We start from the raw sequence: 133152 nt of genomic DNA, 5'->3' as shown, positions 1-133152 counted from the left end.
TTTTTTTTCTTTCTCTTGTCTAATTGCTGTGGCTAATGTTTCCAGAACAATACTGAACAGGAGTGGTGATAGTGGGCATCCTTGTCTTGTTCCTGCTTTTAGCGTGAATGTTTTCAGTTTTTGACCATTTAGTACAATGTTGGCTGTTGGTTATTCATAGATAGCCTTAATCAGGTTGAGATAAAGACCTTCTATTCCAATTTTCTGTAGTGTTTTTTATCATGAATGGGTGTTGGATTTTTTTCAAATGCTTTTTCTGCATCTATTGAGATGATCATGTGGTTTTTGTCCTTGACTCTGTTAATATAGTGTATTACATTTTTTGATTTATGGATGTTGAACCATCCTTGCATCCCTGGGATAAATCCCACTTGGTCAGGGTGTATGATCTTCTGGATGACCCTCTGTATTCTGTTTGCCAGTATCTTGTTGAGGATTTTTGCCTCTATGTTCATTAGGGAGATTGGTCTGTAGTTCTCTTTTTGGGTTGGGTCTTTCCCTGGTTTTGGAATCAAAGTAACACTTGCTTCCAGGAATGAATTTGGAAGCTTTGTTTCCCTTTCAATTTCCTTGATGAGTTTAAAGAGTAATGGGGATAGTTCTTCTTTAAATGTCTTGTAGAATTCAGCAGTGAAGCCATCAGGACCTGGGCTTTTCTTTGTTGGTAAGTTTTTTATTACATTTTCAATTTCACTCATTGTTATTGAGGTATTTAGAATTTCTATATCTTCTTCATTTAATTTTGGCAGTTCATATGTATCTAGGAATCTGTCCATTTCTTCTGTATTTTCCATTTTATTAGAGTACAGGTTCTCAAAGTAGGTGTTGATGATTCTCCGAATTTCTGCTGGATTTGTTGTGGCTTCCCCTTTTTCATTCTTAATTGCATGGATTTGAGCCTTTTCTTTCCTTTTTTTGATAAGGTTAGCTAAAGGTTTATCAATTTTATTTATTCTTTCCAAAAACCAACTCTTTGATTCATTGATTTTTTTGTATCGTTCTCTTAGTCTCCATTGCATGGATTTCTGCTTGGATCTTTGTAATTTCCTTTCTTGTATGAGCTTTGGGTTTGTCATGCTCTTCTTTTTCTAGAAGCTTGAGGTTCTGTGTTAGGTTATTTAATTGAGTTTTCTCTGATGTCCTAATATGGGCATTCACAGCTATGAATTTCCCTCGTAGAACTGCTTTCATTGTGTCCCACAGGTTCCTGTATGTTGTACTGGCATTATCCTTTACTTGTAGAAACTGTCTAATTTCTTCTTTAATTTTCTCTGTCACCCATTGGTTGTTCAGGAGGGTGTTGTTCAATTTCCATGTATTTGTGGGAGTTTTGCGGTTTCTTATGTTATTGATCTCCAATTGTATTGCACTATGGTCTGATAATATACAGGGGATACCTTTGATTCTTTTACATTTATTTAGATATGTCCTATGAGCTAGCATGTGATCTATTTTGGAGAATGACCCTTGTGCAGCTGAAAAGAATGTGTATTCTGATATTGTGTGGTGGAACACTCTGTAAACATCTATTAAGTCCATTTGTTCAATAGCTTGGTTCAGTTATCGAATTTCATTGTTAATGTTTTTTCTAATTGATCTATTTGTGGTAGAGGGGTGTTGCGGTCTCCCACTACAATTGTATTAGTGCTTATTTGATTTTTCATGTCCATTAATATTTGTTTTGTATAGTTGGGGGCATTCCTATTTGGTGCATATACATTTAGAATTGTCATCTCTTCCTCTTGGATTGTTCCTTTCACAAGGATGTAGTGACCATCTTTGTCTCTCTTAATTAGTTTTGGTTTGAAATCTACTTTGTCTGCAAATAAGATTGCTAAGCCTGCTTTTTTTCTGGGTTCCTGTCCTGTGGAGAACTGTTTTCCATACTTTTACTTTCAGTCTATGGATTTCCTTTTGAGTTAGGTGTGTTTCTTGTATACAGCATATTGCTGGGTTTTGCTTCTTAATCCATTCTGTCAGTCTATTTCTTTTGATTGGTGAGTTGAGACCATTAACATTGATAGTTATAATTGAGAGATATTAACTTATCGTTGTCATGATGTTTTACTGTTGCTGGCTCTTTTATTTCTTAACCCCCCCCCTTTCACTTTAGTGTCTTACCTTGCATGGTGCCTTCTCTCTGCTGGGCCTCATGGAGTTGTGATCTTCATTGTCTTTTTCTAGGATATTGCTTAAAATTCTTTGGAGTGCTGGTTTGGTGCTCATGAAGTTTCTCAGGTGTTCTTTGTCATGAAAGTATCTAATTTCCCCATCGATTTTGAAAGGTAATTTTGCAGGATACAACAGTCTAGGATGGAAGTTATTTTCTTTTAGGGCTTGAAATACTTCACTCCAGGCTCTCCTTGATTTGAGGGTTTGTGTTGAGAAATCTGCCATGATTCTGATGGGCTTTCCTTTGTAGGTGATTTTTTTCTTTTCTCTAACTGCCTGTAGAATTTTGTTCTTCTGTTGGGTTTCTGGGATCTTGACTATTATATGTCTAGGTGTAGACTTTTTTGGTCATGGCTGGTTGGAGTTCTATATGCCTCACTTATCTGTACATCTAATTCTCTACCTCTGTCTGGGAAGTTTTCTACTATTACTTCTGTGAACAGTTTTTTTTATGTCAATTGTCCTTTCTCCTGTTTTCTCGTGGACTCCTATGAGTCTTATGTTATTCTTCTTTGCATCATCTAGCAGCTGTTGGATTGATTTCTCATGGTCCCTTACTATCTTTAAGAAATCTCTGTTTTCATGGTCCTTAACCTCAATGCTGTCTTCTATATCTGATATTCTGTCTTCAGATTCTCTTTGTCTGCTCTGCATGCTTTCAATGGAGTTTTTAATGTCTTGAATATCCGTTTGAATCTGTTTCATGGATTCCATTTCTTTCTTATGTCGGGCGATCATGTTTTCCATTTCTTTCTTATGCTGGGTATTCATGGCTTCCAGCATGTTTCTGAGCTCATCTCTTTTCTTATCTGTTTCTGTTCTAGAGCTTCTAATCATGTCTTTCACTCTGCTCACCATGTCTGTATTTATCTGGGAGATTATTTCTGCTTTGAATTTTTCTAGAGCCTCGTGCATCTGCTTTGTTACTTCCTGTGCTATCACTTCAGGGTGTCCAGGTGGTTGCTTGTCAGACTTTTCCACCTCATTTCCCCCAGAATTTCCCTTTTGTGGTGTGAAAGCCTGCGTTTGTGCCTTGCTAAAGTGCCTTCTCATTTTTGTTTTTGGTACTGTCCTTGGTTTAATTCCTGGGTTGATATTTCAAAATTGCTTAATGTAGGTATCTCTGTTGCCTGTGTTTAAAACCCTTGTGGAATGCTTGCTTTTCAGAGGTGTCTTCCAGATATAGCTTGTGTTTGGGTTTTGAGACTCTAATTACTCTGAGGCTATTTTATTTTCCTTATACCACGAAGGAAAACTAATTAGATCAATCACAACATGCTAGCCCACATGACATAGTCAGCAATACCATAGCATCAAGCACAGCTTAGAAAATGACAATTTGTGGTAGTTGTTAATCTATCACATTTAACTATGTGAGTTAAATTAAAACCGAGGACCAACCCAACATAAGTTTATAATGAATAAACTCTTCAATATAGCATCTTTCCCCTTCAGGGTGGGGAGTTCAAAGGAGTTGGGGAGGGAGGGACAGGTAGAAAGTACATGTAAGATTAGCGGTGAGGCCAGAAGACACAGAAAGATCACACAAACTCTAAGAAGTTGTTAAAGGCAAGAGAGAAAGGCAGAATGAAAGAAGAAAGATGTGAATAGAATCACCTAACAGCAACAGGGAGGCTAGATACTGAATTTACTCCCTTTAAACCTAATGATGAGAAGGAAAAAGAGAAGAAAAGAACAATAAAGGAGAAATCCGACTTCAGTGCAGAAAGGAACAAATGGGGAGATGAGGAGCAATGTGGGACAGCAAGAGAATGAGTGAGAGAGAGAGAAAAAGAAAAGATGAGAGAAAGAAAAGAAAGAAAAGTAAAAATTTGAAGAGTAAAAACAGTAACAATTAAGAATTAAAAATAAGAGAAAAAAGTTTTTTTTCTTTTTTGCAAATAGCAATAGAAATTATGGGCCTCCTTTAGGGTATGTCTCTGCTGTCCCAGTAGGCCACATAGGAATCCGTGTGCATATACAAGTCAATGAGTCTCAGCAAGGCAGCAGCAGACCATGTACAGTGGTCGGATGTGCCTTTATTGTAGAGATTCTCTTTGCTTTTCTGCTGAGCTTCAGTTTTCATTGAGGAGCCTGAGAAACCCTCTTTCTGTTACTAACTTCTGCTCTATCTTGTGGCGCTCAGGACAAGGGTCTTTATAATCTCATGTGCCTCTGTAGTGTGGGACCAGGTAGCAGAAAAGCCAGAAGGCCAGAGGCGCACGGGGGTGGGGTGGGGTGGGGGGATTGGGACTTGAAAGGCGCCAGCACGGCTAAGCAGACCTCACCGTGGCGTGGGCGGGGCCAGGGACGGCCGCATAGCTTCTAGCTGCTCCTCTCACCTAGCAGGTCCAGCTTAGAGCCATGAACTTTTTTTGTCATGAGAATATCTTATTTCTCTATCTATTTTGAAGGATAGTTTTGCAGGACATGTCAAGTCAAGGTTGGAAGGTGGTATCTTCTAGTCCTGAAACATTTCACTCCAATCTCTCCTGGCCCTTAAGTTTTATGTTGAGAGGTCTACTGTAATTCAAATGGGTTTATCCTCATAAGTGACTCATTGCTTTTGTCTAACACATTTAAGATTCTGTCCTGCTGTTTGACTTGTGGGGGTTTTGACCATAATGTGACTTGGAGAGATTCTTCTTTGATCGTGGCTATTTGGTATTCTATATGCCTCACGTATCTGTATGTTTACTTATTTGACCATATTTGTAAAGTTTTCTGCTATTATTTCTGTAAAAAGGTTTTTTTTGAAATTCTCTTTGTGCTGTCTTCTGATTTTTCACTTATTCCAATTGATCTTATATTAGTCCTCTTTGTGTCGTGTAGCAGCTGTTGGAGCTATTTGTGATGTTCTCTTGTTGCGTTTCAGGAATCTCTTAAATGGTCTTTGAAGTCATCCTTATCATCTAATTCTGATATTCTGTCCCTACATTGGGACCTTGTGCTGCCCATTCTTCCAATATAATTTTTAATCTCCTGCATTTCTCTTTGAAACCTTTTCATGCACTCTAATTCTTTGCTAAACTGGTCATTCATGTTTTCTATCATTTTGCTTAGCTCAGTTGGATTTCTGGTAATTTCTTCTGTAAGCTCCCTGAACATTTTGTTTTATTACCTCCATTTCTGATTAGTTATATCTTTTGTGAGCCTGCCGAGCATCTTACTGATCTGCGGTTTTGTTTTGTTTTGTTTTTATCTCCCGTGTTTGTCTTTTGAAAAATTCAGCCGTGTGGCTTCTGCTTTCCTCCTCATCTATGCCCCGTGAGTCAGTTTTGTGGGAGCTGGGAGTTTGGGGAGGCATTTTGCTGCCTTGTTGTCTCATGTTTCTATTGTTTTTTTCTTTCTTTGTTTAGTTTTGTGGTTAGCGTTGTGGTTGCCTATAGTGAAAAGACTGTGTTGCTAGTATGGAGTTCTCTTTTGTTACTCTGCTTTTCAGTGATGCACTCACGGCATGGATAACCATAGTCCTTTGCTTCTGACCCGAGACCCGACCACTTCTGTTAATTTGGGGGTGAGGGACGCAGTGTAATGGCCCAGAACACAGTTCTCTGGGAATGGATTGCAGTATTGTTAATGTCACAACAGAATGTGGGTGTCAGTATACAGAGAAAACCCGTGAAGAGCAACAACTATGCAACTCTGGCACTATCAAGTAAATCAGCAACAGTAATATCATCCGAGACAAGCTAGATACTGGCATAGCATAAGAACCAATATGGTACCACCCTTACCCTTAGAAAAGAAATCTACAATTATAGCATAAACACAAAGACAAACCAAATATTGGCATACAGATAATATGTATTGATGTGATAACTCTGCCTCCACTAATGATAGAAAAGAATTCAACATCAGTAACATAAGATTAATAGGCCTTAATGGTTATAGGGTTAAGGTTATAGGCCATTGGAAATGGGAGAACGCAAGAAGAAAAATCTGAACAATTAAATAATAGGAGATGAAAAGCAGGAGAGAAAAGCAATAGAAAAAGAGAAATGAAAGAGAAAAAAGGAAGGACAAAGATTTTTCTGAAACTCCAATAAAGCAGGGAAGAAGAAGGGGTGGGGAGGGAGAGAGAGGGAGAGAGAGAGAGAAGAAAAAGAAAAGAAAAGTGAGTCCAAAAACAGGAGAAAAAATTCCCTGTAGTTTTAAATAGGTGGTTTTCTTCCAGGATTCACAGTTTTGGAGCCCAGGAAATCATGGCAATCTGTGCTTAGCTTTATGGCCTGTGGGTTTGTGAGGTGCTCCCACTGTTCCAGAGGCCCCTCTGTTTACCCGAAGCTGTGGCAGTGTCCATGCCAAGTTGTATCCTTGCTCATGTTGGTAGATAGGGAAGGCCTTCGGATCTCAGATCTGTGCTGGATGGAAGCAGCAGTACAATGGTTCAATTTACTCAATGTCAGCACTTTCAAACCCAACTGTTTCTGAGCACAACTCAGCAGGGCCTGGTTTCTCGCTCCAGGGAGCAGGGCCTGTGTTCTTCGTGGCCTGAGCTTAACTTTCTCAGGGGATCTCTTTGTAGCCCACCCTGTCCGTGGCAGTCTCCCATAACTGTCTCTCCCCTCCTCACCGTGGAAGGGTAGCTCTTGGAGACTTGAAGTTGGTTTTTAGTTGTTCTGAGTCCCAGGTTTAAATAATCCACCCCTTCCTGAAATGGTACCTGATTAAGCACTCTCTGGTGCTAGGCTCCTGTGCTGGAATTCCTTTCCAGCTGTTACCTGCCATGTGAAAGGAGTACCATCAGAGTAGAACCCCACACTGCTTTTGTGGTTCATAAAAGCCATGGTCTCCACTGCCATTCCTCTCTGGATCACCCATCCCTGGGTGCTGACCAGGCTTCTTGGAAGCCAAGTCTCCCTCCCTGTGAGCCAGGAGCCAGAGACAGAGTCCAGATTGTTCTGTTTTGTTTTGTTTCTTGTGCATTGTGGACCATCTCCCCAGCTTCTTTGTAGCTTCTGATTTTCCTGTCAGTTCTGTCCCAATTCCCAGTAATCGATTTCTCTTTTTTTCTTCATAAAGTTGCTATTTTCCAGTGTCTGGAATGGATTCAGGACCTCGGAGAGGCTGAATTTTGCTGTCAATCATCACTGCCATTTTGCTACTTGGAGATGATGTTTCCTGCTCCAGACGTTTTACAGCCCACATACCTTTATTCATGCTGTTTCCTTTGCTTGGGAGGCTCTTCCTTTGCTTGGGTACTGAGGAAGCTCCTGATCTGGAGAGAATGGTGTAATTTATGAACAGTAAGCTAGCTGGAAGTGGAGGCTTAGGACTTTCATGCATTTGAATACGTACAGGAAACCAGCTGGATTTAGTTGTCTAGGATGTTACTGATTTTAAAATTCAGCCAGGCAGTCTCAGGATCATTTTTTGCCTTGCATTTGAAAAATTCACTTTGAAGTATAATTCACATGCCCTAAAATTTATAAATGGGAAAGTTTTAAAAATTAGTAAATTTATAAGGTTTTGTAATCATTACTGCTATTTAATTTTTGCACATTTCCATCACTTCTAAAAGTTCCCTCTGCATGTGCATATTTAATAGGAACTTTCACCTCCCGCCTTAGGCAATGATAGATTTGTTTTTCACATCTGTAAATTTGCCCTTTCTTGATATTTCATATGAAAACCATCATATGGTATACAATCTTCTGTATCTAACTTATTTTACTTATCATAGTTTTGAGATTGTTCTATGTTGTTGTATACATCAGTATTTCATTTCTTTTAATTGCAGAATAACATTTCATTATACATATACACTACTTTTTGTTAATCTATTTCTTGATCAATGGACATATAAGTTGTTTCCATCTCTTGGCTATTGTAAATAACACTGCTTTGAACATAGGTGTATAAATATTGTTCTGAGATCCTGCTTTTGAATTCTTCGGCTAGACCCAGCAATGGAATTGCTGGATCTTTTGATATTCTATTTGTAATTTTTGAGAAACCACTATAGTATCTTCTATACCAGCTGCACCATTTTACATTCCCACCAACAGTGCATAAAAGTTCTGATTTCTGCATATCTCTACCAACACTTCTTATTTCCTGTGTTGTTTGTATTTTTGTTTGTGTGTGTGTTACACTAGTCATCCTAATGTGTGAGAGAGAGTATCTCATTGTGATTTTGATTTTGATTTCCCTAATGATTAGTGATATTGAGCATCTTTTCATATGCTCACTGTCCATTGTTGTGTCTTTTTTTTTTTTTTGAAAACGTCTGTTCAAGTCATTTGCCCATTTTTAAGTTGGATTGTTTTGAATGTTTTTTAAATTGCAAATATTTGAGTAGTTCCCCTATTTCTTTCTATTGTTGGTTCCTGTTTATTTTACTGTGCTCACAATGAACACATAACTTTTAAATTTTATTATGGCTCATTTTACAGCCTAGAGTATGGTTTATCTTGACAGTGTTTCATATGTGATTGAAAACAGTGTGTATCCTGCAATTGTTTGGTCTACATACCTACCTATAGATACTCCCCCAACACACACACACAGACACACACACACACGCACGCACACAAACACACACACAAACACACACTCCCTTCCCTTTTTTGCTATTACTTTCATATCTATTTCAGTTCCATATATGAAAAACCTAATAATATAGTATCACAGTTGTTGATTTAGTCAATATTAAGATTTCAAAAGCAGTTAATAGAAGAAATGAACAAAATATTACAAATATACATGTGTCTACATGTTTATCTGTTCTTCTTGTAGATTTGAGTTATCATCTGGGGTGTCATTCCTCTTAGCCTGAAGCATGCCCTTTAGTACTTCTGCCAGGGAAGGTTGGCTAGTCATAAATTCACTATCTTTGTTTATCTGAGAATGTCTTTATTCACCATTTTTGATCACTTTATTTTTATTCCAACACTTTGAATAGGTCACTCTGCTGCCTTTTGACCTCCAAAGTTTCCGATGAGAAGTCAATTATTAATATTGATTCTTTCCTTTACACATTTTATTTTCTTGCTGTTTTCATAATTTTCTTTTTGGTCTTTTTGTTTTGTTTCGTGTTTTTGGTACCGGGGATCGAACTCAGGTCCTTCTGCTTGTGGAGCAGGCGACGGCACCACTGAGCTAAATCCCTGGCCCTTTGTTTTTGGTCTTTAGAGGTTTGACTGCAATTTATGTGTGACCCTTTGGTATTTATCCTCCTTAGAGTTTGTTGAGCTTCTTGAAACTGTAAATTAGTGTTTTTCATGGTATTTGGAAAATTTTCATTATTTGTTCAAGTATTTTTCTGTCACCTTCGCTCCTCTGCTTCTGGAAATCCTAATATGCATGCTTTCTTTGTCTGACTGGTGTTGAGCTGCAGGCTTTTGAATATCTGTTCACGTATCTTCAGTCTTTTATTCTCTATTCTTCATATTGGGTTTGCAGTTAGTCTTTCCTCGGGTTCACTGACTCTTCTGCCATCTCGAATCTACTACTGAATTTCTCCATTAATGTTTCCTTTAAACCTATTGTGTTCTTTAGCTCCAGAGTTTTCTTTTTTCCCTATCATCTTTATTTTGCTCTTTAAATTATTTATCCTTCAGGTTTCTCATATAAGAGGAACCATGTCACACTTAACTATCTGTCTGATTCATGTCACTTTGCATTGTGGATTCAAGGTGCATCCATTTTCCTACAAATGACTCAAGTTTACCCTTCTCTTCTTATGGCTCAGTACATGTACCACATTTTCTTTATCCATTCATCTGTCGACAGGCTGTTTCCAAGATTTCGATATTATGAGTTTTGCTACTATGAACACGGGCATGCATGTATTCACTGTAATAAAACGTCCTTAACATTTTCAGGAAGATATCCAGAAGAGGTATAGCTAGATCAAATGGAATATCAATGTTTAGTTTTTGAGGAGTCTCCATAATGATTTGCACAGTGGTTGTCCTCCTTTACATTCCTACCAACACTGTAGAAGGATCCATGTTTCCCCCACAACCTCACCAGCATTTATTGTTTTTTAAGTTCTCGGTGATACCCAGTCTTTATGGAGTAAGATGGAATCTTGGTGTTATTTTTATTTCCATTGTTCAGAGATACTGAATTTTTTTTTCCTGTACATATTGGCCATATGTATTTCTCCTTGAGAAGTGTCTATTCACTTCAGTTGCCTGTTTTTTCACTGGCGGGAATCTAATTTTCTCTGAGTTCTTTGTATATTCTAGGTATTAATCCTCTGTCTGATGGGAAAAATCCTTTCTTTTTAACAAACTAGTTGCTACCAGTTCTGGATTGTGATATTTCCCCCACAGTTTGTTATTTTGGCTGCTTTTAGCATTAACTGTGTTTGGTTATTTATCTACCCCACCCCATGGCATGCAACTACTGGTGTTTATTTTCTTTTAAAAATATTTCCTTTTAAGAAAAGATTAGCTTCCTTGTAATAGTCTTGTTTCTGTGCAACTTATTGTTGAGCAAATGATTGGAAAGAGGTTGTGTTCTATCATCTTGAATCAGTAAGACTTCCTTCTTTCCCAGTGGATCTGTGTATGTGCAGGGGAGTGACCGCAAAGTTCAGACTGTTTCAAACTCTGGTCTAGGTTTTACATTCTCTTGCAAGTCTCCTAGGTGCTTGGGCGCAACCTGAAGGGTGGGCAGGAGGCCTGCCGACCCCTCAGGCTCCACCCACATTTATGCCTTCCCCAACCATATAACTTCAAACTAGTAAGAGTCTGAGCTGTTGGGGTCGCACTCACCTGCCCACCGTTAAGCAGTCCCTTCCACTGACAATACTGCTGGTCATGGGCCTTACCTACAGCTTCGAATTGAGGGAGCTCCCCATAACAGTGATAGAGAAACTGCTGGTACTCATGTCCTGTACTACCCTGGCAGAACTTCACTTGCCTGGCTGAGGGGTGGGGATAGGAGCAAAGTGAAAGCAGAACTTGGGACGTATATTTCCTCCGCTCCATTTCCAGGTGCAACAGTTCTTAAAGTATCAACATTTCTTAAATAGTTGAATGCCTTTGTGCACTGAAAAAATTGTTTTTATCAACTTTGCCCAACTTTGTAGTTACCTTTGGGTAGAAAGAAACCGTTGGACCATAGCCTGAAACTTCAGGTTTATTTTGTTTTAAAAATTATAATTAATTGTACAAGTTAATAAACTTCACAGAGACATTTTCCTATGTGCATGGATTGTGGATTGACCATATGCATCCACCATCTTCTACTCACCCCCAGGCCCCTTCCTAGTCCCCTCATCCCTCTGAAATCCCTCTTCCATTTCAGGTTGTTTTTTTGTTGTTGTTATTTCCATATATCAGAGAAAACATATAGTACTTGTCGTTGTGTGTCTGGCCTGTTTCACTTAATGTGGTCTTCCAGTTCTCTGCAGGATTAATTTAATTACAGCTTATACGAGATCGAGAAAATGCAGTTATCCATATCAAACAACATTATTGTCATTTGATATACATGGGGTGCATGTGTCGGGATTGGTTGCTATACCCAAAGTCAATCCTTAGCCCCTCACGACCTGGCATACATGTAAGTCTTTATGTTTTCTATACAGTTGTGTCTCTATTCATTTTCTCTCTTAGGTCATGTAATATTTAAGAGCTAGGTGTCAAGTGTAAATGCTCTATGGTCCCCAAACTTGTTCAGCAGTAGCCTGGCACAAGGAAGTTTTCCTGTAAATGTTAGATGCATGAATTGACAAACTGTAGAAGCCAGGCCAACACCCAGTAGAGGGGCGATCCATTGACTTTACCCCCACAGTATGGACTGTGAGAATGGGTGCTAATTTTTTCTCTGCCACTACTTGCTGTGAGATCCTAGGCAATGTCTTTTCCCTCTCTGGGCCTCAGCTACTCAATCTGAAAAAGGTGGTGGGTGTTGGAGTGGCTAGTTTTTGTGGTTCCTTCTGGCTCTGATTTTCTGTAAGGAATAATAGCATCAGATGCCATTTGTGTGCTGGATATTGAGACGGGCACTATACACACATATATGTATATTTCATCCTCATACATTTGTAAAATAAAGTTGATTATCTTCATTTTACAAAGAAGAGATGGAGACTTAGAATTGGCTGAACTGAGATGATACAGCAGAGTTGAAGGAGGTGGTGTGTACACACCAGGCAAGTGCGTGACAGTGAAAGAAGAGACCATTGCTGGACACTCTATTCTGTACCATCCAGCTTTTTGTACCATGTGCTTGCTGCTGGCCCCGGAGTGGCTCTTGAGATCTAGTTTAACCTTCCTCTAGGCATCCTAAGAGTTTTCTTGCTACGATATGAACAGGCACTCCGACAGCCCATGACTAAGTAGAGACCAAAAAAGAAGGAAGAGTTAAGGGTAGAGACTGCAATGCAATGCTTTTCTTCTTCTTATTCTCTTTTGTTCTGAAGTCTTTTTATCTCTCATCGAAGGTCCAGGTCAAGCCTCACTTCCTCTGTAAGCCCTCCCAGTCTTGAACCTCACTCCAGAGCATTTGGTGCTCCAAAGAGCTACTGTGTAGGTAAAGCATTCTAGCCAGCCTGGGATGAGGAAAGGGTGAATATCATTTTCCCAACACTCACATTTCCTCCCAGTGTTGCTAGCTTTCCATACTTGGGAAGAGTTTATTGAACATCTGGTTTCAGATTGGGTGGCTCCACTGTAGAAGCTCTGGGTGGAGTGGTCACAAGGATGATAGAGTGGGTATCCCCTAATAGTTTGGGTTACCCATTCCTTTCCTGTGCTTGGTAATCCACTGTCATATGAGACAGAGCCCACCTACCACCACAGAAGCTAGAAAGGGCTGAAAAGGCTGCCCAGTTGCCCAGGATCATTTGAAAATAGGGCTTGGGAGCATGATGAGTTACTATCAATTAGATTAATGTATCCCGTAGAATCAGGAATTAATGCTTAAGGAAGAAGAACTGCATGGAATCTCTTTTGGTGACCGGTGAATGCAGCTACAGAAGCTACACTTGGTTTCCAGAGACAGCGCAGATATTCAGCTTCAGGGATATGGGCACCACACGTGGTGGCGTCTAGTTCCTAATAGCACCACAGTCAGTGTTTTTTCTGGGGAACTCCTGAGGTGGGATTCTGGGCATTATTTTGGGGGTATGTTGTCCCTGTACCTGATTCTCGAGCCCTTTCAGACTCTGTGAGCTCTTTAGTATGTGTTTGTCAAATGTTTTTCTGCCTAAAACATCTGGTTTAACTTCTTTTGCTTACAACAAAGAATTGACATTTCCAGGATTCTAGTCCTGGTTCTGTCATTGTCTTGCTTTATCCTCCAGAATAGATCATGCACAGTCTCTTGGCCACACTTTTATCCTCTATTATTAATTGGATTGCCAAACTGCAGATTCTACCTGACTCACATAAAAGAGGGAGGGAATATGACTGTTATGACAACAGTCAGTGGTTACTATGAGGAACCAGGTACGTGAGGATCACCTTCAAAATCATCACTACGCTGGCATTCTGGGCCAGGTTTCTGAAACCCTCAAGCTCTTTGGCTGCATTGCAATAGCATTATCTTGCCTGGATCTTCTCGTGCAATTGCTACTTTATCATTACTGGCTACTTATTCTTTTGACCTGGATTATGGTCTTTTAAAATAGCCAAACCCTTTATCTGTGCCTGGCGATTTAACCAGCATCCATTTCCCCCCTCATCTAATATGTAGCAACCTTATATGGAGTTGTGAGGGATTGACATGAACCTTAGATTCAAGAATGGACCTACATTTGCCCTAGGCCAGTTAGCACAACCCCATATCCCAAGATTGGGTGGCTCTGTGGAAGGCAGAATAGAGAGATAGAAGGAAGCTGGATCTAAACTAGAAAAAGCAATCCTAAAATTCATATGAAATCAGAATAACCAAAGCAATCCCGAGCAACAGAAACAAAGCTGGAGGCATCACAATACTGGATTTCAAGTTATACCACAAGCTAAAGTAACAAAAACAACATGGTACTAGCACAAAAACAGACAAGTGGACCAACAGAATAGAACAGAGGACAAAAAAATAACCGTACGCATCTACAGCTGTCTGGAATTTTACAAAGGGCCCCAAAACATGCGTTTTTGAAAAATAATCTCTTTAGCAAATAATGCTGTAAAAAGTAGATATCCACATGCAGAAGTCTGAACTAGATCCCTGTCCTTCACCCTTACTGAAACCAAACCAAAATAGGTCAAAAACTTAGAAAAACAGAAACTTTGAAATTGCTAGATGATCACATAGAGAAATCACTCGAAGCTGTAGCAAAGACTTTCTGAACAGAACTCCTATAGCACAGGAAATAATATCAAGAACCAACAAGAACAAATGAGATTATATCAAATTAAAAAGCTTCAGCGCAGCAAAGGGAGCAATCAATAGAGTGAAAATACCATATAGGATGGGAAAAAACCTATTTTACTGGCTATTCTGATATCTAGAGTATATAAAGAACGCAAAAACCAATTAACCCTCCCCCAAAACAAATGACCCAATCACAAAATGGGCAAATGAAGCGAATAGACAATTCTCAAAAGAAAAACTACAGATGGCCAATAAGTACAGCAGAAAAATGTTCAATACCTTTAGGCATTAGGGAAATGCAAATTAAAGCAACTCTGAGATTCCATCTTACCCCACTCAGAATGGTTATCATTAACAGCACAAAAAGTAACACATGCTGGCCAGAAAGGAACCATCCTACATTGTTGGTGGGCACATAAACTAGTAAAAGAAGTATAGAAACCTCAAAAAAACTAAGAATAGAAATTTCATGTGTCCTAGCTATACCTCTCCTGGGTATATTCCTGGAAGATTTAAAGACATCATACTATAGTGATATATGAAAACTCACGTTTATAGAAGCACAATTTACAATAGCTAAGCCCTGAAAAACAGCCTAGATGTTTCTTACCAGATGAATGGATGAAGAATATGTGATATATATATATATATATATATATATACACACACACACACACACACACACACACACACACACACACCGGAATATTATTCAGCCATAAAGAAGAATGGAATATCATTTGCAGCAAAATGGATAGAACTTGAGACCATAATGTCAAGTAAAATAAGTCAGACACAGAAAGTTAAATATCACATGGTTTCTCTTATATGAGAAAACTAAAATGTAAGTAAACAAACGTATAAAATAAAGGAGAGATGGTAGGAAACAAGAAAGCAGACTTTTGGGATTGGGGAAGCAGAACAGAGGGATGGGGGTGTAAGAAAAAATAGGAGTCAAGGGAATCAAAAATGATCAAGGCATGTTGTATGCACGTACTAATTCCCCCAAACAAACATCACTATTCTGTATTGCAAATATACACTAATAAAAGAAAAGAAAAGAAAAGAAAAAGAACAAAGAGGAGGAGGGGGAGGGGGAGGAGGAGAAACTGGATCCTTCCTGACATCAGTAAGCAGCTGGAAGCCCACAGTACTTCTGTAATTTTTTTCAGTTATGTGAGCCAATACCTCCCTTTGTGAAGGCACTTGGATTTGAATTTTCCATTATTTGCAATCAAAAGCATCCTAATAAAGAGATCTATGAACTCTCAAAAGGCTTGGGGAAGAGATGAGGTCAATTAGTGAGTAAATATTTGAGTGGCCCACAGATAAATCAATATAGTCTCCTCATCAAAGCCTGCTTCTTCTCCCGCATCCCCTGTCTCAGGAAATGCCTCCAACACTCAGTTACCCAAGCCAGAAATAAACGTGAAAGTCACATTAGACTCCTTTCTCTCCCTCACCCCCAATCAAGTCACTCATCATGACAGCTTCTACCTGTTTATTATCTCTGCAAAATTGCCTCAACTCTCCAACACATTGCCTCTGTTCTAGACCAAATATCATGGCCCACAACAACCTCCATGACCTGGCTTCTGTCTCCTCTCACATGTCTTCTCATCCTCCTCTCTCACCTTCAATTTCTGTACTCCTGCTATGCGGAACTGTTCCATGCACAAAATTTGGCAATGTCACCTGTTCTCTTGTAGAAGGAAAACTTTATGAGTGCATGCATGATGTCCAGCTTCTCACTGCTGAATCCTCACTGTCTAGCGCAGTACTTGGTGCATACTAGGTGCTCACTAATGTTAATAGAATTAGTAAGTGAACAAAAGAGTGACTCTTCAGCCTTTCCTCAAGATAAAGTTTATATCTGAGATATTCTTCCCTGCCACTGTCTTCTCTTTGACTAATTCTTTGCCTCCTATGGAGAGCCTGCCCTGACTCTTGGGCTGGACAGCCTGAGCACTGGGGGCTCCCACGGACCCTTTCACTTACCTATACCCTAGCACTGGTCACATTGTATCATCCTGGTCACATTGTCTGTTTTGTTCAGAGAGCCTAGCACAGGGGTAGGCGCAGAGGAAGACTGTGACGAAAGTTTGTTGAATGAATGAATGAAGAGAGTACATGTGAGCTGAAGATGGAGATTTTGTGTTTGTTTAGTCCCATCCACGAACACCCTTGCAAGCCCTCTCCTTTTCCTTTCTCCTGTCCTCTTCCTTATCTGGCTCCAAACACTTCCATCCTTTGCCCTAGACTACCCCAGTTTTGCTGGCCCCAGGAGAAAGCTCACATTTCTCACACCACTTCACTTGTTTCCCCAGGCATCCACCTTCCTCTCTACCCCCCTTTCTCCTCATGGAGAACACTACCATGCCCTCTTCTGTCTCAGGACTCAGGTTGAGTACTTTCCTCCCCTATTTTTTTCCTTTCCTCCTCTTTGCCAGCAGTAAAGCACTCTGGGTCAGCAAGAACTTGCATCAGGAGCAACTCAGATTCTTTGTATTCCATCGTCTTTGTACTGTATGGTCTGCACGTTCCATCCTTTGTGTATCCCAAGGTCTTTGTGTTCCAGTATCTTAGTGCTGCAATGCTTGAGTGTATCCCAGTGACTGTGTGTCCAAATGTCAGTATGCTTCAGCTTCTCTGTGTCTTTGTGTTTCAGCCACTGTGTGTCCTAGTTTCTCTCTATGCCCGACTGTCTCCATGTCTTAGACTCAGTATTTGTATATCTCATCATCTGTATTTCCTGGCACTGGTGTAGATGCCAGTATCTTTGCACCCCAGTGTCTATGCACGTCTCAGTGACTGTTTTGGACAGTGTTTGTGTGTCTCAAAGTCCATGTATATCTCAGTACCTTTGGTTTTCCTGTTTCAATATGTCCAAGAGCCTGTGCATCTTAGTGTCTGTTGTTTCCTAGTGTCTGGATATGTGCCAACAACTATTTGTCTGGATATGTGCCAACAATCATTTGTCTCAGTCTGTATGTTTCAGTGGCTCCGTGTTCCAGTGTTTGTGTGTTACAGTGCACGTGTCTGTTGACCACATGTTCTTGGGGTTTATGTGTCCCACTAACATGTTCCATTTCTGTATATCCTACCGCCTGTTTCCCAGTGTCTGTGTATCTTGTTTATATGTCCCAGAGTTGCATGTCTCCCAATGACTGTATGTCTGTGTCTGTGTGTCTTGAAGTCTCTGTGGGTCCGTGTGTGTATGTGCCTCAGTTTTTCTGTCCCAGTGCCTGTGTTCCCCAGTGTTTTTGTGCCCCTGTATCTGTATATCCCAATGCCTGTGTTTCTTGATGTCTGTGCATCCTAGCATCTTTATGCTCGAGAGTCTATGTATTCTGAAATGTATTATGTGACGGTGTTTGTGTCCCAAATATGTGTCTCAATGAATGTGTATCCCTGTGTCTATATTTCTCAGTGTATTTCCATCAAAGTGTCTGTCTTCCTCAGGTTCTGGGCATCCCAGTGCCTGTGTGTGTACTTTAGTGTATGCGTGGCCCAGTGATTTTGGATCCCGATGTTGGGTGTCCCTTGGGCTATGAGTCACACGGTGTGTGTATTTCTCAGTGACCACTTGTGCCTGGGTCTGTGTGTCCCAGTGCCTGTGTGACTCTGGGTCTCCGTGCGTCATAGTATCATGTTTTTCATTATCAGTGTGCACCAGGTGTCAGCATGTAGCATTGTGTCTTTCAGCTTCTGTTTCTGTGTGCCTCCATTTCTGTACGGCAGTGTCTGTGTGATTCCTTCTTCATCTATCCCAGTTCTGAATGTGTCAGTATCTATGTGTCTCAAACGTATATCTCACAATGTTTAACTTTATATCCTTAAGTAGCAGTGTTCTGTGTCCCAGTGTCTGTGTATGTCCCAGTATCTCTATGTCACAGCGTCTTTAGATGTCTCAGTTCTAAGTGTCTGTGTGATCCCAGTCTTTGGGTACCAGCATTTGTGTATATCAATGTCAGTGTACCCCAGTGTCTGTGATTCAGAGTGTCTTCCTTGTGTTCGACTGTCTATGTGTCTTTGGGCTTGCGATGTTTCAGTGTCTGTGTTTCTCCACGTCAATGTGTCTCACCGTCCGTGCATTCTAGCGGCAGCATGTTGCATTGTCTCTAGTTCCAGTAGCTATGTGTTCCTCGGTATCGGTATCCCTGTGTCTCAATATCTCAGTGCCAGTGGCATGTAAGTATATGTATCCATATTCAACTGTCTGTATGTCCCAGTGTCTTCGTATCCAATGATTGCTGCCCCAGCATTTGTGTGTCTCAGTGTCTGGAGTGCCAATGTCTGTATAGCTCAGTGTTTACATATGTCCTAGTATCTCTATTTCTGATACAGCATATCCCATTTCCCGTTTACTCCAGTTTCTATACATCCCAGTGTTTGTGTGCTCAAGAGGAAGCATGTTGCATTGTACCTATGTGGTTCGGTGTTTTTGTGTGCCTTGGTTTCCGTATCCTAGTTTCTGTTTGTGTCTGCATTTCCCAGTGTCTGTATGTCCCGGTGTTTGTATGTCCCAGCATTTGTGTGCTCCAGTGACTGTATTCCAGTGTGTGAATATTTTTCAGTGTTTGTATGTCCCAGTTTATGAGTACCCCAGAGTCTGTGTGTGCCAGCATCTGTGTGACACAATGTCTGTGGGTGTCAGTGTGCATCTCAGTGCCTGTATGTCTCCGTGTTTATTTCAGTTTTTGTGCATCAATGTCTCCATTTCCCAGCGTCTGAGTGTCTCAGTGACTGTATCCTCCAGAGTCTCTGTCCATCCAAGTGTGTGTATGTGTCAGGGATGTGTTCCAATATAGATGCAGCTCAATGTTTCTGTATCCCGGTGCCTATGTACCCCAACATCTATAAGTTCCAATTTCTGTCTTTACCCCCGGTTATGTACCAATGTCTATGAGTCTCAGTGTCTGCGCTTGCTGTTTATGTGTTCCAATGACTGTGTGTCACAGCGTATATTCCCCAGTGTCTGTAGATCACAGCCTCTCTGTACTCTAATGCCTGCATGTCCCCGCATCTATTTATATCCTATTTGTTCCAGTGTCCACACATCTCAGTATCTGTCCCAGTGTTTGAGTTCCTCAGTTTCTGTATGTTCCAGTGTTTGCATACCCTGGTGACCTACAGGTTGTATTGTGTCTCTTAGTTTCAGGATTCATGTGTATCTCCGTATCTGTGTTCCAACTGTTTATGTGTCACAATGTCTCTGAGTTCTGTGTTATTCCATGTCTGTAAGTGTATGCTTCAATAATTATATATCTCAGACTGTGTCCGACTTTTGTGTGCCCCAGTGTCAGTGTACCTCAGTGCACACATATTCCAGTGTTTGCTTGTTCCACAGTGAATTTCAGTGTCTGTGTGTCTCAGTGATTGTTACGTCCTTTGTCTTTGTGTCTCAGCATCTGTGTGTTCCAGCATTAGCACATTGCTTGCTCTGTCTCTGAGCTTCAGTTGTTGTGTGGTTCAGATTCCGTACTCCACTTTCCTAAGTCACGTCTCAGGTTCTGTACATCCCTCTGTCTATGTATCCCAGGATCTCTTCCCATTGGTTCTGTGTGCCAGTGTTCCTGCATGTCTGACATCTGTTCTGGTGTTAGGGTGTTAAGTATTTGTTCGTGCACCTATCTGTGTGTTTTAGCAGTTGCCTATGGTTCCCTTTGCCCATATCCACCTTAATATCTGTATGGCAAGTGTCTGGCTGGAATTCAAGGTTTATATATTACAATTTCCTACAGTTTATATGTCCCAATGTCTCTTTGTTTGAGTGTCTGTGGCTTCCTTTGTATATTGTGGTCCAGTATCTGTATGTCCTTGGTTCTCTGTTAAGTCTGTGAGTTTCTGTGTCCCATTCTTCATGCATCCCTATGTCATGCATCCTATAAGTCTCTGTGTTTTGGTGCTTGTATATTCTCTCTGGTTGTGACTAAGACGCTGTATTCCTTACTTCTGTCTTTGCCTCATTGTCCATGACGTCTGTGTTTTAGCGTCTGGGCATCCTCATCTTTGAATATATTTGAGGGTTTTTTTTATATCCCAAACCTCTGTTCGAGTGTCTCTGTCTCCCAGTTTCTATGTGACCATGGATCTGTATGTCTGAGCATCCACTGGGCTTATGTGCTTGAGCGCACACACGCGTGTGTGTGTGTCTGTGTGTGTCCCTGTGTGTGCGTGCATGTGTCTTTGTTCTGCACATGGCTGAGCTTTTGTGTGTTCTCGATTCCTTATCTGTCCATGATACTCTACACATCCCTGAGTATTTTTATGTTTCAAAATCTCTGTGTCCTCGAATTTTTATATATCCCCAAGTCTGTATGGCCCTGAATCCTTACATGTCTCTCTGGTCCTTACATGTGACCTAGTAGCTATGTGTCCCTCTGTGTGGGTACCCATAGACTTTTGTGTTCAGCTGTCTATTTGTTTCTGTCTCTTTGCATCACCAAGTCTCTGTATGTCCCTGAAGGTCGGTGATCCAATATACATGTGTCCCTGAGCCTCTGTGTTCCAATGTCTGTATGCTCATGGATCTGCATATGCCTCCTTCCCTGCACCTAGTGTTGATGAGTCCTTAAGTCTGTGCATCTCCAGAACTTTGTTCTCCATGACCTTGTCTCCATCTGTGTTTTGGCACTTATCTTCATCTCTACCTATTCCTCCCATATTTTGTCAGTGTCGGTGCATTACTGTTTCTCTTTGTTACTGTGGCTCATCTTAAGTTGTTTTGTTACTTGATGTCTCTCTTAGTCCCCCGGGTCTTCGTGAATATGTTGGTGTTTCAAAGGGTTGGTGTGTCTGGGTGTCTCTGCATCTGTTTCTTTTGCTGTCTCACGATGTCTCTGGTTTTGTTTTGATTTGACTGTCACCTCTGTGTCCCTGCTTTTCTGTTTGCGCCTGGTGTTGTCACGGCCCCGTGTTTAGATGTCCCCACAAAGCCTCATGTGGTTTTAAGTGGGGCTCTTTCAGCGGTGGCCAAATCTGGAGTGTGTGACTGATTCATGTAATCCTAGGCCCAAGGCCACTAGGATTAAGGGTGTGAGTGCTACCTGCCCTAAGAAGTCTGAATAAGATTAAGGGACAGGAAGACCTACCCTGAGGGTGCCATAAACTGTTTGTCCTCTGTAAAGCCCCTTTGTCTTGCCATCCTGCCTTGGAGCCAGCCAATTATGGACTGAAACCTCTAGGAACTGTAAGCTAAATAAACCTTTCCTCCCTTAACTTTGGGTGTTGGGTATTTTGTCTCAGCAAGGAGAGAAAAGTAACTAAGACAGGTGTCTACATCCATGGCTTTTATTTTTGAGCCACTGTCTTTATGTCCCTTTATGTCTCTGTTGAATTCAGTGTCGCCATCCTTTCATTTGTGGCTTTGGTTGCCTGTTTGTGTGCACTATTTCTGGTGTCACTGGGTGCCACCTTGATTCTGTGTTTTTGTACCCCTGCCTCTTTAGAGAGATTTCCTTGTTATTGTATTTCTGCCTATTTGATTATATTCTGTGCATCTGGGTTTCTTTGTTCCAGATGTGTTCCCGTGTTTCTGTCCCTGTGTCTAACCTGTACCTTTGTACAGGAAACATGAACCATTCCCATGCCTCCTTGTTCTAGTGTCTCCGTCTCTGTATTCCTGTGTCGTTAACTGTCACTATGTCACAATATTCTCTTTGTACCCATTGTCTGCACCTTGCCTATCCTTATGTCTGTTATCTGGCCAGATCCCTATCTCTTTACTGGTGTTCGTCACCCTTCAAGTGTCTGAGTCTCCCTGTGTTTGCCTCTGGATCGCTGAATATACGTAGCTGTGCTTCTCTTAGTGTATACTTCTGTGTATGCCTATACAAATCTGTTTCACTCTTAATATCATCCTCTCTGTCTGTCTTGTGCCCGAGTCTTCATCACCAAATATGAGTCTGTCTATTTCTAATATGCATCTATTTCTACATCCCTGTATGTCCCTGGCCCTGTGTCTTTGTGTTCTTCCCGCATGCTCCTTCAAGTAAGTGTGTTGGTGTGTCTGTCTGTTTATACCTTTATGTCCTTGGTGTCTTGGACCATGGTCTACCTGGTTGCCTTTGTGTTCCCCATATCTCTGTGTGACTCGATCTCTCTGCTTGTTTGTTTCTGTCTGTCTCTCTCTCTCTCTTTCTCTTTCTCTCTCTCTCTCCATATATATATATATATATATATATATATATATATCATCTATCTTAGTTTGTATGTTTTTATGTCTTAGTGTCATCACATTAACCATTGGATGACCTTAGTTGGGTGACCTGAGTGACCTAGGTTTTGTCTCCTTGCTTCTTTGTGACTGGGACAGAAAGTCAAAATCACATGGACACCAAGGTCCAGCATGAGATCTTTTTCAAATGGGAAGTGAGGGGGGCCAGGGATTTAGCTCAGTGGTTCCACCGCCGCCTGCCTCACGAGCACAAGGTCCCGAGTTTCGATCGCTGGTAATAAAAAAAAAAAAAAATCAAATGGGAAGGGGATCAAGGGGAGGGAAGGAGGGAAAGGGGAATAAAAAACAAAATTAAGACCTGTTATGCACATGTTCTGTTCCAACTCTGCAATGAATGTAACCGTTATGTAATGCAAACATGTTCTAATAAAAAATAAAAACCAAAAAAAAGGGGGGGGGAGCATCTGTTTATATTTTTCTAGGTTTATGTCTCTGATGCTGTCACTCTGGCTCTCTGTCCCTTTCTTTGTATGTTTGTGTGTTATTATGTCTATGTTTCTGTGTTTTGAGATCTCTGTGTCTTTTGTTTCCATAAGTCTCTGTCCCTGTATTTCCATGTCTATGTCTTTGTTGCTGTCTTTCTTTGTGTGATCCTGTGTCTTTGGTTGTGAGTATGTGTACGTATATGCGTGCTGCTGTTTCACAGGAGCCTTTTTTGTTCACGAGTTTGTTCATTCATTTATCCATTCTTTGAGCATATTTACTGAGCACCTATTGTGTGCCAGCACTGGGGCTGCATAAATGATTCAGAAAATGTCTTTTCCCTGGAAGAGCTTACAGTATAAATCAGGAGTCCAGGTGGGTAACCAGATGATTATTATACAGTGTAAGTGATGTGAGCTTGGAGGAGATGGGAGGGGACTGTGGGAACATGAAAGAAGGGACCAAACTCAATCTAAGGAAGGGCTCAGGGACGGCTTCCTCTTAGAGGCACTAAGACTTGAAGGATGAGTTAAATTTCCCACACGAATCAAAAGAAAAATGTCCCACGCAGAAGGAAAAATACATACAAAGGCCCAGTGGTGGGAGAGAGCATGGTTTGTTAGGAAAACTCTGAGATCCTTAAATACACCATGGGGGTCAAGAAAAGTTGTGAGCAGGACTTGTGAGTGACTCAGTCAGTTTTTTGTTTTCAGAAAGTCACTTCCAAGGCTGCTGTGGAGTATGGATTTGGAGGGAGTAGAGACTGGAGATAGGAGGGCCTGTGAGGAAACGGGGGTCCTTAAGCCTATAGGTCCACAGATCTGCACATCTGTATGTTTGGGTTTCCTGGCATAGGTGCCCATTAGCACATGTGTGAATTTGTGTCCCTACGTGTACCTCCACATGCGTGGGTCCTTGTCCTAGGCTCACCCCATGCCCTGGCCTCTAGATCTTCCAAATTCACATCTCCTGCTCTGGAGTTCAGGAGGCATCACAGAACACGGGCCAGGTGAGGCTGGCCCAGAAACTGCTTTACATGGGAGTGCTTCCCTGGCCAGCAGGAAGCCCAGTAGGGGCAGCCGCCTTGGTGGGTCCTTCAGCAGCCTCTTGCCTAGAACCACAGACATGTCTGGCCTGTGGTGTCTCCGCAGGCCAGGCCCGGTAGGCCCTGTCATCAGCTGGATGTCTGTGTGCTGGAACTGCCCTGGTGGGAGAGAGGTGCAGTACCAGTCAGGTTAGTGTCTTGAGCTCCTGTTCAGAGCGCCAAGGGGAGCCTCAAGCGGGAAATAGAGGGGGGGAAGTGGGAGGGTGGAGGGTCAACAAAGGCCTGGAGAAAGGAAGAGGCCGGACGTTATGGGCAATGTGGAGGAGCCAGCTGGAATAGGAGTGTAGTATGGAAGTAGAGAGGCAAGGTTGATGAGATAACAGAGGAAGGGGAGCAGCCGGGCTTGAAGAAATTAGAGCAGACTGGAGGGAAGGAGAGAACAGGTTCGGGACAGCCAGAGGAGGTGAAAACATCTGTCTAACCCATCGGCACTGCCCAAACACTTTGGTGTGGGCTTCTGCCTCAGGTTCTGACGATGTCTCTTGACCTATGGTCTGGCTTCCTACAATCCCCTTTCACAGGCAGATAAAGATCCAGAGGGGCTTTACAATACACTTTCTTGTGCTTATAATCTTTCAGGGGCAAAGGCTCCCTGTTGCCTTCAGGATAAAGTCAAAATTTTCATCCTGGCACTCAATTCTGACCACTCCAGTTCCAGCTCCTCCAATGTCCATTCCTTTCCTCCACATTATTTCTCAGTCGTATGCAGTACGGGTGGCTCTCTCTCCTCCAAGAGGTCTGTCCTCTTGAGCTCTGAGCCTAGGCAAGGTCCCCCACTCTTTGTTTCTCTAATGCCGGGGGATGCCTCCTGTCAAGCACTGATCCCTCTTTGTGATCACTGTCCTTATCTGGATCTTTCCTTTACCCAGACCGGGAGCTCCCTAAGGGCAGAGCTTGGCTCTGATTTCCTTCTGAGATTAGGAATATAGGGTGCTGAGCCCCACCGACTTTTCCTCTTGGCAAAAGTCTTTGTTGGGACTAGTGTTCCCTGGTTCGTTTCTGCCTCAGCAGCACTTCTCCATCAGGTGTGGGCTGTGGGACTGAGGCCTGAGCCACTGGCCACATAGAATCCCAAGCAGGGTAGTTGTAGGGTGCTGCGGTGCCTGTAGCAGCGCCGGAGGATGAGGAACTCAAGGTAGGGTCCAAGACGGAAGGTGAGGTGGGCTTCAGCAGCCACGGGGAGCTCTAGTTGCGCAGGCTGGTCCCAGGGCAGGAACAAGATATGGCACCACAGATATGGCTGGTGGTGATAATGTCGGCCCGGGGTTTGTCTGCAGTGACTGTGATGATCTGGACGTAGGTGAGAGTCTGGCCTTCGTGGCCTGGTCTTGGTGGTGGTGTCCCAAGCAGCTGTCCACTCACATGTAGACATAGGCGTGTGGGAGGGTGGGCAGGTGTTGGCCCAGAGCATAGGCTTTCACCTGGGCATTCACATAGTCAATCACAGCACAGGCAGGGATGAGATCTTGGCGCCCAGGGTCTAAGATGAAGTAGTGCAAATTTGTGGCTAAAGGGCTAGCTCTTGAGAGAAAATGCTTCCACCGTGATCCACCCTAGCCAGTGTTTGTGGGGAGGGTCATGTAGTATGTGCGCACATGCTCACCCCAGTGTGGCTTTTTGCATGTATATGTGTACGTGTTTGCCTTTGAGTGGGTAAATTTGTGTGTTTAGCAATATTCAGATGATCATCTCTGTGCAGGCATAACCGTGCATCTGCATATTTGAAGAAGGTGGCATGTAAGAGTTGCTGTTTATTTTTTCAGTTGTATGTTTATGTGTCCCTGTGGATATTTTGCTGCTCTGTACCGTGATGCAATAGTATATGTTGTGTGTTGTATGTGTCTGAATGTGTGTCAATGTATATCTTGGTGGGTACTGCTGTACACCAGTATGTTTCATACGTGTAAAAGAAGCAAAAAATGGCTGCTCCCTGTGTGTGCTGAATTCCTAGGGACCAAGATGAATCTGAGGGTATCAGTGCTTGTGTGTCTGAGTGGTGTTTTTTTTCTCTTTTTTCTTTTTTTTTTTTTTTGGTACTGGGGTTCGAACACGGGTCCTTGCGCTTGCGAGGCAGGCGGAACCACTGAGCTAAATCCCCGGCCCCTGTCTGAGTGTTTTGATGTGCCTGTTATTGTTTGCATCGGGGCATGTCTTCTGTGTCATGCTGTGTCTGGGTGCATATTCGTGGTGTGGGGGAGTCTCAAGACGATTTACTGTAATGCTCTGATGTGTATGTATCATCGAGAATCTTGCTGTTTATCTGGGTGTATTTGCATATGTTTTCAAGTGTGTTCTTGTGTGTTAGTGAGGTGCGAAGGGTCTGGAATATTGACGCGAGTGTATTCAGCTGTGGTGTTGTGTGAAGATGGAGTCCTTGGGGCTCTCACCTGTCTTTGGGTCCTCTATAAGCTGCAGCAGGTCCTCTGGATGTCCATCCAGTGTGAAGCAGATCCTCCCTGAGTGTGGGATGTGGATCACAAAGTGCAAAAGCAGGAGATGCATCTCTGAGGTTATGACCCTGGATGGAATGGGAGTGAGGAGAGGGGAAGGCGGGGAGGAGGAGAAAGGAAGAGGCCATGTCTATTTCCCCAGAGCGAGCCTGGCCCCAGTCCCAGTGCACAAACTGTCCTGTACTCAACCAGGAAGGCCATGGGGTGGCTGGCTTACCAGAGGATGAGAAGGTGAAGATATTTGGCAAACTGCCTGCAAAGGAGAGAGAGGGCCTGAGTTGGTGAGGGAGTGATCTAAAACACATTCCTAGGAACTGTAAGACCTCCATGGCCTCTAAACCACCTCTTCCCAGGTAAGAGCCAAATTCTTGAGCACAACATTTGAGGCTTTTCTGGAATCTAGCCCCCGCCTGGCTCTTCAATCTTGTCTTTATGCTCCAGCTCAACTGAACCGACGATCATCCTCGTGAGTGTGTGCCTTCTTTGGCGAGTGACTGTTTGTTCCTGTTTTTCTGGCCACCTGGAATATTTTCCTTTTCCTTGACTACCAAAGATCAATTTTTGGTTCTTTCAAGGCCAGCTCAGTCAACAGATTGATAATCAAGGGAGTGACTTTGTAACAAAAGCAAGCTATTCTGGCTGCCTTGCTCTGTTCCACCACATACTGCCCCTGCAGAGAGGCACTGGGACTCTGCAGAGAGTTCATCCCACCAAGGAGGCTCTCATCAGATGCAGGCTTTGAGCCTCAGACCTCCCTGCCTCCAGCACTGTGAGATGAGTAAACCTTTATTCTTTAGGAATTACCAACTCCGTGGCATTGTTAGAGCAGCCAAAAATGGACACAGATAATGGCTGTTGTTCTCAGTTGCTAAATTTGTGATAATTTGTTACATATCAGCAGAAAACTAACATATCACCCCTACTCTGGGCCTCCACAGTTTCAATGAGAATCCTAATTGGGTGGAAATGAAGACTCAGGGGCTCTTTGACAGGAGAGTGCCTAACTCACCTTTTGCTAGCCTCACAGAACTTCCATGAGATTCCATTCTGTCGCCAGGCCCTCTCAGCATCTCCTCAGAATCACCATCCCAGTGTGGACTTCCTGCCAAACACAAAGAATTGAGAGAAATCCTTCACATTCCTGGGGCGAAGATACCCTGTACCCACCCAAAGGGCCCACCTTCCTTCTGACTAACAGAGCTCTCACTGGCTTCTCTAACTGACCTTCCCATTTTCATGCCTGATACCTCATGTTAGTCACGGTTTCTTAGTCTTTCAAGCTCAGGTATGCTCAGAGTTCTTCCTCATAGCATTTGCACATTGATTTCCTTATCTACTCATTCAGGTAGTGCTTAGGCACCAAGGTTCGGGTGGTGAAAAAGACAAGCCTGGTTTCCTACCTGGTGAAGCTCATGGTTCAGTGGAGGAGGTGGAGATGAATTAAGCCGTAAAAGTATGCATGGTGATAAATATTTTAGCAAAAATATACCTGACTGACTATGGGAGTAATAGAGGCTTGAGATGACCTGAAGAAAGACACTGGGTAAGGGGATCTGATCTGAGACCTAAGGCATAAGCTAGAGGTTTAGTGACAATAGAAGGAATGAGGATAGTAGGAAGGAGCAGGGCAAGGCACACCAGGCAAATATCAAGCAGAGGGATTAACTTGAAAAACAGCCCTTGATTGAGGTGAAGGCTGGTGCCTATAGAAGGAGCGTAGAGAATGAGTGGAAGAGTGGGAGGAGTTGAGGTCAGAAAAGTGTGGGGCAGGGAGCACATTATGCAGGAACTTGTAAGCCATGAAGAGGACTTTGGAATTCATTGCAGATGTGATGGGAAATCCTTGGGGGGGGCGGTATTAATTATAGAAGGAATACGAAGTGATTTGTGCCTTTAAAAAACTCCTTTGGCTGCAGGGAGAGAATGGCCTGTAGCAGGACAGCAGAGGAAGCAGGAAGACCAGAGGGGAGGCTGGAACAGTTTCCTAGATGAGATTCAGTAGACTATCCTAGGATAGTGACAATTGGCGCTGTGAGAAGTGAGAGGATTTGGGAAATATAGTAGAGGTAACATTACCAGGAATCAGAGATAGACAGGATATTGGGGAAAGGTGAGGGAGAGGGGTGTGTTGAGGACAACATGCCCAAATTTGCATCCCTGTGACTTACAGCCACCCTCAACCCAACCCTGCCCTACAAAGTCACCCAGGAAACATCACAGCTTCCCTTAAGAAGGCATAACAGTGGAGTGGTAAGAGCACATTTATTTGGGGTCCAGATTGTATTGCTTCACATCTCTGACTAGCTGTGTGGTGTGACACTGAACAAGTTACTTCACCTCTGCGTGCTTCAGTTTCTCCGTTTGTAAAATGTGTATATTAAGAGTTTCTTGGGATTACATGAGAGACTACAAGCACAATATGTAAACAAGTACCTGCATGTAGGAAGAGCTCAGAAATGTTATTCCTTCATAGTCTTTGGGAAATTTAAGTGTATCATCATCTTCACAAATTTTTATACCCCTCTTGTTAAGCAGGACCAATTAAGACCAATCAGATGTGCCTTTCCCAGCAGAACTCCAATTTACACTCCTACATCCCTCCCCTGCTTGGGAACCGTTAGCAATTCACCTTTCCAACAATGTCAAAGCTACAGCTTGGTCGGTTTGTTGCTGTTCAGCCTTGCCAGTCTTATCTCCCAAAGCTTCAGATTCTGTGCCTATGTCCTGTGGCCCAGAGATGTTAAGTAACTAGTCCAAAGTTCCAAAGCAATCAAGCAAGTAAGTCTCTGGACTATCAGGAGAACCTGCAATGCCTTGTAGACGCCCAGCTCCTGCTGCTCTCCATTCCTACCTTCCCACCATAGCTTGACATCTTGTCTATGGCACTCACCATCTTTGTCAGGAGGGAAAAAGGTATGGAAAGCTGGTGGGTTCAAGGACTCCATGAGCTTGGACTCCATCATTGACTCAGACAGCAGCTCTACTTCCTGTGGGAGAAGGAGAACACTGATGGCCTCAAGTAGGGTGCTGGAAGGCAGCAAGTTTGGCACGTTTGGGAGTCTGCCTTCTGGCAAAGGTCTGGAGCCATTGGGTGGGGCAATTGTTGGGGCTCCTGGCTATGGTCCCGGAACTTGCCTGGTGCTCTGGGGCCCAAGTGGCAGATCTTGCTGATGCCAGAGTCTTCCAGTAGGCGCAGAGAGGGCATCCTTGGGGTAAAGGGAGGGGGGAGGAGTTGTCCAAGGACAGAGGCAGTCATGTTACTGCTGGGACCCTTGGGACTTGAGACCGTGTTTGGGAATGTGCCAAGGCTCTGAGGAGGTGGGGGCCTGGGTTTGACAAGTCTAGGGAATGGCAGGGTTTTCAGTGTACGTGGGGTTGGGATTCCAAGCTTGGGAAATGATAAGCTTGTGGAAGTTTATTGAGGTGATGCACTGGGTTTAAGAGGTGAAGGGATTTTAGGACTCCTGGGCAACAGGATTCCAGGTCTAGAGTGTGGCAAGTTGTTTGGGGTCTAGAGAGCAGGAATCTTAGATCTGGTGCATGGTGAGTGTTTGAGGATCTGAAGTGTGGAGATTCCAGATCTGGACTCTGTCAGGCTTTGGGTGACTGTGATGTGAATAGCCCAGGTTGGGGGTGTGATGGTGTGTTGGATTTAGGTTGTGATGGAGCACCGGGTATGGGAAGCTGCGGAGTAAAATGTTTCATAGTTCTAGCTTTGGCCTGGTTTGGGATGCCAGGATTCAGAGGTGGGATGTGTGTCTCAGAATCCAAGGAAGATACAATATGAAGATCCTGGTGTGATGGAGTGCTGGGCTTCAGAGGCAATAGAACAGTAGAGTTTGATGGCATAAGGGCAACAGGTTTCACCTTGAGAGTTGGCTGGATCAAGGTACCAGAAACTTGCTGTGCTGGAGTTTGGGGCTTTAAGTGGAGTGAGGCTGATAGGGAACTAGAGCTCTGACTCTGTGGCTCCAGCTCCTCGGAACTGGGCATCTTATTTGTAGAGGTACTAATAGTTGAGGTTGCTTTCACAGGCCTTGACTTGAGGGAGACCTTGGGCATCAAGGCTGGCTGTGCTGTGCCTGTTCTTAGGCCATGGCCTCTGCTGGAGGACGGTGTGATAGTGCCTGGCGCAGATGTGTTGGGTGACTGTCTCCCAGCCTCCTCACTGGCTTCCTTGCACTGCACCATGATCACGGAAGTCAGAGGTGTGACAGAGTTGTGTCCAAGGGATAAGTTGAGGACTTTGGCAGCGAGCAGGTGGCGAGTGGTGATGTCACTGACACGGAAACATGCTCCCAGCAGCTCTCCAATGGTGACATAGGCCCAGAAGTGGTGGATAAAGCAGGATGCATGGAGTCCCCCTTACCCCCGCCGCCCCCCGCCCCCCGCCCCGCAACCAAAGTCCTTCGGGCTGCTGTTTGTGACTCCTTCACAATGGTGGGCCACAAGTGACTGACCCTCGGGGCCATGGGCTGCCAGGTGGACGTCCAGCTCCTGCTCTCCTGGCTGCACCTGGCTAGCCACCACCAGCTCTGAGCCCCCAAAGTAGTTGGGGAAAAAGGCCCAAGGGGAGGCTCCAACCAAGCCACCCAGGTAGTCCAGGTGCACATCTGCTAGCAGAGGCATGGAGATCTCTTCATGGAAGCCCTCTAGCTGGAGGGTCACGTCAGCATCCTCGTGTACTCGTCAGGCTGATCCCGCCCCTCTTACTCCCCACCTGGGATTTCCAGGGACAGATGTCCCAGCAGTGGGAAGTTAGCATCATCTCCAAAGGCCACGCTGAAAAAGGATACCCTGTGGCCCAGGACCTGTCAAACATTGGGAAGGATCACACTGGGTGTTGTCAGGCTGACTATAGGCTCCCCATCTGTCAGGAAGATGATAAGAGGAATTCTCCTCATACTGGGGACTTTCCCAGACTCTTGGTTGCTACGGTTCTCCACTGAAACAGCTTCCAGCACAGCTGTGTTGATGTCAATCCCTAATTGGGAAGCACACTGAGATCCATCTTCTGGGGTCACTTCTGCCCATACAATGGGTACCTCACCAGCCTCCCAGTTTCAGTCATAGCTCAGCTTTTCTCAGCGTGTTTCTGCTGCTTATCCCTCCCAACTCCTCTACCCCAACCTGGGCTACATAAGATCTGTCAGGAGGCCCATGTGTCCCTGGCTTTCATCACACCATCTCAGACTGTTCTTTGCTTGCTTCCTGGGGATAGGGTGGTGCTTCATTCACTAGTCAGATCAGCAGCTACTCAATGACAGGGCCCCCACCTTCTTGCTACAGGAGAGAAAAGGCTGAGATGAGACTTCAGTAATTGGGAGGAGATTGATCAAAAGCTGGAAACAGGGCAGCAGTTTGCTGAAATGCTTGGAAATAAATATCTAGGTAATTGTTTTAAAAAGTCTTAGCAAATTCTCCTGAGTGTTTGCTTTAAGGGGAACAAAACTCAGGTCCAAAGAGGAATGTGCCCTTTCCACCTGGAATCAGCTGTTTCCACTAGGAGAGGGCGATGGGAAGGGAACACAGAACATGAAGGTGCATACTTGTGTAAAATATAATAGTGATGTTTCAAGCACAGTGAGAGGTGAGGAAGATGGGGGAATGAAGAGAGGTTTTCAGGAATTTCCCACATCTCTACGGCCTGCGCATTTGAGTAGGTAGGCTTAACATTTAGAACCATCAGCTTCCATACGACCCAAGTAGTTCTCCAGCACTGTGGATATTCAGCATCGTGGCCTTCAGATTTCCAGGCGTTAACTGTGTCAGAAAAGTAGATGATGTGGAAGTAGTCACTGGCTTGCAGGTCACTGAGGATCACATTCATGGCTTTTTCAGTCTGTGGGATATGAATGAAGCGAAGGAGCTCAGACAAGACTTGAGGTCTATGAGCTTGAAAGTCTCTTTGTGCACTAGGGTGCTGAATTCTAGATGCTGTCTGATTTTAACACCCTCTAACTTCAGCATTCTGTGAGCCTAAAACTACCAGGTCAAAATGCTCTCCTGGGATTTATGGTCCAAAGCCTAGAACTCCACCATCCAGTATTGCATCTACTAGCCATATGTGGCCATATAAATTGAAGTGCAAATTAGTTTTAAAATTTAGTTCTTCGCCTGTAATAGCCATATTTCACGTGTTCGATAACCACTTGTGGCCAGTCACTACTGTAATTAGGCAGCACAGAACTTTAGAACATTTCCTCCAGGTGGGTGTGATAGCATGCACTTGTAATCCCAGCTATTTGGAAGGCTAGGGCTAGATGATCGTGTGCTTAAGGCCAACCTGGGCAACTTAGTAAGACGATCCTGTCTCAAAATACAAAGGGCTAAGTTTGTAGTTCAGTGGCAGAGTGGTTGTTTAGCATGTGCAAAGCCCCGGATTCAATCCCCGGTACTACAAAACAAACAAACAAACAAAAAAAACTACTAATACTACTAATAATAGAACATCTTCATCATCAAAATAAGTTCTACTGGACAGCATCGGTCTAAAAGGTTCAAGTTCTATGTTTGCAGAGCATTGCTTTTATAATTCCTGACCCCATGACCCAGGATTCAGTGATTTCAGAACCATAAAGTTTGAGATCCTCACCATTCCAAGTCTTTATAGCTGTTTCTCAAAGACTTTGCACACCTTGGTTCTGCTCTACTCTGTTTTTCACTCTCACCCTCTGTTTCTTTTTTTTTTTCTTTCTTTTTTCTTTTTTCCACAAAGAAAGCCTGGTTTATTGACATGGTTTCCAGGATCCACAAGATCCTGGTAGAGGAAAAGAAATTGGACAAGCTGATAACTTGGGCTGGAAACTCCCTCAGATGCAGAATTTATAGCCACTGATTCCAATTTGACTCTGAAGAATGGTGACTGGTTTTGAGCTTCATGCTTTTTATTCAATGTGAAGCAACTTCCACTCTTTAAGCCAACAGAGGCTCTAACCTTTTGTATTAGGTTCTCTAGGTCTGAAAGAATTTATTAGATGGGCTACAAGATCAGAGTCAAAGGCTGAATGGCCATCTTCAGGCTGGAGAGCTGAGGAAATCAGTTATCTGTTCCGTCTGAGCAGCTGGAGGCCTTAGAATCAGGGGGTCAATCACGTAGCCCCAGTCTGAGGCTGAAGACCTGGAAGCCCTCTGGAGAGCTGCTGGTGCAAGTGTGTGGTCAAAGGCTGAAGAATCTGGAGTTTGACGTTCATGGGCTACTGAGGGAGCAGTCAAATGCACCCACTCTGGAAGAGTGGAGAATCTCACCCTCTGTTTCTTTCAGGCTAGTCTCCTCGCCAGCCTCTTGATAACGCAGATCCTATTTCACCTCCATAACTTTGCTCTTGTGCCATTTAGATAACACCCCCGTTTATGTATTCCTATCTCCTTTGATGGTGCTGTTCTTCGCTACTGATTTCTGCCAGTGGGAATCTGTCAATTACTGATAGAGGGGTGGTGAAGTCTCCAGCTACAGTAGTGGATTCCTCTCTCTCTCTCCTTCTGGTTCCAACAGATTTTACCTCATGTATTTTGGTACTCTTATTAGACACATACACATGAAGGATTGGTATATCTTTTGTGGGGACTGAACTCTTTGCCAGAACATTACGCACTTATTTCCCTGATAATTTCCTTGCTCTGAAGTCTTATTTCTCATAAAATAACATAGCTACCACAGACTTCGTTTGATTTGTGTTTGCATTGTCTATGTTTCTCTGTTCCTTTACTTTTAATCTACCTGTATCTTTATATTTAAAGTGGGTTTTTAGCCAGGTTTGGTGGTGCAGGCCTGGAATCCTAGCACTCTGGGAAACTGAAGAAGGAGGGCTGCAATTAAGAGCCCAGCCTGGGCAACTCAGTGAATTTGTGAGACCCTGTCTCGGAAGAAAGAAAGAAAGAGAGAAAGAGAAACAGAGGGGGAAAAGGGAGAGAAGAAAATATAGTGGGTTTCTTATAAATAACCCGCAGTGAGTTTGTTTTTTTTGACCATCCACACTGATAATCTCGGTCCTTTAATTGGTGTATTTAAACCATTCATAAATAAAGTGATAACTCTTATAGTTGGGCTGATATTGTTTCAATTGCATACTTTACATAATCTCATTTTTTCTCATTTCTTAGCATATTCATTACACTTAGAGATAAAATGTTAGTGGTTGCCCTAGAGTTTCTAACATACATTTGCAACTAATCCAAGTTTATTTTCCCAACTTTTCGCTCTCATCCCTTACAACATTGCTGTCATTAATTGCACGTCCATAAACTATGCTCACTGAATACATTGTTGCTATTATTTTGAAGAAACTGTTATCTGCTGGATCAGTTAAAAAATTAAGTATCTTATCTTCACTTTTCCCTTCTCTAACATTTTTCTTGCCTTTATGGGCATTCCAGTTTCTAATATATGCCATTTTTCTCCTTGGTGAAAAACTTTTACCACTGCTTGCAAAACAGGTCCACTGTGGGCAATTCCCTTAATTTTTGTTTGTCTGAGAAAGTCTTTATTTCTTTTACATTGGAAGGATCATTTCGATGTATACACCATTCTAGGCTAGGGTGGATTTTTTTCTGCTTTAACACTGGAAATCTTGCACTCCACTCTTCTTGTTTCCATGGTTTCTGAAGAGGAGTCTGATGTAATTCGTATTCTTATTCCTCAATAGGTAAGGTGTTCTTCCCGCGTTGTGTTTTTTTTTTTTTTTCCCCAAGATTTTCTCTTTGTCTTTGATTTTCTGTAGTTTTCATATGTCACACCTAGGTGTGGATTTTGGATATTTATCCTGCTTGTTGGTCTTCAAGTTTCCTGGACCTGTCATTTGTTTTGGAAAATTTGTATCCACCATTATTTCAGATATTTCTTCTGTTACTTTCTTCCATATTATTCCAATTCTATATGTGTTGTATTTTTGTAATGGCCTTACAATTACAAAATGCAATGTAAAAAGGAATGCTGTTTTCCGTTCTTTTTCCTTTTTATTTTTCAGTGTGAGAAGTTTCTATTAACATATATTTAAGCTCACTGCTTCTTCAGCCATGTTCATTCTCCTGATAAGCCCATTGAAGCCATTCTTCACTCCTGATACTGTGTTTTTTATTTCTAGCATTTCCTTTGATTTTATCAGGGATTCCAGATCTCAGCTTACATTACACTTGTGTTGCTACACGTTGTCTAATTACTTCATGGGGGTGCTTGGAATATTAATCATGCTTATTTTAAATTCCTGCTCTGATAATTTTAATGTCTTTGATATAGCAGTGTCTGGTTCAAATGCTACCTGTATCTCTTCAGATTGTGGGTGTTTTTCTCTCTTAGCATGTCATGTGATTTTATGCAGAAAGCATACATAATCTATCAAGTAACAGGAAGTGAAGCAAACAGACTTTTCCCACCTGTACTGGGGACTGAACTCAGGAAGAATTGAGCTACCTCAGCAGCCATTCTTATTTTATTTTTAACTGAGACAGGGTCTTTCTAAATTGTCCAGGCAGGGCTCAAACTTATGATCCTCCTGTCTCAACCTCCCAGGTAGCTGGAATTACAAGTGTACACCACAGTGCCGGTCATGTTCATGATGTCAGGACTTAGGCTATGTTTGTAGTTTGCAGTAGTAGTATGGGTCAGGCTATAGTTTCATCTAGAGTCTATACATGGGTTTCCGCTTTTGTCTTTGGGCTCCCATAGGGACTTTCCTTAAAGAAGGGCTAAGGTTTGCACTTCTTTCAGCTATAACCTTCGTATTTATGCAGGAGCCTCAGTGAATGTGGTGTTAATGTGTGGGGTAAGAGGAAGGATTCCATAATCCCGTGGTTACATCTCACTCTTTCAGTGAGATAGTGTCACTGGGACATGAAGTTCACAAGTGCTACTGAGGTCTACCCCTCACTCTCCAGAAAGGGACAGGAAAGCTGGAAAGGTTTTGAGTTGGGTAGGCCACTTGCCCTACTGAGGGCTGTGGAGCTCCTCAGTTTGGGATATTTACCTTCCTACATGTTGGTGGCCTCTGGTAAAACACCACTCAGTTAGATTTAAGTCTCAAGGGCTCTGCGTTTAAAAGCTTTAAGCACGACAGCTCTACTGTCCCAGGACACTTGAACCTTAACGTTAGAAAGCCCCAGAACATTATGATTTGAAATGCTCCTTCCAGACCTTTGCAAACTGAAGTACTGACAGCAAAGTCTGCTTGGTCTATGGCCCCAATATCCTGATTCAAGGGTAACTGGTGGAAGAGCTACAAGATTCAAACGGATGGCCCCAGAACTCTATGGTTTCTAAGCCTATAATGGTAGCTGGTACCCTATTATATTTAAATTTAAGAAAAAAAAGTAACAAAGCCCAGAAAACCCAGAGTCTCACGAAAAATCAGAGTCTGTGTTACTTAAGTTTGTATTGGATCAGGACTCTATCGCCAAGTGGGGTGCTCCAGCTGAAGGGCTCCAAGACCCGGGGACCTACAGAGCCCTGTAATTTTGCAGTTCAGGGAGTCAACAGTTTCGCGAAAGCTAGACCAATGTTTCAATGTTGCTAGGACGCTGTGGTTCTAGGTCTCTGTGGTTCCTGTGATGTGAGGTATCAGGGCCTTATGGCAGGCTCAGACATAAAAGATCCAAGGCTGATGGGCTGATGGGAGGGTAGTAAGTTGGTCCCAGGGTCCCATCATTCCAGCATTCTCTGCTCTCTGGGCCTTCTGAGGCCAGGACTAACAAAGGTCCCCAGGGTCCTTGTTACCTGCCTCATCTTGGTACCAAACATGGAGCCGCTCACGTCAGTAACAAACACCACATTCTTCTCCACAGGTCAGGGGCCCCTCGGGACAAACTAATGAATAAAATAACCACCATGAATCTGGACAAAAAGAAAGGAAACCAAGAAGAGCTATAAGAGCCAATCCAAATCAGGCTCCTCTTATTCTCCTGCATAACACCCTGCTCTTTCCTTCCTAACACCTCTCACTGTTTATAGCTAAATGGGCATGTGTGCGATTGTTTATTCAGTGTCTGCCTCCCCAAGCAGAAGTGGGTCTCTGCTGTTCAGACTTGTGGCCCAGGGCTCCAAGGATCAGGGTCTCCATAATTTGTGAGTTCCTGCCTGTGAGAGAACTGGGCTTGCACAGTGTTGAGGTTCCCCAAGGACAGTTTTGCCTGGGCTCCAGGAACTGTAAGCATTGTTTTAACCTCCCTCAATAGAGTGAGCCTGGGGCCCAGCTCACTGCTACCCTGGGCTGGAAGATTGCAGGGCCTCCCTCTCCTCCACAAGCCTCCTTTCTGCTGTTGCTGGGCAGAGCAGGAGGGGGAGGAGGCAGCAGAGGCCAATTGAGCTCTTTGTTCAGAGGGGATTGGTTATACCAGGTACAGATGCCTTGGGCTGTGCTGGATGTGATTGGATGTACACACACACACACACACACACACTTGCATATCTCTCTCTGCAGAGCCTGGCGGCTGAGCCAGCTGAGGGAAGGGAGCAGTGTCAGCTCAGTCCAGAGATACCTGGGCTTGCTGAGGGTCTGTATTACCTTGAAGCCTGAAGCCTGAGCAGGCCTTGCCCAGGGAAACTGACTATTCTTCCCTTCTGCTCTAGGCACTCTGACCACAAGGCTGGACACTGCCTCCTCCTTCCTCAGGGGGAAAGAGGAGATAAGAGTACATAGTGTTCTGTCCCTCGCCCCAACCTGCGAATTCACATGTGTGTTGTACCCAGTGAGAGAGAACCAACCAGAGACCGATATTAAATCCACACAGGAGTTTATTACCGGCCGGGACCGGAGCCCAGCATCAGACTCGAGCCTCAACTGGGGGTTGACAAACATGTTTTATACACCTTTGAGGCCAACAGTTTCTAGGCCCCCCTGTGGGATAGAACTAGTAAAGCAAGCAAAAGGTACAGAAGCGGAACATCCTGCTGTTAGAACATTTGTAAAACAGTAGTTGATTAATTGTTGTTTCTAAGAGACTCTCTAAGGGGAGGAGGTTTCTAAGCTTCCTCCTTCTGAGTTCATCTAAAGGGCAGGCAGGTGGGTCAAGCAGCAATATGGAGGCTGTCTTGCTAACAAGGGTCCTTCAACGTGCATCCTCTGTCAGCACATAATCTTTGCACTCTGCCACAGTTCCCCAAGGCCTGAATCATCCACAGCACCATTGACCAAACCATGAGCAGAAACCAGCTGGCCTCCCATTCTGGGTGGGGAGACCTACTGGAAAAGCTATGCTCATCTATATCTGATCCCATGCTATGTCTGATCCATGCCCCAACTTCCTATTCCACAACATGGGGACAGGACCCAGATCACCAGCTTCTCACAATTCCCTCAGCAGTCACCCCACCCCACCTTCTTAACTCAGGAAAAAACATGGAGGGTACCAGGCTACGCACACTTGCACTGCTCACCCTGTTCTTGGGCAGGGTCCACATTCCCATAGCCTCTCTCCTCTGTGGAGAACCACACAGACCCTAGACACTGCCACAGACCCTAGACACTCCCAGGCCTCAGCATTCTCTATCCTTCACTCCACTTCTCACCAACCCTCCACCCACCCATATGCACTTTACTGTATTTTCCTTAGAATATAGAAATTATGTGTCTTTCCCAACCATTAGGATAGGCCCTCACTCCCAACCTTCCTCCAGCTTCTAATCGGCCTCTTTCTTCCCCTCAGCATCCCAGGCTGAAAGGATGAGCACCTGCTGTCGTCTCTCACCTCCAGTTCACACCTGCAGAACTCACAGGACCACTCCCACCCCCAAGTCACACTGACACTTCTCTCACTAAAGGCAACTATGCATAGCTCATCTCCAAGCCCAAGGGGCCATATTTGGAGTCTCCTCACACTGGATCTCCCTCATGTACTCACTGCTGACAATGACTTCTTTCTCTAAAACCCTTTCTCCCTGGGACTCTGGGACTGGCTGCTCTCTGTATTCTACAACCTCTGGGTCCATCTCATTCAGCCTCTTTCTCTAGGTTCCTTTTGTCCCCATGCCCCTTAGCAGTGCTGCCAATATTTGTCAGGTCATAGTATGCAGAGAACATGATTATGACCTTTGCTCAATGGAGTGAACTGGTGGGGATTTGGGTGGGGGTGGATGCAGTGTGAGCAGGCTGTTTGCAGATGGTTGGGCCAGGCACCCTGAGACCTGAGGTCCACGACTGCTGGTTCAGGAAGCTCCACCTGAGCTGTTGTCATCAGGGTTTTTCCGTCCCGGCTCCACACATTCTCCATGTGTGACTTCACTCTCTCTCCTTTGGATGATACCACTGAATCGCCACTAGTGACACCACATCTCTTTCTGCAGTCCAGTGCGCTCACTCTTCCACCTCCACGACTGTGTACCCACTCACCGTGGACCTGTTCACTTGGATGGGCGAAGATGCCTCCAACGCATCCTCACCTGCATCATCCATGGTGCCATTGACCAAGCCAGGAGCAGAAACCAGCTGGTCTCCTGTGTGCCTCCCACATCTGGGTGCAGAGACCTACTGCCCAAACGATGAATTCATCGCCTTCCCCCCAAGCAGCCCTTGTGTGATTTCTCTCTGTAGGGGCATCACCCACCCCAGGGTCACTCCTCACACAAATGTGAGTGTCACCTACAACCCTCCTGTGCCATCAGTTCCTGCTGTTTTTTCCAAAGGATACTTCTCAGGGCCATCTCACCTCTCCACCCCAAACAGCCCCAGCTCTGACTCAGGCCTAACTTAGGTTCTTAGGTTCTTAGGTTCTCTGTTCCTACTCACAGGCCCTCCATCCCTGCTGGGTCTCCATACACACCACCTCACAATTTCACACTCTCTCTGGCTCCCCAGCCACCTACACGACAAACCGCAGGTTTCTTGTCATGCTGCCGCAAGACTTGCCAGCCTTCTGTCTCATTTCTTACCCTTTTGCATTCAAATTTATGCCCCTTGTAACTCCCCGTGAACATCTGGATATTTCCAGACTCCGTTCCTATTACAGTGCAGCCCCTACTTTGCTAGAATTCTTTCCACTTTCCTCTGGGGCCCCTCACATTGCCCACTTCCCTACATCCTTGAAGTCCCAGGACAGCCTTGACCTCCTCCGGGGAAACTTCCCTGGCTATCTTTCCCCCCTCGATCTGGCTTCTGTCATGCCTTGCCTTGTCATGGAAGGGATGTTTCTCACCTCCTGTCAGTATTGTCTCTATCTGTTACACCCGCAGACCTGTGAGTGATAGCCTTCAGAGTTCCCAACACCAGCCAGCACAGCCATGACACAGACTAGGTGTGCAGGGAATCCTGACTGAATGAGCAAGTGATGTTCTGGGTTTGAAAGGTGGGCATGCTCAAATAGGAGATAGGCTAAGGACCGAGGGATCCCCATGGGGTGGCAGCAGGAGTCAGAGTTCACAGTTAACGGGACTCTTGGTTGTGCTCTTCCCATCTATTCCATCTGCACTTTTTCCTCTGAGCAATTGTGACCAAAGTAATCAGTGAAGTAGCAGACACTTGCTCCATTGAACTAAATACACTCACATGACGAAGATCAGCTGAAAGTCCCTGTCAACACTTGCTGGCAAGGTACCCTCAGCTCCTCTTCTGGGAGGGTGAATTACTTTCATTCTCCCTACACGACAGGGTTGCCATACCTCTGAGCCTCTGTGCATGCTGGTCCCTCTGTCTTTATGCCTTTCCCTTCACCATATGCACCGACATGGAAGCAAGCCCTACTCATTTTTCCCAGAGCACCTGAAAGACCAACTCATTGAGGAAGACGGTCCTGAAACCTTCCTTCACGGGTAGCTCCACATAACCCCTACAGATATAGACACAGCACATAGAACCTTTGGTGTCTTATAATGAATGGCTCTGTGAATCTGGCTGCTTCAGAACTGGGAGACACCAGAGGGAGGCTAGAGGCTGAGTCCAGCTAATTTCTTAGTTCCTAGATTCAGTGGATACAGAACGGGGCTATGGTAGCCCTGCTGGGTGGAGATGTGCCAACCTATGAATGAATGAAGGATGCCCAGACAGAGGTTTAACCACAACACTAATTTAGGGCGGGTCAGAGGGAGGAATTGTGGCTGGGTGGAGGGGAGTCACAAAGGAGGAGTTGTTTGAACAGGGATTAAATTAGAGGAGGATGCTGACCTCCTCTGAGGGCAGCAGGTAGTCTGAGCAAATGCTCACACCCAGATAAGGGGCAGGCTCTGGTGCTGGTGGAGGGTGGTGCCTTAGGGTGGCCAGAGGATGGTTTGTGTGCTGGCGGCAGGGAGAGGTGTGGTTGGAATGGCAGGCCAGGAGCGTGGCCTCACCTGTGTGGGCAGGGAGGGTTGGGGCAGGGTGACATGGAGGGCTCAGCAGACACAGAAGACAGGGATAAGGACACAAAAAGGGGCAAAGTCTGAGGAGGGTGAGAAGTCACGCCCCTACTATCTCTTGCTTCTCTTGCCCCAACACCCTTCCACCTGCCCTGATGCCATGCTCTTTTCCAAATCTTGCAGCCAGTTCCTGCTCTGCTTTCTCCATCATGCCCAGCCTGATGGGCCCTCCCCTGCCCACACCTCCCAGCACCGGCAGTCTGTCCCTCACTTGCAACCTCACCCTGCCTCACTCCCCATCCAACCAACTTAGGCAGGTCCTTGGGAGAGTGTCATGCCCTGAGGTCAACCACAAGCCTGGGGCTCCTCCCAGAGAGGCAGAGTGGTGTATGTTAGGACAGACACAGACACACAGAGGGGGCCTGGGTCTCCTCCCATGCCCCTTCCTTCTTTGGGAAATAGTGGTCTAGCAAGGCTCTGCTCTGAGGTAGAATTTCTTCTGTTTTCTTCCCCCTCTGTCTCCAGCTCCCAGCATCACATATGAGAATAAGCCTTTCAGTGTCTCATGACAACACTGATGAATTACTGCGCCCAGATGTTTGCTGAGATGGCCGCAAGATCAAGCCCCCTGGAATTTTAGTCCAAGACAAGTGTCCATTTAGAAATGTCTCTGTGCCTCCTTCTTTCCAGAAAATGGAGACTTGGAAATTCTGCTTTTCCCCTCCTCCCTGCTACAGCTGCCAGGAAGCTTAGGGGCAAACTGAGCCCCCTTACCCTCTGAGGTGCCTGCTCACATACATTCCCTGGGCTTCCTTCCTTTCAGAGCTCTTTGTTCTGTTTTATCCCCACAGGGATGGTTCTATCCTCTGTTTCAACCTTTAAGGAGAAAGGGGAGGGAGCTGCCATTTATAGCCTAGGGCTTAAGAGTACAGGCTGCATGACTCAGATGGCCTGTGGCCCTAGGTCTCCACTGCTGCTCCAAGTCCCTGGACAAGTTATTCCCTCTCTCTGAGCCTTAGTCTCCTCTTCTGTAGGACAGGCTTCATAATAACTCCCAGTTCATAGATAGTGTTTGTGGGGATTAATAAGAGTATTTATGCAAAGCATTTGCAACTGTACCTGGATCTGTGTGACTGAGCGAATAACACTAACTCTTGCTGTCATCCTCTAATATTCACTACTTTGTACCAAATAATTTGGAAGGAGGAGTGCTCTCAAATTCTAACAAGAGTCCCATTGATGGCATCTCCCGTAGTTTACAGATGAAGAAAGAGAAGCAGAGCAACAAGGTTACTTTGTTGCCACAATGTTAGGAAGGTGTCAGAGCTGGGATTTGAACCCAGAATGGATGTCTGTTCCCTCCAGTTGCCTCTCTGGGTCAGCAGGGTCAAACCAGCCAGGCCCTCCAATGCCAGACAGCTCTGTGAGGGTGGCCACATGAGCTGGGGCGGCTTCCCTGTGCCCATCCGCTCTCCTCTCAGGTGAGATATATGGATTGGTCCAGTGGTTCTCAGGCCTGGCTGGACTTTCAGGCTCACCTGAGACTGGTTAGGGATGCAGATTTCCAGTGTCCACCCCAACCTACTGAACCAGGCTCCAGAAGAGTGAGGTCCAGGAATCTGTGTTCCCAAAGCTCACATAGTGATTCTGATGGGGCCAGTCTGGCCTTCACCATTCTGTGGGTGACACTTGACCCAAGCCTGGTATTCAGGATGCCTCTCTGGCCCACAGGTCTGAGCCTGCTTCCTCCAGGGCAGCCTGTATTTCCTGTTTTGCCGTCGTTTTTTCTACTCTCAGTCATGATTCCAGGGAAAAGCAAGATTTGGTCATCTTGGCTCCCTGTATTCTCAGTGTAGTGTGATTACCAGGGACAGTGTCACACATTGACTCATTCAGGCCTTATTATTTACACTTCTCATAGATTTATTCATTTTCCCATATTCCATTCCGTCTTTACATACAGATTCCCTTATTCCTTTTTCCACTGCATTCACTCTTTGTGCTATTTTGAATGTTATCAACAAACAGATGAATATTCAATTTGAAAGTTGCAGGTAATTTAGTGAGGACATAATATACAGAGGTGGGCAGTTAAGGGACCCCAGAGGGGGGATTGTGAGATACCCTGAGACTGCAACAGCTGAAAGGCATTATCACTACCTGATTGGAAGTTTCACGGGACAGTAGAAGTTATGGGAAAGAGGTGAGAGTGAACTCAATCTCAGAGGCTGGATTGGAGATGACTTGGACCTCTCAGCTTGGGAAAACCAGGTAGGGAAGGTACCACACACTCAACTTGGCTGGCTGAGCTTACCATGATGGGTGGCCACTGCCTGCATCCTGAGGAGGAGGAGTTACCCACTGATGGATAGAGGCAGATACTGATCACTCTTGGTCTTCCACATTGCCAGTCACTTGGTCTTGATAAGACTACTGAATGACTTCCATATGCCAATGGCTGTCTGTTAGTCCAACTTCGCCCTGGCCTTCCAAGCCAGCCCAAATCTGCCTTCTGCAGCCCTATCACAATGACCACATTTGCCCCCCTGATGAATCCCTAATAATTCTCATAACTCTTCCTTTTCCTGTGGCAAACTTGCTGCAGCTGCCCTGAAAACCCCTCCCTGAATCCCTCCTCTCACTGAGGGCTGATACCATCCTTTACCCCTAACACACTTGTATGGAATCACACCCTTTACAGCATCTTTTTGCCTCCCCCACTCTCCTACGAGGCCCAGCTCCTGCTCCAAGATCTGGTCTAGGAAGTCCTCCTTATCTACTCCTCCTCCTAGGCAGGTTACGGAGCCCTGGGCTTCATCTCTCCTCATTCTGGTTGTCTGACTCTCTCAAGGCACAAGTCTCTTCCTTCCAGGTAGATAGACATAGTGACCTGCACATTCTGGGTGCTGGATCTATAAAAGGATATATTTTCCTAGCACCTGACCTTGTGAATGTTGTTTGTTGAGAGGATCACTTGGAATGGGGCAACTGGGAAATTAAGTGCAGAAGGGACATTTATTGTCATTGTTATTACTGTCACATATTGGATATCTATGCACAGTCATGGTGCTATTTGCTGCCACATAGATGGCCTCATTTAATCTTTACAATAGCTGCATGGGAGGGGACAGTAGCTCCTATTACTAGTTTATTGATTGGGTCCAGAGAGGAGCAGAAGGTGGTCACAGATCACAGAGCTTGCACAGGACAGAGCTAAGATTTACCAGGCCTTCCTGCCTGGTCTCAGCCTCCCTGCCAGCTAGATGGGAGGTGTCCAAGGCATAGTGCTGCCTAGAAGGCTCAGTCCTCAGAGCTCCTTTCTGTTATCTCAGACTGGCAGCCTCTCCTCGAGGCCCACCTCTCCTGCATTGCAGAGTCCATGGAATCATCAGCCCACCCCCATGGCACCACATGTACCCCAGGGTTTTTTGGCTGGAGCTTGCCCTGGGGATAACCCCACAGCTCAAAACCATCTGAGCATGTAGCCACCTCTACCTGTGTGCCTCTCATACATATAAACAAGTGCACATGCACATACATGTCAGGCTCAAACCTTCACAATCACAAGCACAGTGCACCAGGTCTAGTGTACAAATACTTTCCCATTGACTCTCTCATCAGTCACCAAAATTGTCACTCATGCAGCACCTATTAAGTACCAGGGAATGGTCTTAGTGCTCCTCACCAATCATCTAAACTTATACTCAGAGATCAGCATTGCTCACATTTTCCAGGCAGGATACAAGGCTACAGAGGGTCATGAATGCATGCAATGACACACAGGCACCGTGCAAGAGAGTTGAGTGGGGGTTAACCAAAATCTACTTCACAGGCAAGAACTCCTTCTGCCAGAGCACTGACAGCTGACTCATAACTGTCCTTAAAATATACACATAAAATACATGTATTTGTAGATAACAGATATGTGCTGATGTGAATTTATGCAGATGTTACTAGCACACACCATCCAAGAGTCAAAGCACATCTATTCACAGGAGAGTGGATCTTTTATTTTCTTGGGTTCCCACAGTCATTTGTGGTTCTTCTCAGTACTGCCATTGTTTCCCTCTGGCCATGTCCTAAAAGCAAGACACTCCAGCACCCCACATAGGGCTATGAATACTGTAGTCACTAGTACATTTTGGTGGAATGAACATGTACATGCCTGAATGAAGTGGGTGTCATACAGAGTCTCTGACAAGTGCCAACTGGAGAATCAAAAGCAAAAGCATCTAGCATTTTGGAGCAAAAGCCATGCTCTCCTCACTCTCCTTTTGAGAAGCAGCTCCTGGAACCTGGCAATTAATTCAAGTTACATTACTGGGTCTCAGTAAAGTTTGAGTGCCTAAACATGGGACCCCAAGTGAGTATGCCATCTGAGCCACCATCCTGAACTTGTGCTATCTGGCCCACCAAACCATAAAGTTGGCAGGCAAAGACACCTCAATATCAATGGGCAGAGATGGTCCGAAGGCTGATATTACAGGAGGCTCACCTTCCCTGTCACATCTACTACTACTACAGAGCGCTTTCTCAGTCTCACTCATCCCTGAGACACTAGGAAGAGTTCTTGATAATCAGTCCCAAAGAAAAGAAGCCCTGGATTGGAACTGATGACACTGAGTGATAAGAAACTAGCTGGAAGGGGAGCTGTACGGTACAGCCTTACCCAGTTGTCACCTTGACAGTAATTAAGGGAGATCCTTAGAGGGGTCATGCAGCTGGCTGATCTCCTTATCCAGAAAGGAACCTGGCCAGGGGCACCGATAAATAGCAATTAATTTAGGCCAGATGGTCAAAGACTAGGAAGAAATGAGATTGGAGAATTGATAGCAATAACAATAATGCAATAAGATGTTTAGAGAGCACACATTCTGTGGAAGGCACAGTACTAATTGCTTTGCCTGGACACATGTTGAGGAGTAAATGAAGAGAACTCTCAGAGTGGACTGTGTGAGAATATGTGTCCCATGTGAATGCTCACGCAGAGGACCCATGATGAGGTAGCCTGTGGCATTCTGTCAACTTCTTTCTCAAGACATCCCAATGAGCCATCAAACAAAAACTGCCATAGCACAAGGGATGCATGTTATGTATGGGTTTAATATGGATTTACCTTCACATTTAACTTTTAAAACATTTTATTTAGTCATTATGAACTCTGTACTGAATAAAAAAGATTTGTATTTATTCTTTTTTATGTATAAAGCATAAATAAACACAGCTATTATATAGTGTACTTGTAGAAACTTCACTGGTGGGGTACACAAGACAAAAATGTCTAAAAGCTTCTACAGTGATAAATAAGTAAAGAAATTGCTCAGGGGGATTTACCCACTCCTAAACAAGGGGGAGATACATGATACAATCTAGAATTATTTGGGATTTAATTACTGATAAACTAAAGGAAAGGCTTGAAATTATGGGAGTCCATTCATCACAGCAATGGCATCCAGGCTGATAAAGGTGGCAAAAAGAACACAGTCTGTCCTGATTTTCCCTGCTACTCTCTCTTCCCCACTCCAACACTCTCCCACTTGCCACGGATCAGACATTCTATCTTCTTCCCTGTCCCACCTGCCTTCAAGGCCCAACTCTGGGAATTGAGAAAGGAGCAAGAGCCCATGCCTTGCTCTGTCAAATTCTTGGCTTTGTTGGAAGAGGTAAGGAACTCTGGAAGCCCAGTGGCCTGTGGAGGGAACATATATTGGGAAAGATAAAAGTTCTTCATGACTATGATTCAACCTTAACTCTATTAAGCACTTTAAACCAAATTTGTATTCGTTCATAGTCTCTGAGTTCCTCACCATCTCTCCACTACCTCCTATCCCCCATCATCCCTTATCTCCTTCAGTTTTTGACATACATCACCTGAAAATCTAAGGGAGCCTTTGGTATGGTACCCACCAGAAGCCCTTTTTAGGATACCAAAGCTGCCTTGTCTACTTGTCCTGGGTACTACTCAGCCTCCTGAGGAGACTAAAGCTTGACCTTCAATGGAAGAACTTGTTTCCAGTGAAGACCACCTCAGTAGTAAAAGCAGGTCTCAATTCAGGGTTACAAAGAGTTGTCTCTGGATGGAGCTTTTTTTTAAAAAAAACCTCCTTTTTCCTAAACAATAAAAAACCCCACCATTTTTCCTTTATTGCTTATGGAGTTTACAGGAGGGAAGGGGTGGCCATTATGAAGATCTCATTGTCCATGAGACTGGCTCAGTGATTCAGAGACTGGAACTATAGGGGTTAGACATAGTGGGGGCTTCTTGGAAAGGTTCAGACTGTATGCCCAAATACGAGGTGGAGTTCTGATAGCTTAAGTGCCCTGTCCCTTAGTGGGCAGTATAGCTTGGAAAATACTGCCTTCAATCATAGAAGACTTTTGTACCTGGCTCATAGTGCTTCTCCCTTCTCCACTCCTATGACCATTCAGGTGATATAAATGTCCACATGGATAATCAGATACCTGGTTCCCCAAGACATTCTTCTCTCTACTTCAACCACCCACCCCATGAACTTTATAAGATCACAAAGCCTCTCTGCTGTCCTAAACACAAACATCTTGCTGTCTGACTACTCCCCATTCACACTTTTCTCTCAACACTCCTCTCCAGATACCTGGAACACCATCAAACATACAGCAGCCACCAGGAAATTTACTTAACATTATACCCCATTCATGGATTTGAGACTTCTATCCATACCCCTATTGCTCCTCAGTCTGTCTCACATTCTCCTCATCCTTCTTAAGTCTGCTTAGGTCCCATGGTCCAACTCTCTCACTCCTCTGCACACCTACATGTCAGGCACTGAGAATATAGTAGTGAAGATCTCAACTCACATTCACTGCCCTTTGTCCTGTGTCCTTATTCCAAATCCAAACAGCAGAACCCAAACCTTGGAATAAACCAATACTCATCTCTTTGGTTCCTATAACCAGATTACTGAGCACTGTTCCATGTTCTCCCCCAAATCAAGGGCTACATCCTATACTGGGGCCTCCTACCTGCTCAACATCCTTCCATAGTCCCTTCTCTAAGTCCTGTCTAGATAACTGCCTTCTTCCAGGCACTCCTACAAACCATCCCTTCTCACTCCCTCAGAGACTAGGCTACCTGCATCAATGTTTAACTCCCTCTTCTTCACTGGCTCCTAGCCTACTTTGCTCTCCTTCCTCCAAAAAAATGACCTCTTGTCCCTGCACCTCTCTTTAGATACCTACCCCTCTCTCTTTCCTGTTTCAACCAAGTTTCTCAAAAGGGGTCTATACATGATGTGCAAGCTCCTCTACCTCTGCTGTTTCAGAATTGCCCTCTTTAAAGAGTGTTCTTTGTGCCTATAATCCCCAAGACTCCACCCCACAGAAATCCTACCTGCCCTATAGGCTAGAGATGGGGCCCAACTTCTTCCAGAGACATAGCTTGCTCCCAGGAATCCAATGTCACCACAAAATAAGCAAAGACTGAGATGGCCACTTTCCCACTTTCTTTTAAGATGTGATGACAAAATGTCACAGCCAACCTCCCAAAAATGCAATAAACTCAGAAACAGCAAATAGATTTAATGCAGTGTCAACTTCAATTGATTGACAGTGGCTGCCTAGAGTGCTGTTTTGAGTAGATTTCTCAGGGTACACCCTAGCTTGAAGAGAAAAACTGCTGGGATTAAGGATAGCTGCAAACACAAATTAAAAAAAAATCAAAAAGTCAATTGATAGCCACCAAACAGGAAGCAGTAAATGCCAAAAGCAGTGTTTTTGTACACTCTCCATATTATTTTCCACCTTGGGTTTCAGCTTTTCATCCTATCCCCATGAGCCTCAGCTGCCTCCACTGAAACCATGGCAGATACCTGAAATCTCATTTATAGGAGAAACCACAGGCACCAGAATTGCCACTGGTGCTGGCACCAGATCCACCAAGGCCTGTAAAAAGCCCAAATGTTAGAGTGGCAGTCAAGCTAGCACTGGCACTGAAGCCACCACTAGCACTAGCGCCAGCACTGGTACTGGTACCAGTACTGGCACTGGTACTAGCACCACCACTCTCTTGGGCTTTGGCTTTATCTTCAGCTCCTGTCTGGATCCGGGCTTTGGCCCAGGGTCCAATATCAGCTTCATCCCAGTTGCAGGGCCCAGCAGCATTCTCAGAACCGTGCCCAATGCCCATTTGTGCTCTGATCTCGGCTCTTGACTTGGCTTCAGCTGCAGCCTCAGCTGCAGCCTTCAAATCTGCTTCCATTGCCTCTCGGTACTGAGCTGCCCATTCCTTGGGGTCCTTCTTTTGTACCTGAAATGGAAATAACAAACATTAGAAGGATCATAATTACAAGTACCTACTATATGCTGGGCACCGTGCTACATGCTGTATGTAATAGTAACAATACAGTAAGTAATAATAGTAATTCTGCACCTAATATTCCATCCCTGTACTGACACTTTTATTAGTTACATGATTTGAACATGTCACCTACCAACCTCTTTGGGACTGTTTTCTCATATGCAATAGGGTAATGCCATTTTTGTTCTAAGGACTACATGATCCAGACAAAATGCCTGTCACAGTGTTTGGCAACTAACAGAGGCTTCAGAATGTTCAAAAATGACCTGCAAGCTGCTCAGTACACAACCTGATCCAGCCAGCGGTACCTCATACTCCAGATATTCCAAGCACAGGCAACTCTCCAATTACCTTGCAGGCAAACTTGAGGACTTTCATCTTGCTGGTCTCATAGTAGGAACGTAAGCCCCAGAAGAACTCATACTCAGGGGGATTGCTATTGGGGACTCTAGCATAGTCCAGGTACCTTGAAAACAGAAATTCAAAGTCTTTACTTCTAGGACTACCAACTGATCAACCATGAATAGACTAGACAAGCTCAAAGTGTCCACCTCCCTCACTAAATGCTATAGCTCCCCTCCCCATTACTTTCCCCCCCTTGTCCCATTGGTACTATCCAGAAGCCATGTGGAAGTATGTGGAGTACATATGTAGGACATTTGTTCATAGGGAAGTCACAAGTTTTGTGCCCCTTGTCACAATGAGCCTCGATTCCTATTGGGTGTGTTGTAAACAGAAGAGCCATTCTTTAGGCCATCTGCTCTGAGCACACCCCATGGCAAGGGTCCTCAAGGAGGGTGAGCAAAATCCCCTACAAGAAAAGATTATAAAGGAACAACAGTCAACCATGAGCAGCATGTTCCATGTATATTCCCAACCATGTGTGGTGTATCTGTGCGTGTTGTGTGTGTGTGTGTGCATGTGTATGTTTCTGTGTGTGCCTGTGATTGTGCAAGTGCTTTATACTTTCTCTATGATGAACAAAAGTCAAGAGGGCTGGACTCTAGGCCTAAATGTGCCTTTTACCAACTGTGGGCCATGCTCAAACATCCCCTCTCAGAGCCCTAGGTTCTTCAACTATTAAAGGCAGGTTGGATAACATTCTGAAGAATAGTTTGGGAAATGAAATCAGATGTACAAATCAAATCCCCAGCATGGCTCTGTGAAGCTACCATTCTAGGGCATTTTTTGATGGAAACTGATTTCTATAAAGCCCTGTTTAAAAGCAAAGTAAAAAGAATCAAGTCATTGAACCTGTGTAATCCTGAGCAAATGATTTCACCTTTCTGAGCCTCACTTTCTACACAGGTACATGGCTAGTGATGATAATCCTTCTTGCATAGTTGTTAAGATACATGTGAGAGTCCATGTAAGAGATAAGTAAACATGCAGCTCCTGTTCTGTATGACTGCCCCCAGAAATAACCTAGCAACTGCATACATGCACAGATACCTACAGACATGTGTACCCATGCTCATAAGCATGAATGTACCATGGCTTTACCACTCAGTTCTGAGGCAGGAAAAATGCATGGAACACACCAAAGACACTTACTTTTGTTTCACAAACTCATCAGTAATGAGCTTCTTCACATCTCCAAAGAGCGAGTGATGTATTCTGAGAGGAGAAAAAAATGAACAAATAAATACAATCAGGGCTGTGGAACTTCTCAGATATAGTAGAAACTTCCAAGATGAAAAGAGGTTTTAGCAGATGGGGATGCTCCATAGAAGCTCAAGAAACAATAAGAAGAGCAGAGTTCAGGACCATTTTCCCATCCACCCAGGTCAGAACTCCGGGGCCTCTACCCAGCCCAAGATCCCTGCCTGCTCCACCAGACCACCAGGTTGATGCAATCCTGGGACCGTCCTCTCTTGCCAAAGGACAACATGGGCAGCAAGCGTTGAGAGAGCCCAATCATACCCAGGGCGCAGCCCCAACTTGCGCAGCACCTCCCAGATGACAGCTGCAAGGAGAGGCAAGAGGAGACGGGTAGAAAATGAGCACGTGGAATTCAGACCATGGCCACCCATTTGGCTGCACACTCAGCCACTCACCCTCACTGGACCGATTTCCATTCATGAAGATGATGCTAAGAAGCACCATGAGGAGACCCAGCTTGGGTGAGTCCTTGGTCCTAATGAAATAATAGGACAAAAAGTTTGTCGAGGTGTCATCTTCAAGACATTCCAGCCAGCTCACTGGGCTAGCATCTCCCAGATACCTCAGACATGGGAGAATTCTGCCCAATCTATGCTTCCAGCTCTATGTGACCCCAGGCAAGGTATGTAAGCATCATGAGCCACAGTCTCCTCATCAGTAAAATAGGAAAATCACATGGTACTGCATCCCCAGGTTGCCAAGAAGATGAAAGAATGCCTGTCCATCTAGTACAACACAGACACTCAGTAGACATTAGTTTTTCTTTCTCAGAGCCCTCAACCCTGAAACATTTTTAAGTAAAGCCCCAGTAACACACCTACCCTTTGAACCTCATGATCCAATCACATCAGGAAGCCTTCCCCTAAGAACCACTCTAGCCATGACAGGCTTCAGTAGGAAGAGATAGGTAACAAGAAGACTGCTTTCCAGGCAAGTTTTAGGATACACACAAACCTGACAGCAGGAGTGTCCCATCCCAGGCTCTTGCACCCTTCAGTCACTCATAATCAGTCACTACTACTGTATGCAGAGCTCAAACCACATGGGAAAGCTGGGGCAGAGCCTTTTTAGGCCCTCTTTCCTAACTCTCTAACAGGATGTCAGGATAGAGGACAGGGTAGTATCATGGATGAAAGCAGAAGTCCCCCTCCCACCCCAGTCTTCTTCCAGCTTACGTTCCCAGTATGCCTGCATCGGTGGGCTCTAAGGTGCTGAGAAGAATGTATAAGTGGTCATTCTTATCAATTTCCTTCAACTGAATCCCAAATACCTGTGGGTGGGGAGAATAGCATGTAAGATCACAAAATTCAGCTTTCCAGGCATCCTAAAGCATGTAAAGCACATAGCTAAGTACCTTGCACACAGTAAACGCACAACAAATGTACTATTGTCATCAACATCATCTTTGAGATTATTGGGAATCTAGGGAGACAGAAAACTGAGCATCTGAATATACAACAGGATGTATCCAGCAGCAAACAAGCCAGGACTAAGTTAGGTACCTTGAGTCCTGGCTGTGCTTTCACCACTTAATTGCTGCATGACCCATGGCTGGTCTATGACCCTCCCTAGGCTACTGTCTGTCCATCTGCACAGTGATGGAGCTACATTAGTAGGTCTATTTGATTCCCCCCAGAAGGGACATTGTACACCTTTGTTCCATTCAAAGTTTCCCCAGTGTACCCATCCCCCAGGGCTGCCCCTTCACCTTCTCCAAGGAATAGCCTGCTCGTTCAATGATTTCAGGGTACACATCAGTGTATTCTTTGATGATGTCCTTCAGCATGTCTGCAAGGGGAGAGTGTTGCAAACACCTGGGCTGAAGAGTTACCAGGTCACCCTCATGCCCAAGCTACAGACCCTTTGTCAATCATGCCATGGGTTACTTAACCAGGTTCTGGGCTTATCAATAGAGATGCTAGCACTACCAAATTAGAATTTTAGGAAAAGAAAGGTAGGGCCATATGAGTGAGGGATACTCAAAGTACATAGGAGAGTGGGCAATGTAGGGCAGAGCTCAGGAAAGGAGGAAGGTTGGTAGGACTCTACCTGAGCGCTTAATGGGAATCTTTGTCTGGTCTTTAGCCAATAGGTACTTCACCAAATCATTTGCCTGGGACAAGAAGAAAAGATGAAAAAATGAAAACCTAACTGGATGGCAGAGAAGAGGGCTGGCAAGTGAGTGGAAAGGTAAGATGAAAAGGATAGAGTTCTTACCCTTCCTTGCAAAAGGGCCACATCTCGAGGCGGTAGTGCTTCAGGCTCTTGGGCTGACTGGAGCTTGGCAGCTCTACGGCGAGCCTTGCCCCTACGAGCTTTAGGTGACCTCAGGGAAAGCAAGGCTCTCCGGGCCCAAGCAGCCAATCGAGTCCTTGATGCTCTGCGGGCCCAAAAGGCTATGGGCCCCCTCGAAGCCCTTTTGGCCATTGAGGCCATTAGGGCCTTTGAGACCCTTCGACCACCTGTGGTTCCAGAAGTCTGACTCTGATCACTGCTGCCATCCTCTTCCCCTTCCAGATGCTTCACCTGCATCAACAAATACAAAGCTCAACATTACCAGGTGAAGTAGCTGGTTCTTTTTCCTCATCCTCTCTCTTCCAAGAAGCACCCTCTAATCCTGCTCCTGTAGTAACAGCCTGACTTGCTAGACATAGACCACGCAGAGTACTGGATTTATTTCTCACTGATTTCCAGCCCAGAATGCCATCCTCCCAGTCCATCAGGAGCCTGAGGCTTTCCCTCTTTCTGTGTCCACTACTGGCTCTGTTTGTAACACACAGTCACCTTTTTCAATATCCTTCTCTAACACTAAAACAGTAAGATTTATTTTCAATATTTACCGATATAATCTGTGTGAATGTGCCTAGGTCAAGGGCTAACATATGGGAAGCTACCATGTCAACATAAATTGCATTACATTAAAATTGCAGCTATGTGTATTTCTGTCTCACCTTCCCACCAGTCTGTGAAGTCTCTGAAGTTAGGAATTATATTCTTCTCAGGCTTTGATCAGTGAAGGGAATCTTTCTAAATGTTTGTAGAATAAATGAACCAAGTGAAAGGACAGTAGTAGAAAAGCATGGGTGGTGACTGCAGAGGTCTTACCTTTCTGGCTTTCTTGGCCTTGACCTTGAGCCGAGTATCCTGATTCTCCTGCGCCTGGGGAGTTGTGCCTTCATGCTCAGGTTCATCTACTTGAGGCTGAGAAGCAGTAGCCTCAATCTCTGAAGCCTTTGTATTGACCTTCATATCAGCCACACAGCTGACCTTTTTGGTCTCAGTGGCAGGCATTGTCACAGCCTGCAAGTCAGTATTCTGTGTCTTGGTGTCAGCTGCTGGACTCTTGTTTACAGCTGTCAGAACCTGAGTATCAGTCAGCTGTGCAGTAGGTGAGGACTGGATGGTAGGTGCCTCCTGGGCCTCTGGGGCCTTTGAGACCTTCATGGCCTTCGAGACCCCTAAGGCTTTTGAGATTTTTGCAGCTTCTGAGATCTCTTGTGCCTTTGAGGCCTTTGGTGTCTCTGAGACCTCCAAGTTCTGAGTCACTATCAACAGGGTTTGCATCACTGAGCCACTGTCCTTTTCTGAAGCTTTGGTCTGCAAGAGGGAACAAGAAAACTCACTGACGTTTTCTCCACCTCGAACTAAGCAAATTGCTCCAATATTAAGTCCACACTTGTCAGGCCTGTACTCATTCCTAGTGCAGTGTTCCCTGACCACCTCAGCCCAATAAAGCTTCCCCTTTGAGCAAGAACTGATGATGGAAGAGGGGCCCACCCACTCTTTCTCTTCTTTCCTCCCTCCCTTCCTCTCTCCGCTGGGTGTGTGTTGGGGGCAGATGTCCAAGCAAAGTGCATGGAGAAGGACAAGTGAGATGAAAGGGGAATTGCCAAGGGATGTGGAGCACCAACATGGGCTGGAGAGAAAAAGCAGCTGGAGAGAGGACAGAAAGAGGCCTTACCTGAAAGCAAGCTGAGCCTGCACCACTCTCGCTTGTGTCAGACATGTCTCAGGTTGGCCTGGCAAGAGCTGAGCCTGACAGGGAGAAGGCCTGGGTCAAGTGCTGAGGCTATTGAATGTCCTCTCTCCAATCTTGCCTAAAGGTAATCCTCACCTTCCCTAGAGCCTCAATCCCCAACTCCTCCCACACCCCAACGACTTTGTTCTCAGATACAGAAATCCAAAGCGTCTAGCTCTCAATTCCCTGCAGCTGCACCCTCCCTTTCTCCAGGAAGATGTGCCAGCGCGGCAGCTCAGAGGACCCCGCCCCTTTTCCCAGTGCACACCCCCAGTCGCAGGTCGATAGTGCGCATGCGCGTCTGCTGCAGGCCCCATCTCCAACCCCGCTTGCTTTCCAGCACTAGTCCTTCCTTTGAAGTCCACGACGCACATGCGCATTCGGCAGCTGGCCTGTTGGGCTGCCAGCCCTTCTCAACACGCCCCTTTCTAGAGATACGTGATGCACATGCGCAATGGTAACAGTCTCAGTCCAGCACCCTGCCCAATACACGCCCCTCTACAGGTCCCGCAGTGTTCTTCTGTCCCTCCCTCTCCACAAAAAGCCTCCCTTCTAAACTGTCGCAGAGTCTGGTGGTCCTGGCCCCTCCCCTATTCTCACTCAACCAAGTCCACTGTGTCTCCTGGTTCTGCCCTTTTTTCTAATAAGCCCACCTCCAAACTAGGGAAAATGCATCTTGGTTCCGCCCCTTCCCAATTACACCCTAGTCCCCTCAAATCAGTATTGAACTAGTGATTCCATCTTAGGCCCAGCCAAAACAGGACTGGTTCCTCCCTTCCCAGCCGGATGGATCCGGTATAATCCGGTCCTTGTGGCAGGTTTTCTCCAGATCCCAGAAGGTGGGGCCGACCCCTAGCGGGCTCTCATCCAAAGCTGGACTTCGCAGCTCACCTCGAGATCCTACAGTTCCCGAGTAGATCCGCTCTCCGAGCCCTTCAGAAACTCCGAGACCGCCCTACCCCCTCCAGGCCGGAAGTGGTCCCGCCTCTTTCCGCCTCCCTAGGGGGCCTCCCTTGGTCCCAGCCTGTCTGCCCCTCCCCCGCTCCTAGCTCCTCATTCCTTATTTTCCCCTCGCAGTTCCCTTTGCCTCCCTCCCTACTCCCTATTCCCAGATCGCTTTTCCTATTTACTTCACAGAATTTCCAATTCCATTCCGTACACCCTCCTGTGTTACCTAGGCACACACTCCCCCCAATGTTCCTTAACCCCTTTCTCCATCCACTAGTCTTTTCTCTGGATCTTCACGCCCCCCTCAGTATTTCCCTTTTCCGCACGTATTTCCAATTCCCCAACCAACGCTGGGGTCCCTGTTGTTTTAAACTCCACTGGTCTCTGCTTTCCAGTGCATATACAGTACAGCCTACTACTTTCCCAGTCATCTTTATTGCCTACAACCCACACCGGGTCACCTCTGCTCCAGCTGCAATGGTGCAATATGAATTGCCCACCTGCCTAGCCGCGGGTTCCAGGAGGTTAGAACTACTTTCTGGCCTCCAGAAAATCCTAATATCAACACCCCTCACCTTGTCCTCTAGCGAGTCCAGCATATGTCTGCCTTCTCTCAGTCGTTTCAAAGTCAGCCTCCTGGACTAGAACTGCAAACAGCACAACATAGCCCAGCCCCTTTCCGCAGCCCCCTGCCACCACCCTACCCCCACCCCCACCTCCGCCTTCTTTGGTGAGGTGAGGGGTGGGGCAATGGGGCCCGCTCTGGGCTGCCTGACGCCAAAGCTCATGCTTATGCCACTGTACCAGGATCAGTCTGACGCCTTTCCAACTCAAACCATCCTCTGAAAGCGATTCCTTCATTGAATTTATTTATTTTTACATATTTCTTATTATAAAGGTAATGTGCTGTCTTTGTGAAAATTGAAATAATACATAAATACGTAACAGACCAATGAAAAACCACCCTTATATCATTCCCCAGCAATAATCACTAGTAACATTTTTATATATATTCCACCAGATTTTTAAACATTCATATACTAATTTTGGGGGTTTTCTCCCCACACATGGTACACTACTCCTCTTATTTTGTGACCTGTTTTTTTTCTCCAGTTATGTATTTAAACATCTTTCCCTTAGTGCACATTTTTCTTAATAGTTGCATAATCTTGTGTACAGACATCCAAAAATTTATTTAGACAGTCCAGTATACATGGACATTTGGATTGTGGCCCCCCTCACTATTATCAACAATGTTGCAAGAAACACCTAGTCTTTGTATTGGACCCTTGTGTTATTTTTATGGTATTTTTTGCTAACTCAAATACTACAATCTTTCATTTTGATATCAAATTTGTCAGCTTATTTTCAAAAAGATGTAAAAGTAATGGAAAGTAGATTAAATCATCATTAGTTACAGACTATATGAATGCAAGCCTGGAAAACCCTAGAGTATCAATTAAAAATGCATTAGAAAGTGCAAGGACCCGAGTTCAATCCCTGGTACCAAAAAAAAAAAAAATACATTAGAAACCATAGTATACTTTAGCACAGTGGTCAGTTGCAAAAATAATAGCATTCAATATCTTTCCTGCATCCAAATGTGCTTCAAATGGTTACATCTCCTGCTTCAAAAAATCATGTTTTCTTTTACTAAGCAAATAAAATATCATGGATAGGGGCCAGGGATTTAGCTCAGTGGTTCTGCCCCCTGCCCTGCAAGCACAAGGACCTGAGTTTGATCCCCGGTACAAAAAAAAAATCATGGATACCTATGATCTATGAATAATTTAAGATACACATGCACACTTACATTTCCCACATATTCAAGGTAGGCTTCCTGTCTCCTATTTCCTCTTTTCCTCTGAATTGTTACTTCCTTCAACTGTGATTTCACCTCACCACTTCTTTGCCTCCTAGTTTTTCTTCCTAGCCATGCTGGATCTAGCCCTTCCTTTTCTCCCAATTCTAGTGCCCTAAATTCCTATCTATTCCAAATTCTGACAGGCCTTGAATACCAAGATAAGGACTTTAACATGAGGGGTTGTTAAAGAGCTCTAGGTATGGCTATGACATAAGTTTGTGTTTTAGAAAGAGCATTCTAGTTGTTATACAGAGTATGGAGTAGATGTGTCATGGAAACGGAGAGTAATAAAGACCTTGGTAATCATCCTGGTAAACAATGATTGTGGTTTGGCCTAGAGTGGTAGTAGTGGAGTTATTGAGAAATAATTGAATTCAGGAGACAGTAAAGAAATAAAAAACAATAAGATTTGGTGAACAATTGGATTGTGGAGGGAGGGGTCAAGAGGAGATATGTGTCAGAGGGAATTCTTGGGGATCTGATTTGAGAACTTGGATGGTGACCTCTTTCACTGAAATAAGTAATACTGAAGGAGGAATGGATTTGAGGGAAGCTGAACATTGATTTTGAAGCACATATGGGACATCCAGGTGGAAATATCCCATAGGCAGTTGACTATAAATGTCTAAACTTAGGAAAACAGTCTGGACATAGATTATAGATCTGGGCATCATCAACATATAAATAGTTCTTTAATTCAGGGGAAAGGGCAAGAATATCCAGCAATTTTCTAGAAGAGTTGTAGACCCAGGGAAAATTCATGGAGACCTGCAGCATCTCTGGTAAAGGTGAAGGAAAATTATCCCATGAAAGAGGCTGATAAGGAGTGACCAAAGAGGTACAAAGAAAATAGGAGAAAGCAGTGTCACAAAATCAAGAAAAGAGACTTTTTAAAACAGAGAAATCAGTAGCACTGAATGATGCAAGAGGTAAAGAATAGTAAGGTCCCCAAAAATGTTGAGGAATTTTTGACAATTGGATAGTAGTTTCTGGTGACCTTTAAAGGAATATTTTCAGTGGAGACATTTGTGATATCAATTGCTAATTACTTACCCTGATATCCATTCTCTTCTTCTTCCCTTGTAATAGAACATCTAATTTTTTAGATGGATATATAACCTCCCATTCCCAGAATAAATGCCTTGAGGGCTAGAGTCATACTCTTGTGAACTCTGAGAATCTTTTGATCATTAGCATTTACCCATACAACTGAAGAACCTAGGTCACTAGGTCTGAGGACTATTTCCAGCATCCATACATCAGCAGAAATATACCTGAGATTATATCCATTTCAAGTATTAATTTCAGAGAAAGATGAAAATCTGAGCTATCACCAGGCATCCTGGACCATTAGATAGGGAAAAACAGGCTAAAGATTGCTTAGTGCACAATGTCAGAATGAAACTGTCTAATCCAGGAACATTTGAGACTCCAGACCCCTGAAGCTCAAATGGGAAGCATAGAACATCTCCACCACCAATCCTGTTCTAGTATATTTCCCTTCCTCCAAAAAATACAGTATCAGTGTCTCTGAATTTTGGAAAATTTAGAGGTAATGCCGGGAGAGGGTAGCAAAATTTTCCTTCCAAGTTTACCTTTCACTTCTTTAGTCACTAAGCTGTACAACACAACAGATTTAAAATTGAACATTAGACTTCTTTGTTCTTTAAATTTCCATAGCCTTTCCTGCCACCCGGAAAGGCTTACTAACTGTGCCTTTTCCTGGGCATCACCCCCACTCCATGCCTGATAGGCTCTTTGTGATCCCCAATAAACTGGCAGCTCTACTCCTTTCCATTTCCAGATTCCTGTGTCTCTCTTTTGAGCTGCTGATGGATATCATGTTTCCTCATTTATATGAAAGGTATTTTAACTTACTTTGTGGCACTCTAAACGCTCAGGGCTAGCTAGCCACAACAAAATGACTCCATTTTGTCACACAAAAGCTAAATTTTCCAGAAATCTGCAACCCAGGTGTGGCGGCACAGGCCTGTAATCCCAGCACTCTGGGATTATTCAAAGCTAGCCTGGGCAATTTACCTTTCCCCTTATACACTGAGTTCTTCCTCACAACAAGCCTATGAGGCAAGATAGGGCTATTCAACAGAAAACGTCCAACTATGTAGTAGCCATCTGTATAGAGGTGGCTTTTGCTTATAAGTGTCTTAACATTCCTATTTAAAAACACCAGTCTTGTTTTATAGAGGGTATCATTAAAGGGTGAGAAAGTTACCCTCCTTGGGCAAAGAAACTAAGTGGCACAGAGAGGACTTAAACTCAGGTCAGTGGGATGCCAGATACCAGAGCCTTAACCACTACCCTAGACTTCCTCTAATATTCTAAGTCCCAGAATACTCTTTCCATCTGCTACAGTTTGGATATGGTTTGTGCCCCCAAAGGTTCATGTGCTGAAAACTTGGGCCTCAGTGGTGGTGTTGAGATGGTAGAACCTCAACTAGAGGTGGGGCCTTTCAGAGGTGGGGTCTAGGGGAAAGTAATTAGATCATCAGAGCCTCCACCCTTGGAAAAGATTAATGTAACTCTTTCAGAACCCTGGTTAGTTTATGCATGAATAGATTGTTATAAAAAGAGTTAACCTGCCCCCTGAATCTCTCTGGTTTCCTTTCTTATGATCTTTCCTTTTTACTACTACTCCCATAATGATTTCATCCACTATGTTGTGATGCAGCAAAGAGATCCCTCATCAAAGGCAGAATAGATAAGGCCACCTGATCTTGGACTTTCAGCCTCTAAAACTGTAAGCTAAATAAACCTCTTTTCTTTATAAAGCACCCAGCATTATGCATTTGTAATAGCATAGAAAATAGACATACACCACTCCTCTTCATAAACATACATTAGGTATATTACAGTATGATTTTTCATCTATAATGCAAGTCTAACTGGATAGCTATATGCCCATTTAGATATTACCATGAAGTATCATTTGTGAGATCAATGAAGTTTATAACATTTGATTTTAATTAAATTCACGAGAGTACATGCCAACAAATCAAACACTACAGAAAAGCATATAATAAAATAGTTACCTTCCTAAATCCTTTCTATCTCCATCCTATCCCATCAAAGCTACTTTTCTAGAGGTTTTAGTTTTAGTTGTCCCAGTGGTTCTTTTCCAAAGTTTAGATAATAGTATATAATATCTCTTAGCTTAGAAAATTTAGACAACATTCTATTGAGTCCTCAAGATGACAATTTATGATTTTATTAATGCTCACTACCTCCCTACTTTTCCCTCCACTCCTTTCTATGGTTAACATAAATATACCATTTTTTGCTCTTAGTTAATTTTGTAGCTTGAAAAAAATGCTCAAGCCTCTATTTCTTATTCCATTCATTTTTGACAAATGATTTTGATTGCCCACTTTTTAGGACAAGGATATTAGGGCCACTACCCTCCCCCTCTCATTAAATGATGCACATTGTCAGTTTCATTTTTCCTTTTATATTACCCAAATTATTAACATTAACATTCTGTCATGAAGTCACAGGTTTCCCATGCTTAGTTTCTGCAGATTGACTTTAAAACCTGAAAACAAATAAACAGCATTTACATTACCATGGTATGTAAATATTTTCAAAATCTAGCCAAGCAGCAACCAGAAATATACTTCCTTCTCCAAAAGTCAAATGTCAGAATCTTTCGGTGTCTAGAATGTTTCTAGAATCAAGGTCAAATAGAATCTCTCATATTCATTCAGTTGCTTATAGTCATATTATATTTTATTTTTATGTATACTTAACCGTGATTTTTTGCATAGTTAGACACACATATGAGAGAGAGACAGACGGAGAGACAGAGAGAGATTTTTTTATTTGCTAAGATACTTTTATTGGTACATTTTGGGTATACAATATGTTTACTTTTATCATTGGGTGCTTGTACCTGTACATGATCTATCTTAGTTCTTATTTTCTTTCCCCATTACCTGTGCACCCTTCACCCACTCAACCCTTCCTTATTCACATAGACTTTGGTTCCATTTTTTCTTTTCTCATAATTTTTCCTTTCCCTTCTTTCCTTTCCCCATCTCCACCAACCACCCCTACCCCTTTGGACCTTTTCTTCCTATTCAAATTATCAATTATTCATTTTAATCATTTTAATCCTTATTTACACTTTAAGTTTCTCACACCAGAGAAACTATTCAGTATTTACACATGTGTGTCCTATTTATTTCACTTATGAGTATGGCCTCAACATACATCCATTTAGCTATAAATGTCTCTAGGTTTTCATTCTTTATGGCTGAGTAGTACTCCATTTTATAAAAAACCCACATTTTCTTTATCCAGTTTCCAGTTGATGGGCACTTGGGCTGTTTCCAAGCTTTAGCTATTATAAACTGTACCGCTATAAACATGGGTGCACATATATCTCTGTGTTATGGTTCTTTTAATTCTTTTGGGAAGATACCCAGCAGAGGAATAGCTGGGTCAAATGGGACCTCTAGCCCTAGTTTTTTGAGGTATCACCATACTGATTTCCACAGTGGTTGCACCAGTCTGCACTCCCACCAGCAATGGAGAAGGGTTCCTTTCTCCCCACACCCCCGCCAGGATTTGTTATTGGTTGATTTCTTGATAGCAGCCATTCTTTCTGGGGTGAGGTGGAATCTCAGTGTTGTTTTCATCTGCATCTCTCTAATGACCAGTAATGCTCATTTGCTGCTTTTGCTTCTTTATCTGAGAAATGTCTGTTGATTTCAGATGCCCATTTTTGAATTGGGCATTTAAATTTTGGTGGTCTAATTTTCTTTCAGTTCTTTATACATTCTAGACAGTAGTCCTTTGTCTAAGGTGCAGCTGCTAAAAATGTTTTCCCACAGGGTAGGTTGTCTCTTAGCTCTGTTGGTGGTTTCTTTTGCACTGCAAAAGCTTTTTAATAAGATGAGATCCCAGTTGCTGATTCTTTGTGCTAGTTCCCATGCTACTCAGGTTATGTTCATAAAGTCTTTTGCTATGCCAATGTTTTCAAGAGTTCTACCTAACTTATCTTCCAGCAAGTTTAGTGTTTCTGTTTGAATATATAGATTTTTAATACACTTAGATCTTAGTTTGGTGCACGGTGATAGATATGGGTCTAGTTTTAATCTTTGGCAGGTTGAAATCCAGTTTTTCCAACACCTTTTATTAAATAGTCTATCTTTCCTCCAATGAGGGTGGTTGGCTCCTTTGTCAAAGATGCGGTGGCTGAGGGCCGGGGATTTAGCTCAGTGGTTCCGCCACTTGCCTCACAAATGCAAGGACCCGAGTTTGATTCTCAGTACCAAAAAAAAAAAAAAAAGATAAGGTGGCCAAGTATGTCTGGAGTTGTTTCTGTATCTTCTAATCTAGTCCACTGATCCTCAGATCTGTTTCTTTGCCAGTACCATGCTGTTTTTATCACAGTAGCTTTGTAGTATAGTTTCAAGTTGGGGATTGTGATACCCCCTTCCATGTCTCTGTTGCCTAGAATTGCTTTTGCTATTCTAGGTCTCTTCTTGTACCAAATGAATTCTTGGATTGTTTTCTCTTGTTCTGTGAAATATATTGTTGGAATTTTAATCAGCATTGCATGAAATCTATATAGTAGTTTTGGAAGTATGGCCATTTTCACCATATTGGTTCTTCTTACCCAGGAGCAAGGGATACCTTTCCATTTTTTTATATCCTCTTCGATCTCTTTTTTCAGAGTGCTGTAGTTTTCAGTGTAGAGGTCTTTTGCTTCCTTTCTTAGGTTGATTCCCAGTTATTTCATTTTTTTGGATGCTATTGTAAAAGGAATTGTTTCCCAAATTACTCTCTCAGTGAGTCTGCTATTTGTGTATAAGAAGGCTATTGTTTTTTGAGTGTTGACCTTGTATCCAGCTACTCTGCTAAATCTTTCAATTACATCTAAAAGTCTTTTGGCCGAGTTTTTTGGGTCTTCTATGTAAAGTATCATATCATCAGCAAATAATGACAGTTTAACTTCTTCCTTTCCTATTTTTATTCCTTTTATTTCTTTCTCTTTTCTTATTGCTGTACCCAATGTTTCCAGAACTATACTGAACAGGAGTGATGATAATGGGCATCCTTGTCTTGTTCCTGATTTTAGCATGAAAGTTTTCAGTTTTTGACCATTTAGTATGATGTTGACTGTTGGTTTTTCCTACAAAGCCTTAATCAGGTTGAGATAAAGACCTTCTATTCCAATTTTCTGTAGCGTTTTTATCATGAATGGGTGTTGGATTTTGTCAAATCCCTTTTCTGCATCTATTGAGATGGTCATATGGTTTTTGTCCTTGACTCTGTTAATATAGTGTATTGCATTTATTGATTTACAAATATTGAACCATCCTTGCATCCCTGGGATAAATCTGACTTGATCAGGGTGTATGATCTTCTTGATGACCCTCTGTATTCTGTTGGCCAGTATCTTGTTGAGGATTTTTGCATCTATGTTCATTAGGGGGATTGACCAATAGTTCTCTTTTTGGGTTGGGTCTTTCCCTGGTTTTGGAATCAAAGTAATACTTGCTTCCAGGAATGAAATTGGAAGTATTGCTTCTCTTTAAATTTCCTTGATGAGTTTAACGAGTAATGGCATTAGTTCTTCTTTAAATGTCTTGTAGAATTCAGCAGTGAAGCCATCCGTACCTGGGCTTTTCTTTGTTGGTAAATATTTTATTACATTTTCAATTTCACTCATTGTAATTGGGGTGTTTAGAATTCCTATATCTTCTTCATTTAACCTTGCCAATTTGTATATATCTAGGAATCTGTCCATTTCTGTGTTTTCCATTTTATTAGAGTACAGGTTCTCAAAGTAGGTATTGATGATCCTCTAGATTTCTGCTGGGTCTGTTGTGACTTCACCTTTTTCATTCTTAATCGCATGGATTTGAGCCTTTTCTTTCCTTTTTTTGATAAGGTTGGCTAAAGGTTTATTGATTTTATTTATTCTTTCTAAAAACCAATTCTTTGATTCATTGACTTTTTGGTATCATTCTCTTATTCTCCATTTCATTGATTTCTACTCTGATCTTTATAATTTCCTCTCTTGTATGAGCTTTGGGTTTGTTATGCTCTTCTTTTTCTAGGAGCTTGAGGTTCTGCATTAGGTTATTTATTTGAGTTCTCAGTTAGAGATTTTAATAGCTTTTCTTTTTTTCCTTGAATTATGTGCCTTTATTTATTCACTCTTTCACAAATATTTATTGAGTGTCTAGTGTATTCCAGGCACTGTTCTGGAATCTGGGATCCACTGTTCTGGTTATAGCAGTGAAGAAGACAGTAGCAATCTTTTTTTCCCATGGAGCTGATTCTAGTGAGGAAATGTGAGAACACAATCAGATAAATAACTAAAATGCATAACAAGTTAAAATGTAATGTGTCCTGGGCAAAAATAAAGCAGGGTAAAAGGAATGGGGATTTCCAGTGAAAGTGAAAGGTTAAGTTTTAAATAAGTCAATCAAGAAAAAAATAGCAATTGAACAAATGTTTACATGAAGTAAGAGAGCTAGCCAGATGGCTACCTGGGGAAAGAACATTACAAGCAAAAAGGAGTCAGTGCAAAAACCCTGAGGCAGGACTGTACGTGGCACTTTTCTCATGCCTGGAATTTCTGAAGAATGTAAATGTGAAGGTTGCTGGAGTGGTACAGGAAAGAAGAGATGGAACTCATAATAAATTAAATAAAATAGGTAATGAGGTCTCACCTCACCAACACTTCTCACACAGGAATGTGTAAAACATGGTGGGATCCACCAGAGGTTTTGAACATAGAAGAGAGAGGATCTGAGTTGAGTTTTTTTTTTCCGTTACTGGGAATTGAACTCAGGACCTTGTACTTGCAAGGCAGTAGTGGTGCCGCTGTGCTACATCCCCAGTCCCCTGAGTTGAGTTTTTAAAGGAGCTGAAAGTAAACTCATAGAACACAGAAGAGGGAATGAAAAGGTGAAAGTAAGGACCATTGGTCCAGTGACTACCTAAATTGGATCCACTATTTCCTGGACCCACTGTTCTTAGACACTCCGGAAATCTTTCTTTGGCTGTAAGAAATCAACTTCCAATATGATTTTTATAAAGGTTTCTTTATTGTTTCTGGTTTTTTAGCTTGGAACTCCTACTATTTAAATGTTGAACCTACTGGACTGATCTATATGTCTTATATTTATCCCACTTTCTGTTTCTTTGGGGGTTTTTTTTGGGGGGGTTACATCCTAGGAGATTCTCTCATTGTTATTTCCCAGTTTTTTCACTGAAGTTTAAAAAATTTGGCAACTTATTTTCAATTTCTGAGGAGTCCTTTTATTATTCCTGTTTTGTGCCTCTTAGTTCTTATTTTATGCATGCAATATCTTCTTCAATCTCACTGAGAGATCATTTTATCCCTGAAGTTCTCTTTTGTTTCCAAAATTCCCCAATGCCCTTCAGTTAGTTTTTCTATTTCTTCATTTCAATCTTTGGTTTCTTGCTGCAGGCTTTTTCTTTATTTGCCTGAGAATCCTTTGTTGTCTACTCATCTGTAAGAAAGTGACTGATAGATGATGTGGGTTTTCTCTGTTGCTGTATAGCCAGAGCTGTTCTTTAGCAATGACCCTCTCCAGTGAGGAGATTCCAACAAGAAATTGTATGTGGACTTGGGAGGAGGTGGCAAATTATGGGCTTTGGGAACCCCATATACCAAAATGAAAAGATTTTCTTGTGCAATCCCAAGTGCCATAGGGAAAAACTGAGTACCAGGGAACAGTTTGTAAAATGACTTCAAAGGTTTTGCCCATGAAAGTATGCACTGGCACTGCATGTGATCTCTATGCTTATTAGTAGAAAGCAGAAAGATGAGGGTCTGAAACATGCTGATGCCCACCCACCCCTACCCCATGTAGACCTCCAAGTACTTTCTTTTTCTCAGCACCTTTTCTCACCCCATGTTCCATAGAACCTGGAGATATTGAATCCAGAGCACCTCAACAATGCATCTCTCCCCTCCCCATCCCAACTCAAATCACTGGAGGGACAAGGTACTTCCTATACTTATGACCTTTGTCATGTCTCATTTACTGAAGACTTGCCTCGTGCTAGGCACCTCAAAAGTACAAATTCAATCTTCACAATAACTTTATGAAGTAGGTACAGAGAAGTAAGTTGACTTGCTTAAGATTACACAGTAAATAAGTGACAGAACTGAAATTTAAACCCAGATGGTTTGGATCCAGAACTTGTATTTTGAAACACTGCATTAAATTCTTTGTGGGCTCTGCCTTGGCCTTCCTTGGCTTCTCACTATTCTGGGAATTGCAAGTCTCATTGTCTGTAGGACCTTAAATTGTTATGAGACCTTGAGTAAATCCCTTCTCTCTTGAGATTAAAGTCAGTAACAGAAAAGACCAAGATTGGAGACTTGCATCTCCAACCCCTCTTTCATCTCTACTACCTTTTTAAGATGATCAGAACTGAATGATCTTTCTCTGGCTCCAGTTACTGGGCTCCAATGGATGTTTATAGGAAAGAAAACCCCCACCCTGAGCCAACATAGCAAACAGACAGACCCGGCATTCTGGTATGTTTAGTTTCCATTCATCTTATAGCTAGATGAAGGGGGGGGGGCATGGAACTGGCCCTTCTCCAGGCAAGATGCCAGTCCCAGCTCTTGGACAATTCTAGCTTGTGTGGGTCTCAATGCCACATTCAGAGACTTCTTAACCCTTCAGGATGGTCCCTCCCTCTCAAGAGAAGGGATACCTGGAGGTTTAGAAAGAGCAAGGGTTTGGAGATCAAGATCTGACCTTCTGGATGTGAACAAGAGACCCAGGGCAAAAGTGGTACCACGTCTGGTTGGAAGTGCTTCATCTATGTCAGCTTTTTGCTGACAATTCTCCTTGAACTGACATACCGGGGACCTCCTGGACCCTCCTCATTAAGCACAAAGGTCAGTTCTGTGAAGATGGAACATAGCTTAGTATTTTTGAGAAAATTAGCTTCTTTGTGGGAGGGGGGAAATAAGGGAAGATTATTCAGACTGTTTTTTGAGTCCTATGACTGAGAAACTAAGGCCAGAGAAAATACTTAATATTTGCTGAGTTGTACCAGTGGTCAGGTGCTGCCTGAGGGGGTCTCAGAGTTATTATTCAAGTTAATCCTCACAACATCCCTGGGAGCCAGGATCTGTTATTATCCCTATTAACAAGGGGAAAAGAGGCTTAGAGGTTAAGACAAGGAAGTGACAGAACCAGAATTTAAACCTCAGTCCATCTGATCTCAAATTGCCTTCGTTTCCCACTGCCCCCTACTGGGAATGAACAAAATCTTCATTATGTGTAGCTGGCAGGACTATGACTTCAGAAAAAGTGAGGGAAAAGATATTTTACTTGTTATATGACTTCAGCCTCTGGGACTCAGTTAACGCAGCTATAAAATGTGGGTAATAATAGTATATAGCTCATGGAGCAGATGTGACAATTAAATAAGATTGTGAATACCAAGTATTTATCATGCTTGCAGTGTACAATTGCACTTACTAAGTGCAATTCTCTGTACCTGAAATCTTAAAGAAGAAAAACTATACGTTTATCATGGTCTTTTACACAGAGTAAGGCTTGATGAATGCAGCCACTCTGTTATATTCTGAAGGTCTACTAAAGTGTCACATTCATTCTAAAGAAATCTGTGGGCCAGCAGCAGCAGCAGCAGCAGCATCCTCTAGGAGCTTGTTAGAAAGGTAGAATCTCAGGCCTCATCTGAGGTTTCTTGAATCAGAATTTTAACAAGATCGCCAGGAGATTTATGGGCACAGTAAAGTTGGAGAAGTACTTGTATTTTTTCCCCCAGTACTGGGTATTAAACTCAGGTCTTTGCACTGAGCTATATCCCAAATCTTTTTTTTTTAATTCTTTTATTTCAAAGTCACTAAATTTCCAGGCTAGGCTGCCTTAAAATCTTCCTGCCCCAGCCTCCAAGTAGGTAAAACTGCTAGTGTACATCACCATACCTGGCTCCAGATGTCCTTTTGTTCATGATCTTCTACAAGCTTGTGGTTTTGAGACTTGCTAAAGCTTACTGAAACAGCAGGCAGGCCCACTAAATGAATGACAAAGCCACAATTCCTCTCTGGGCTTCACTTTCTCCAACAGTACTCTGAGGCCAGACCGCGAATCTTGGTATTCCAAATACCAGCCCATCTAGACCAAGGACAGAGTATGCCTCACCTACCTCCTATCTTCTCCCTCAGCCAGTGATGATGAGCTATTCCATATGCTTCACTGTGGTGTCTTGATATGCGCACATTTTGGTCACCTCTGTGTTGTTCAATCCATATGCTGAGGTACATGATGCCATCTTTGTTCTGGATCAGCCTAATCTGACCTTTAGCTCCAATTTACTCTGTAAGTCTGCATCCAAACTTAGCATATAATTCATTCACGCATACATTCATTCTTTTGTTTGTTCTTTCAGCAGACTATAGTGATTAAAAGGATGTACTCTGAGGTCAGACTTCTTGAGTTTGAATCCTGCTTAGATAGTTATGTGACCCCTAACAAATTACTTCACTTCTGAATCTCATTTTACATATCTCTAAAATGGAGATAAAATCAAGATTGACTTACATGGCTTACATTAGTTAAAATATGTGGAAATCTATGCTAAAATCAGTGCAAGGTACATAACAAGTACTTGATAATATTAGCTTTAGAAAAACCCCAATAGTTTCTTGATGCTGACTATATGGTTTACTCTGTACTGGGTATGACAGAAAGAGAAAGATGGATTGCACACAGTCCCTGCTCCCAAAGTGTCCACAGTTCAATGGAGGTCATAAAGAAGCAGATGATTTTAATAAAGTATGCTAGGAAGAAAGAGCAATTTTAATGTGGAGTGATGGGAATATTGAGGGTAAACAGGAAATCTGAGGCTCAGTGGTTAGTTCCCTGAGGCTTGAAATGTGAGGTGATCACCAACCAAGTAGAGTGAAAGCAAGGGCTGGGGATCTAAGACAAATAAAGACACAAAGATTCTCTCATCAGAGAGCTGCATGTTCTTCAGATCCACTGGAGTGTAGGGGAGAGATAAGGTAGTAGAATAGTCAGAAATGAAACTTGAGAGTTAGGGAAAGACTAGGCTGTGGAGGACTTCTAATGCTAGAGCAAGTACTTGAAACTTACCTAATGATCTCTAGACCATTTTTGGTGTTTGAACACTTATCAAGAAAAACTTGATCATGTGCTCCCGAAATATGTATATTTATTAATTTATATATTATATAAACATATTACAGAGCAAGTATATTATAAAGCATATAAATATAAATCATTGAAGCATGAGAAAAAATCCTAGAGTGCCAATATTCTTGTACCACTCCTTGATTTGTCTCCAGCATCCTCTGGGGCATGTGCACCCTAATTTAGAAATAGTTGTGGCCCATAATAAGGAGATGTGGTGAGGTTGCAAGCAAGAAGTGACAATAGTGAAGTAGAGGTGGACTAGAGAGCCCAACAAGGAACCTGGGAAACTAAGGAAATGGAAGCAGAGTCCACATGAGGGATACCTGAAGCTGGAACATGTCAGTGGTGGTGGGATTTTAGAGATCACAGGAGGAAGAAACAATTTGACTGTATATGGGAAATACATAAATATTAGTGGTGTTTATCTTTTTTCTGCTTATTAGATGTGGTAGATAATCAGGACTTGGTTGAGGTGATGAACAAGAGAGGAGGAACAGGACCCCCCAGGCACGCCTACCAGCCGCCCATGGAGCCACATGGGCAGAGCTGTGCGGGTAGAGGGCCCAGGACTGACTGAACCCAGATCTGTCCAGCTGGCTAAGCCTACTTGTGACCAAGAGCTGGTAAGGACCCCCTGGGCACGCCCACCAGCTAGCCTGCACATGCAACAACAGAGCCCGCCAACGCCCCGCCTCTGCCTCTGGCCTCTTGGCTGTGCAGCTACCTGGTTCCACACTACAGAGGCACGGGGGGCATAAAAGCCATGGTCCTGAGCTGCAGAAGTGAACAAGATAGAGATGGCCTCTCTCAGGCTCCCTGATGAAAACTGAAGCCCACTGGAAAAGTGAAGAGAATCTTTGCAATAAAAGCACACCAGACCACTGTACTTGGTAAATTAGAGGGATCATCACCTCCCATCAGAACCTGGACTATCTTCAGGGGAAAGGCAATTGGAACCTGCAATAAAACCTTGCACAGTTGAACCCTGCAGGAGGACAGGAAGCTCAACTTGGGACTTGCAGCCAGAAATCTGCCTGAATCTCATGGGTCTGTGACTGGCTTACTGAGATTCATTGACTTATAACTGCACACTGCTGCTCACGTTGTCTATTGTGACAGAAGAGACATACCCTGAAGGAGTCCCTTCATTTTTATCTTTTATTTGTTATTATCAAAAATACCACTATTTTTTTGCTCTCATTTTTAATTTTTTTCCTTCTTTATGTACTCTTTTAAAATTTTTATTTCTCTCTTTTTTCTTTCTTTTCTCTTTTCTCTCTCTCTCTCCCTCACTCCCTTGCTGTCCCACATTGTTCTTCATCTCCCTTTGTGTTTCTGTTCTGGCCCTAACTCGTATTTCTTCTTTATTTTTCTTTTCTTCTCTTTCCTTCTCTCACCTGTGTCCTTTGGCCTCACCGCTAACCTTCCCCTGTCCTTCTACCTACCTATCCCTCCTTCCCCAACTCCTTCTAACTCCCCATCCCAAAGGATAAAGTTGCTATATTGAAGAGTTTATTCACTAGAAACATATGTTGGGTTGGTCATTGCTTTTGATTTAATTCACACAGTTAAAGGTGATAGATTAATAAATACCACAAATTGTCATTTTCTAGGAGGTACTTGATGCTATTGTGTTGCTGATTGTATCACTTGGCCTAAGGTGTCGTGATTGATCTAATCAGTTGTCCTTCCTGGTATAATGAGGATGAGACAGACTCAGAGCCATTAGAGACTCAAAACCTAAAGACTAGCTGTATCTGGAAGACACCTCTGAGAAGCAATCATTCTATAAGTGTTCTAAATACATCAACAAAGATATTTACAATAAACAACTTCAAAGTATCAACCCAGGAGTTAAATCAAGGACAGTACCAAAAACAAAAATGAGAAGACATTTAAGCAAGGCACAAACTCAGTCCTCCACCTGACCAAGGGTAAACCCCCACGGGAAATGAGGTGGGAAAGTCCAATAAACAACCACCTGGACACCCTGAACTGATAGCACAGGAAGTAACAAAACAGATGAATGAGGCTTTAGAAAAATTCAAAGCAGAAATAATACCAGATACCGACAGAGATGGTGAGCAGAGTGAAAGACATGATTAGAGGCTCTAGAACAGGAACAATTAAACAAAATAGATGAGCTCAGAAATATGCTGGAAGCCATGAATGCCCAGCACAAGAAAGAAATGGAAACCATGATCCCCCAACATAAGAAAGAAATGGAATCCATGAAACAGATTCAAACAGATATTCAGGAGATTAAAAACTCCATTGAAAGCATGCAGAGCAGATTAAGGGAATCTGAAGATAGAATATCAGATACAGAAAACAGGATTGCAGGGAAGGACCATGAAAACAGAGATTTCATTTTCTTTTCTTTTTTTGTTCTTTTATTGGTACATTTTAGGTATACAATTTGTTTACATTTATCATTGGGTATTTTGATCTGTACATGATATATCTTGGTTCTTATTGTTTTACCCATTACCTGTGCACCCTTCAACTCCTTCATCCTTCCCTATTTACATAGACATCATTTACATTTTTTTTCTTTTCTCATAGTTTTTCCTTTCCCTCTTTCCCTTTCCCGTTCCCCAACCTTCACTCCTTTGTCTTTGGATATTTTTTCCTATTTCAAATTATCAATTATTCATTTTAATCATTTTCATCCTTACTTACACTTTCAGTTTCTTACACTAGAGAAACTATTCGGTATTTACACATGTGTGTCCTATTTATTTCACTTAAGAGTATGGCCTCGATATGCATCCATTTAGCTATAAATGACTCCAGTTTTTCATTCTTTATGGCTGAGTAGTACTCCATTTTATTTAAAAAACCCGCATTTTCTTTATCCAGTTTCCAGTTGATGGGCACTTGGGCTGCTTCCAAGCTTTAGGTGTTACAAACTGTGCGGCTATGAACATGGGTGCACATATATCACTGTTGTATGATTCTTTTAATTCTTTTGGGAAGATACCCATCAGGGGAATAGCTGGGTCAAATGGGACCTCTAGTCCTAGTTCTTTGAGGTATCTCCATACTGACTTCCACATTGGTTGCAGTAGTCTGCACTCCCACCAGCAATGGAGAAGGGTTCCTTTCTCCCAAAACCCCCACCAGCATTTGTTATTTGTTGATTTCTTGATAGCAGCTATTCTTTGTGGGGTGAGGTGGAATCTCAGTGTTGTTTTCATCTCCATCTCTTGAATGACCAGTGATGTTGAACATTTTTACATATATTTGTTTGCTGCTTTTACTTCTTTGTCTGAGAAATGTCTGTTCATTTCAGATGCCTAATTTTGAATTGGGTCTTTGAATTTGGGGGGTCTGATTTTTTTTGATTCTTTATATATTCCAGATAGTAGTCCTTTGTCTGAGATACAGCTGCTAAAATTTTTTTCCCATATTGTAGGTTGTCTGTTAGCTCTGTTGGTGGTTTCTTTTGCAGTGCAGAAGCTTTTTAATAAGATGAGATCCCAGTTGTTGATTCTTTCTGCTAGTTCCCGTGCTGCTGAGGTTTTGTTCATGAAATATTTTCCTATGCCAATGTCTTCAAGAGTTCTACCTAACTTATCTTCCAGCAAGTTAAGTGTTTCTATCTTAATATTTAGATCTTTAATCCACTTCAATCTTAGTTTAGTGCATGGAGATACGTATCGGTCTAGTTTTAATCTTTGGCCAGTTGAAATCCAGTTTTTCCAACACCATTTATTAAATATGATATCTTTCCTCTGATGATGGTGGTTGGCTCCTTTGTCAAAGATGAGGTGGCTGAGCATGTCTGGAGTTGTTTCTGCATCTTCTAATGTAATCCACTGATCCTCAGGTCTCTTCCTTTCCCAGTACCATGCTAATTTTATCACAGTAGCTTTGTAGTATAGTTTCAAGTTGGGGAATGTGATACCCCCAGACATGTCTCTGATGCTTAGAATTGCTTTAGCTATTCTAGGTCTCTTACGGTTCCAAATGAAGTTTTGGATTGTTTTCTCTAGCTCTGTGAAGTATACTGTTGGAATTTCAATTGGCATTGCATTGAGTCTATATAGTAGTTTTGTAAGTATGGCTATTTTCACTATATTGGTCCTTCCTACTAAGGAGCAAGGGATGTCTTTCCATTTTCTTTTATCCTCTTTCATCTCTTTTTTCAGAGTGCTGTAGTTTTCAGTGCAGAGGTCTTTTGGCTTCCTTTGTTAGATTGATTCCTAGATATTTCATTTTTTGGATATTATTGTAAAAGGAATTGTTTCCCTAATTTCTGTCTCAGTGAGTCTCTTATTTTTGTACAAGAAGGCTATTGTTTTTTGAGTGTTGATCTTGTATCCAGCTACTCTACTGAATCTGTCGATTAAGTCTAGAAGTATTTTGGTGGAGTTTTTTGTGTCTTCTATGTAAAGTATCATATTGTAAGCAAATAATGACAGTTTAACTTCTTCTTTTCCTGTCTTTATTCCATTTATTTCTTCCTCTTTTCTAATTGCTGTGCCTAATGTTTCCAGAACTATATTGAGCAGGAGTGGGGATAGTGGGAATCCTTGTCTTGTGCCTGATAGTAGCATGAAAGTTTTCAGTTTTTGAGCATTTAGTATGATGTTGGCTGTTGGTTTTTCATAGATAGCCTTAATTAAGTTAAGATAAAGATCTTCTATTTCATTTTTTTGTAGGTTTTTTATCATCAATGAGTGCTGGATTTTGTCGAATGCTTTTTATGCATCTATTGAGATGATCATATGGGTTTTGTCCTTGACTCTGTTAATATGGTGTACTACATTTATTGATTTACGAATGTTGAACCATCCTTGCATCCCTGGGATAAATCCGACTTGGTCAGGGTGTATGATCTTCTGGATGACACTCTGTATTCTGTTTGCCAGTATCTTGTTGAGGATTTTTGCATCTATGTTCATTAGGGAGATTGGTCTGTAGTTCTCTTTTTGGGTTGAGTCTTTCCCTGGTTTTGGAATCAAAGTAATACTTGCTTCCAGGAAAGAGTTTGGAAGCCTTGCTTCCCTTTCAATTTCCTTGATGAATTTAAAGAGTAATGGCAATAGTTCTTCTTTAAATGTCTTGTAGAATTCAGCAGTGAAGCCATCCGGACCTGGGCTTTTCTTTGTTGGTAGATATTTTATTACATTTTCAATTTCACTCATTGTAAGTGGGGTGTTTAGAATTTCTATATCTTCTTCATTTAACTTTGGCAATTCATATGTATCAAGGAATCTGCCCATTTCTTCTGTTTCCATTTTATTGGAGTAGAGGTTCTCGAAGTAGGCATTGATGATCCCCTGTATTTCTGTTGGATCTGTTGTGACTTCACCTTTTCATTCTTAATTGCATGAATGTGGGTCTTTTCTTTCCTATTTTTGATAAGGTTGGCTAAAGGTTTATCAATTTTATTTATTCTTTCAAAAAACCAACTCTTTGATTCATTGATTTTTTTATTGTTCTCTTAGTCTCCATTTCATTGAATTCTGCTCTGATCTTTATAATTTCCTCAGTTGTATGAGTTTTGGTTTCATGTTCCTCTTCTTTTTCTAGGAGCTTGAGGTTCTGCATTAGGTTATTTATCTGAGTTTTCTCTGTTTTCCTAAAATGAGCATTCACTGCTATGAATTTGTAAGTGACAAAGAGAAATCAATGCAGCAGCTGCTAGATGATGCAAAGAAGAACAGCATTAGACTGACAGGAGTGCATGAAAAAACAGGAGAAAGCACAATTGACATAAAAAAAACTGTTCACAGAAGTAATAGTAGAAAACTTCCCAGACAGAGGTGGAGAATTGGACATACAGATAAGTGAGGTATGTAGAACTCCAACTAGCCATGAGCAAAAAAAATCTACACATAAATATATAATATTCAAGATCCCAGAAACCCAACAGAAGAACAAAATCCTACAGACAGTTAGAGAAAAGAAACAAATCACCTACAAAGGAAAGCCCATCAGAAACACAGCAGACTTCTCAATACAAACCTTGAAATCAAGGAGAGCCTGGAGTGAAGTATTTCAAGCCCTAAAGAAAATAACTTCCAACCTAGACTGTTGTATCCTGCAAAATTATCTTTCAAAATTGATGGGGAAATTAGATACTTCCATGACAAAGAACACCTGAGAAATTTCATGAACACCAAACAAGCACTCCAAACAATTCTAAGCAATATCCTAAAAAAAGACAATGAAGGTCACAACTCCATGAGGCCCAACAGAAAGAGGACACCATGCAAGGCAAGACACTAAAGGGAAAGGGGGGGAAATAAAAAATAAAAGAGCCAACAAGAGTAAAACATCATGGCAAGGATGAGTCAGTATCTATCATTTATCACTATCAATGTTAATGGCCTGAATTCACCAATCAAAAGAAAGACACTGACAGAATTTATTAAGAACCAAAACCCAGCAATATGCTTTATACAAGAAACACACCTAACTCAAAAGGAAAGTCATAGTCTAAAAGTAAAGGATGGAAAACAATTCTCCACAGGACAGGAACCCAGAAAAAAGCAGGTGTAGCAACCTTATTTGCAGACAAAGTAGATTTCAAATCACAACTAATTAAGAGAGACAAAGATGGTCACTACATCCTTGTGAAAGGAACAATCCAAGCGGAAGAGATGACAAACCTAAATATAAATGCACCAAATACAAATGCCCCCAACTATACAAAACAAATATTAATGGACATGAAAAACCAAATAAACACTAATACAGTTGTAGTGGGGGACCTCAACAAACCTCTGTCACAAATAGACAGATCATCCAGAAAAAAAATTAACAATGAAATTCTGATACTGGACCAAGCTATTGAACAAATGGATTTAATAGATGTTTACAGAGTATTCCACCCCACAAAATCAGAATACACATTCTTTTCAGCTGCACACGGGTCATTCTCCAAAATAGATCACATGCTAGCTTCTAGGACATGTCTAAGTAAATGTAAAAGAATTGAAGTTTTCCCTGGTATATTATCAGACCATAGTGCAATAAAATTGTAGTTCAATATCATAAGAAACCCCAAAACCCCACAAACACAAGGAAATTGAATAACACCCGCTTGATCAACCAATGGGTGGCAGAGGAAATTAAAGAAGAAATTAGACAGTGTCTACAAGTAAATGATAATGCCAGTACAACATACAGGAATCTGTGGGACACCATGAAAGCAGTTGTACATGGGAAATTGATAGCAGTGAATGTCCATATTAGGACAACAGAGAGAACTCAGTTAAAGAGCGTAATGCAGAACCTCAAGCTCCTAGAAAAAGAAGAGCATAACAAACCCAAAGCTCGTACAAGAAAGGAAATTATAAAGATCAGAGCAGAATTCAATGAAATGGAGACTAAGAGAACAATACAAAAATCAATGAATCAAAGAGTTGGTTTTTTGAAAGAATAAATAAAATCGATAAACCTTTAGTCAACCTTATCAAAAAAGGAAAGAAAAGGCTCAAATCCATGCAATTCAGAAAAAAAGGGGAAGCCACAACAGATCCAGCAGAAATCCAGATGTTCATCAATACCCACTTTGAGAACCTGTACTCTAATAAAATGGAAAACACAGAAGAAATAGACATATTCCTGGATACATATGAATTGCCAAAGCTAAATGAAGAAGATATAGAAATTCTAAACACCCCAATAACAATGAGTGAAAGTGAAAATGTAATAAAAAAATTTACTAACAAAGCAAAGACCAGGTCCTGATGACTTCATTGTGTAATATAAGACATTTGAAGAAGAATTATCGCCATTACTCTTTAAACTTATCAAGGAAATTGAAAGGGAAGCAAGGCTTCCAAATTCATTCCTGAAAACAAGTGTTACTTTGATTCCAAAACCATGGAAAGACCCAACCCCAAAAAAGAACTACAGAATAATCCCCCTCATGAACATACATGCCAAAATCCTCAACAAGATGCTGGCAAACAGAATACAGAGGGTCATTAAGAAGATCATACACCCTGATCAATTCAGATTTATCCCAGGGATGCAAGGATGGTTCAACATATGTAAATCAATAAATGTAATACAGTATATTAACTGAGCCAAGGACAAAACCCATATGATCATCTCAGTAGATGCAGAAAAGGCATTTGACAAAATCCAACATTCATTCATGATAAAAACCCCACAGAAAGTTGGAATAGAAGGTCTTCATCTCAACCTGATTAAGGCTATCTATGAAAAACCGACAACCAACATCATACTAAATGCTCAAAAACTGAAAACTTTCTGCTAAAATCAGGAACAAGACAAGGATGCCTTCTATCACCACTCCTGTTCAATATTGTTCTGGAAACATTAGCCACAGTAATTAGAAAAAAGAAAGAAATAAAGATAGGAAAGGAAGAAGTTAAGCTGTCATTATTTGCTGATGATATGATACTTTACGTAAAAGATTCAAAAAACTCCGTCAAAAGTCTTCTAGACATAATTGATAGATTCAGTACAGTAGCTGGATACAAGGTCAATACTCAAAAAACAATAGCCTTCTTATACACAAATAGCAGACTCACTGAGAGAGAAATTCGGGAAACAATTCCTTTTACAATAGCATCCAAAAAAATGAAATATCTGGAAATCAACCTAAGAAAGGAAGCAAAAGACCTGTATGGTGAAAACTACAGCACCCTGAAAAAGGAGATCGAGGAGGATATAAAAAATGGAAAGACATCTCATGTTCCTGGGTAGGAAGAACCAATATGGGGAAAATGACCATAATTCCAAAACTACTATATAGATTTCATGCTATGCCAATGGAAATTCCAACAATAAACTTCACATAACTAGAGAAAATAATCCAAAAATTCATTTGGAACAGGAATAGACCTAGAATAGCAAAAGCAACTCGAGGTAACAGAGACATGGCAAGGGGGTATCACAATCCCGAACTTGAAACTATACTACAAAGCTACTGTGATAAAAACAGCATGGTACTGGCAAAGAAACAGATCTGAAGATCAGTGGAATAGATTAAAAGTTGGAGAAACAACTCCAGACATACTCAGCCACCTCATCTTTGACAAAGGAGCCAACCACCTTCATTGGAGGAAAAATAGCCTATTTAATAAATGGTGTTGGAAACATGGGATTTCAACCTGCCAAAGATTAAACTAGACCCATACCTACCACTGTGCACTAAACTAAGATCTAAGTGGATTAAAGATCTAAATATTAAGCCAGAAACACTAAACTTGATGGAAGATAAGTTAGGTAGAACTCTTGATGACACTGGCATAGGAAAAGACTTTATGAACAAATCCTCAGTAGTACGGGAGCTAGCAGAAACAATCAACAACTGGGATCTCATCTTATTTAAAAGCTTCTGCACTGCAAAGGAAACTACCAAAGGAGCTAACAGACAATGTACAATGTGGGAAAAAATTTTTACCAGCTGTACCTCAGACAAAGGTCTACCATCTAGAATATATAAAGAATTGAAAAAATCAGACCCCCCCCCAATTCAAAGATCCAGTTCAAAAATGGGCATCTGAAATGAACTGACATTTCTCAGACAAAGAAGTAAAAGCAGCAAACAAACATCTGAAAAAATGTTCAACACCACTTGTCATTCGAGAGATGCAAATGCAAACAACACTGACATTCAACCTCACCCCAGAAATAATGGCTGCTATCAAGAAATCAACCAATAATAAATGCTGGCAGGGGTGTGGGAGAGAATGGAACCCTTCTCCATTGTTGGTGGGAGTGCAGACTGGTGCAACCACTATGGAAGTCAGTATGGAGATACCTCAAAGAACTACGACTAGAGGTCCCATTTAACCCCGCTATTCCCCTGCTTGGTATTGTCCCCAAAGAATTAAAAGAATCATACCACAGTGACAAGTGTGCACTTGTGTTTATAGTGGCACAGCTTGTAATATCTAAAGCTTTGAAACAGACCAAGTGCCCATCAACTGGAAACTGGATAAAGAAGATGTGCTTTTTTTCTAAAATGTAGTACTACTCAGCCATAAAGAATGAGAAACTACAGACATTTATAGCTAAATGGATGCATATTGAAGCCATACTCTTAAGTCAAATAAATGGGACACATGTGTAAATAACGAATAGTTTCTCTAGTGTGAGAAACTGAAAGTGTAAATAAGGATGAAAATGATTAAAATGAATAATTGATAATTTGATGTAGAAAAAGTTCCAAAGATGTAGTGGTGGTGAGAGGAGAAGGGGATAAAGAAGAAGGGAAAGGAAAAATTTTGAGAAAACAACAACAAAAAAAGGAGAGTAGCACTGAAAACACCGAACCAGCCCGTGCCCTGGCAGCAATCCACTGGACCCCGCTCCCCTCTCCTTTGGCCTCTTCTCTGTACAGCCACCTGATACAACATTACAAAGACGCAGAGGACACCGGACCACCAGACCACTATACTGGAGCTAATCAAGTTCTCAGCATTTCAATAATTCCTGCCCAGAGGTAGGGGCTTCTGAGCCACTGGTCCCACTGCTCCTGGTCCAGAAGAAGGAGCTTCCGGGCCACCATCCCTCCCACCACTCCCAGCCCAGAGGAAAGGGCTTATGGGCTGCCTTCTGTCCCACCAGTCCTGGCCCTTCACCTCACCCAGCTCAGAGGAGGTGAGCTGTGCAGACGTCAACAGCAACCCCCTTATCCCCACCGCAGTTGAAATGAGAAAACACGTAAATAAGTCTCAAAACCAGACTTCCAGATCACCTACAGCAACCCCAAAGGGAAATGAGATGGAACACTCTGATACTCAACCACCTGGATCCATTGAACTGGCAACAAAAGGGGATCTGAAAAAAATGAAATCAGAAATAATTTCTCAGATAACAGGAGAAATTGTGCTCCTAGTGCAAGACATAATTAATAAATCTAGAGAGGAGCTGAGGAACATGATGGAATCCCAACACAGGAAACAAATGGAATCCATAAAACAGATGCAAATAGATTTCCAGGAGATCAAAAACTCCACTGAAAGTCTACACAGCACAATGAGCCAATGTGAGGACAGAATTTCAGTTATAGAAGATAAGGTTGCAATTAATGACCACGAAAAAAAATTGTTTCAAAATTATAAGGGAACATGAGAAATCAATCCAGCAGCTCCTAGATGATGCAAAGAAGAATAACATATGAGTGATTGGAGTCAATGAAGAAACAGGAGAGAGTGCAGATGACATAAAAAAATTCTTCACAGAAGTAATGGCAGAAAACTTCCCAAGCAAGGGAAAAGAACTTCACATACAGATAAGTGAGGCATATAGGACTCCAAATAGTCTTGATCAAAAAAATCTACACATAGGCATATAATTGTGAAGATTCCAGAAACACAACAGAAGCACAAAGTTCTCCAAGCAGTCAGAGAAAAGAAACAAATCACATACAAAGGAAAGCCCATCAGAATCACAGCAGACTTCTCAACACAAACCATCAAGGCAAGAAGAGCTTGGGGTGACATATTCCAAGCCCTAAAAGAAAACAGCCTCCAACCCAGATTGATGTACCCAGCAAAACTATCTTTCAAAATGGATGGAGAAATAAGATACTTTCATGACAAAGAGCACCTTAGGAACTTTGTGAATACCAAATCAGCACTCCAAAGAATTTTACACAATATCCTAGGAACAGACATTGAGGATCACAACCCCAGGAAGCAAAGCAGAATGAACCCATCTGGCACAACAAGAAATTAAATGTAAAAGGGGAGAACCCAACAAAAAGAAAAAGTCATGGCAATGACAAGTCAATACGTTTCAGTTATAACCATCAACGTTAATGGTCTCAATTCACCAGTCAAAAGAAACAGACTGGCAGAATGTGTCAAGAAGCAAAATCCAACACTATGCTGCATACAAGAAACACACTTAATTCAAAAGGAAACTCATAGACTGAAAGTTAAAGGGTAGAAAACAATACTCCATGCTATGGGAACCAAAAAAAAGCAGGAGTAGCTATCCTCTTTGTAGATCAAGTAGATTCCAAACCAACAATGATTAAGAGAGACAAAGAAGGACACTATATCCTTGTAAAGGGAACAATCCAAGAGGAAGAGATGACAATCATAAATATCTATGCACCAAACACTAGTGCACCCAACTATATAAAACAAATACAAATGGACATGAAAAGTCATATATGCACTAGTACAACTGTAGTGGGGGACCTCAACACCCCACTGTCACAAATAGATAGATCAACTAGACAAAAAATAAGTAATGAAATACTAGAACTCAATGGAACTCTTGAACAAATGAACTTAACAGATGTTTACAGAGTCTTCCACCCCACAAAATCAGAATACACATTCTTCTCAGCTGCACATGGGTCATTCTCCAAAATAGACCACATACTCACACATAGAACATGTTTAAGTAAGTGCAAAGGAATTGAAATTATCGCCTGTATATTATCAGACCATAGTGTGATGAAATTAGAGATCCATAGCAAAAGAAACTGCGAAAATTTCATTAACACTTGGAAATTGAACAACACACTTCTGAATAACCAATGGGTCACAGAGGAAATTAAAGAAGAAATCAGACATTTCCTTCAATTAAATGACAATGACAATACAACATATTGGAATCTATGGGACACAATGAAAGCAGTCTTACGAGGGAAATTCTTAGCAGTGAAGATGCATATTAGGAAAACAGAATGAGCCCAATTAAACAACCTGATGCTGAACCTCAAGTTACTAGAAAAAGAAGAAGAGCAGGACAACCCCAAAGCTCCTACAAGGGAGGAAATTATAAAGATCAGAGCAGAAATCAATGCAATGGAGACTAAGAGAATGATACAAAAAATCAATGGAGCCAAGAGTTGGTTCTTTGAAAGAATCAACAAAATTGACAAACTCTTAGACAACCTTATCAGAAAAAGCAAAGAAAAGGCCCAAATCCATGCAATTGGGAATGAAAAGGGTGAAATTACAACAGACTCAGCAGAAATCCAGAGGATCTTCTATACCTACTTCCAGAACCTATACACCAATAAGATGGAAAACACAAAAGAAAGGGACAGATTCCTAGATACATATGAATTACCAAAGTTGAATGAAGAAAACCTAAAATTTCTAAACAACCCAATATCAACAAATGAAATTGAAAATGTACTTAAAATCTTATCAACTAAGAAAAGCCCGGGCCCTGATGGCTTCACTGCTGAATTCTAAAAGACATTTAGAGAGGAACTACTGCCACTACTGTTTAAACTCTTCAATGAAATTGAAAGGGAAGCAATACTCCCAAATTCATTCCTGGAAGCAAGCATCACCTTGATCCCCAAAGCAGAGAAATACCCAACTGAAAAGGAGAACTATAGGCCAATCTCACTAATGACTATAGATGCAAAAATCCTTAATAAGATACTGGCAAATAGAATTCAGAAGATCATCAAGAAGATCATACACCCTGATCAAGTGAGATTCATCCCCGGGATGCAGGGATGGTTCAATATACGAAAATCAATTAATGTAATACACTATATCAATAGTGCCAAGGACAAAAATCATATGATTATCTCCATAGATGCAGAAAAAGCATTTGACAAAATCCAACATGCATTTATGATAAAAACCCTACAAAAAATTGGAATAGATGGTCTCTACCTCAAACTGATAAAAGCCATCTCTGAAAAACCAACAGCCAATATCATACTAAATGGTCAAAAACTGAAATCCTTCACACTAAAATCAGGAACAAGACAAGGATGTCCACTATCACCACTCTTGTTCAATATAGTTTTGGAAACACTAGCCACGGCAATTATACAAGAGAAAGAAATAAAAGAATAAAGATAGGAAATGAAGAAGTCAAATTGTCATTATTTGCAGATGACATGACACTGTGTATAGAAGACCCCAAGAACTTCACCAAAAGTCTTCTAGAGTTAATAACCAAATTCAGTCAAGTAGCTGGTTACAAGGTCAACACACAAAAATCAATAGCTTTCCTCTACATGAATGACAGACTCACTGAGAGAGAAATAGGGCAAATAATTCCTTTCACAATAGCATCCAAAAAACTGAAATACCTAGGAATCAACCTAACAAAAGAAATCAAACACCGCTTCTCTGAAAAATATAGCACTCTGAAAAGAGAGATTGAAGATGATATCAGAAAATGGCAAGTCATCCCTTGCTTCTCGGCAGGAAGAATCAACATAGTGAAAATGGCCATACTTCCAAAACTGCTATATAGATTCAATGCAATTCCACTTGAGATCCCAGCAGTATACTTCACAGACCTTGAGAAAACAATCCAAAAATTCATTTGGAACAAGAAGAGACCCAGAATATCAAAAGCAATTCTAGGTAACAGAGACATGGCAGGGGGTATCACAATCCCCAACCTGCAACTCTACTACAAAGCTACTGTGATAAAAACAGCATGGTACTGGCAAAGAAACAGACCTGAGGACCAGTCGAACAGATTAGAAGATGCAGAAACAATACCAGACACACTCAGCCATCTTATCTTCAATAAAGGGGCCAAACACCCTCACTGGAGGAAAGACAGCCTCTCTAATAAATGGTGCTGGAAAAATTGGATTTCAACTTGCCAGAGATTAAAACTAGACCTATATCTGTCACCATGCCCTAAACTAAAATCGAAATGGGTTAAATATCTAAATATTAAAATAGAAATACTGAACCAGTTGGAACAGAGGTTAGGTAGAACTCTTGAAGACATTGGTGTAGGAAAAGATTTTATGAAGAAAACCTCAGTTGCCTGTGAACTAGCACAAACAATCAACAAGTGTGATCTCTTTTTATTAAAAAGCTTCTGCACAGCAAGAAAAGCCACCAGCAGTGTGAAGAGACAACCCACAATGTGGGAAAAAATCTTCACCTGCTTTTCCTCAGACAAAGGTCTACTATCTTGAATCTATAAAGAACTTAAAAAGATCAGACCTCTCAAATTTAAAGACCCAATCCGAAAATGGGCATCTGAAATGAACAGACATTTCTCAGACAAGGAAGTAGAAATAGCAAATAAATACATGAAAAAATGTTCCACATCACTGGTCATTCAAGAGATGCAAATGAAAACAACGCTGAGATTCCACCTCACTCCAGAAAGAATGGCTGCTATCATGAAATCAACCAATAACAAATGCTGGCAGACTGTGGGGAAAGCGGAACCCTGCTCCACTGCTGGTGGGAGTGTAGACTGGTGCAAGCACTGTGAAAATCAGTATGGAGATACCTCAAAGAACTAGGACTGGAAGTCCCATTTGACCCTGCTATTCCCCTGCTGGGTATCTTCCCCAAAGAATTAAAAGAATCATACCCCAGTGATATATGTGCGCCCATGTTCATAGCAGCACAGTTTGTGATAGCTAAAACTTGGAAACAGCCCAAATTCCCATCAATTTGAGACTGGATAAGTAAAATGAATTTTTTTTAATAAAATAGAGTACTACTCAGCCATAAAAATGAGAAATTGAAGACATTTATAGCTGAGTGGATGCACATTGAGTCCATACTCTTAAGTGAAATAAATAGGAGACACATGTATAAATACTAAATAGTTTCTCTGGTGTGAGAAACTGGAAGTGTAAATAGGGACTAAAATGTATGATTGGTAATGTGAAATAGGAAGAAAATGGGCAAAGGGGAAGGAGGTGGGAGGGCTAGGGGAAAGGAAAGAAGAGAATGGAATTAATATGAGAAAATGGAAAAATACGAACAAAATCTTTGTAAATAGGGAGGAATGAAGGGGTTGAAGGGAGGGCTGGGCAAGGGTGAAAGATGGGAACCAAGAGAGATTATGTAAAGGTGCAAGTTTCCAATGATGAATGTCATTATATTGTATACCTAAAATGTACCAATGGTTAGAATGAATAATCGATAATGCAAAATAGGAAGAAAAGTTCCAAAGGGGTAGCGGTAGTGCGAGGGGCAGGGGAAAGGAAAGAAGGAAAACGAAAAATGATGAGAAATGGAAAAAATGGAAATAAAGTCTTTGTAAGTAGGCATAGTGGAGGGGGTGAAGGGAGGGCCAGGAATGGGGAAAAAATAAGAACCAAGATGCATCATGTAAAGGTACAAGTTCCCAATGAGAAATGTAATTGTGTTGTATACCTAAAATGTACCAATAAAAAAATTAAAAAAAAATGGAAACAAATCTATGTAAATAGGGAAGGGTGGAGGGGGTGAAGGGTGCACAGGTAATGGGGAAAAAAATAAGAACTAAGATACATCATGTTCAGGTACAAGCACCCAATGATAAATATAAACATGTTGTATACCTAAAATGTACCAATAAATATATAAATAATAATGAAAAAAGTTGAGATCCCAGGGCCGGGGATTCAGCTCAGTGGTGTGGCCACCTGCCTCACTAGTGCTAGGTCCTGAGTTCGATCCCCAGTACCAAAAAAAAGAAAGAAAGAAAGAAGGAAAGAAAGAAAGAAAAAGATGAGATCCCAGTTGTTGATTCTTTGAACTATTTCCTGCGTAGTTTGGGTTTTGTTCATGAAGTCACTGCCTACCCCATGTCCTCAAGAGCTCTACTTATTCTCTTTTCCGGCAGATTTAGAGTTTCTGTTTTAATATTTAGATCTTTGATCCATTTTGACTTCAGTTTAGTGCATGGTGAGAGACATGGGTCTAGTTTTAATCTTAAGCATGTAGAAAGCCAGTTTTTCCAGCACCACTTATTATAGAAGCTATCTTTCCTCCAGTAAGCATGTTTAGGCTCTTTGTCAAAGGTAAAGTGGCTCAGTGTGTTTGGTGTTGTTTCTGCGTCTTCTAGTGTGTTCTGTTCATCCTCATGTCTCTCTCTCTCTCTCTCTCTCGCCAATGCCATGCTGTTTTTATTACAGTGGTTATTATAGTGGTTATTACAGTGGTTTTCTTAGTATAGTATAATTTCAAGTCAGAGATTGTGATACCCCCTGCCTTGCATTTGTTACCCAGAATTGCCTTTGCTATTCTAGGTTTCTTCTGGTTCCACATGAATTTTAGGAATGTTTTCTCTCATTCTGAGAGGTATGCTAATGGTAATTTGATTGGTATTGCATTAAATCTGTATAACAATTTTGGAAGTATGGCCATTTTCATTATGTTGGTTCTTCCTACCCAAGAGCAGGGGATGTCTTTCCAACTTCTTACATCCTCTTCAATCTCCTTTTTAAGAGTACTGTAATTTTATATGTATAGGTCTTTTATTTCCTTTGTTAGATTCATTTCTAAGTATTTCATTTTTTTTTCAGTGGTATTGTGAAAGCTGTTATTTCCGTAATTTCTTTTTCAGTGATTTTGTTATTTGTGTACCCGAATGCTATTGATTTTTGAGTCTTGAATGTGTATCCAGGTCCACTACTAAATTTGGTTATTAAATCCAGAAGTTTTTTGGTGGAGTTTTTGTGTGTCTTCTATGTACAGAATGATGTCACCAGAAAATAATGGTAATTTAACTTTTTTCTTTCCTATCTTTATTCCTTTTCTTTTTTTCTCTAATTGCTCTGGCTAATGTTTCCAGAACTATGTTGAATAGGACTATTGATAGTAGACATCCTTGTCTTGTTCCTGATTTTACGGTGAAAGCTTTAAATTTTTAACCATTTAGTATTGTGTTGGCTCTTGGTTTTTCATACATGGCTTTTATCAGATTGAGATAAAGATTGTCTATTCCTATTTTCTGTGGGAAAGCTAAATGATTTTTCTGAGTCTATTAAGATGATCATGTGATTTTTTTTGTCTTTGGTTCTGTTGATGTGGTGTATTACATTTATTGATTTGCATATGTTGAACCATCCCTGCGTACCTGAGGTGAATCCTACTTAGTCATGGTGTACAGTGTTCTTGATGATTTGTTACATTTTGTTTGCCGATATCTCATTGAGGATTTGTATCTATGTTGATTAGGGAAATTGGCCTGCAGTTTTCTTTTTTTCTTTTTGGTATGGGGGATCGAACTTGGGACCTTGCGCTTGCAAGGCAGGTGCTGGAACCATTGAGCTAAATCCCCAGCTCTGTATTTTTCTTCTTTGAACCTTGTTTTTTAAACTGAGTTCCATTCAGCTGTCAGAAATGTGTTGTCTTCTTTCAGTGATTCCTCCATGCTTTGAAGAGGGTTTTTATCCTGCAGGAAATCTTTACATTTTATTACTACAAACTGAGTTAATGCCATCCATATTTACAAGCTCAGTATATAACATGGGATACGGGGTGTGTATGAAGAGCTACTTGGAGAAGAAGAAGCATTGTGTGTAAAATGAAAACAATTTGTTTTTTGGAAAACAAAGCATTAGCCCATCATTGGTTCTAGATTCAGATTTTTACAAACTTAGTTTTTGCAAGGAACAGCCACCATTGACATAATTTCTCGGGCAGAGTATTTAGAAAGAGGAACAAGAGAAAGAGACAGATCGGTGAGCAAATGCCTGCATGATTATCTGTGGGTCAAAGGCTGAGGTGAACTAAAAGTCTGGTCAGGTCTATTGGGATCAGGGGAAAGGCCAGCAAAACCAGATCAACTAGAAAGTCAACTAGCATCTGCACTAATCCTCAGGAAATCTAATTTCCTCCCTACCCTTCTATTTTCCTGCCCAGGGACTGGGAATGAGAGAAATTCCACATCTCCATCAGCCTGGCAGCAGACAGAGAGGTGAGTTTTATTTGGGCCTATGAGGAGCTGCTGCACCAGCACCAAGGTCAGTACCAGCTGATACAGAGCCTGAGGCCTGGTCAATCGGTGAGAAGGCTGAGCGTAGAAGTCACAGTATCAGAAAGGACAGGCATTGCCTATATACATATACCACCGCTGAGGACAAGTCATCTGTGCACACAAGAGAACCCGAGTATGTGGGCAGCTCTCGGGGTACACCACCACACTGGCCTTCCGTGAATAAGTACATTCCCCATTCAACTAAGCATATCTCTAGGGCTACTTTTGTCCTTTACCCATTGCTAGGTTATTTGTCAGTTCTGAGAAAAGAGGAAGATTGAAATTGAAGATATTTTAAGTCCAATATTAGCCCAGGCTTTGGAGGCTGTCACACCCTGACCAGTTACAACATTTTGTAATACAGTTTTTCCTCATAAAAAGAATAATTTTTGGTGAAGGTGTTGGTGAGAACAATCATGAAAACTAAGTTAGCACTGAGGAGAGCAGAGAAATCAAACTGACCAAATCTTGCTTTTCCCTGGAATCACGACTGAGAGTAGAAAAAACGACGGCAAAACAGGAAATACAGGCTGCCCTGGAGGAAGCAGGCTCAGACCTGTGGGCCAGAGAGGCATCCTGAATACCAGGCTTGGGTCAAGTGTCACCCACAGAATGGTGAAGGCCAGACTGGCCCCATCAGAATCACTATGTGAGCTTTGGGAACACAGATTCCTGGACCTCACTCTTCTGGAGCCTGGTTCAGTAGGTTGGGGTGGACACTGGAAATCTGCATCCCTAACCAGTCTCAGGTGAGCCTGAAAGTCCAGCCAGGCCTGAGAACCACTGGACCAATCCATATATCTCACCTGAGAGGAGAGCGGATGGGCACAGGGAAGCCGCCCCAGCTCATGTGGCCACCCTCACAGAGCTGTCTGGCATTGGAGGGCCTGGCTGGTTTGACCCTGCTGACCCAGAGAGGCAACTGGAGGGAACAGACATCCATTCTGGGTTCAAATCCCAGCTCTGACACCTTCCTAACATTGTGGCAACAAAGTAACCTTGTTGCTCTGCTTCTCTTTCTTCATCTGTAAACTACGGGAGATGCCATCAATGGGACTCTTGTTAGAATTTGAGAGCACTCCTCCTTCCAAATTATTTGGTACAAAGTAGTGAATATTAGAGGATGACAGCAAGAGTTAGTGTTATTCGCTCAGTCACACAGATCCAGGTACAGTTGCAAATGCTTTGCATAAATACTCTTATTAATCCCCACAAACACTATCTATGAACTGGGAGTTATTATGAAGCCTGTCCTACAGAAGAGGAGACTAAGGCTCAGAGAGAGGGAATAACTTGTCCAGGGACTTGGAGCAGCAGTGGAGACCTAGGGCCACAGGCCATCTGAGTCATGCAGCCTGTACTCTTAAGCCCTAGGCTATAAATGGCAGCTCCCTCCCCTTTCTCCTTAAAGGTTGAAACAGAGGATAGAACCATCCCTGTGGGGATAAAACAGAACAAAGAGCTCTGAAAGGAAGGAAGCCCAGGGAATGTATGTGAGCAGGCACCTCAGAGGGTAAGGGGGCTCAGTTTGCCCCTAAGCTTCCTGGCAGCTGTAGCAGGGAGGAGGGGAAAAGCAGAATTTCCAAGTCTCCATTTTCTGGAAAGAAGGAGGCACAGAGACATTTCTAAATGGACACTTGTCTTGGACTAAAATTCCAGGGGGCTTGATCTTGCGGCCATCTCAGCAAACATCTGGGCGCAGTAATTCATCAGTGTTGTCATGAGACACTGAAAGGCTTATTCTCATATGTGATGCTGGGAGCTGGAGACAGAGGGGGAAGAAAACAGAAGAAATTCTACCTCAGAGCAGAGCCTTGCTAGACCACTATTTCCCAAAGAAGGAAGGGGCATGGGAGGAGACCCAGGCCCCCTCTGTGTGTCTGTGTCTGTCCTAACATACACCACTCTGCCTCTCTGGGAGGAGCCCCAGGCTTGTGGTTGACCTCAGGGCATGACACTCTCCCAAGGACCTGCCTAAGTTGGTTGGATGGGGAGTGAGGCAGGGTGAGGTTGCAAGTGAGGGACAGACTGCCGGTGCTGGGAGGTGTGGGCAGGGGAGGGCCCATCAGGCTGGGCATGATGGAGAAAGCAGAGCAGGAACTGGCTGCAAGATTTGGAAAAGAGCATGGCATCAGGGCAGGTGGAAGGGTGTTGGGGCAAGAGAAGCAAGAGATAGTAGGGGCGTGACTTCTCACCCTCCTCAGACTTTGCCCCTTTTTGTGTCCTTATCCCTGTCTTCTGTGTCTGCTGAGCCCTCCATGTCACCCTGCCCCAACCCTCCCTGCCCACACAGGTGAGGCCACGCTCCTGGCCTGCCATTCCAACCACACCTCTCCCTGCCGCCAGCACACAAACCATCCTCTGGCCACCCTAAGGCACCACCCTCCACCAGCACCAGAGCCTGCCCCTTATCTGGGTGTGAGCATTTGCTCAGACTACCTGCTGCCCTCAGAGGAGGTCAGCATCCTCCTCTAATTTAATCCCTGTTCAAACAACTCCTCCTTTGTGACTCCCCTCCACCCAGCCACAATTCCTCCCTCTGACCCGCCCTAAATTAGTGTTGTGGTTAAACCTCTGTCTGGGCATCCTTCATTCATTCATAGGTTGGCACATCTCCACCCAGCAGGGCTACCATAGCCCCGTTCTGTATCCACTGAATCTAGGAACTAAGAAATTAGCTGGACTCAGCCTCTAGCCTCCCTCTGGTGTCTCCCAGTTCTGAAGCAGCCAGATTCACAGAGCCATTCATTATAAGACACCAAAGGTTCTATGTGCTGTGTCTATATCTGTAGGGGTTATGTGGAGCTACCCGTGAAGGAAGGTTTCAGGACCGTCTTCCTCAATGAGTTGGTCTTTCAGGTGCTCTGGGAAAAATGAGTAGGGCTTGCTTCCATGTCGGTGCATATGGTGAAGGGAAAGGCATAAAGACAGAGGGACCAGCATGCACAGAGGCTCAGAGGTATGGCAACCCTGTCGTGTAGGGAGAATGAAAGTAATTCACCCTCCCAGAAGAGGAGCTGAGGGTACCTTGCCAGCAAGTGTTGACAGGGACTTTCAGCTGATCTTCGTCATGTGAGTGTATTTAGTTCAATGGAGCAAGTGTCTGCTACTTCACTGATTACTTTGGTCACAATTGCTCAGAGGAAAAAGTGCAGATGGAATAGATGGGAAGAGCACAACCAAGAGTCCCGTTAACTGTGAACTCTGACTCCTGCTGCCACCCCATGGGGATCCCTCGGTCCTTAGCCTATCTCCTATTTGAGCATGCCCACCTTTCAAACCCAGAACATCACTTGCTCATTCAGTCAGGATTCCCTGCACACCTAGTCTGTGTCATGGCTGTGCTGGCTGGTGTTGGGAACTCTGAAGGCTATCACTCACAGGTCTGCGGGTGTAACAGATAGAGACAATACTGACAGGAGGTGAGAAACATCCCTTCCATGACAAGGCAAGGCATGACAGAAGCCAGATCGAGGGGGGAAAGATAGCCAGGGAAGTTTCCCCGGAGGAGGTCAAGGCTGTCCTGGGACTTCAAGGATGTAGGGAAGTGGGCAATGTGAGGGGCCCCAGAGGAAAGTGGAAAGAATTCTAGCAAAGTAGGGGCTGCACTGTAATAGGAACGGAGTCTGGAAATATCCAGATGTTCACGGGGAGTTACAAGGGGCATAAATTTGAATGCAAAAGGGTAAGAAATGAGACAGAAGGCTGGCAAGTCTTGCGGCAGCATGACAAGAAACCTGCGGTTTGTCGTGTAGGTGGCTGGGGAGCCAGAGAGAGTGTGAAATTGTGAGGTGGTGTGTATGGAGACCCAGCAGGGATGGAGGGCCTGTGAGTAGGAACAGAGAACCTAAGAACCTAAGAACCTAAGTTAGGCCTGAGTCAGAGCTGGGGCTGTTTGGGGTGGAGAGGTGAGATGGCCCTGAGAAGTATCCTTTGGAAAAAACAGCAGGAACTGATGGCACAGGAGGGTTGTAGGTGACACTCACATTTGTGTGAGGAGTGACCCTGGGGTGGGTGATGCCCCTACAGAGAGAAATCACACAAGGGCTGCTTGGGGGGAAGGCGATGAATTCATCGTTTGGGCAGTAGGTCTCTGCACCCAGATGTGGGAGGCACACAGGAGACCAGCTGGTTTCTGCTCCTGGCTTGGTCAATGGCACCATGGATGATGCAGGTGAGGATGCGTTGGAGGCATCTTCGCCCATCCAAGTGAACAGGTCCACGGTGAGTGGGTACACAGTCGTGGAGGTGGAAGAGTGAGCGCACTGGACTGCAGAAAGAGATGTGGTGTCACTAGTGGCGATTCAGTGGTATCATCCAAAGGAGAGAGAGTGAAGTCACACATGGAGAATGTGTGGAGCCGGGACGGAAAAACCCTGATGACAACAGCTCAGGTGGAGCTTCCTGAACCAGCAGTCGTGGACCTCAGGTCTCAGGGTGCCTGGCCCAACCATCTGCAAACAGCCTGCTCACACTGCATCCACCCCCACCCAAATCCCCACCAGTTCACTCCATTGAGCAAAGGTCATAATCATGTTCTCTGCATACTATGACCTGACAAATATTGGCAGCACTGCTAAGGGGCATGGGGACAAAAGGAACCTAGAGAAAGAGGCTGAATGAGATGGACCCAGAGGTTGTAGAATACAGAGAGCAGCCAGTCCCAGAGTCCCAGGGAGAAAGGGTTTTAGAGAAAGAAGTCATTGTCAGCAGTGAGTACATGAGGGAGATCCAGTGTGAGGAGACTCCAAATATGGCCCCTTGGGCTTGGAGATGAGCTATGCATAGTTGCCTTTAGTGAGAGAAGTGTCAGTGTGACTTGGGGGTGGGAGTGGTCCTGTGAGTTCTGCAGGTGTGAACTGGAGGTGAGAGACGACAGCAGGTGCTCATCCTTTCAGCCTGGGATGCTGAGGGGAAGAAAGAGGCCGATTAGAAGCTGGAGGAAGGTTGGGAGTGAGGGCCTATCCTAATGGTTGGGAAAGACACATAATTTCTATATTCTAAGGAAAATACAGTAAAGTGCATATGGGTGGGTGGAGGGTTGGTGAGAAGTGGAGTGAAGGATAGAGAATGCTGAGGCCTGGGAGTGTCTAGGGTCTGTGGCAGTGTCTAGGGTCTGTGTGGTTCTCCACAGAGGAGAGAGGCTATGGGAATGTGGACCCTGCCCAAGAACAGGGTGAGCAGTGCAAGTGTGCGTAGCCTGGTACCCTCCATGTTTTTTCCTGAGTTAAGAAGGTGGGGTGGGGTGACTGCTGAGGGAATTGTGAGAAGCTGGTGATCTGGGTCCTGTCCCCATGTTGTGGAATAGGAAGTTGGGGCATGGATCAGACATAGCATGGGATCAGATATAGATGAGCATAGCTTTTCCAGTAGGTCTCCCCACCCAGAATGGGAGGCCAGCTGGTTTCTGCTCATGGTTTGGTCAATGGTGCTGTGGATGATTCAGGCCTTGGGGAACTGTGGCAGAGTGCAAAGATTATGTGCTGACAGAGGATGCACGTTGAAGGACCCTTGTTAGCAAGACAGCCTCCATATTGCTGCTTGACCCACCTGCCTGCCCTTTAGATGAACTCAGAAGGAGGAAGCTTAGAAACCTCCTCCCCTTAGAGAGTCTCTTAGAAACAACAATTAATCAACTACTGTTTTACAAATGTTCTAACAGCAGGATGTTCCGCTTCTGTACCTTTTGCTTGCTTTACTAGTTCTATCCCACAGGGGGGCCTAGAAACTGTTGGCCTCAAAGGTGTATAAAACATGTTTGTCAACCCCCAGTTGAGGCTCGAGTCTGATGCTGGGCTCCGGTCCCGGCCGGTAATAAACTCCTGTGTGGATTTAATATCGGTCTCTGGTTGGTTCTCTCTCACTGGGTACAACACACATGTGAATTCGCAGGTTGGGGCGAGGGACAGAACACTATGTACTCTTATCTCCTCTTTCCCCCTGAGGAAGGAGGAGGCAGTGTCCAGCCTTGTGGTCAGAGTGCCTAGAGCAGAAGGGAAGAATAGTCAGTTTCCCTGGGCAAGGCCTGCTCAGGCTTCAGGCTTCAAGGTAATACAGACCCTCAGCAAGCCCAGGTATCTCTGGACTGAGCTGACACTGCTCCCTTCCCTCAGCTGGCTCAGCCGCCAGGCTCTGCAGAGAGAGATATGCAAGTGTGTGTGTGTGTGTGTGTGTGTACATCCAATCACATCCAGCACAGCCCAAGGCATCTGTACCTGGTATAACCAATCCCCTCTGAACAAAGAGCTCAATTGGCCTCTGCTGCCTCCTCCCCCTCCTGCTCTGCCCAGCAACAGCAGAAAGGAGGCTTGTGGAGGAGAGGGAGGCCCTGCAATCTTCCAGCCCAGGGTAGCAGTGAGCTGGGCCCCAGGCTCACTCTATTGAGGGAGGTTAAAACAATGCTTACAGTTCCTGGAGCCCAGGCAAAACTGTCCTTGGGGAACCTCAACACTGTGCAAGCCCAGTTCTCTCACAGGCAGGAACTCACAAATTATGGAGACCCTGATCCTTGGAGCCCTGGGCCACAAGTCTGAACAGCAGAGACCCACTTCTGCTTGGGGAGGCAGACACTGAATAAACAATCGCACACATGCCCATTTAGCTATAAACAGTGAGAGGTGTTAGGAAGGAAAGAGCAGGGTGTTATGCAGGAGAATAAGAGGAGCCTGATTTGGATTGGCTCTTATAGCTCTTCTTGGTTTCCTTTCTTTTTGTCCAGATTCATGGTGGTTATTTTATTCATTAGTTTGTCCCGAGGGGCCCCTGACCTGTGGAGAAGAATGTGGTGTTTGTTACTGACGTGAGCGGCTCCATGTTTGGTACCAAGATGAGGCAGGTAACAAGGACCCTGGGGACCTTTGTTAGTCCTGGCCTCAGAAGGCCCAGAGAGCAGAGAATGCTGGAATGATGGGACCCTGGGACCAACTTACTACCCTCCCATCAGCCCATCAGCCTTGGATCTTTTATGTCTGAGCCTGCCATAAGGCCCTGATACCTCACATCACAGGAACCACAGAGACCTAGAACCACAGCGTCCTAGCAACATTGAAACATTGGTCTAGCTTTCGCGAAACTGTTGACTCCCTGAACTGCAAAATTACAGGGCTCTGTAGGTCCCCGGGTCTTGGAGCCCTTCAGCTGGAGCACCCCACTTGGCGATAGAGTCCTGATCCAATACAAACTTAAGTAACACAGACTCTGATTTTTCGTGAGACTCTGGGTTTTCTGGGCTTTGTTACTTTTTTTTCTTAAATTTAAATATAATAGGGTACCAGCTACCATTATAGGCTTAGAAACCATAGAGTTCTGGGGCCATCCGTTTGAATCTTGTAGCTCTTCCACCAGTTACCCTTGAATCAGGATATTGGGGCCATAGACCAAGCAGACTTTGCTGTCAGTACTTCAGTTTGCAAAGGTCTGGAAGGAGCATTTCAAATCATAATGTTCTGGGGCTTTCTAACGTTAAGGTTCAAGTGTCCTGGGACAGTAGAGCTGTCGTGCTTAAAGCTTTTAAACGCAGAGCCCTTGAGACTTAAATCTAACTGAGTGGTGTTTTACCAGAGGCCACCAACATGTAGGAAGGTAAATATCCCAAACTGAGGAGCTCCACAGCCCTCAGTAGGGCAAGTGGCCTACCCAACTCAAAACCTTTCCAGCTTTCCTGTCCCTTTCTGGAGAGTGAGGGGTAGACCTCAGTAGCACTTGTGAACTTCATGTCCCAGTGACACTATCTCACTGAAAGAGTGAGATGTAACCACGGGATTATGGAATCCTTCCTCTTACCCCACACATTAACACCACATTCACTGAGGCTCCTGCATAAATACGAAGGTTATAGCTGAAAGAAGTGCAAACCTTAGCCCTTCTTTAAGGAAAGTCCCTATGGGAGCCCAAAGACAAAAGCGGAAACCCATGTATAGACTCTAGATGAAACTATAGCCTGACCCATACTACTACTGCAAACTACAAACATAGCCTAAGTCCTGACATCATGAACATGACCGGCACTGTGGTGTACACTTGTAATTCCAGCTACCTGGGAGGTTGAGGCAGGAGGATCATAAGTTTGAGCCCTGCCTGGACAATTTAGAAAGACCCTGTCTCAGTTAAAAATAAAATAAGAATGGCTGCTGAGGTAGCTCAATTCTTCCTGAGTTCAGTCCCCAGTACAGGTGGGAAAAGTCTGTTTGCTTCACTTCCTGTTACTTGATAGATTATGTATGCTTTCTGCATAAAATCACATGACATGCTAAGAGAGAAAAACACCCACAATCTGAAGAGATACAGGTAGCATTTGAACCAGACACTGCTATATCAAAGACATTAAAATTATCAGAGCAGGAATTTAAAATAAGCATGATTAATATTCCAAGCACCCCCATGAAGTAATTAGACAACGTGTAGCAACACAAGTGTAATGTAAGCTGAGATCTGGAATCCCTGATAAAATCAAAGGAAATGCTAGAAATAAAAAACACAGTATCAGGAGTGAAGAATGGCTTCAATGGGCTTATCAGGAGAATGAACATGGCTGAAGAAGCAGTGAGCTTAAATATATGTTAATAGAAACTTCTCACACTGAAAAATAAAAAGGAAAAAGAACGGAAAACAGCATTCCTTTTTACATTGCATTTTGTAATTGTAAGGCCATTACAAAAATACAACACATATAGAATTGGAATAATATGGAAGAAAGTAACAGAAGAAATATCTGAAATAATGGTGGATACAAATTTTCCAAAACAAATGACAGGTCCAGGAAACTTGAAGACCAACAAGCAGGATAAATATCCAAAATCCACACCTAGGTGTGACATATGAAAACTACAGAAAATCAAAGACAAAGAGAAAATCTTGGGGAAAAAAAAAAAAAACACAACGCGGGAAGAACACCTTACCTATTGAGGAATAAGAATACGAATTACATCAGACTCCTCTTCAGAAACCATGGAAACAAGAAGAGTGGAGTGCAAGATTTCCAGTGTTAAAGCAGAAAAAAATCCACCCTAGCCTAGAATGGTGTATACATCGAAATGATCCTTCCAATGTAAAAGAAATAAAGACTTTCTCAGACAAACAAAAATTAAGGGAATTGCCCACAGTGGACCTGTTTTGCAAGCAGTGGTAAAAGTTTTTCACCAAGGAGAAAAATGGCATATATTAGAAACTGGAATGCCCATAAAGGCAAGAAAAATGTTAGAGAAGGGAAAAGTGAAGATAAGATACTTAATTTTTTAACTGATCCAGCAGATAACAGTTTCTTCAAAATAATAGCAACAATGTATTCAGTGAGCATAGTTTATGGACGTGCAATTAATGACAGCAATGTTGTAAGGGATGAGAGCGAAAAGTTGGGAAAATAAACTTGGATTAGTTGCAAATGTATGTTAGAAACTCTAGGGCAACCACTAACATTTTATCTCTAAGTGTAATGAATATGCTAAGAAATGAGAAAAAATGAGATTATGTAAAGTATGCAATTGAAACAATATCAGCCCAACTATAAGAGTTATCACTTTATTTATGAATGGTTTAAATACACCAATTAAAGGACCGAGATTATCAGTGTGGATGGTCAAAAAAAACAAACTCACTGCGGGTTATTTATAAGAAACCCACTATATTTTCTTCTCTCCCTTTTCCCCCTCTGTTTCTCTTTCTCTCTTTCTTTCTTTCTTCCGAGACAGGGTCTCACAAATTCACTGAGTTGCCCAGGCTGGGCTCTTAATTGCAGCCCTCCTTCTTCAGTTTCCCAGAGTGCTAGGATTCCAGGCCTGCACCACCAAACCTGGCTAAAAACCCACTTTAAATATAAAGATACAGGTAGATTAAAAGTAAAGGAACAGAGAAACATAGACAATGCAAACACAAATCAAACGAAGTCTGTGGTAGCTATGTTATTTTATGAGAAATAAGACTTCAGAGCAAGGAAATTATCAGGGAAATAAGTGCGTAATGTTCTGGCAAAGAGTTCAGTCCCCACAAAAGATATACCAATCCTTCATGTGTATGTGTCTAATAAGAGTACCAAAATACATGAGGTAAAATCTGTTGGAACCAGAAGGAGAGAGAGAGAGGAATCCACTACTGTAGCTGGAGACTTCACCACCCCTCTATCAGTAATTGACAGATTCCCACTGGCAGAAATCAGTAGCGAAGAACAGCACCATCAAAGGAGATAGGAATACATAAACGGGGGTGTTATCTAAATGGCACAAGAGCAAAGTTATGGAGGTGAAATAGGATCTGCGTTATCAAGAGGCTGGCGAGGAGACTAGCCTGAAAGAAACAGAGGGTGAGATTCTCCACTCTTCCAGAGTGGGTGCATTTGACTGCTCCCTCAGTAGCCCATGAACGTCAAACTCCAGATTCTTCAGCCTTTGACCACACACTTGCACCAGCAGCTCTCCAGAGGGCTTCCAGGTCTTCAGCCTCAGACTGGGGCTACGTGATTGACCCCCTGATTCTAAGGCCTCCAGCTGCTCAGACGGAACAGATAACTGATTTCCTCAGCTCTCCAGCCTGAAGATGGCCATTCAGCCTTTGACTCTGATCTTGTAGCCCATCTAATAAATTCTTTCAGACCTAGAGAACCTAATACAAAAGGTTAGAGCCTCTGTTGGCTTAAAGAGTGGAAGTTGCTTCACATTGAATAAAAAGCATGAAGCTCAAAACCAGTCACCATTCTTCAGAGTCAAATTGGAATCAGTGGCTATAAATTCTGCATCTGAGGGAGTTTCCAGCCCAAGTTATCAGCTTGTCCAATTTCTTTTCCTCTACCAGGATCTTGTGGATCCTGGAAACCATGTCAATAAACCAGGCTTTCTTTGTGGAAAAAAGAAAAAAGAAAGAAAAAAAAAAAGAAACAGAGGGTGAGAGTGAAAAACAGAGTAGAGCAGAACCAAGGTGTGCAAAGTCTTTGAGAAACAGCTATAAAGACTTGGAATGGTGAGGATCTCAAACTTTATGGTTCTGAAATCACTGAATCCTGGGTCATGGGGTCAGGAATTATAAAAGCAATGCTCTGCAAACATAGAACTTGAACCTTTTAGACCGATGCTGTCCAGTAGAACTTATTTTGATGATGAAGATGTTCTATTATTAGTAGTATTAGTAGTTTTTTTTGTTTGTTTGTTTGTTTTGTAGTACCGGGGATTGAATCCGGGGCTTTGCACATGCTAAACAACCACTCTGCCACTGAACTACAAACTTAGCCCTTTGTATTTTGAGACAGGATCGTCTTACTAAGTTGCCCAGGTTGGCCTTAAGCACACGATCATCTAGCCCTAGCCTTCCAAATAGCTGGGATTACAAGTGCATGCTATCACACCCACCTGGAGGAAATGTTCTAAAGTTCTGTGCTGCCTAATTACAGTAGTGACTGGCCACAAGTGGTTATCGAACACGTGAAATATGGCTATTACAGGCGAAGAACTAAATTTTAAAACTAATTTGCACTTCAATTTATATGGCCACATATGGCTAGTAGATGCAATACTGGATGGTGGAGTTCTAGGCTTTGGACCATAAATCCCAGGAGAGCATTTTGACCTGGTAGTTTTAGGCTCACAGAATGCTGAAGTTAGAGGGTGTTAAAATCAGACAGCATCTAGAATTCAGCACCCTAGTGCACAAAGAGACTTTCAAGCTCATAGACCTCAAGTCTTGTCTGAGCTCCTTCGCTTCATTCATATCCCACAGACTGAAAAAGCCATGAATGTGATCCTCAGTGACCTGCAAGCCAGTGACTACTTCCACATCATCTACTTTTCTGACACAGTTAACGCCTGGAAATCTGAAGGCCACGATGCTGAATATCCACAGTGCTGGAGAACTACTTGGGTCGTATGGAAGCTGATGGTTCTAAATGTTAAGCCTACCTACTCAAATGCGCAGGCCGTAGAGATGTGGGAAATTCCTGAAAACCTCTCTTCATTCCCCCATCTTCCTCACCTCTCACTGTGCTTGAAACATCACTATTATATTTTACACAAGTATGAACCTTCATGTTCTGTGTTCCCTTCCCATCGCCCTCTCCTAGTGGAAACAGCTGATTCCAGGTGGAAAGGGCACATTCCTCTTTGGACCTGAGTTTTGTTCCCCTTAAAGCAAACACTCAGGAGAATTTGCTAAGACTTTTTAAAACAATTACCTAGATATTTATTTCCAAGCATTTCAGCAAACTGCTGCCCTGTTTCCAGCTTTTGATCAATCTCCTCCCAATTACTGAAGTCTCATCTCAGCCTTTTCTCTCCTGTAGCAAGAAGGTGGGGGCCCTGTCATTGAGTAGCTGCTGATCTGACTAGTGAATGAAGCACCACCCTATCCCCAGGAAGCAAGCAAAGAACAGTCTGAGATGGTGTGATGAAAGCCAGGGACACATGGGCCTCCTGACAGATCTTATGTAGCCCAGGTTGGGGTAGAGGAGTTGGGAGGGATAAGCAGCAGAAACACGCTGAGAAAAGCTGAGCTATGACTGAAACTGGGAGGCTGGTGAGGTACCCATTGTATGGGCAGAAGTGACCCCAGAAGATGGATCTCAGTGTGCTTCCCAATTAGGGATTGACATCAACACAGCTGTGCTGGAAGCTGTTTCAGTGGAGAACCGTAGCAACCAAGAGTCTGGGAAAGTCCCCAGTATGAGGAGAATTCCTCTTATCATCTTCCTGACAGATGGGGAGCCTATAGTCAGCCTGACAACACCCAGTGTGATCCTTCCCAATGTTTGACAGGTCCTGGGCCACAGGGTATCCTTTTTCAGCGTGGCCTTTGGAGATGATGCTAACTTCCCACTGCTGGGACATCTGTCCCTGGAAATCCCAGGTGGGGAGTAAGAGGGGCGGGATCAGCCTGACGAGTACACGAGGATGCTGACGTGACCCTCCAGCTAGAGGGCTTCCATGAAGAGATCTCCATGCCTCTGCTAGCAGATGTGCACCTGGACTACCTGGGTGGCTTGGTTGGAGCCTCCCCTTGGGCCTTTTTCCCCAACTACTTTGGGGGCTCAGAGCTGGTGGTGGCTAGCCAGGTGCAGCCAGGAGAGCAGGAGCTGGACGTCCACCTGGCAGCCCATGGCCCCGAGGGTCAGTCACTTGTGGCCCACCATTGTGAAGGAGTCACAAACAGCAGCCCGAAGGACTTTGGTTGCGGGGCGGGGGGCGGGGGGCGGCGGGGGTAAGGGGGACTCCATGCATCCTGCTTTATCCACCACTTCTGGGCCTATGTCACCATTGGAGAGCTGCTGGGAGCATGTTTCCGTGTCAGTGACATCACCACTCGCCACCTGCTCGCTGCCAAAGTCCTCAACTTATCCCTTGGACACAACTCTGTCACACCTCTGACTTCCGTGATCATGGTGCAGTGCAAGGAAGCCAGTGAGGAGGCTGGGAGACAGTCACCCAACACATCTGCGCCAGGCACTATCACACCGTCCTCCAGCAGAGGCCATGGCCTAAGAACAGGCACAGCACAGCCAGCCTTGATGCCCAAGGTCTCCCTCAAGTCAAGGCCTGTGAAAGCAACCTCAACTATTAGTACCTCTACAAATAAGATGCCCAGTTCCGAGGAGCTGGAGCCACAGAGTCAGAGCTCTAGTTCCCTATCAGCCTCACTCCACTTAAAGCCCCAAACTCCAGCACAGCAAGTTTCTGGTACCTTGATCCAGCCAACTCTCAAGGTGAAACCTGTTGCCCTTATGCCATCAAACTCTACTGTTCTATTGCCTCTGAAGCCCAGCACTCCATCACACCAGGATCTTCATATTGTATCTTCCTTGGATTCTGAGACACACATCCCACCTCTGAATCCTGGCATCCCAAACCAGGCCAAAGCTAGAACTATGAAACATTTTACTCCGCAGCTTCCCATACCCGGTGCTCCATCACAACCTAAATCCAACACACCATCACACCCCCAACCTGGGCTATTCACATCACAGTCACCCAAAGCCTGACAGAGTCCAGATCTGGAATCTCCACACTTCAGATCCTCAAACACTCACCATGCACCAGATCTAAGATTCCTGCTCTCTAGACCCCAAACAACTTGCCACACTCTAGACCTGGAATCCTGTTGCCCAGGAGTCCTAAAATCCCTTCACCTCTTAAACCCAGTGCATCACCTCAATAAACTTCCACAAGCTTATCATTTCCCAAGCTTGGAATCCCAACCCCACGTACACTGAAAACCCTGCCATTCCCTAGACTTGTCAAACCCAGGCCCCCACCTCCTCAGAGCCTTGGCACATTCCCAAACACGGTCTCAAGTCCCAAGGGTCCCAGCAGTAACATGACTGCCTCTGTCCTTGGACAACTCCTCCCCCCTCCCTTTACCCCAAGGATGCCCTCTCTGCGCCTACTGGAAGACTCTGGCATCAGCAAGATCTGCCACTTGGGCCCCAGAGCACCAGGCAAGTTCCGGGACCATAGCCAGGAGCCCCAACAATTGCCCCACCCAATGGCTCCAGACCTTTGCCAGAAGGCAGACTCCCAAACGTGCCAAACTTGCTGCCTTCCAGCACCCTACTTGAGGCCATCAGTGTTCTCCTTCTCCCACAGGAAGTAGAGCTGCTGTCTGAGTCAATGATGGAGTCCAAGCTCATGGAGTCCTTGAACCCACCAGCTTTCCATACCTTTTTCCCTCCTGACAAAGATGGTGAGTGCCATAGACAAGATGTCAAGCTATGGTGGGAAGGTAGGAATGGAGAGCAGCAGGAGCTGGGCGTCTACAAGGCATTGCAGGTTCTCCTGATAGTCCAGAGACTTACTTGCTTGATTGCTTTGGAACTTTGGACTAGTTACTTAACATCTCTGGGCCACAGGACATAGGCACAGAATCTGAAGCTTTGGGAGATAAGACTGGCAAGGCTGAACAGCAACAAACCGACCAAGCTGTAGCTTTGACATTGTTGGAAAGGTGAATTGCTAACGGTTCCCAAGCAGGGGAGGGATGTAGGAGTGTAAATTGGAGTTCTGCTGGGAAAGGCACATCTGATTGGTCTTAATTGGTCCTGCTTAACAAGAGGGGTATAAAAATTTGTGAAGATGATGATACACTTAAATTTCCCAAAGACTATGAAGGAATAACATTTCTGAGCTCTTCCTACATGCAGGTACTTGTTTACATATTGTGCTTGTAGTCTCTCATGTAATCCCAAGAAACTCTTAATATACACATTTTACAAACGGAGAAACTGAAGCACGCAGAGGTGAAGTAACTTGTTCAGTGTCACACCACACAGCTAGTCAGAGATGTGAAGCAATACAATCTGGACCCCAAATAAATGTGCTCTTACCACTCCACTGTTATGCCTTCTTAAGGGAAGCTGTGATGTTTCCTGGGTGACTTTGTAGGGCAGGGTTGGGTTGAGGGTGGCTGTAAGTCACAGGGATGCAAATTTGGGCATGTTGTCCTCAACACACCCCTCTCCCTCACCTTTCCCCAATATCCTGTCTATCTCTGATTCCTGGTAATGTTACCTCTACTATATTTCCCAAATCCTCTCACTTCTCACAGCGCCAATTGTCACTATCCTAGGATAGTCTACTGAATCTCATCTAGGAAACTGTTCCAGCCTCCCCTCTGGTCTTCCTGCTTCCTCTGCTGTCCTGCTACAGGCCATTCTCTCCCTGCAGCCAAAGGAGTTTTTTAAAGGCACAAATCACTTCGTATTCCTTCTATAATTAATACCGCCCCCCCCAAGGATTTCCCATCACATCTGCAATGAATTCCAAAGTCCTCTTCATGGCTTACAAGTTCCTGCATAATGTGCTCCCTGCCCCACACTTTTCTGACCTCAACTCCTCCCACTCTTCCACTCATTCTCTACGCTCCTTCTATAGGCACCAGCCTTCACCTCAATCAAGGGCTGTTTTTCAAGTTAATCCCTCTGCTTGATATTTGCCTGGTGTGCCTTGCCCTGCTCCTTCCTACTATCCTCATTCCTTCTATTGTCACTAAACCTCTAGCTTATGCCTTAGGTCTCAGATCAGATCCCCTTACCCAGTGTCTTTCTTCAGGTCATCTCAAGCCTCTATTACTCCCATAGTCAGTCAGGTATATTTTTGCTAAAATATTTATCACCATGCATACTTTTACGGCTTAATTCATCTCCACCTCCTCCACTGAACCATGAGCTTCACCAGGTAGGAAACCAGGCTTGTCTTTTTCACCACCCGAACCTTGGTGCCTAAGCACTACCTGAATGAGTAGATAAGGAAATCAATGTGCAAATGCTATGAGGAAGAACTCTGAGCATACCTGAGCTTGAAAGACTAAGAAACCGTGACTAACATGAGGTATCAGGCATGAAAATGGGAAGGTCAGTTAGAGAAGCCAGTGAGAGCTCTGTTAGTCAGAAGGAAGGTGGGCCCTTTGGGTGGGTACAGGGTATCTTCGCCCCAGGAATGTGAAGGATTTCTCTCAATTCTTTGTGTTTGGCAGGAAGTCCACACTGGGATGGTGATTCTGAGGAGATGCTGAGAGGGCCTGGCGACAGAATGGAATCTCATGGAAGTTCTGTGAGGCTAGCAAAAGGTGAGTTAGGCACTCTCCTGTCAAAGAGCCCCTGAGTCTTCATTTCCACCCAATTAGGATTCTCATTGAAACTGTGGAGGCCCAGAGTAGGGGTGATATGTTAGTTTTCTGCTGATATGTAACAAATTATCACAAATTTAGCAACTGAGAACAACAGCCATTATCTGTGTCCATTTTTGGCTGCTCTAACAATGCCACGGAGTTGGTAATTCCTAAAGAATAAAGGTTTACTCATCTCACAGTGCTGGAGGCAGGGAGGTCTGAGGCTCAAAGCCTGCATCTGATGAGAGCCTCCTTGGTGGGATGAACTCTCTGCAGAGTCCCAGTGCCTCTCTGCAGGGGCAGTATGTGGTGGAACAGAGCAAGGCAGCCAGAATAGCTTGCTTTTGTTACAAAGTCACTCCCTTGATTATCAATCTGTTGACTGAGCTGGCCTTGAAAGAACCAAAAATTGATCTTTGGTAGTCAAGGAAAAGGAAAATATTCCAGGTGGCCAGAAAAACAGGAACAAACAGTCACTCGCCAAAGAAGGCACACACTCACGAGGATGATCGTCGGTTCAGTTGAGCTGGAGCATAAAGACAAGATTGAAGAGCCAGGCGGGGGCTAGATTCCAGAAAAGCCTCAAATGTTGTGCTCAAGAATTTGGCTCTTACCTGGGAAGAGGTGGTTTAGAGGCCATGGAGGTCTTACAGTTCCTAGGAATGTGTTTTAGATCACTCCCTCACCAACTCAGGCCCTCTCTCTCCTTTGCAGGCAGTTTGCCAAATATCTTCACCTTCTCATCCTCTGGTAAGCCAGCCACCCCATGGCCTTCCTGGTTGAGTACAGGACAGTTTGTGCACTGGGACTGGGGCCAGGCTCGCTCTGGGGAAATAGACATGGCCTCTTCCTTTCTCCTCCTCCCCGCCTTCCCCTCTCCTCACTCCCATTCCATCCAGGGTCATAACCTCAGAGATGCATCTCCTGCTTTTGCACTTTGTGATCCACATCCCACACTCAGGGAGGATCTGCTTCACACTGGATGGACATCCAGAGGACCTGCTGCAGCTTATAGAGGACCCAAAGACAGGTGAGAGCCCCAAGGACTCCATCTTCACACAACACCACAGCTGAATACACTCGCGTCAATATTCCAGACCCTTCGCACCTCACTAACACACAAGAACACACTTGAAAACATATGCAAATACACCCAGATAAACAGCAAGATTCTCGATGATACATACACATCAGAGCATTACAGTAAATCGTCTTGAGACTCCCCCACACCACGAATATGCACCCAGACACAGCATGACACAGAAGACATGCCCCGATGCAAACAATAACAGGCACATCAAAACACTCAGACAGGGGCCGGGGATTTAGCTCAGTGGTTCCGCCTGCCTCGCAAGCGCAAGGACCCGTGTTCGAACCCCAGTACCAAAAAAAAAAAAAAAAGAAAAAAGAGAAAAAAAACACCACTCAGACACACAAGCACTGATACCCTCAGATTCATCTTGGTCCCTAGGAATTCAGCACACACAGGGAGCAGCCATTTTTTGCTTCTTTTACACGTATGAAACATACTGGTGTACAGCAGTACCCACCAAGATATACATTGACACACATTCAGACACATACAACACACAACATATACTATTGCATCACGGTACAGAGCAGCAAAATATCCACAGGGACACATAAACATACAACTGAAAAAATAAACAGCAACTCTTACATGCCACCTTCTTCAAATATGCAGATGCACGGTTATGCCTGCACAGAGATGATCATCTGAATATTGCTAAACACACAAATTTACCCACTCAAAGGCAAACACGTACACATATACATGCAAAAAGCCACACTGGGGTGAGCATGTGCGCACATACTACATGACCCTCCCCACAAACACTGGCTAGGGTGGATCACGGTGGAAGCATTTTCTCTCAAGAGCTAGCCCTTTAGCCACAAATTTGCACTACTTCATCTTAGACCCTGGGCGCCAAGATCTCATCCCTGCCTGTGCTGTGATTGACTATGTGAATGCCCAGGTGAAAGCCTATGCTCTGGGCCAACACCTGCCCACCCTCCCACACGCCTATGTCTACATGTGAGTGGACAGCTGCTTGGGACACCACCACCAAGACCAGGCCACGAAGGCCAGACTCTCACCTACGTCCAGATCATCACAGTCACTGCAGACAAACCCCGGGCCGACATTATCACCACCAGCCATATCTGTGGTGCCATATCTTGTTCCTGCCCTGGGACCAGCCTGCGCAACTAGAGCTCCCCGTGGCTGCTGAAGCCCACCTCACCTTCCGTCTTGGACCCTACCTTGAGTTCCTCATCCTCCGGCGCTGCTACAGGCACCGCAGCACCCTACAACTACCCTGCTTGGGATTCTATGTGGCCAGTGGCTCAGGCCTCAGTCCCACAGCCCACACCTGATGGAGAAGTGCTGCTGAGGCAGAAACGAACCAGGGAACACTAGTCCCAACAAAGACTTTTGCCAAGAGGAAAAGTCGGTGGGGCTCAGCACCCTATATTCCTAATCTCAGAAGGAAATCAGAGCCAAGCTCTGCCCTTAGGGAGCTCCCGGTCTGGGTAAAGGAAAGATCCAGATAAGGACAGTGATCACAAAGAGGGATCAGTGCTTGACAGGAGGCATCCCCCGGCATTAGAGAAACAAAGAGTGGGGGACCTTGCCTAGGCTCAGAGCTCAAGAGGACAGACCTCTTGGAGGAGAGAGAGCCACCCGTACTGCATACGACTGAGAAATAATGTGGAGGAAAGGAATGGACATTGGAGGAGCTGGAACTGGAGTGGTCAGAATTGAGTGCCAGGATGAAAATTTTGACTTTATCCTGAAGGCAACAGGGAGCCTTTGCCCCTGAAAGATTATAAGCACAAGAAAGTGTATTGTAAAGCCCCTCTGGATCTTTATCTGCCTGTGAAAGGGGATTGTAGGAAGCCAGACCATAGGTCAAGAGACATCGTCAGAACCTGAGGCAGAAGCCCACACCAAAGTGTTTGGGCAGTGCCGATGGGTTAGACAGATGTTTTCACCTCCTCTGGCTGTCCCGAACCTGTTCTCTCCTTCCCTCCAGTCTGCTCTAATTTCTTCAAGCCCGGCTGCTCCCCTTCCTCTGTTATCTCATCAACCTTGCCTCTCTACTTCCATACTACACTCCTATTCCAGCTGGCTCCTCCACATTGCCCATAACGTCCGGCCTCTTCCTTTCTCCAGGCCTTTGTTGACCCTCCACCCTCCCACTTCCCCCCCTCTATTTCCCGCTTGAGGCTCCCCTTGGCGCTCTGAACAGGAGCTCAAGACACTAACCTGACTGGTACTGCACCTCTCTCCCACCAGGGCAGTTCCAGCACACAGACATCCAGCTGATGACAGGGCCTACCGGGCCTGGCCTGCGGAGACACCACAGGCCAGACATGTCTGTGGTTCTAGGCAAGAGGCTGCTGAAGGACCCACCAAGGCGGCTGCCCCTACTGGGCTTCCTGCTGGCCAGGGAAGCACTCCCATGTAAAGCAGTTTCTGGGCCAGCCTCACCTGGCCCGTGTTCTGTGATGCCTCCTGAACTCCAGAGCAGGAGATGTGAATTTGGAAGATCTAGAGGCCAGGGCATGGGGTGAGCCTAGGACAAGGACCCACGCATGTGGAGGTACACGTAGGGACACAAATTCACACATGTGCTAATGGGCACCTATGCCAGGAAACCCAAACATACAGATGTGCAGATCTGTGGACCTATAGGCTTAAGGACCCCCGTTTCCTCACAGGCCCTCCTATCTCCAGTCTCTACTCCCTCCAAATCCATACTCCACAGCAGCCTTGGAAGTGACTTTCTGAAAACAAAAAACTGACTGAGTCACTCACAAGTCCTGCTCACAACTTTTCTTGACCCCCATGGTGTATTTAAGGATCTCAGAGTTTTCCTAACAAACCATGCTCTCTCCCACCACTGGGCCTTTGTATGTATTTTTCCTTCTGCGTGGGACATTTTTCTTTTGATTCGTGTGGGAAATTTAACTCATCCTTCAAGTCTTAGTGCCTCTAAGAGGAAGCCGTCCCTGAGCCCTTCCTTAGATTGAGTTTGGTCCCTTCTTTCATGTTCCCACAGTCCCCTCCCATCTCCTCCAAGCTCACATCACTTACACTGTATAATAATCATCTGGTTACCCACCTGGACTCCTGATTTATACTGTAAGCTCTTCCAGGGAAAAGACATTTTCTGAATCATTTATGCAGCCCCAGTGCTGGCACACAATAGGTGCTCAGTAAATATGCTCAAAGAATGGATAAATGAATGAACAAACTCGTGAACAAAAAAGGCTCCTGTGAAACAGCAGCACGCATATACGTACACATACTCACAACCAAAGACACAGGATCACACAAAGAAAGACAGCAACAAAGACATAGACATGGAAATACAGGGACAGAGACTTATGGAAACAAAAGACACAGAGATCTCAAAACACAGAAACATAGACATAATAACACACAAACATACAAAGAAAGGGACAGAGAGCCAGAGTGACAGCATCAGAGACATAAACCTAGAAAAATATAAACAGATGCTCCCCCCCCCTTTTTTTTGGTTTTTATTTTTTATTAGAACATGTTTGCATTACATAACGGTTACATTCATTGCAGAGTTGGAACAGAACATGTGCATAACAGGTCTTAATTTTGTTTTTTATTCCCCTTTCCCTCCTTCCCTCCCCTTGATCCCCTTCCCATTTGATTTTTTTTTTTTTTTATTACCAGCGATCGAAACTCGGGACCTTGTGCTCGTGAGGCAGGCGGCGGTGGAACCACTGAGCTAAATCCCTGGCCCCCCTCACTTCCCATTTGAAAAAGATCTCATGCTGGACCTTGGTGTCCATGTGATTTTGACTTTCTGTCCCAGTCACAAAGAAGCAAGGAGACAAAACCTAGGTCACTCAGGTCACCCAACTAAGGTCATCCAATGGTTAATGTGATGACACTAAGACATAAAAACATACAAACTAAGATAGATGATATATATATATATATATATATATATATATATATGGAGAGAGAGAGAGAAAGAGAAAGAGAGAGAGAGAGACAGACAGAAACAAACAAGCAGAGAGATCGAGTCACACAGAGATATGGGGAACACAAAGGCAACCAGGTAGACCATGGTCCAAGACACCAAGGACATAAAGGTATAAACAGACAGACACACCAACACACTTACTTGAAGGAGCATGCGGGAAGAACACAAAGACACAGGGCCAGGGACATACAGGGATGTAGAAATAGATGCATATTAGAAATAGACAGACTCATATTTGGTGATGAAGACTCGGGCACAAGACAGACAGAGAGGATGATATTAAGAGTGAAACAGATTTGTATAGGCATACACAGAAGTATACACTAAGAGAAGCACAGCTACGTATATTCAGCGATCCAGAGGCAAACACAGGGAGACTCAGACACTTGAAGGGTGACGAACACCAGTAAAGAGATAGGGATCTGGCCAGATAACAGACATAAGGATAGGCAAGGTGCAGACAATGGGTACAAAGAGAATATTGTGACATAGTGACAGTTAACGACACAGGAATACAGAGACGGAGACACTAGAACAAGGAGGCATGGGAATGGTTCATGTTTCCTGTACAAAGGTACAGGTTAGACACAGGGACAGAAACACGGGAACACATCTGGAACAAAGAAACCCAGATGCACAGAATATAATCAAATAGGCAGAAATACAATAACAAGGAAATCTCTCTAAAGAGGCAGGGGTACAAAAACACAGAATCAAGGTGGCACCCAGTGACACCAGAAATAGTGCACACAAACAGGCAACCAAAGCCACAAATGAAAGGATGGCGACACTGAATTCAACAGAGACATAAAGGGACATAAAGACAGTGGCTCAAAAATAAAAGCCATGGATGTAGACACCTGTCTTAGTTACTTTTCTCTCCTTGCTGAGACAAAATACCCAACACCCAAAGTTAAGGGAGGAAAGGTTTATTTAGCTTACAGTTCCTAGAGGTTTCAGTCCATAATTGGCTGGCTCCAAGGCAGGATGGCAAGACAAAGGGGCTTTACAGAGGACAAACAGTTTATGGCACCCTCAGGGTAGGTCTTCCTGTCCCTTAATCTTATTCAGACTTCTTAGGGCAGGTAGCACTCACACCCTTAATCCTAGTGGCCTTGGGCCTAGGATTACATGAATCAGTCACACACTCCAGATTTGGCCACCGCTGAAAGAGCCCCACTTAAAACCACATGAGGCTTTGTGGGGACATCTAAACACGGGGCCGTGACAACACCAGGCGCAAACAGAAAAGCAGGGACACAGAGGTGACAGTCAAATCAAAACAAAACCAGAGACATCGTGAGACAGCAAAAGAAACAGATGCAGAGACACCCAGACACACCAACCCTTTGAAACACCAACATATTCACGAAGACCCGGGGGACTAAGAGAGACATCAAGTAACAAAACAACTTAAGATGAGCCACAGTAACAAAGAGAAACAGTAATGCACCGACACTGACAAAATATGGGAGGAATAGGTAGAGATGAAGATAAGTGCCAAAACACAGATGGAGACAAGGTCATGGAGAACAAAGTTCTGGAGATGCACAGACTTAAGGACTCATCAACACTAGGTGCAGGGAAGGAGGCATATGCAGATCCATGAGCATACAGACATTGGAACACAGAGGCTCAGGGACACATGTATATTGGATCACCGACCTTCAGGGACATACAGAGACTTGGTGATGCAAAGAGACAGAAACAAATAGACAGCTGAACACAAAAGTCTATGGGTACCCACACAGAGGGACACATAGCTACTAGGTCACATGTAAGGACCAGAGAGACATGTAAGGATTCAGGGCCATACAGACTTGGGGATATATAAAAATTCGAGGACACAGAGATTTTGAAACATAAAAATACTCAGGGATGTGTAGAGTATCATGGACAGATAAGGAATCGAGAACACACAAAAGCTCAGCCATGTGCAGAACAAAGACACATGCACGCACACACAGGGACACACACAGACACACACACACGCGTGTGTGCGCTCAAGCACATAAGCCCAGTGGATGCTCAGACATACAGATCCATGGTCACATAGAAACTGGGAGACAGAGACACTCGAACAGAGGTTTGGGATATAAAAAAACCCTCAAATATATTCAAAGATGAGGATGCCCAGACGCTAAAACACAGACGTCATGGACAATGAGGCAAAGACAGAAGTAAGGAATACAGCGTCTTAGTCACAACCAGAGAGAATATACAAGCACCAAAACACAGAGACTTATAGGATGCATGACATAGGGATGCATGAAGAATGGGACACAGAAACTCACAGACTTAACAGAGAACCAAGGACATACAGATACTGGACCACAATATACAAAGGAAGCCACAGACACTCAAACAAAGAGACATTGGGACATATAAACTGTAGGAAATTGTAATATATAAACCTTGAATTCCAGCCAGACACTTGCCATACAGATATTAAGGTGGATATGGGCAAAGGGAACCATAGGCAACTGCTAAAACACACAGATAGGTGCACGAACAAATACTTAACACCCTAACACCAGAACAGATGTCAGACATGCAGGAACACTGGCACACAGAACCAATGGGAAGAGATCCTGGGATACATAGACAGAGGGATGTACAGAACCTGAGACGTGACTTAGGAAAGTGGAGTACGGAATCTGAACCACACAACAACTGAAGCTCAGAGACAGAGCAAGCAATGTGCTAATGCTGGAACACACAGATGCTGAGACACAAAGACAAAGGACGTAACAATCACTGAGACACACAGACACTGAAATTCACTGTGGAACAAGCAAACACTGGAATATGTGTGCACTGAGGTACACTGACACTGGGGCACACAAAAGTCGGACACAGTCTGAGATATATAATTATTGAAGCATACACTTACAGACATGGAATAACACAGAACTCAGAGACATTGTGACACATAAACAGTTGGAACACAGATACGGAGATACACATGAATCCTGAAACTAAGAGACACAATACAACCTGTAGGTCACCAGGGTATGCAAACACTGGAACATACAGAAACTGAGGAACTCAAACACTGGGACAGATACTGAGATGTGTGGACACTGGAACAAATAGGATATAAATAGATGCGGGGACATGCAGGCATTAGAGTACAGAGAGGCTGTGATCTACAGACACTGGGGAATATACGCTGTGACACACAGTCATTGGAACACATAAACAGCAAGCGCAGACACTGAGACTCATAGACATTGGTACATAACCGGGGGTAAAGACAGAAATTGGAACTTATAGATGTTGGGGTACATAGGCACCGGGATACAGAAACATTGAGCTGCATCTATATTGGAACACATCCCTGACACATACACACACTTGGATGGACAGAGACTCTGGAGGATACAGTCACTGAGACACTCAGACGCTGGGAAATGGAGACATTGATGCACAAAAACTGAAATAAACACGGAGACATACAGGCACTGAGATGCACACTGACACCCACAGACATTGTGTCACACAGATGCTGGCACACACAGACTCTGGGGTACTCATAAACTGGGACATACAAACACTGAAAAATATTCACACACTGGAATACAGTCACTGGAGCACACAAATGCTGGGACATACAAACACCGGGACATACAGACACTGGGAAATGCAGACACAAACAGAAACTAGGATACGGAAACCAAGGCACACAAAAACACCGAACCACATAGGTACAATGCAACATGCTTCCTCTTGAGCACACAAACACTGGGATGTATAGAAACTGGAGTAAACGGGAAATGGGATATGCTGTATCAGAAATAGAGATACTAGGACATATGTAAACACTGAGCTATACAGACATTGGCACTCCAGACACTGAGACACACAAATGCTGGGGCAGCAATCATTGGATACGAAGACACTGGGACATACAGACAGTTGAATATGGATACATATACTTACATGCCACTGGCACTGAGATATTGAGACACAGGGATACCGATACCGAGGAACACATAGCTACTGGAACTAGAGACAATGCAACATGCTGCCGCTAGAATGCACGGACGGTGAGACACATTGACGTGGAGAAACACAGACACTGAAACATCGCAAGCCCAAAGACACATAGACAGTCGAACACAAGGAAGACACTCTGAATCACAGACACTGGGGTACACTGACATTGATATACACAAATGCTGGTACCCAAAGACTGGGATCACACAGACACTTAGAACTGAGACATCTAAAGACGCTGTGACATAGAGATACTGGGACATACACAGACACTGGGACACAGAACACTGCTACTTAAGGATATAAAGTTAAACATTGTGAGATATACGTTTGAGACACATAGATACTGACACATTCAGAACTGGGATAGATGAAGAAGGAATCACACAGACACTGCCGTACAGAAATGGAGGCACACAGAAACAGAAGCTGAAAGACACAATGCTACATGCTGACACCTGGTGCACACTGATAATGAAAAACATGATACTATGACGCACGGAGACCCAGAGTCACACAGGCACTGGGACACACAGACCCAGGCACAAGTGGTCACTGAGAAATACACACACCGTGTGACTCATAGCCCAAGGGACACCCAACATCGGGATCCAAAATCACTGGGCCACGCATACACTAAAGTACACACACAGGCACTGGGATGCCCAGAACCTGAGGAAGACAGACACTTTGATGGAAATACACTGAGAAATATAGACACAGGGATACACATTCATTGAGACACATATTTGGGACACAAACACCGTCACATAATACATTTCAGAATACATAGACTCTCGAGCATAAAGATGCTAGGATGCACAGACATCAAGAAACACAGGCATTGGGATATACAGATACAGGGGCACAAAAACACTGGGGAACACAGGCACTGGGACAGAAAAACTGAGGCACATACACACACGGACCCACAGAGACTTCAAGACACACAGACACAGACATACAGTCATTGGGAGACATGCAACTCTGGGACATATAAACAAGATACACAGACACTGGGAAACAGGCGGTAGGATATACAGAAATGGAACATGTTAGTGGGACACATAAACCCCAAGAACATGTGGTCAACAGACACGTGCACTGTAACACACAAACACTGGAACACGGAGCCACTGAAACATACAGACTGAGACAAATGATTGTTGGCACATATCCAGACAAATAGTTGTTGGCACATATCCAGACACTAGGAAACAACAGACACTAAGATGCACAGGCTCTTGGACATATTGAAACAGGAAAACCAAAGGTACTGAGATATACATGGACTTTGAGACACACAAACACTGTCCAAAACAGTCACTGAGACGTGCATAGACACTGGGGTGCAAAGATACTGGCATCTACACCAGTGCCAGGAAATACAGATGATGAGATATACAAATACTGAGTCTAAGACATGGAGACAGTCGGGCATAGAGAGAAACTAGGACACACAGTGGCTGAAACACAAAGACACAGAGAAGCTGAAGCATACTGACATTTGGACACACAGTCACTGGGATACACTCAAGCATTGCAGCACTAAGATACTGGAACACAAAGACCTTGGGATACACAAAGGATGGAACGTGCAGACCATACAGTACAAAGACGATGGAATACAAAGAATCTGAGTTGCTCCTGATGCAAGTTCTTGCTGACCCAGAGTGCTTTACTGCTGGCAAAGAGGAGGAAAGGAAAAAAATAGGGGAGGAAAGTACTCAACCTGAGTCCTGAGACAGAAGAGGGCATGGTAGTGTTCTCCATGAGGAGAAAGGGGGGTAGAGAGGAAGGTGGATGCCTGGGGAAACAAGTGAAGTGGTGTGAGAAATGTGAGCTTTCTCCTGGGGCCAGCAAAACTGGGGTAGTCTAGGGCAAAGGATGGAAGTGTTTGGAGCCAGATAAGGAAGAGGACAGGAGAAAGGAAAAGGAGAGGGCTTGCAAGGGTGTTCGTGGATGGGACTAAACAAACACAAAATCTCCATCTTCAGCTCACATGTACTCTCTTCATTCATTCATTCAACAAACTTTCGTCACAGTCTTCCTCTGCGCCTACCCCTGTGCTAGGCTCTCTGAACAAAACAGACAATGTGACCAGGATGATACAATGTGACCAGTGCTAGGGTATAGGTAAGTGAAAGGGTCCGTGGGAGCCCCCAGTGCTCAGGCTGTCCAGCCCAAGAGTCAGGGCAGGCTCTCCATAGGAGGCAAAGAATTAGTCAAAGAGAAGACAGTGGCAGGGAAGAATATCTCAGATATAAACTTTATCTTGAGGAAAGGCTGAAGAGTCACTCTTTTGTTCACTTACTAATTCTATTAACATTAGTGAGCACCTAGTATGCACCAAGTACTGCGCTAGACAGTGAGGATTCAGCAGTGAGAAGCTGGACATCATGCATGCACTCATAAAGTTTTCCTTCTACAAGAGAACAGGTGACATTGCCAAATTTTGTGCATGGAACAGTTCCGCATAGCAGGAGTACAGAAATTGAAGGTGAGAGAGGAGGATGAGAAGACATGTGAGAGGAGACAGAAGCCAGGTCATGGAGGTTGTTGTGGGCCATGATATTTGGTCTAGAACAGAGGCAATGTGTTGGAGAGTTGAGGCAATTTTGCAGAGATAATAAACAGGTAGAAGCTGTCATGATGAGTGACTTGATTGGGGGTGAGGGAGAGAAAGGAGTCTAATGTGACTTTCACGTTTATTTCTGGCTTGGGTAACTGAGTGTTGGAGGCATTTCCTGAGACAGGGGATGCGGGAGAAGAAGCAGGCTTTGATGAGGAGACTATATTGATTTATCTGTGGGCCACTCAAATATTTACTCACTAATTGACCTCATCTCTTCCCCAAGCCTTTTGAGAGTTCATAGATCTCTTTATTAGGATGCTTTTGATTGCAAATAATGGAAAATTCAAATCCAAGTGCCTTCACAAAGGGAGGTATTGGCTCACATAACTGAAAAAAATTACAGAAGTACTGTGGGCTTCCAGCTGCTTACTGATGTCAGGAAGGATCCAGTTTCTCCTCCTCCCCCTCCCCCTCCTCCTCTTTGTTCTTTTTCTTTTCTTTTCTTTTCTTTTATTAGTGTATATTTGCAATACAGAATAGTGATGTTTGTTTGGGGGAATTAGTACGTGCATACAACATGCCTTGATCATTTTTGATTCCCTTGACTCCTATTTTTTCTTACACCCCCATCCCTCTGTTCTGCTTCCCCAATCCCAAAAGTCTGCTTTCTTGTTTCCTACCATCTCTCCTTTATTTTATACGTTTGTTTACTTACATTTTAGTTTTCTCATATAAGAGAAACCATGTGATATTTAACTTTCTGTGTCTGACTTATTTTACTTGACATTATGGTCTCAAGTTCTATCCATTTTGCTGCAAATGATATTCCATTCTTCTTTATGGCTGAATAATATTCCGGTGTGTGTGTGTGTGTGTGTGTGTGTGTGTGTGTGTGTATATATATATATATATATATATATATCACATATTCTTCATCCATTCATCTGGTAAGAAACATCTAGGCTGTTTTTCAGGGCTTAGCTATTGTAAATTGTGCTTCTATAAACGTGAGTTTTCATATATCACTATAGTATGATGTCTTTAAATCTTCCAGGAATATACCCAGGAGAGGTATAGCTAGGACACATGAAATTTCTATTCTTAGTTTTTTTGAGGTTTCTATACTTCTTTTACTAGTTTATGTGCCCACCAACAATGTAGGATGGTTCCTTTCTGGCCAGCATGTGTTACTTTTTGTGCTGTTAATGATAACCATTCTGAGTGGGGTAAGATGGAATCTCAGAGTTGCTTTAATTTGCATTTCCCTAATGCCTAAAGGTATTGAACATTTTTCTGCTGTACTTATTGGCCATCTGTAGTTTTTCTTTTGAGAATTGTCTATTCGCTTCATTTGCCCATTTTGTGATTGGGTCATTTGTTTTGGGGGAGGGTTAATTGGTTTTTGCGTTCTTTATATACTCTAGATATCAGAATAGCCAGTAAAATAGGTTTTTTCCCATCCTATATGGTATTTTCACTCTATTGATTGCTCCCTTTGCTGCGCTGAAGCTTTTTAATTTGATATAATCTCATTTGTTCTTGTTGGTTCTTGATATTATTTCCTGTGCTATAGGAGTTCTGTTCAGAAAGTCTTTGCTACAGCTTCGAGTGATTTCTCTATGTGATCATCTAGCAATTTCAAAGTTTCTGTTTTTCTAAGTTTTTGACCTATTTTGGTTTGGTTTCAGTAAGGGTGAAGGACAGGGATCTAGTTCAGACTTCTGCATGTGGATATCTACTTTTTACAGCATTATTTGCTAAAGAGATTATTTTTCAAAAACGCATGTTTTGGGGCCCTTTGTAAAATTCCAGACAGCTGTAGATGCGTACGGTTATTTTTTTGTCCTCTGTTCTATTCTGTTGGTCCACTTGTCTGTTTTTGTGCTAGTACCATGTTGTTTTTGTTACTTTAGCTTGTGGTATAACTTGAAATCCAGTATTGTGATGCCTCCAGCTTTGTTTCTGTTGCTCGGGATTGCTTTGGTTATTCTGATTTCATATGAATTTTAGGATTGCTTTTTCTAGTTTAGATCCAGCTTCCTTCTATCTCTCTATTCTGCCTTCCACAGAGCCACCCAATCTTGGGATATGGGGTTGTGCTAACTGGCCTAGGGCAAATGTAGGTCCATTCTTGAATCTAAGGTTCATGTCAATCCCTCACAACTCCATATAAGGTTGCTACATATTAGATGAGGGGGGAAATGGATGCTGGTTAAATCGCCAGGCACAGATAAAGGGTTTGGCTATTTTAAAAGACCATAATCCAGGTCAAAAGAATAAGTAGCCAGTAATGATAAAGTAGCAATTGCACGAGAAGATCCAGGCAAGATAATGCTATTGCAATGCAGCCAAAGAGCTTGAGGGTTTCAGAAACCTGGCCCAGAATGCCAGCGTAGTGATGATTTTGAAGGTGATCCTCACGTACCTGGTTCCTCATAGTAACCACTGACTGTTGTCATAACAGTCATATTCCCTCCCTCTTTTATGTGAGTCAGGTAGAATCTGCAGTTTGGCAATCCAATTAATAATAGAGGATAAAAGTGTGGCCAAGAGACTGTGCATGATCTATTCTGGAGGATAAAGCAAGACAATGACAGAACCAGGACTAGAATCCTGGAAATGTCAATTCTTTGTTGTAAGCAAAAGAAGTTAAACCAGATGTTTTAGGCAGAAAAACATTTGACAAACACATACTAAAGAGCTCACAGAGTCTGAAAGGGCTCGAGAATCAGGTACAGGGACAACATACCCCCAAAATAATGCCCAGAATCCCACCTCAGGAGTTCCCCAGAAAAAACACTGACTGTGGTGCTATTAGGAACTAGACGCCACCACGTGTGGTGCCCATATCCCTGAAGCTGAATATCTGCGCTGTCTCTGGAAACCAAGTGTAGCTTCTGTAGCTGCATTCACCGGTCACCAAAAGAGATTCCATGCAGTTCTTCTTCCTTAAGCATTAATTCCTGATTCTACGGGATACATTAATCTAATTGATAGTAACTCATCATGCTCCCAAGCCCTATTTTCAAATGATCCTGGGCAACTGGGCAGCCTTTTCAGCCCTTTCTAGCTTCTGTGGTGGTAGGTGGGCTCTGTCTCATATGACAGTGGATTACCAAGCACAGGAAAGGAATGGGTAACCCAAACTATTAGGGGATACCCACTCTATCATCCTTGTGACCACTCCACCCAGAGCTTCTACAGTGGAGCCACCCAATCTGAAACCAGATGTTCAATAAACTCTTCCCAAGTATGGAAAGCTAGCAACACTGGGAGAGAAATGTGAGTGTTGGGAAAATGATATTCACCCTTTCCTCATCCCAGGCTGGCTAGAATGCTTTACCTACACAGTAGCTCTTTGGAGCACCAAATGCTCTGGAGTGAGGTTCAAGACTGGGAGGGCTTACAGAGGAAGTGAGGCTTGACCTGGACCTTCGATGAGAGATAAAAAGACTTCAGAACAAAAGAGAATAATAAGAAGAAAAGCATTGCATTGCAGTCTCTACCCTTAACTCTTCCTTCTTTTTTGGTCTCTACTTAGTCATGGGCTGTCGGAGTGCCTGTTCATATCGTAGCAAGAAAACTCTTAGGATGCCTAGAGGAAGGTTAAACTAGATCTCAAGAGCCACTCCGGGGCCAGCAGCAAGCACATGGTACAAAAAGCTGGATGGTACAGAATAGAGTGTCCAGCAATGGTCTCTTCTTTCACTGTCACGCACTTGCCTGGTGTGTACACACCACCTCCTTCAACTCTGCTGTATCATCTCAGTTCAGCCAATTCTAAGTCTCCATCTCTTCTTTGTAAAATGAAGATAATCAACTTTATTTTACAAATGTATGAGGATGAAATATACATATATGTGTGTATAGTGCCCGTCTCAATATCCAGCACACAAATGGCATCTGATGCTATTATTCCTTACAGAAAATCAGAGCCAGAAGGAACCACAAAAACTAGCCACTCCAACACCCACCACCTTTTTCAGATTGAGTAGCTGAGGCCCAGAGAGGGAAAAGACATTGCCTAGGATCTCACAGCAAGTAGTGGCAGAGAAAAAATTAGCACCCATTCTCACAGTCCATACTGTGGGGGTAAAGTCAATGGATCGCCCCTCTACTGGGTGTTGGCCTGGCTTCTACAGTTTGTCAATTCATGCATCTAACATTTACAGGAAAACTTCCTTGTGCCAGGCTACTGCTGAACAAGTTTGGGGACCATAGAGCATTTACACTTGACACCTAGCTCTTAAATATTACATGACCTAAGAGAAAATGAATAGAGACACAACTGTATAGAAAACATAAAGACTTACATGTATGCCAGGTCGTGAGGGGCTAAGGATTGACTTTGGGTATAGCAACCAATCCCGACACATGCACCCCATGTATATCAAATGACAATAATGTTGTTTGATATGGATAACTGCATTTTCTCGATCTCGTATAAGCTGTAATTAAATTAATCCTGCAGAGAACTGGAAGACCACATTAAGTGAAACAGGCCAGACACACAACGACAAGTACTATATGTTTTCTCTGATATATGGAAATAACAACAACAAAAAAACAACCTGAAATGGAAGAGGGATTTCAGAGGGATGAGGGGACTAGGAAGGGGCCTGGGGGTGAGTAGAAGATGGTGGATGCATATGGTCAATCCACAATCCATGCACATAGGAAAATGTCTCTGTGAAGTTTATTAACTTGTACAATTAATTATAATTTTTAAAACAAAATAAACCTGAAGTTTCAGGCTATGGTCCAACGGTTTCTTTCTACCCAAAGGTAACTACAAAGTTGGGCAAAGTTGATAAAAACAATTTTTTCAGTGCACAAAGGCATTCAACTATTTAAGAAATGTTGATACTTTAAGAACTGTTGCACCTGGAAATGGAGCGGAGGAAATATACGTCCCAAGTTCTGCTTTCACTTTGCTCCTATCCCCACCCCTCAGCCAGGCAAGTGAAGTTCTGCCAGGGTAGTACAGGACATGAGTACCAGCAGTTTCTCTATCACTGTTATGGGGAGCTCCCTCAATTCGAAGCTGTAGGTAAGGCCCATGACCAGCAGTATTGTCAGTGGAAGGGACTGCTTAACGGTGGGCAGGTGAGTGCGACCCCAACAGCTCAGACTCTTACTAGTTTGAAGTTATATGGTTGGGGAAGGCATAAATGTGGGTGGAGCCTGAGGGGTCGGCAGGCCTCCTGCCCACCCTTCAGGTTGCGCCCAAGCACCTAGGAGACTTGCAAGAGAATGTAAAACCTAGACCAGAGTTTGAAACAGTCTGAACTTTGCGGTCACTCCCCTGCACATACACAGATCCACTGGGAAAGAAGGAAGTCTTACTGATTCAAGATGATAGAACACAACCTCTTTCCAATCATTTGCTCAACAATAAGTTGCACAGAAACAAGACTATTACAAGGAAGCTAATCTTTTCTTAAAAGGAAATATTTTTAAAAGAAAATAAACACCAGTAGTTGCATGCCATGGGGTGGGGTAGATAAATAACCAAACACAGTTAATGCTAAAAGCAGCCAAAATAACAAACTGTGGGGGAAATATCACAATCCAGAACTGGTAGCAACTAGTTTGTTAAAAAGAAAGGATTTTTCCCATCAGACAGAGGATTAATACCTAGAATATACAAAGAACTCAGAGAAAATTAGATTCCCGCCAGTGAAAAAACAGGCAACTGAAGTGAATAGACACTTCTCAAGGAGAAATACATATGGCCAATATGTACAGGAAAAAAAAATTCAGTATCTCTGAACAATGGAAATAAAAATAACACCAAGATTCCATCTTACTCCATAAAGACTGGGTATCACCGAGAACTTAAAAAACAATAAATGCTGGTGAGGTTGTGGGGGAAACATGGATCCTTCTACAGTGTTGGTAGGAATGTAAAGGAGGACAACCACTGTGCAAATCATTATGGAGACTCCTCAAAAACTAAACATTGATATTCCATTTGATCTAGCTATACCTCTTCTGGATATCTTCCTGAAAATGTTAAGGACGTTTTATTACAGTAATACATGCATGCCCGTGTTCATAGTAGCAAAACTCATAATATCGAAATCTTGGAAACAGCCTGTCGACAGATGAATGGATAAAGAAAATGTGGTACATGTACTGAGCCATAAGAAGAGAAGGGTAAACTTGAGTCATTTGTAGGAAAATGGATGCACCTTGAATCCACAATGCAAAGTGACATGAATCAGACAGATAGTTAAGTGTGACATGGTTCCTCTTATATGAGAAACCTGAAGGATAAATAATTTAAAGAGCAAAATAAAGATGATAGGGAAAAAAGAAAACTCTGGAGCTAAAGAACACAATAGGTTTAAAGGAAACATTAATGGAGAAATTCAGTAGTAGATTCGAGATGGCAGAAGAGTCAGTGAACCCGAGGAAAGACTAACTGCAAACCCAATATGAAGAATAGAGAATAAAAGACTGAAGATACGTGAACAGATATTCAAAAGCCTGCAGCTCAACACCAGTCAGACAAAGAAAGCATGCATATTAGGATTTCCAGAAGCAGAGGAGCGAAGGTGACAGAAAAATACTTGAACAAATAATGAAAATTTTCCAAATACCATGAAAAACACTAATTTACAGTTTCAAGAAGCTCAACAAACTCTAAGGAGGATAAATACCAAAGGGTCACACATAAATTGCAGTCAAACCTCTAAAGACCAAAAACAAAGGGCCAGGGATTTAGCTCAGTGGTGCCGTCGCCTGCTCCACAAGCAGAAGGACCTGAGTTCGATCCCCGGTACCAAAAACACGAAACAAAACAAAAAGACCAAAAAGAAAATTATGAAAACAGCAAGAAAATAAAATGTGTAAAGGAAAGAATCAATATTAATAATTGACTTCTCATCGGAAACTTTGGAGGTCAAAAGGCAGCAGAGTGACCTATTCAAAGTGTTGGAATAAAAATAAAGTGATCAAAAATGGTGAATAAAGACATTCTCAGATAAACAAAGATAGTGAATTTATGACTAGCCAACCTTCCCTGGCAGAAGTACTAAAGGGCATGCTTCAGGCTAAGAGGAATGACACCCCAGATGATAACTCAAATCTACAAGAAGAACAGATAAACATGTAGACACATGTATATTTGTAATATTTTGTTCATTTCTTCTATTAACTGCTTTTGAAATCTTAATATTGACTAAATCAACAACTGTGATACTATATTATTAGGTTTTTCATATATGGAACTGAAATAGATATGAAAGTAATAGCAAAAAAGGGAAGGGAGTGTGTGTTTGTGTGTGTGTTTGTGTGCGTGCGTGTGTGTGTGTGTCTGTGTGTGTGTGTTGGGGGAGTATCTATAGGTAGGTATGTAGACCAAACAATTGCAGGATACACACTGTTTTCAATCACATATGAAACACTGTCAAGATAAACCATACTCTAGGCTGTAAAATGAGCCATAATAAAATTTAAAAGTTATGTGTTCATTGTGAGCACAGTAAAATAAACAGGAACCAACAATAGAAAGAAATAGGGGAACTACTCAAATATTTGCAATTTAAAAAACATTCAAAACAATCCAACTTAAAAATGGGCAAATGACTTGAACAGACGTTTTCAAAAAAAAAAAAAAGACACAACAATGGACAGTGAGCATATGAAAAGATGCTCAATATCACTAATCATTAGGGAAATCAAAATCAAAATCACAATGAGATACTCTCTCTCACACATTAGGATGACTAGTGTAACACACACACAAACAAAAATACAAACAACACAGGAAATAAGAAGTGTTGGTAGAGATATGCAGAAATCAGAACTTTTATGCACTGTTGGTGGGAATGTAAAATGGTGCAGCTGGTATAGAAGATACTATAGTGGTTTCTCAAAAATTACAAATAGAATATCAAAAGATCCAGCAATTCCATTGCTGGGTCTAGCCGAAGAATTCAAAAGCAGGATCTCAGAACAATATTTATACACCTATGTTCAAAGCAGTGTTATTTACAATAGCCAAGAGATGGAAACAACTTATATGTCCATTGATCAAGAAATAGATTAACAAAAAGTAGTGTATATGTATAATGAAATGTTATTCTGCAATTAAAAGAAATGAAATACTGATGTATACAACAACATAGAACAATCTCAAAACTATGATAAGTAAAATAAGTTAGATACAGAAGATTGTATACCATATGATGGTTTTCATATGAAATATCAAGAAAGGGCAAATTTACAGATGTGAAAAACAAATCTATCATTGCCTAAGGCGGGAGGTGAAAGTTCCTATTAAATATGCACATGCAGAGGGAACTTTTAGAAGTGATGGAAATGTGCAAAAATTAAATAGCAGTAATGATTACAAAACCTTATAAATTTACTAATTTTTAAAACTTTCCCATTTATAAATTTTAGGGCATGTGAATTATACTTCAAAGTGAATTTTTCAAATGCAAGGCAAAAAATGATCCTGAGACTGCCTGGCTGAATTTTAAAATCAGTAACATCCTAGACAACTAAATCCAGCTGGTTTCCTGTACGTATTCAAATGCATGAAAGTCCTAAGCCTCCACTTCCAGCTAGCTTACTGTTCATAAATTACACCATTCTCTCCAGATCAGGAGCTTCCTCAGTACCCAAGCAAAGGAAGAGCCTCCCAAGCAAAGGAAACAGCATGAATAAAGGTATGTGGGCTGTAAAACGTCTGGAGCAGGAAACATCATCTCCAAGTAGCAAAATGGCAGTGATGATTGACAGCAAAATTCAGCCTCTCCGAGGTCCTGAATCCATTCCAGACACTGGAAAATAGCAACTTTATGAAGAAAAAAAGAGAAATCGATTACTGGGAATTGGGACAGAACTGACAGGAAAATCAGAAGCTACAAAGAAGCTGGGGAGATGGTCCACAATGCACAAGAAACAAAACAAAACAGAACAATCTGGACTCTGTCTCTGGCTCCTGGCTCACAGGGAGGGAGACTTGGCTTCCAAGAAGCCTGGTCAGCACCCAGGGATGGGTGATCCAGAGAGGAATGGCAGTGGAGACCATGGCTTTTATGAACCACAAAAGCAGTGTGGGGTTCTACTCTGATGGTACTCCTTTCACATGGCAGGTAACAGCTGGAAAGGAATTCCAGCACAGGAGCCTAGCACCAGAGAGTGCTTAATCAGGTACCATTTCAGGAAGGGGTGGATTATTTAAACCTGGGACTCAGAACAACTAAAAACCAACTTCAAGTCTCCAAGAGCTACCCTTCCACGGTGAGGAGGGGAGAGACAGTTATGGGAGACTGCCACGGACAGGGTGGGCTACAAAGAGATCCCCTGAGAAAGTTAAGCTCAGGCCACGAAGAACACAGGCCCTGCTCCCTGGAGCGAGAAACCAGGCCCTGCTGAGTTGTGCTCAGAAACAGTTGGGTTTGAAAGTGCTGACATTGAGTAAATTGAACCATTGTACTGCTGCTTCCATCCAGCACAGATCTGAGATCCGAAGGCCTTCCCTATCTACCAACATGAGCAAGGATACAACTTGGCATGGACACTGCCACAGCTTCGGGTAAACAGAGGGGCCTCTGGAACAGTGGGAGCACCTCACAAACCCACAGGCCATAAAGCTAAGCACAGATTGCCATGATTTCCTGGGCTCCAAAACTGTGAATCCTGGAAGAAAACCACCTATTTAAAACTACAGGGAATTTTTTCTCCTGTTTTTGGACTCACTTTTCTTTTCTTTTCTTCTCTCTCTCTCTCCCTCTCTCTCCCTCCCCACCCCTTCTTCTTCCCTGCTTTATTGGAGTTTCAGAAAAATCTTTGTCCTTCCTTTTTTCTCTTTCATTTCTCTTTTTCTATTGCTTTTCTCTCCTGCTTTTCATCTCCTATTATTTAATTGTTCAGATTTTTCTTCTTGCGTTCTCCCATTTCCAATGGCCTATAACCTTAACCCTATAACCATTAAGGCCTATTAATCTTATGTTACTGATGTTGAATTCTTTTCTATCATTAGTGGAGGCAGAGTTATCACATCAATACATATTATCTGTATGCCAATATTTGGTTTGTCTTTGTGTTTATGCTATAATTGTAGATTTCTTTTCTAAGGGTAAGGGTGGTACCATATTGGTTCTTATGCTATGCCAGTATCTAGCTTGTCTCGGATGATATTACTGTTGCTGATTTACTTGATAGTGCCAGAGTTGCATAGTTGTTGCTCTTCACGGGTTTTCTCTGTATACTGACACCCACATTCTGTTGTGACATTAACAATACTGCAATCCATTCCCAGAGAACTGTGTTCTGGGCCATTACACTGCGTCCCTCACCCCCAAATTAACAGAAGTGGTCGGGTCTCGGGTCAGAAGCAAAGGACTATGGTTATCCATGCCGTGAGTGCATCACTGAAAAGCAGAGTAACAAAAGAGAACTCCATACTAGCAACACAGTCTTTTCACTATAGGCAACCACAACGCTAACCACAAAACTAAACAAAGAAAGAAAAAAACAATAGAAACATGAGACAACAAGGCAGCAAAATGCCTCCCCAAACTCCCAGCTCCCACAAAACTGACTCACGGGGCATAGATGAGGAGGAAAGCAGAAGCCACACGGCTGAATTTTTCAAAAGACAAACACGGGAGATAAAAACAAAACAAAACAAAACCGCAGATCAGTAAGATGCTCGGCAGGCTCACAAAAGATATAACTAATCAGAAATGGAGGTAATAAAACAAAATGTTCAGGGAGCTTACAGAAGAAATTACCAGAAATCCAACTGAGCTAAGCAAAATGATAGAAAACATGAATGACCAGTTTAGCAAAGAATTAGAGTGCATGAAAAGGTTTCAAAGAGAAATGCAGGAGATTAAAAATTATATTGGAAGAATGGGCAGCACAAGGTCCCAATGTAGGGACAGAATATCAGAATTAGATGATAAGGATGACTTCAAAGACCATTTAAGAGATTCCTGAAACGCAACAAGAGAACATCACAAATAGCTCCAACAGCTGCTACACGACACAAAGAGGACTAATATAAGATCAATTGGAATAAGTGAAAAATCAGAAGACAGCACAAAGAGAATTTCAAAAAAACCTTTTTACAGAAATAATAGCAGAAAACTTTACAAATATGGTCAAATAAGTAAACATACAGATACGTGAGGCATATAGAATACCAAATAGCCACGATCAAAGAAGAATCTCTCCAAGTCACATTATGGTCAAAACCCCCACAAGTCAAACAGCAGGACAGAATCTTAAATGTGTTAGACAAAAGCAATGAGTCACTTATGAGGATAAACCCATTTGAATTACAGTAGACCTCTCAACATAAAACTTAAGGGCCAGGAGAGATTGGAGTGAAATGTTTCAGGACTAGAAGATACCACCTTCCAACCTTGACTTGACATGTCCTGCAAAACTATCCTTCAAAATAGATAGAGAAATAAGATATTCTCATGACAAAAAAAGTTCATGGCTCTAAGCTGGACCTGCTAGGTGAGAGGAGCAGCTAGAAGCTATGCGGCCGTCCCTGGCCCCGCCCACGCCACGGTGAGGTCTGCTTAGCCGTGCTGGCGCCTTTCAAGTCCCAATCCCCCCACCCCACCCCACCCCCGTGCGCCTCTGGCCTTCTGGCTTTTCTGCTACCTGGTCCCACACTACAGAGGCACATGAGATTATAAAGACCCTTGTCCTGAGCGCCACAAGATAGAGCAGAAGTTAGTAACAGAAAGAGGGTTTCTCAGGCTCCTCAATGAAAACTGAAGCTCAGCAGAAAAGCAAAGAGAATCTCTACAATAAAGGCACATCCGACCACTGTACATGGTCTGCTGCTGCCTTGCTGAGACTCATTGACTTGTATATGCACACGGATTCCTATGTGGCCTACTGGGACAGCAGAGACATACCCTAAAGGAGGCCCATAATTTCTATTGCTATTTGCAAAAAAGAAAAAAAACTTTTTTCTCTTATTTTTAATTCTTAATTGTTACTGTTTTTACTCTTCAAATTTTTACTTTTCTTTCTTTTCTTTCTCTCATCTTTTCTTTTTCTCTCTCTCTCACTCATTCTCTTGCTGTCCCACATTGCTCCTCATCTCCCCATTTGTTCCTTTCTGCACTGAAGTCGGATTTCTCCTTTATTGTTCTTTTCTTCTCTTTTTCCTTCTCATCATTAGGTTTAAAGGACAGTAAATTCAGTATCTAGCCTCCCTGTTGCTGTTAGGTGATTCTATTCACATCTTTCTTCTTTCATTCTGCCTTTCTCTCTTGCCTTTAACAACTTCTTAGAGTTTGTGTGATCTTTCTGTGTCTTCTGGCCTCACCGCTAATCTTACCTGTACTTTCTACCTGTCCCTCCCTCCCCAACTCCTTTGAACTCCCCACCCTGAAGGGGAAAGATGCTATATTGAAGAGTTTATTCATTATAAACTTATGTTGGGTTGGTCCTCGGTTTTAATTTAACTCACATAGTTAAATGTGATAGATTAACAACTACCACAAATTGTCATTTTCTAAGCTGTGCTTGATGCTATGGTATTGCTGACTATGTCATGTGGGCTAGCATGTTGTGATTGATCTAATTAGTTTTCCTTCGTGGTATAAGGAAAATAAAATAGCCTCAGAGTAATTAGAGTCTCAAAACCCAAACACAAGCTATATCTGGAAGACACCTCTGAAAAGCAAGCATTCCACAAGGGTTTTAAACACAGGCAACAGAGATACCTACATTAAGCAATTTTGAAATATCAACCCAGGAATTAAACCAAGGACAGTACCAAAAACAAAAATGAGAAGGCACTTTAGCAAGGCACAAACGCAGGCTTTCACACCACAAAAGGGAAATTCTGGGGGAAATGAGGTGGAAAAGTCTGACAAGCAACCACCTGGACACCCTGAAGTGATAGCACAGGAAGTAACAAAGCAGATGCACGAGGCTCTAGAAAAATTCAAAGCAGAAATAATCTCCCAGATAAATACAGACATGGTGAGCAGAGTGAAAGACATGATTAGAAGCTCTAGAACAGAAACAGATAAGAAAAGAGATGAGCTCAGAAACATGCTGGAAGCCATGAATACCCAGCATAAGAAAGAAATGGAAAACATGATCGCCCGACATAAGAAAGAAATGGAATCCATGAAACAGATTCAAACGGATATTCAAGACATTAAAAACTCCATTGAAAGCATGCAGAGCAGACAAAGAGAATCTGAAGACAGAATATCAGATATAGAAGACAGCATTGAGGTTAAGGACCATGAAAACAGAGATTTCTTAAAGATAGTAAGGGACCATGAGAAATCAATCCAACAGCTGCTAGATGATGCAAAGAAGAATAACATAAGACTCATAGGAGTCCACGAGAAAACAGGAGAAAGGACAATTGACATAAAAAAAACTGTTCACAGAAGTAATAGTAGAAAACTTCCCAGACAGAGGTAGAGAATTAGATGTACAGATAAGTGAGGCATATAGAACTCCAACCAGCCATGACCAAAAAAGTCTACACCTAGACATATAATAGTCAAGATCCCAGAAACCCAACAGAAGAACAAAATTCTACAGGCAGTTAGAGAAAAGAAACAAATCACCTACAAAGGAAAGCCCATCAGAATCATGGCAGATTTCTCAACACAAACCCTCAAATCAAGGAGAGCCTGGAGTGAAGTATTTCAAGCCCTAAAAGAAAATAACTTCCATCCTAGACTGTTGTATCCTGCAAAATTACCTTTCAAAATCGATGGGGAAATTAGATACTTTCATGACAAAGAACACCTGAGAAACTTCATGAGCACCAAACCAGCACTCCAAAGAATTTTAAGCAATATCCTAGAAAAAGACAATGAAGATCACAACTCCATGAGGCCCAGCAGAGAGAAGGCACCATGCAAGGTAAGACACTAAAGTGAAAGGGGGGGGGTTAAGAAATAAAAGAGCCAGCAACAGTAAAACATCATGACAACGATAAGTTAATATCTCTCAATTATAACTATCAATGTTAATGGTCTCAACTCACCAATCAAAAGAAATAGACTGACAGAATGGATTAAGAAGCAAAACCCAGCAATATGCTGTATACAAGAAACACACCTAACTCAAAAGGAAATCCATAGACTGAAAGTAAAAGTATGGAAAACAGTTCTCCACAGGACAGGAACCCAGAAAAAAGCAGGCTTAGCAATCTTATTTGCAGACAAAGTAGATTTCAAACCAAAACTAATTAAGAGAGACAAAGATGGTCACTACATCCTTGTGAAAGGAACAATCCAAGAGGAAGAGATGACAATTCTAAATGTATATGCACCAAATAGGAATGCCCCCAACTATACAAAACAAATATTAATGGACATGAAAAATCAAATAAGCACTAATACAATTGTAGTGGGAGACCGCAACACCCCTCTACCACAAATAGATCAATTAGAAAAAACATTAACAATGAAATTCGATAACTGAACCAAGCTATTGAACAAATGGACTTAATAGATGTTTACAGAGTGTTCCACCACACAATATCAGAATACACATTCTTTTCAGCTGCACAAGGGTCATTCTCCAAAATAGATCACATGCTAGCTCATAGGACATATCTAAATAAATGTAAAAGAATCAAAGGTATCCCCTGTATATTATCAGACCATAGTGCAATACAATTGGAGATCAATAACATAAGAAACCGCAAAACTCCCACAAATACATGGAAATTGAACAACACCCTCCTGAACAACCAATGGGTGACAGAGAAAATTAAAGAAGAAATTAGACAGTTTCTACAAGTAAAGGATAATGCCAGTACAACATACAGGAACCTGTGGGACACAATGAAAGCAGTTCTACGAGGGAAATTCATAGCTGTGAATGCCCATATTAGGACATCAGAGAAAACTCAATTAAATAACCTAACACAGAACCTCAAGCTTCTAGAAAAAGAAGAGCATGACAAACCCAAAGCTCATACAAGAAAGGAAATTACAAAGATCCAAGCAGAAATCCATGCAATGGAGACTAAGAGAACGATACAAAAAAATCAATGAATCAAAGAGTTGGTTTTTGGAAAGAATAAATAAAATTGATAAACCTTTAGCTAACCTTATCAAAAAAAGGAAAGAAAAGGCTCAAATCCATGCAATTAAGAATGAAAAAGGGGAAGCCACAACAAATCCAGCAGAAATTCGGAGAATCATCAACACCTACTTTGAGAACCTGTACTCTAATAAAATGGAAAATACAGAAGAAATGGACAGATTCCTAGATACATATGAACTGCCAAAATTAAATGAAGAAGATATAGAAATTCTAAATACCTCAATAACAATGAGTGAAATTGAAAATGTAATAAAAAA

The 133152-nt window shown here is 43.0% G+C and overlaps 2 protein-coding genes, 1 non-coding gene and 1 pseudogene across 6 annotated transcripts; 1 reads left to right on the top strand and 3 right to left on the bottom strand.

The window, feature by feature from the left end:
- Positions 1–24104: 24104 nt before the first annotated feature.
- LOC101708676 (inter-alpha-trypsin inhibitor heavy chain H6) lies at positions 24105–40050 on the bottom strand. Its single transcript, XM_087189622.1, is given in 17 exon segments — positions 24105–24188; positions 24190–24317; positions 25233–25439; positions 25442–25588; positions 26606–26703; positions 26879–26921; positions 27678–27770; positions 29559–29695; positions 29804–29861; positions 29864–30179; positions 30266–31393; positions 31396–31652; positions 32343–32382; positions 32384–32408; positions 32410–32510; positions 37377–37493; positions 39988–40050. Coding segments are annotated over 17 exon segments (3042 nt in total).
- Positions 40051–47091: 7041 nt separating this feature from the next.
- Positions 47092–57579, bottom strand: Maged2 (MAGE family member D2). 4 transcript variants are annotated; one of them, XM_004873542.4, is made up of 12 exons: positions 57463–57579; positions 55883–55956; positions 55027–55518; positions 54139–54447; positions 53971–54034; positions 53630–53709; positions 53097–53191; positions 52317–52396; positions 52183–52225; positions 51814–51876; positions 50611–50725; positions 47092–50208 (listed from the first exon to the last, which is right to left on the bottom strand). In XM_004873542.4, exons 2-12 carry the CDS (start codon positions 55925–55927, stop codon positions 49780–49782), a joined length of 1815 nt encoding a protein of 604 aa, XP_004873599.1. In that variant the 5' UTR covers positions 55928–55956; positions 57463–57579; the 3' UTR covers positions 47092–49779. The 4 variants fall into 4 exon arrangements, with proteins under 4 accessions (XP_004873599.1, XP_004873598.1, XP_004873600.1 ...); XM_004873541.4 differs by lacking the exon at positions 57463–57579 and adding an exon at positions 56831–56943; XM_004873543.4 differs by lacking the exons at positions 55883–55956; positions 57463–57579 and adding an exon at positions 56831–56919.
- Positions 50906–51034, bottom strand: LOC147824416 (small nucleolar RNA SNORA11). The gene has a single exon (XR_015442376.1). It is a non-coding gene; the product is annotated as a small nucleolar RNA SNORA11 (small nucleolar RNA).
- On the top strand, positions 56381–109724 carry LOC147824415 (inter-alpha-trypsin inhibitor heavy chain H6-like; annotated as a pseudogene).
- The last annotated feature ends 23428 nt before the right edge of the window (positions 109725–133152 follow it).

The sequence above is a fragment of the Heterocephalus glaber genome, unplaced genomic scaffold (genome assembly GCF_053883595.1).
Source record: "Heterocephalus glaber isolate CG9 unplaced genomic scaffold, H.glaber_assembly_v1.0 deba00001544, whole genome shotgun sequence".
NCBI classification, from domain to species: domain Eukaryota; kingdom Metazoa; phylum Chordata; class Mammalia; order Rodentia; family Bathyergidae; genus Heterocephalus; species Heterocephalus glaber.
Note: the sequence above shows the minus strand (reverse complement) of the source record. Positions and strands in the feature narration are given on the sequence as shown.

What these genes read in the sequence shown, in the direction of transcription:
- Maged2 (XM_004873542.4), bottom strand. Translation starts at nt 55,927, where the DNA reads ATGTCTGACACAAGCGAGAGTGGTGCAGGCTCAGCTTGCTTTCAG. An exon ending in AAGTTGGGGCTGCGCCCTGG is followed by an intron (nt 51,877 to 52,182) that starts GTATGATTGGGC and finishes TTCTCCTCTCAG; the next exon opens with AATACATCACTCGCTCTTTG. An exon ending in TCCTCAAGTTTGCCTGCAAG is followed by an intron (nt 50,209 to 50,610) that starts GTAATTGGAGAG and finishes TTTCCATTTCAG; the next exon opens with GTACAAAAGAAGGACCCCAA.